This window comes from Oncorhynchus tshawytscha, linkage group LG12 (genome assembly GCF_018296145.1).
Source record: "Oncorhynchus tshawytscha isolate Ot180627B linkage group LG12, Otsh_v2.0, whole genome shotgun sequence".
In the NCBI taxonomy this organism is placed as follows: Eukaryota; Metazoa; Chordata; class Actinopteri; order Salmoniformes; family Salmonidae; genus Oncorhynchus; species Oncorhynchus tshawytscha.
This window is the reverse complement of record NC_056440.1, coordinates 27477672-27621850: the sequence shown is the minus strand read 5'-3', so window position 1 is coordinate 27621850 and position 144179 is coordinate 27477672. Positions and strand designations below refer to the sequence as shown.

General features: G+C 44.6%; 5 protein-coding genes across 8 annotated transcripts in view; 1 reads left to right on the top strand and 4 right to left on the bottom strand.

Moving 5' to 3' along the window:
• The window catches only part of dguok (deoxyguanosine kinase), a 5980-nt gene extending 5967 nt beyond the window's left edge, over positions 1-13 (bottom strand). For both annotated transcript variants that reach the window (XM_024438639.2, XM_024438640.2), the window contains exon 1: positions 1-13. This exon is cut by the window's left edge and continues 540 nt beyond it. The gene's annotated coding sequence lies outside the window, so the exon portion shown is untranslated.
• A 246-nt stretch (positions 14-259) lies between these two features.
• LOC112262846 (transcobalamin-2) lies at positions 260-4569 on the bottom strand. The gene is made up of 10 exons (XM_024438636.2): positions 4442-4569; positions 4194-4261; positions 3093-3285; positions 2403-2572; positions 2120-2272; positions 1776-1945; positions 1487-1661; positions 1212-1392; positions 897-1015; positions 260-713 (listed from the first exon to the last, which is right to left on the bottom strand). The coding sequence occupies exons 2-10, from the start codon at positions 4249-4251 to the stop codon at positions 652-654; spliced, it is 1281 nt and encodes a 426-aa protein (XP_024294404.1). The 5' UTR covers positions 4252-4261; positions 4442-4569; the 3' UTR covers positions 260-651.
• Positions 4570-4649: 80 nt separating this feature from the next.
• LOC112262849 (coiled-coil domain-containing protein 117) lies at positions 4650-8332 on the top strand. Of its 3 annotated transcripts, none has more exons than XM_024438644.2 (6): positions 4650-4767; positions 5401-5591; positions 5736-5786; positions 5900-6175; positions 6379-6525; positions 6698-8332. In XM_024438644.2, the coding sequence occupies exons 2-6, from the start codon at positions 5443-5445 to the stop codon at positions 6936-6938; spliced, it is 864 nt and encodes a 287-aa protein (XP_024294412.1). In that variant the 5' UTR covers positions 4650-4767; positions 5401-5442; the 3' UTR covers positions 6939-8332. The 3 variants fall into 3 exon arrangements, with proteins under 3 accessions (XP_024294412.1, XP_024294410.1, XP_024294413.1); XM_024438642.2 differs by having other exon boundaries at positions 4650-4801; XM_024438645.2 differs by having other exon boundaries at positions 4650-4863.
• Positions 8333-35847: 27515 nt separating this feature from the next.
• On the bottom strand, positions 35848-120546 carry LOC112262845 (oxysterol-binding protein 2). Its single transcript, XM_042331538.1, has 14 exons — positions 120217-120546; positions 98033-98241; positions 59622-59875; positions 53234-53432; positions 49381-49504; positions 48378-48441; positions 47413-47562; positions 46984-47229; positions 46643-46763; positions 44171-44274; positions 42712-42807; positions 42265-42449; positions 41884-42104; positions 35848-36593 (listed from the first exon to the last, which is right to left on the bottom strand). Exons 1-14 carry the CDS (start codon positions 120480-120482, stop codon positions 36451-36453), a joined length of 2382 nt encoding a protein of 793 aa, XP_042187472.1. The 5' UTR covers positions 120483-120546; the 3' UTR covers positions 35848-36450.
• Positions 120547-121311: 765 nt separating this feature from the next.
• rasl10a (RAS-like, family 10, member A) lies at positions 121312-140668 on the bottom strand. Its single transcript, XM_024417656.2, has 3 exons — positions 139591-140668; positions 126308-126432; positions 121312-123755 (listed from the first exon to the last, which is right to left on the bottom strand). Exons 1-3 carry the CDS (start codon positions 139804-139806, stop codon positions 123482-123484), a joined length of 615 nt encoding a protein of 204 aa, XP_024273424.1. The 5' UTR covers positions 139807-140668; the 3' UTR covers positions 121312-123481.
• Positions 140669-144179: the final 3511 nt, after the last annotated feature.

The following is a 144179-nucleotide window of genomic DNA, read 5'->3' as shown; positions in this document are numbered from 1 at the left end:
GCATTTCCGGTTGTCGAGTTAAAAATAATTTTAGCTGGTGCATAGCTACTGCCACCTGCTGTTGATTCTGGGTGTGAAATGTAAGGGTGAGGAGGTGATTTGAGTTTTATTTCATTCTCATAATTATTTACTAATACTGTAGTATAGGCTCACCCTACTTTTTTTGGTACACTGTCCACCCCAACCCTTAAGACAATAGAGCTAAAATGTCTGGATATTTTGCTATCATATTTCTGTAACAACTAGCAAAATAAAGCAGTCAAATTTATCCAAAGGTTTATTATCATGTTGTTTCTTCAAATGCAAAAACGTTCAAACCACACATTTAACAGATAGGTATAACAAGGCAATTATACTCTCTATAAAATGTGAATTCACAGAATGTGTGTAGTAAAATAATCCATAGAGGTAGAAGTAAAAATTTATTGAGTCGATTGTCTCTGCTAAAATTAACAGTGAATTTTCACTTCCCAGGGGACTGAATCAAGTCCATAAAAGATGTTGCAAACCTTTAAGGATCCTAAAATCTCTGATTTTTTTACTCCTAAAATCTCATACAGTACAAAGCACATTTTTGAGCTGGATTGCTTTCCCATCAGATAATTTGACATGACACATTTGTCAATCACTGTGCTTCACACATTTTGATTCTCAGTATCTGGTGTTTTTGATGGTGATCTGTTGAGCCGTCTCAATCTTGAAATCTTTGATACCTAATAGAGAAACAAATCATTGATTTTTAGTCACAATAGTGAGGAAATCAATGTTTAGATCAAAGCAGTTAAGACATTAATTGTATTGTTGAGTAATAACTCGTAAACAACATAAGAAAGTTATCTTCTGCATGTGCATTTGTTTGTGTGTTGACTATGCCACATAACCCTCTGTGTTCTTACCCTGGCTGAGAGTGTTGCCGTCTGAGGAGAGGTGCCAGTATCTGCGGTCGGTCTGTCTAGCCAGTTCCCCATTCACCACACTCAGGAAAGGTCCCCAAAGGCTGGTCTCCTTCTCAAACCTGCAGTGTAGGCAGAGGATGGAGCAAGGAGGACAATTCATAATGTTCTACTTATGATAGGACACTTTAAGCTATTCACAACACTGGGAAGTTTTTTTATTTTTATACAAGACAAATTAGCTCACCAAAAAGTATACATTTGGAACTTGATTAATGTCTCAACAACCAAAAAAACAGAAGCGCCCCATTAACTCACGTGAAGTCAGTGTTGGTCTTTTGAAGGAGTTCAAGGGCATCAACCAACGAGGTGCCCGTTGGCACATCCACAGAATAGACAGCAGATGCCCCATGCGATTTGACCACCTCCACCTTCAGGGCTACATTGGTATGACTCTGTAACACTGTCACTGGCTCCCTGGCCTCCAGGACCAGGCTGTCTGCAGTGGAAAACCACAAAAAAGCAGAGTGAGGAGGCTCACACCTCAAAAACAGATTGACCACTATTTGGTTAGGTGATAATGCAGCACTTGCCATCCTCATTGCGGCACTCCTTGCCCTTGACTTGCAGATAGGATTTCTGCTGGAGAGCAGGCAGAGTTTGGGACATGGCCATGGGGTTGAGATAGGTTCCCTTCCTCACATCTGACCTCATGGCCTCCATGGAGCTAGCACACTCCTGCACCTGGCTGCCCATCGCCAGCAGGGCCTGGGACACCATGTTATTGGCATGCAAAATGCTTGTATTGCACCAATCAGTAATTTACTTAAATGCTGCACATGTTAATATAGGCCTCGAGAGGGAAAGTGGCCCAGTCCTTACCTGCACTGCCAGGCCTGTGCTGAACTCATTGCCCATGTGACCATCAGCCCGCTGGGAGTCCAGTAGCTTCAGCTTGATGAGGTCCAGGGCTTTGTCCAGAGCCGCATCCTGCACCTGGGTGTCAGACTCCTTCAGGCACTGCAGGGCCATCCCAGCCATGGCAAACGTGTCTAAAAAAGGACAGAGGGGATTAAGCAAGGCTATAAGAGTCATCTCCATGAAATCACCTATATAGAATCTAATTGGGAGGGAGCCAGTGTGAGTGAATACATTTTTAAACAGCTTAACTTTAGAAAAACAGATTCAGAGTAGAGAGGCTACTGAATTTCCTAGGTCAGACTTACCAATGCTATCGGAGGCTTCATGTTTGATATGTCCATGCCCTACAGCCCTGATGAGCTTGTTGCTGACGTGAGAGTTGACTCTAACTCCACTCACACACAGTGCCAGCACGCCCAGAGAATACTGGTAGTAGTTAGTCAGAGGACGCTGGCTGACTGCAGCAGAGAACGACAGACATAACAGACAAAATAATTAACAGCAACTGAGAACAAACAAAGAACGGCAGACATTTTATAGAGCATTAACAAAGATGGTAGAGATAGATGGAGGAATGAGGAGGCTTACAGGCGATGTGGTCTTTCTCCAGTTCCATCTGTCTCTTGAGATGAGTCAGCAGGGTCTCGCTCCTCTGATTGACAGTGAAGGTCAGGGTGTTGAGGTCGTAGCAGGAGGCCTTCAGGGCCAGAGTGTACAGGGCCAGGAGACCCACCACTGGCTGGCTGTTGGCCAGAGAGCTGAAAGGAGAGGATACAGGGTAAGGCAGAGAGACGGAAGGTTTTTGAAGGTAAAGATTATTCAATATAATCTTAAATCAAACTATTTGTCACATGCTCCGAATACAAGTGTAGACCTTACTGTGAAATGCTCACTTACAAGCCCTTAACCAACAGTGCAGTTCAAGAAGAGTAAAAAAAAACATTTACCAAATAAACTAAAGTACAAAATAATACAATGTAAAACAATAAAATAACGAGGCTATATACAGGGGGTACTGATACCGAGTCAATGTGCAGGGATACAGATTAGTTGAGGTAATTTGTACATGTAGGTAGGGGTGAAGTGACTATGCATAGATAATAAACAGCGAGTAGCAGCAGTGTCAATGTAAATAGTCCCGTGGCCATTTGAAAGTATCAATTGTAACTGAAAACAAGAAATTGAATACAACCACACTGCAGGTCATTTTTAAGACATGGAATACATCAAATGATATTTGCACTTATTAAGAAGGGCTTTATAAACATGCTATTTTACCTCTCAATATCAGTGTGTAAACCTGTTTTAAGTGCATTCAGGTGATCACTCTCCATGCCAAGGTTGTGGTGAGTGGACAGGCGCAGGGCCAGGTGCACACTGGGATTGGGGGATGTTCCTTCATCCTCCAGAGAACGCAGCAGATTCTTATTGAGTGAGAGGAGCAGCTCACCAGGCTCTGATCCTACAGGATCTGGACACACAATACAGATTGAAAACTGAAGAAACAAGAAAATGATGCCGTATGGAAGTAAAATCACTTCACGTTTAGCATAACCACAAGTTAAATAATTTGCCTAAGGATAACTTCCAATGTTACCAAGAGATATGAGATATGACTAATAAACCCACAGTAAGACAACAAAAGACCTGTTGTGTGCTCACTGAGATCATATAAAGTGTCATCGAGGTCAAAGCATTGCACAACCAGTGTGTTTCCTGTGCTGTATCAGCAATCATGCACACACAATGGAGAAGCAAAGACCTTAGCAACTTAATAACCAAAAGGAATTTCCACAAGGCAGCCAGTGTCCTAAGAATGCCTTCTCCAACGGTCACCTTGATGTAATTGACACATAACAAGTACAACCGGCTCAGAGAGAATCTCAATTGCACACTTCTCGCCTCCTTCTCAAAACCCACTGTCCCTCTTCTCTGATCTCCTCCAATGGGTTTTGAGAAGGAGGCTAGAGGACACAAGGAGTATGCAATTGAGATTCTGCCCAGTGCCAGTGGGGTTTTTCAGGCACTGACATAGACATATGTACTGATAAGAACACCTTAGCGACATGAAATACATTCTGTGCATCAACAGAGCAGAGGTGACAGGACACATGTGAGATTATTTGCATCACAGAAGATTTGTTCAACAAGAGGGGTTGTGGATTATCTATTCAAACTCATCCAATAATCCATTGCAAAATCATTGACAGTACTGCCAGTGGATGAATTGGTACCTGGTCCACCTCTATACTTTCCAACTGGCTCTTCAAATAACTTGTTTTGAGTAAATACATTTGTGAGGAAACTCAGGCCTAGACAGAGGCATGCACATGTTTACCAATCAGGTGTTATTGTGTTTATGGGATAAATTATAGTTACCACAGGGTTTGCTTGTAACCAGTGCCAGCAGTCCACTAAGAATGTATAGGGTATACATTCTGACCAACCTATAGAGGAACAAAACAGCTGGTCTCAATAGATTTAAGTTCAGTAGCCAACTCTGAAGTGAAAATAACATGCAGTGTCCATCCATTCCTTATTGTTTGTTGGCACAGATGATCTATCCCAAACATTACATTTCAAACATTACTAATCTTCTTGTAATGGTCAAGATATACGTCACTTACCTGTAGAGCGAACTTGTCGTAATGAAAGCGTTTGGGTACAGATTTCGGTACAAACTGATTTTATGTTGACATCGCTCTTATGGTCGAGTCACATGACCTGTGATTTGATAAACTACAACATATTTTCCCTTTACAACTACAAGTCCCAGAAGCGAGTGCTCACTTATTTTCTAGAACGTCAACGAGTGTTTTTTTTTTGCGTGCCTCGATTCTTCATGAACATTTGCGAATCGTGCTTGGCTCACTGTTGTTAGCGTCTAACTGCATTCATTCAACCCAGAATTGATTCTCAGAAAAGCGGGACACGTGACAGAGAAAATAAGGAGGTAACGTTATATAAACACAGTGAAAGTGATACAGGTATGTTTGCTAGCTAGATACGTTCAAAAGTTCCAACTGCAACAGATTCAAGTTAAATAAAGGTAGCCCTTTATAATCAGCAAAATATTCGTTTGTTTGCCTTCCTCTTCTGCAATAGATTCGTCTCGGCTATCTATGGCTAGCAAGCTAGCTAACTGAGCTAGCAAGGTCCAACATGACCTGCCTGTTGTTGTGAACCCCCTTTAGACTGTGCGTTTCTTCCTGCCAAATAAAGTTTGCTAGATAGCTACTAGTTAGCTAGCCAGCTGACTTAAGTAGCTAGCTAGTGTTAGCAAGCTTGCCAGCTAGCTACAGTTTCAGGGCCTCCTAACTTTATATAAAAAAGGCAGCTAGCCTAGCCAAGAGTGACAACAATTTACATGATTCTGCGTTAGCACCTAACATTAGCCACAATACCTTAGTGAGTTAGTATTTGTTATGATGGATTGGTGACCAAAACAGTTATGCCTGCTGTACCAAAAATTCCACCCGTGAAATTGTTCATTTTTTTAATCATATATCTTTGTATTTTAGATTAGTCTTCGAAAACTCAATTTATCCTCCTCCCTGTGTTTTCCATTTGCACATCTACCATCCAGAGTTCTGTTCAAACCTTCCACCTCACCTAAACCTGAGGCATCATGCATCATCCTAGCCCCATGAGCAGTGAGCTGGGCTTGTTGCCTGCCATGTACTCATTCCCTGGCCTTATCAACGTCACTGAAATCGGGATCAATATTGGCCCTGCAAATACCTGTCAACACCTGCCGGGAGTGTTGCCCCCAAACACGTGAGTAGAGGAGTCTAGTGATGAGAGCACTGCACTACACACACATATGTAACCATGTGCTTTACAGGAGATTTGCCAGAACCAGACTTTCTAACACATTACAATTCACTTCCATTTCTTTATCTCTTATTGCTATTCCTTCAGGAGTTGGGAGAGACGATGCATGAGAAAGCACAGGAGGAGAGCAGATGACGAGTAAGTTAAGAATGGAAAAAAAATCAATAATATTAACATTTAGTGTTTATTCTGAATCGCATTTTAGTTTCAAATGTTAAATGATTTGCTTCAAAACAATGTTTGTTCTCCAGAGGATGCAGTGCCAAAAAGAGGAGGCTGATGGAAGAGGCAGGATGCGATCCTTTGGATTACCTCAGCCCCAAAGTGTTTCATAACTGGCCACCAGGCAACAGCAGCCCCCCTCTACCTGAATCATCTAGCCAAGCACTCCCCCAGCCCTGTCTGGGGACTCAGGACCTGGGGCTGCCCTTATCCGGGTCTTCTTCCACTCTGGCCTGTCCAGAAGCAGAAGGCTCCTGCATGGAGGTGGAGGCAGCACAGAGGAGACTGCAGGAGATTGAGGAGAGGTGAGTCATGAGACCATATGGGGGCAACCATATGGGGGCAATGTGAGAGTCCAGACTACTGGCCATAACTCATCATAATTATAATGTGCTTTATTACTGTATATGATTTGTATCAGCTTTACCACCATTTATTTTGTCTGCACAGTGCATTACACACTCTGTATAAACACTGTCACACAGTGAAGTTAGTCTCTTTCTGTCAGGATCACCCTGGAGGATGATGACGACGATGAGGACCTGGATGTGGAGCCAGCACCCAGGAGGCCCATGCTGGTGATGTCTGACAGTCTGAGGGAGGGGCTTCAGCGTGGCATCAGTGACATCCTCCCCCACACTGTGGCCCAGTCTGTGTACGTACCTTTTCCTTCTTATACTCCACCTTAGAGGAACCTTTAATTGAAGTACCTACCCATCTGTTATTGTAGCCAGTAGTGAATAATCATTATAACTTTGGGAGGTGTCCACTATTTATTTCTCTCTGTCAGTCTCGTCGACTCACCTGTTCCTCGTCTGTTACTGTAGGAGCCACTCCTGTATGGAGCTGGTAGTATGGCGTCCCCCAGAGGTTGCGCTGGCCCGGCGGCTGAAGGACTCCCTACAGAGGCAGAGGAAGCAGCAGATTACCAGCAGGCAACCCCCGAGCCCTAGTGCCTCTCTGAGTTCCCTCACCCCCACAAACACCCCAGGGGAGACATACTCCCCTATGTATTGCAGCCCAGGGGCAGGTGCCCACAGCGCTGGAGAGGAGGACATGGAGCTGTAGGGCCTGGGAGAACCAGCATCAGTTGTGCCGAGAACAGCTACAGCTCTCAGCCTTGGTTCACTTTGTTGACCTTCGAGAAGCCATGGAGAGGCAGAGAAGACAGCATAGACAGATCCAAAAGCTTCATAGTGATATGCGTTCACATGCTATCAAGGTTATCAGAAGCTCCTAGTTCCCAGTGGAAATTTTACTTGAACGACTCTCCATGTTGGAATTACAAGTGGGAAACTGAGAAAATGTTGTTACTCGAGATGTGATGTTTCAAAACTGACCGTTCACCTTTTCAAACAATCAATTTGACAAATACAACCATATCAATATTGATAATCTAGCTAGTTTGACCCTATTGTCAATGTTAAGCAAACTTGCTAGCTAAAATCTTAGTGGTTGAAGAATTGTTAAGACTTCAAAAGCATTTGAACACAATCATATCGGACTTCCCAGTTTCCCATTTCTCACGAGCGTGTGAAGCCACCATATTCAACGTCCACTTTGGTTCAAGACCAGACTGTTGGGCAGCATGGCATGTGTATGCCACTTGGCCAAAAGAGGGCAAGCAACCCCTTTCTTTGCGTTACAATCAGATAATGCTGGATTTTAGTCTTTACTATGATCCAGGAAAATATGCAATGGGACAAATTGTAACAAGTACCACAAAGCCACAGTCATTTACAAAAGACACCTTTTAAAGCTATAATATGTAACCTTTTGGGCGACCTGCCAAAATTCACATAGAAATGTGTGTTATAGATCTGCCATTCTCATTGAAAGCAAGTCTAAAGGCGTCCTTATGCTTCCCAGCCAAAACAGTTAGGAACAGTTTGTGCATATATTATGACATTTTGAAATGTTTTTGTTTGTTTTGGACTTCGGTAACGGTTGTTTCGGGCAAACGTTTTTTTTCTTGAGGCAAGCCGAAGTCTGTAGCCAAAGTCTATGCCCCTTCGTCAGTGGTTGGTCAACCGTAAAGATTCTTTAATAGTTTTTGTTGTGATTCAACAGGAGACGACTTGTTTTGCACCAAATATCTTAGTTAAATGTAGAATTGCGCGACTAAGATCTCCTTGGGAAAAATGTCAATTAATGACAGATTTCTTGAGTTATCTTAGATGAATTCTGACTACTTTGAGGAAGTGTATACAGGCTACGGTGTCTCAAAATAGACAAATGGTACTATTGCCGCTTTTTACCTGTTTTTCAAGCAAAGGTCTTAAGGGAGTATGTGAGCACACTTGTTCCGCTGGCCTAGCCGAGTTTGGCTAGGCACCAGCTGAACTGAAGCATGCTGATGCCTTAAGAAGTGTTAGTTCTGTTCTATGTGCACTATTTCTATGCTTCCCGTTCTTGAAATTCGTTTTTGTCTTTTACTTTCGGTTTTGCACACAGTTGAAAATATAATATTTTTGGTTATGGAATATATATTTAACAGCGTTTTAGATGGTACAATGATTCTATACTTGCTTGTTTTGTCACATAAACTGAAATTAGGCGAACTAATAGAATTTTCGCAACCAGGAAATGGTGGAGGGATTTCTGCATAGTGCACCTTTAATGGAATGTTTCAGTTGAAACTTTAAGACCAGTGCCAGCACACTCTGTTGTAATCCTAATGTAACAACTTGGCTAAGTGGTCTGCTTAGCCAACTTGGAGAAGTCTCTGTTTTGTTGTAGTTACATTAAATGCAAGCAAATATGACCTGTGCTCAGCAAATGCTTTGTTTTACAGAGGACAAGGGTGTAAGACATTGAGCTCAGATTGTCACTATGAACGTTTTATACTCAGCGTTTAGCTTGGGGTTATGTTTTTAAGAACAGTTACTTTTCAAAGCTGGTTTGGTCCTTTTTTTCGCATTCAAGAAAAAGTTTTCTGGAAGCATGTCAGCTGTCTTGAAACTGTTGTAATGTGTTGTAAGCTACAATATACCAGTTTGCTTTGGAGGGAAGATGGCTATGATGCTCTACCTACAATAATGTGAAAAATAATGCAATTCACCGTCATTGTACATTTTGATTGTATCCTTAATATGCACTTTAGACATTAGCCAATGTCTACATTGGGCATGATGATTACAATAGCTCTCTTGCAACATAGCAATCAACTGTTACAAGATGACTTGTAGCTTCAAAGGATCCTTCTGATTGCAGCCTGGTCACGTGATCCTACCTCCTATAGAGACATCTCCTGAATATGCAGACATGTCAGTCGATCAAACATTCACTCACTCCCCAGCCTTTAGACGAGCAGTTAAACTTAACTGCTTTAAAGCCAGAGGAATGTGAACTTAACAACCCATTTTGTTATTGTGACCTTTAGGCCATTTACCCCATTTAGGATGTCATCCATTTTATGAGCGTGGTTACACGTGGTCTGCGGTTGTGAGGCTGGTTGGACGTGCTGCCAAATTCTCTAAAACGATGTTGGAGGCGGCTTATGGTAGAGAAATGAATTAATTCTCTGGCAACAGCTCTGCTGGACATTCCTGCAGTCAGCATGTCAATTGCACTCTCCCTCAAAACTTGAGACATTTGTGGCATTGTATTGTATGACAAAACAGCACATTTTAGAGTGGCCGTTTATTGTCCCCAGAACAAGGTACACCTGTGTAATGATCATGCTGTTTAATCAGCTTCTTGATATGCCACACCTAGCAGGTGGATGGAATATCTTGGCAAAGGAGAAATGTTCACTAACAGGGATGTAAACAAATTTGTGCACAACATTTGAGAGAAATAAGCTTTTTGTGCGTATGGAAAATTTCTGGCATCTTTTATTTCAGCTCATGAAACATAGGACCAACACTTTACATGTTGCGTTTATATTATTGTTCAGTATGGTTGCCCTAGACTCTATGGTGACCAGATGGCACAATTCTACCCAGGGCAGTTCTTACATCTGTCCCGTATTTCAGACTTCTCAATCATTTGATGAGAATTGACATTGATATTGATTGCGTTCCAAGCCGTCTATTTTTGGAGGGGTGTGGACATGAAGCGAGGATTATAAAGTAGTATAATTTTTAATTTGGGTAAAGTTATTATTTTGAGTTAAAATATATATATAATTGTAATCCAACTTAAAATAAAACATTTACCCAATTTAAAAATTATACTTCCATCCAAAAATAATACATTTCAATCCAACTCAAAGAAATGCATTTACCCAACAAAACAATTCCAATTCCATTCAAATCAAATTATTTCAATCGGTTTACCCACCGCAAAATAATCCAAATCAAAATTCTATTTTTTTAACGGATTGTGCTAACCCTTACCCTTTAAGGGCACATCCTGTTAATCCTAACCCTAACTTTAAGGGCACATCCTGTTAATCCTAACCCTTACCCTAACTTTAAGGGCACATCCTGTTAATTCTAACCCTAACTTTAAGGGCACATCCTGTTAATTCTAACCCTAACCCTTACTTTAAGGGCACATCCTGTTAATCCTAACCCTAACTTTAAGGGCACATCCTGTTAATTCTAACCCTTACTTTAAGGGCACATCCTGTTAATCCTAACCCTTACTTTAAGGGCACATCCTGTTAATCCTAACCAGTGAACTACTTCAGCACTAAAAAAGCTCCTTTGTAGCTTCGTGTTAAGGCTCCCCCAGGTCCTATATGGTGATGTTAACCCCAGTAATGCATCTCATCTCCCCTTCCAATTTCTTCAGCTTCCTCTGCTTCTACTCTTGTGCCTTTCTGCACCACAAACATAACTAGATGTAATAGATTGTCTGTAAGAAATATCTTCTCCTGCCACAGCATAACTAATGTGCAATTTTGATGGCTAAAGTATATCACTTTTTATTTTACCTTTATTTAACCAGGTAGGCTATTTGAGAACAAGTTCTCATTTGCGACAGCGACCTGGCCAAGATAAAGCAAAGCAGTTCGACACAAACAACACAGAGTTACACATGGAATAAACAAACATACAATCAATAATACAGTAGAAAAATCTATATACAGCATGTGCAAATGAGGTAGGATAAGAGAAGGCAATAAATAGGCCATGGTGGCGAAGTAATTACAATATAGCAATTAAACACTGGAATGGTAGAATGTGCAGAAGATGAATGTGCAAGTAGAGATACTGGGGTGCAAAGGAGCAAGATAAATAAATAAATACAGTATGGGAATGAGGTAGATTGGATTGGCTAGTTTACAGATGAGCTTTGTACAGGTGCTGTGAGCTGCTCTGACAGCTGATGCTTAAAGCTAGTGAGGAAAGTAAGAGTCTCCAGCTTTAGTGATTTTTGCAGTTTGTTCCAGTCATTGGCAGCAGAGAACTGGAAGGAGAGGCAGCCAAAGGAAGAATTGGCTTTGGGGGTGACCAGAGAGATATACCTGCTGGATCGTGCACTACAGGTGGGTGCTGCTATGGTGACCAGTGAGCTGAGATAAGGCAAGGCTTTACCTAGCAAAGACTGATAGATGACCTGGAGCCAGTGGGTTTGGCAACGAGTATGAAGCGAGGGCCAGCCAACGAGAGCGTACAGGTCGCAGTGGTGGGTAGTATATGGGGCTTTGGTGACAAAACGGATGGCACTGTGATAGACTGCATCCAATTTGTTGAGTAGAGTGTTGGAGGCTATTTTATAAAAGACATCTCCGAAGTCGAGGATCGGTAGGATGGTCAGTTTTACAAGGGTATGTTTGGCAGCATGAGTGAAGGATGCTTTGTTGCGAAATAGGAAGCCGATTCTAGATTTAATTTTGGATTGGAGATGTTTAATATGAGTCTGGAAGGAGAGTTTACAGTCTAACCAGACACCTAGGTATTTGTAGTTGTCCACATATTCTAAATCAGAACCGTCCAGAGTAGTGATGCTGGACGGGCAGGCAGGTGCGCATTTAGTTTTACTTGCATTTAAGAGCAGTTGGAGGCCACAGAAGGAGAGTTGTATGGCATTGCTCATCTGGAGGTTAGTTAACACAGTGTCCAAAGAAGGGCCAGAGGTATACAGAATGGTATGATAACATTGTAGAAACTACTGAACAGAGCTGCGCTACAGTGAGTTGAGATGTTTTCTAAGGAGAATGGGATGACTAGTGTGAGGGCAATTTCTGTTAAACCTTACTAATGCTTGTGTACTAAAATATAATTCTTTAGGTCTAGGGATTGGGCTTGAGATAGTTTCTTTAACAAACTCATATAAAGATAGAAAAGTGTGTGCTCATTAACAAGAGGCCTGTTCTAACTGTTTGTGTGTGTAGAATGACCCCATTTCGTCTGGGCACTCAGCCAAGAATATGACAGAAACTGACTGGTACTTCTTATGTTAACTGGAGACAGAGTAAAGGTTATATGCTGCACACCAGTAACAGAGCTATTGTTCTGTTTGGAGCCTGTTTCTGGGCGAAAGATACATGTTCTGTGTGTGACCAGTACGGCCATATATAATCTGGGCCGACAGTCAAAAGCACTTGCCCAACTTGAACTGTTGAGCTACTGTTAGAGAAAGTATGTCTGGAGTGACTTCCTGTCATTCTGGCGCTTATTGTCCTCACTCAGTTGCGACAGACTGAGGCAACCTTTTCACCCAGTTGTCTCCCCCACACACACATACATAGGGTCACGTGTTTTGGAGATGCTTGCATGGGGTAACTTGACTATATAAATGATCCTGTGCTCTGTGTACAGGGAGGCTCTCACTCCATCTCACCTGTGGGGGTGGGGCAACCAGCCTCATTATGGTAATATGTTTATGGTAATACCTTGATTGATTATTGATTTTGCCTCTCCTCATTTTTAGTTAAAGGTAGAATTTCCACCACACGAGTTAATGAGTTAGAGTCAAGGCTTAGTCTCTAGACATGCTGTCTCAATGGTAAAGTCCCTTACCACCCCTTTAACAACTTTGCTTTGCACCTGCGGAGTGGAAAAAATGGAAAGGCTGAACACAACAGAACACTTCCCAAAGTCTGTTAATGATATAACCAAAGCCTGCACACCTTCGTCAGAAACATGGGCCAAAAGTAAAGTGACTACTTCAATAGTCCTTTAAAAGTCCCCTCTGTGTACATAATGTGGGATTTGATGGTACAAACCTCTCCAGTTTGGCTCTCAGCTCCTCCTCAAACTTGCATGCCAAGCAAGCCATGGTCTGTTCTTTCTACTGTCCCATGCTCCTCTGCACCAGGCACAGTTCCTGGTCTTTGGCTTGCAGCTGCCTGCGCAGGGAAGCAGCCACACCACCTGCCTCGTCTCCACCCTTCCACACCTGGGCCCGCTGCAGAATACTCAGCTCCTCAATTTGCTCCTGTAGCATCAACATATGACGTGGACAGAGTGTGTGTGTGTGTCTGTCACAAAGATAGTCAGCTCTATACCTGAATGAGTCTCTCCTTCAGTGAGTCCAAGGCCTGCTCTTTCTTTATCCCCATTGGTTCTCTCTAAATACGTAACTTCCGCTCCTAAAGCACACAAATCTGATTCTTAACAGTGTGTGTAACGCAACAAGAATGTAAGCATGTTTCTATGGGCTGTATATCGGTGTGTTTTGTGTGTATTTAAGTGAGTGTGTCTTCCTGAACACACCTTGTCCCGGCTCAGCTGCTGAGTGCTGCGTCTCTGTGAGTCCAGCTCCTGCTGTGGTCGAATGATTGTCTGCAGAAACTGCTCTTTGAGGGCCTACAGGGTTTGGAATGCCTGGGCCACCATAGGACTGCAGCACAGCACCAATATAGAGCACAACAACAAAATATTAGAATACACAGTACTATATACAAATTCATATGCTGATCAAGAATAGTGTGCTTCTATAAGAATATGAGAATGTGTATGTGTGAAAGAGTACCTGTGTGGGAGCTGAAGGGAGCAGTGTTCCAGCAGGTGCTGCAGATCCTGACACTACCCCCAGCTCCTGGGCCCAGTGTCATTCTGCTGCTCTAGCTTGGCTGTGGCCTGCTTGTGGATGTGGCCTGCTTGTGACTGTGCTCCCCCTTGGCCTTGAGATAGAAGTCTCTCGGCCCCAGCTTTGATGCAACTGTACTGACCTCGCCTTCTTCATGATAGCAGGGTGGTCAGGCCGTGGCTTGGGTGGTTAATATTCTTGACAATCTTTTTGGCCTTCCTGTGACATCGGGTGCTGTAGGTGTCCTGGAGGGCAGGTAGTTTGCCCCCGGTGATGCGTTGGGCAGACCGTACCATCCTCTGGAGAGCCCCGAGGTTGCAGTGCAGTTGCCATACCAGGCAGGATGCTCTCAATTGTGCATCTGTAAAAGTTTGTGAGGGTTTTAGGTGCCAAGCTAAATTTCTTCAGCTTCCTGAGGATTTTCATCACACTGTCGGTCGGTGTGGGTGGACCATTTCAGATCGTCAGTGATGTGTACGTAGAGGAACTTGAAGCTTTCCACCTGCTCCACTGCGATCCCATCAATGTGGAGAGGGCTGTGCTCCCTCTGCTGTTTTCTGAAGTCCACAATCAGCTCTTTTGTTTTGTTGACGTTGAGTGAGAGGTTATTTTCCTGGCACCACTCACCCAGGGCCCTCACCTCCTCCCTATAGGCTGTCTTGTCATTGTTGGTAATCAGGCCTACTACTGATGAGTCGTCTGTAAACTTGATGATTGAGTTGGATGCGTGCATGGCCATGCATTCATGGGTGAATAGGGAGTACAGGAGGAGGCTGAGCATGCACCCTTGTGAGGCCCCTGTGTTGAGGATCAGTGAAATGGAGGTGTTGTTTCCTACCTTTACCACCTGGGGGAGGACCGTCAGGAGGTCCAGAACCCAGTTGCACAGGGTGGGGTTTAGACCCAGGGCCCAAAGCATAATGATGAGCTAAGAGGGTACTATAGTGTTGAATGCTGAGCTATAGTCAATGAACATCATTCTTACATAGGTATTCCTCTTGTCCAGATGGAATAGGACAGTGTGCAGTGCGATGGAAATTGCATCGTCTGGATCTATTAGGGCGGTAAGCAAATTGAAGTGGGTCTAGGGTGTCAGGTTAGGTGGAGGTGATATGATCCTTAACTATCCTCTTAAAGCACTTAATGATGACAGAAGTGAGTGCTACGGTCATTTAGTTCCGTTACCTTTGCTTTCTTGGGTACAAGAACAATGGTGGACAATTTGAAGCAAGTGTGGACAGCAGACTGGGATAGGGAGAGATTGAATATGTCCATAAATACTTCAGCCAGCTCTTCGCATGCTTTGGGGATGCGGCTAGGGATGTCGTCTGGGCCAGCAGCCTTGCAAGGCTTAACACGATTAAATGTCTTATTCACGACGGCAACAGAGAACAAGAGCCCACAGTCCTTGGTAGCGGGCTGCGTCGGTGGCACTGTGTTATCCTCAAAGCGGGCGAAGAAGGTGTTTAGCTTGTCCGGAAGTAAGACGTCGGTGTCTGCAACGTGTCTGGTTTTCCCGTTGTAATCCGTGATTGTCTGTAGACTCTGCCTCATACATCTCGTGTCTGAGCAGGTGAATTGCGACTCCACTTTGTCTCTGTACTGACATTTTGCCTGTTTGATTGCCTTACGGAGGGAATAACTACACTGTATTCGGCCATATTCCCAGTCACCTTGCCACTGTTAAATGTGGTGGTTTGTGCTTTCAGTTTTGCCTGAATGCTGACATCTATCCATTGTTTCTGGTTTGGGTAGGTTTTTATAGTCACAGTGGGTACACCATCTTCTATACACTTCCTGATGAACTCAGTCTCCGTATCTGTGTATTCGTCAATGTTATTTTCAGAGGCTACCCAGAATATATCACACTCCGCGTGATCAAAACAATCTTGAAGCATGGATTCCGATTGGTCAGACCAGCATTGAATAAACCTTAGCATGGGTACTTCCTGTGAGTGTCTTCCTATAGGAAGAGAGGAGCAAAATTGAGTCGTGATCAGATTTGACAGAGGGCCTGGAAGGGCCTTGTAGGCATTTCAAAAAGTTGAGTAGCAGTGGTCCAATGTTTTTCCAAATTTGCTTTGTTAAAATCTCCAGTTACAATAAAAGCTGCCTCAGGATATGTGGTTTCCAGTTTGCATAAAGTCCAGTGTAGTTCTTTGAGGGCCGTCGTGGTATTGGCTTGAGGGGGAATATACACGGCTGTGACTACACCGAAGAGAATTCTCTTGGGAGGTAATACGGTCAGCATTTTATTGTGAAGTATTCTAGGTTGGGTGGACAAAAGGACTTGAGTGTCTGTATGTTATAACAATCACACCATGAGTGGTTAATCATGAAACATACACCTCCGCCTTTCCCGGAGACTTCTTTATTCCTGTCTGCGCGATGTACTGAGAACCCAGTTAGTTGTATGGACGGGTACAGTATATCCCGAGAGAGTCATGTTTCCGTGAAACAGAGTACGTTACAATCTCTGATGTCTCTCTGGAAAGAGATCCTCACCCTGCACTGGTTTACTTTATTATCCAGAGACTGAACATTAGCGAGTAATATATTCGGAAGCAGTGGATGTTATGCACGCCTCCTGAGTCAGACAAGAAGTCCACTCTGAATACCTCTTCTCTGCCGGCTGTGTTTTGAAGCAGCCTCTGGAATAAGTTCAATTGCCCTGGGGGCTGCGAACAATTTGGGAAAGTTGTATTCCTGGTCGTAATGCTGGCGAGTTACCGCTGGTCTGATATCCAAAAGTTATTTCCGGGTGTATGTAATAACACACCAAAAAAATACTGCAAAGTTGCTTAGTAGCTAAAAGCAGAGCTGCCATGTCTGTCATCGCCATCTTACTTCATAAACTGTACATTATATGTTGTCATGTATGTAGTGATCTCTAGATGCTAGTTCAGGAGGTGGTAGGCCTCTCATCATCTGCTCCATGTTCCTGCGCAGTCTCTGTAGCTTAGCTTGGTGCTCCTCTCTCAAGGACCTACTCAATACAGTCAGAGCAGACACCAGCTCCCTCTGCTGCACAAGGCACTCACTCTCCAGGTCCTGCACACTCTGACAGAGCGGGGAGAGAGGAATGACGTACTGTATCTATTCTTCACCCGTTTCCTTTAATTCATGGTAATTAAGTTAAATCTGATGGTTTGTTGGTGACCAGTGATCTTGGTTCTGTTTACTGTAGTTCCACCACTTTGTTTTGAAGAGCCAGGGCATTCCTCTTCTCTCTCACTCTCCAGAGCATCCCGGGCTTGCTCCTCCAGTATCCTACACTGCACCTGTAAAGCCTCTTCTTTCTCTACCTCCCATTCTTTCTCTACCTCTATGGTGCTGTGTATCTAAGGTAGAAAACAGATACGGTGTTATCCTGTTTGTTTAAGTTTTAGAATACATTTCATCTGACATAGAGTAGGAGACACAGGGAGTAGAAACCTATACCAACTGCTGATCCTCAGCATACAGCTCCTTCTCTCACCTCACCATAACCCCCTTCTACTCATTAAGATTCTCCTTCAGCTTCCTTCCTTCCCCCCTCCTCCGTTATCTGCAAAGGAAACTGTAAGACTGACCCGGGACTCTCTGTTTCAGAGGTTGGGTTAAAGGACAGGACATCCTGAGATACTGACCTGGATGCAGCTCTGTGTGGACTCAATGTGCTGTGTGTGAGAGATGGCTTGTTTTCTGAAAGCAACTGTTTTCTTTTCCTCAGCTTGCCTATGAGCCTGGACACACACCAGCAAGAAAAACATCAGTGTTTGAATCTGATAGAACATAAAGGAAATACAGGGATCTTTGCAAATTTTCAATAAACCCAGTTGTCGGAGCCTCTCACATGCTGGATGTGTTCCTAACCACTAGGCTACCTAAAGCAAACCTCTTCCTTCAACTTCTTCAGCTCTCAATGTTAAAGGAGACAAACAAAACCACCCCTTACATACTGCACACACACATTTAACTACATATGCTCTCACACACTTACATGCATTTATACGCACAGTTAAACAGTCTCATCCATAGACACTGTGTTCTAGAGGCTACCCAGCCCATCAACCATCTGTGTGAGTGCCTGCTCCTGGGTCTCTCTCAGGAAGATGCTGTGCTGCTCCCTTAGGTTCTGGAACTCCCCGTGCAGCCCATCTGACTTCAAGGCACTCCTCTCGTCCTGGAAAGCCAACAGCTGTAGCTCCTTCTGGGCTGATATCCTCTCCAGAGACCCCACACTGCTCTCATTCACCCGCAGCTCTTTCTGCAGCTCACACACGTGCACCTCCACTGCCTGAGAGACAGAGAGTGAGATTTTGAAACAAATATTGAGGTGTGGTGAAAGCCTAGGTAGTTGGTACCTCTTCATGCTCCTGTTTCTGCCTGTGTTTCTCCTTCAGACCTTCAAACCTGTCCCTCAGTGACCTCTCCCCTCAGTCACAGACTGGAGCACCTCACAAGCCTCGTCCAACTTCTGCTACATACACACATAAGAAAACAGATGGAGAGAAACAATTTCAAACACATTCAAAGCGGTGACTATCACTTTAAAGCACGTTCTGGGCACCAGTCTAATACTGTACTTCTTGCATAGAGTCCAGCTTGAGTCTAGAGTGCTGCTGCTCAGAAAACAGCTCTGTTTTGGCACTGTCCAGCTGTCTGTCCAACTCCACTCTCTCAAGGACAGACATACTGACACTGGTCACTCTCTGAGACTGTGGGGGAGAAGGGAAGGGAATCATTTTTAGATTGTAATAGAGCTGGGAAAAGTACCATGCGGGCTATAAAAATTGTGTTACCCTGGTCCCATCTATCAAGGATGTTCTGTGTTTACATAGAGCAGCCAGCTCCTCCTCCAGATCCCTGACCTCCTGCAGACAGGAGTCCCTCTGCCTCTGCAGCCGAAAACTACAACACACTCAATAAATCACTGTGAATTCAGCCTATTAGTATAGACAATATAGATATATAGTAGGGGAAGTAGGTGTAAAGTACAGTAGGGAAACAGTATAAGCTGTTCCTAAGATGATTGTTTGGACATACTGTATCCTTTATCTCTGATTCTCGGTTTTTCTAGATATGCAGTAGTAGGGGCAGTAACAGGGTTGAGTATGTGTGTACCTGGTGCTTTCTGCCTCTGCTTTGATGTCTCTTAGGCTGACCTCCAGACTCCTCCCCTCCATCTGCTCCGCCCCCGCATGCAGCTGCTCCAGCACGGCATGACAGGACACAGAACACAGCGCATCTTATCGTTAGCTGGTGTCAGGGATACACAGGGGACAGTTCAGTCTCACACAGCGGAGCTCTCCTCAACCTCCTCACAGTCCTACAACACAAAGACAAATACACACTGTGACGACCCTCCCACTCTGTCTGCCGAATTATTTCTCTCTGCTCTTGTTTTCCTTAATAGAATATCAGTGGGCAGAGCTGGGAGGGTCGTCAGCAAAATGGGACACACCTGGGCTCGGGTGTGTCCCGGGGATAAATATACCTTTCCCCCATACATCGAGGAGACTGTCTCCACGCATACACACTGTTGTTTTTTGTTGTGGCATTTTGGGACTTCTTTGTGTTTGTTTAGGCACCTCTTCACCCCTCATTATCACCATCTATGTAAACATCCACCCACTTACACTACTGACTACAAACACCATTGTTACTTGTACATAGTTTACTTTATTTTATAAATATATTTGTATTTCTTTATCTCCGTGTTGTCTCCCTCTTTGTTACGGTCTACAACCGGTTCGTAACAACACATACTACACAAAAGAACACACAAAACACAAACACGATGAGCAAGATTCATGGATGCCATTAAAAGTAAGATGTTCCATTTACAAAATGCCCCACACACATAGATAGAGCAGAGTGAAATGAGCAGAGTGAAAATCTCACCTGTCTGAGGGTGGCCAGCTCCTCCATCTTCAGCCAGTCTGACCTCACCTGCCCCAGGCAACACCCAGGCCTCTGCTGTGTGGAATCAAGGGTTTGAGAGAGAGAGCATCAGGAGGCCTGTGATTGCACATCTCCATTGGAGAATAACTACCCATTAGGAGTGAACAACGGTTAACAAGCATAAGATTCAATGGACATGTCCCCACACTATCTTACACAGGAGTTATCTTTGGTTAATGTGTAATCTGTTTAGTCTTTGGTTAATGCCTAGTTAAATAAAGGTTCAATAAAAAAACTATTACAAAAAATCTCCCACCACACACATCCCTCTGTGGCCTTGTTAGTGCTGCATCTCCTCCAGCGGACACACCCCTCATCCAAGTCCTCATCATCCTCACTCACAAAGAGCACATACCTGCTGACAGATCCAATACAGATATAAAACAAGAGGTGGCTCGTGGCCAGAGACTATATTGGAGACACAGTATGTCACTTAATTCTGATTCAGTGAAGGCTGCCTAGGAGTGTCTCTTCTGCTATGGCGTGCTTTACGGAGGAGTAGACTTCCACAGGTCACATGCCCCTGGCTAGCTCTCCGCGTTTCACAAGCACAGAACAAACAAAGAAATAACATTTACTTTCACATTGGGTTATTAGTTAGTGTTGGTGGCATATTATTTTATAATCAGATGGTCACGCCTGGACCTGGAAGCTTTATATGGTGTGTACTTGGCTTCTGTGTGGGTCGTCACTCTGGTTAGTGTAGAGGCCATGTTCATGTACCTGACAGACTGAATGGCATCTTTTGGTGAAGTAAAACAGATGTTTATGTGAACTTTTCATTTTCCTTCTACATGTTGGTTGAAGCGCCTAGCTCCTGCCTCTCACCTGGCCTGCTGTGGATGTGTTGCTGGACCTTCTCTGTGCGGACAGGTCACTGTCAATAGTCAGTGTCAAAACTCCAGGCCCTCCTGGCGGAGACAGGAAGAGGCTGCAGTTACCGTTAGTGATGAATTCATTATTTAGCTTAAAGAATATCCTGGGTGTCTGGTAAATGACTAAATGTAAATATAACTGTAACCATGAAATAGGATTGATTGTATGAGCTAAACGAGTAGAGTACCTGCCAGGTATCTGGTGGTGGTTCAAGAAGCGTGGAACTGGAACAGGCCTCAGTGAGAACCCCTATACCAACATTGCTGTTGCTGGAAGACCAGGGACTGACACTGGAACCAGTAGGAAAAGGCAGAAGCATCAGTGTCATCATGGAGGAACAAAATAAGTGAGAGCTCTTACAGTATAACAGTAACTTCTATGACTAATGTCCCCTTTACCCTCAGATGACTACCCCAAACTCTGACACTAGACCCACTGCATGAGGATTTCAGCCCTCTCACCTGTGGCTGTCTGGTAAAACACAAAGGACAGTGAGCATGATTATATTGACAGCTGTGTATCACCCCCTGGTGGAGTCACTAGATACCGAAGTGTCTGCTGTCCTTTCAGCCTCTTCCTGTCTATAGGGCTGACCCAGGCTGTTATTCCTGTCTCTGGCCAGTCTTTGTATAGTCCTGTCTGGCAGCCCCACCACCACCATCCCAGTGCAAAGTCCTCGGTGCAGACACTGTCTAAAGGGGGGCTCAGCTCTACTGCTAACCCTCCTCCTCCACAGGCATCAACCCCCAACAGCCTCTCCAGCGACACTGTTCCCTACACCCTCCTCTTCATCTTTCATCACTTCCACTGTCCTTTGCTCCTCTTCCTCCCGATCGGCGGGTTCCACCTGGCCTCCTGAGTTCTTCTCTGAGGCGAGAGGAGAGGTGAGAGACAGACTAAACCAAGGTCCAGGTCAGAGGAGTGGAGATGCTTGGCCAGGTGGGTACAGTCAGGAGGGTAAGGGTAAAGGAGTCTCTGTAAACAACAGTGAGTTCTAATATCCAGTGGTCCTTTTTCTGAGGGTTCTCTCCATAATGGTAACACTGTGGAGTTGGTTGCTCAGTTCTGGCACATTATTCTTGAACAATCCATAATCCTCACACTCTAAAAGGGATCACGTTATAATGTATGTAAGGACTTGATTAAGACAAGTTGAAGAGGACATGTGTGTAGCATTTCTCACCTGAAGAAAGATCCTTGGTCTCAGAGCGTACCAAGTCAAGACAAGATACGGGGGTGTCGTAAGTACCACTCAAGATGTGCCATGTTAAAATACAAATCAAATGCATTTTATAAAGTGCTTTTTACATCAGCAGTAGTCATAAAGTGTTTTTCAGATACCCAGCCTGAAACCCTAAAGAGCAAGCAATGCAGATGTTGAAGCACAGTGGCTAGGAGAAACTCCCTTGAAATGCAGGTAAGGATGAAACCTAGAGGAACCAGGCTCTGGGGGGTGGCCAGTTCTCTTCTGGCTGTGCCGGGTGGAGAGTATAACAGTACATGGCTATTCAGGCCAGATCGTTCTTAAGACAACTACAGACAACAACATGCCTGTTTTGATGCAATCATGTTTTCTGGAGATACCCTCAATCCCATTGCTATGGCTCCACACCGGTGAACATTTAGCTACTCAAGTGGGTTCATAACAGTATGACTTTGTAGATAAACAGAACAAAAAGAAGATGAACCCTGAGGATGGAAGCAACACACTGACCTGCAGGCGGCTCAGCTGGGCATTTTAACCTTTATTTAACTAGGCAAGTCAGTTAAGAACAAATTCATATGTACAATGGCGGCCTACCCCGGCCAAATCCGGACGACGCTGGGCCAATTGTGCGCCGCCCTATGGGACTCCCAATCACGGCCGGATGTGATATAGCCTAGATTCGAACCAGGGACTGTAGTGACGCCTCGTGCACTGAGATGCAGTGCCTTAGAAAGGCTGCACCACTCGGGAGCCCAATCTATGGCATCTAGGAGGAGGTCACAGTGATCCTGTGGCAGAGGGGCATTGCTGTCTACACCAGGTCTGGGTGAACAGAGAGTATATAGGGAACAGGAAGAGAAAAAGTCCAGAGAGAAAAGAAAGGGTAGGAAGAAAGACTGATTGAAGTATCTATCTTAACTGATTGAAGTATCTTAGATAGGACATAATCTGACAAGTATAAAGAGGCTCATTCTTCAGCATCTCATTCTGCCCCTTCATGACTGCCATCGGCAACTTCCTGTGAAACACGTCACACACTCATAAATAGACACAACATTCTCTAATACCAAACAGCAAAGTGAGGCCGGTGGTGGTGAGTGGGGGTTGTTGTTGATCATAGGTTGCCCTAGAAACAAAACCTTTGCCAAGGGGCCTTCAGGCTGCTGATCTTCCTTTCAAAAAGTAGTCCATTGATTATGGTGCCACTATGGCCAGCTCATATGCAAATCTACACGTTGTAGTTCACAGTGATTGTGGAATTCCTTCCATTGAAGACTGAGTAGGAAAGATGTCCATTAGGCTTACAATTTGGAAACACCATTACAAATTCCCAATGTTTTCAGAAAAATGATTAACCAGCTCTGAGTAGATATGATGCTGGTTCCATTCAAATTCACACACTCTCATGAAAACTCAATGCATGGGTGCATTTGATTGAAAATTGCACATAATGCGCAAACAAGACTATAATTTGACTTATACAATATCCGATATCTATACGTTTCACATTTACACTACACAGCCGGTAGTCCATGTCGTCAAAACAGAAGCAGCATATTTGGTTTCCTCTCATTTTTAATTTAATCATAAATCCACACCTGCAATCCCAAACACGAATGAAACAAGACTAACTTTCTGGATGGTATGAAACAAAGTTGGTAGCTATGTTCTACACCTGCATTGCTTGCTGTTTGGGGTTTTAGGCTGGGTTTCTGTACAGCACTTTGAGATATCAGCTGATGTACGAAGGGCTATTTATATATAAATCAATTTGATTTGATTTGAAAATGCTCATCCAGAAGCGGTGCTCCTAGTGGCCGGGAACTTAAATGCAGGCAAACTTTACCTTATTTCTATCAGTATGTCACATGTGCAACCAGAGGAAAAACAAACTCTAAACCACCTTTACTCCACACACCAAGACACATGCAAAGCTCTCCCTCGCCCTCCATTTGGCAAATCTGACCATAATTATATCCTCCTGATTCCTGCTTACAAGCAAAACCTAAAGCAGGAAGTACCAGTGACTCGCTCAATAGGGAAGTTGTCAGATGATGCGCATGCTACGCTACAGGACTGCTATACAGGACTGCTTTCCAGCTATACAAACGATAGTTCCAGTGTTATCTAAAGACTCAGCAGTAAATGTCCACTCCCCAAGTTGATTTATAGTGGTATGTCTGACTAGTCTCTTATCTCTGTCACTCCCCTGCAGAGTTCTGTGTCTATGAATCTCTTTTAGCCTTAAGGCGCTTTCTCACAGACACCCTGTTTTGACTGCAATAACTCACACATCTCTCAGACCTTTTCTTTATAAGAGGCAGAGACTAGAAAAGAATAGTGGAGCAATATTAAACGTTATAATGAATATATATATTGTTAATCTGTAGTCTAGGACCCCAGACATGTAGTGGGGGAAGGGTCTTATAGCCCTTCCCCTTCTATTAATACAACATAAGCATAATCAATTATTATAATACATCAAACATTTGGTGCAGCCCCTATCATGACCCCAAGGTGAACCCCGTCACCGGCTTCATCAATAAGTGCATCGACGTCATTGTCCCCACAATGACCGTGCGTGCATATCCCAACCAGAAGCCATGGACTACAGGCAAGAAGGGCTAAGATTGAATCCTCCTACACCAGCTCCTACATGTTTCAAGCAGACCACCATAGTCCATGTGTCCAAGAAAGCGAAGGTAATCTGCCTAAATGATTACCGCCCTGTAGCACTCATATCTGTAGCCATGAAGTGCTTTGAAAGGATAAGTCATGGCTCACAACAACACCATCATCCCGGAAACCCTAGACCCACTCCAATTCACATACCACCGCAACAGATCCACAGATGACGCAATATCAATCGCACTCCACACGGCCCTTTCCCACCTAGAAAAAAGGAACACCTATGTGAAAATGCTGTTCATTGACTACAGCTCAGCATTCAACACCATAGTGCCTACAAAGCTCATCACTAAGCTAAGGACCCTGGGACTAAACACCTCCCTCTGCAACTGGATCCTGGACTTCATGACGGACCGCCGTTGGTAAGGGTAGGCAACAACACATCTGCCACACTGATCCTCAACACTGGGGTCCCTCAGGGGTGCGTGCTTAGTCCCCTCCTGTACTCCCTGTTCACCCATGATTACGTGGCCAAACACAACTCCAACACCATCATTAAGTTTGCTGATGACACAATAGTGTTAGGTCTGATCACAGACAACGACGAGACAGCCTATAGGGAGGTCAGAGACCTGGCAATGTGTTGCCAGGACAACAAACTTTCCCTCATAGTGAGCAAGACAAATGAGCTGATCATGGACTACAGGAAAAGGCTTTCCTTGGTGTCCACATCACCAACGAACTATCATGGTCCAAACACACCAAGACAGTCGTGAAGAGGGCACAACAACACCTTTTACCCCTCGGGGACTGAAAAGATTTGGCATGGGTCCCCAGATCCTCAAAGTTCTACAGTTGCACCATCGAGAGCATCCTGACCGGTTGCATCACTGCCTGGTATGGAATCTTCTCGGAATCTGACCCGTAAGGCGCTACAGAGGGTAGTGCATACGGCCCAGAACATCACTGGGGCCAAGCTTCCTGCCATCCAGGACCTATATACAAGGCGGTGTTAGAGGAAGGCCCAAAGAATTGTCAAAGACTCCAGTCACCCAAGTCATAGACTGCTCTCTCTCCTATCGCACGGCAAGTGGTACCAGAGCGCCAAGTCTAGGACTAAAAGGCTCCTTAACAGCTTCTACCCCCAAGCCATAAGACTGCTGAACAGTGAATCAAATGGCCACCCTGACTGTCTACATTGACACACCCCCACCCCCCTTTGTTTATACACTGCTGCTACTCACCGTTTATTATCTATGCATAGTCGCTTCACCCCCACCTACATGTACAAATTACCTCAACTAACCTGTACCCACGCACACTGACTCGGTACCGGTACCCTCTGTATACAGCCTCGTTATTATTTTATTGTGTTATTTTATTTTTTCTCTCATTTATTTAGCGAATATTTTCTTAACTCTATTTTTTTAACTGCATTGTTGGTTAAGGGTAAGGTCTAAACCTGTTGAATTCTGCACAAATTAGATTTTGATTTCATAATGTCTTCTTGGCATGTCTCTAATGTAAGACTAGACTGGTGATTCAATTTCTCATGTCTCTTCTACCCACATTTTCTGAAATCAAACATTTTCTCAGTAGTGTTCACCTTTGCAAAAACAACTCCTACTCCCCACATTTTATGCTCAAAATGAGTAGAAGGCCACACACAGATCAAATTGAACAGACACACATCCAGTTTCAACAGAAACAACTTTATCATCTCCTTTTTGTCATTGTGTCTTTCCTTTAAAGACAATGTCACATGTGTAGAAATGAAGGGAGAAGAAACACAATTAAAAAGGAACACCAACCCCAATTGGAAACACTGGAGTTACACCTGAACACAGGTGCATATGTGTCCGTGTGTCGAATATGTTTGTGAGAGTGAGGTTGAAGTGAGAATGGTAAAAGGCAGGACCCCTGCTCACGTCTGTCCTTCCAACCACCCCTTTAGTACCAGGCATCAAGTGATTTAGGTCACACAAGCTCTTAGTGTATTAGAACAAGGCCAAACAGCACAGAGTCCACAGACCAGCAGGGTTTCATTCAGATGAGGTATCTCCCGATCTTCATTACAATACTCCTGCCACAGAGCAGCACACAACAAAAGACATGTATAGTATCAGTCAAAGGTTTGGACAAACCTACTCATTTTTCTTTATTTTTACTATTTTCTACATTGTTGAATATTAGTGAAGACATCAGAACTATGAAATAACACATATGGAATCCTGTAGTAACCAAAAAAGTGTTAAACAAATCAAAATATATTTTATATTTGAGATTCTTCAAAGTAGCCACCCTTTGCCTTGATGACAGCTTTGCACACTCTTGGCACTCTCAACCAGCTTCACCTGGAATACTTTCCCAACAGTCTTGAAATATTTCCCACATATGCGGAGTACTTGTTGGCTGCTTTTCATTCACTCTACGGTCTAACTCATCTCAAACCATCTCAATTGGGTTGAGGTTGGGTGATTGTGGAGGCCAGGTCATCTGATGCAGCACTCCATCACTCTCCTTGGTCAAATAGCCCTTACACAGCCTAGAGGTGTGTTGGGTCATTGTCCTTTTGAAAAACAAATGATAGTGGGACTAAGCGCAAACCAGATGGGACGGCGTATCGCTGCAGAATGCTGTGGTAGCCATGCTGATTAAGTGTGCCTTGAATTCTAAATACATCACAGACAGTGTCTCCTCTGAACAGTTGATGTTGAGATGTGTCTGTTACTTGAACTCTGTGAAGCATTTATTTGGACTACAATTTCTGAGGCTGGTAACACTAATCAACTTAACTTTTAATAAAGCACACCTGTTAATTGAAATGCATTCCAGGTGACTACCTCATGAAGCTGGTTTAGAGCATGCAAAGAGTGTGCAAAGCTGTCATCAAGGCCAAAGGGATTTGTTTAACACATTTTTGGTTACTACATGATTCCATATGTGTCATTTCATAGTATAATTCAACAATGTAGGGAAAAAAAAGTAAAAATGAAGAAAAACCTTGAATGAGTAGGTGTGTCCAAACTATTGACTGGTACTGTACATCTTAGATACACACACATTTTATTACACATACATACAAATAGTCTGTAAATGAAAGACAAAAAATACAACAAAAACAAAGCATTGATATTAAAGCTAAATCAAACCATTATGGATGATGTGTTGTTGGGTGAGAAAAAAAGAAGAAGTGTCTTTCATTAGGAAGGCAGGCAAATAGTATTTTAGGCTTCAGTACCATCTACAATGACACTTCAGTTGTTCCGTTTTTCCTTTCTGCACAGAGCAGAGATGACCATCTTTTATAACCCAATTTTTCATTTTTTAATTGAACCTTTTATTTAACTTAGGCAAGTCAGTTAAAAACAAATTCTTATTTACAATAACGGTCTGCCGGGGAACAGTGGGTTAACTGCCTTGTTCAGGGGCAGAACAACAGATTTTTACCTTGTCAGCTCAGGGATTCGATCCAGCAACTTTTCAGTTACTGTCCCAACGCTCTAACCACTAGGCTACCTGCCATGAATGAATAAGTCATCTAATCAGTCTCTTACACGTGCTGGCTACAAACACACACACACCCATTTTTGAGATCACGTCATTTAGATATTCAAAAGAAATGGATTAAAATGTATGATGTGTTTATATTATCATTCAAAATATATGTATATTAATATATAAAAATCATTATGTTTCAAACCCAATATATTCAACTAAATCTATAAGAAGTTGATAATTGAGAAAAAACAGTAATAATTGACCTGCACATCCTATACTTTCGTCCCCACATTTCAATACTGTTTGTCACCCAGTAATACTGTATATGACGGTATAGTATTATCTATACAATGACACATTTACAATACAGCAAAACTAAAACCCCTTACTGGGATTGTGTCCAGTTTAGTTCAATCCAATGTGGGGAACCATGTCATCCTATTTTACACCTTGATTTGTTCCACTAATAATGTACTGTTCTCGCCAATGTGGTCAGTACTTATACATGTGCTTGTCTGCATGTGTGTGTGTTATAGTTATGTGACTAATGTATGAGTGCCTGTGTGTCTGCTGAAAGGTAATGTGTACAAAGTGGATAGACTGGAACCAAACATAAATAGTGCAGAAAATGAAGGCTGTTGTTCAGGGGGGTTAAAGAGAATAAGTGCCTGGACAGAATGTGCTTGTAACAATCACTAGTCACTTATTCTCTAAACCTTTTAGGCTTGATATTACAGGCTTCAGGTGGAGGAGGGTAGTTGAACTGAAAAACAGTTGGGAGCATGAAAAAAATATTTTAAAACGTATACACTTACTACTCACTCTGTAAGTCGCTCTGGATAAGAGCATCTGCTAAATTACGAAAATGTAATTGGGGTAGAATTTCATTCAGCACTTGACAGTTTCTATACTGAACAAAAATATAAATGCAGCACGTAACATTTTCAACGTTATAGTTCATATAAGGAAATCAGTCAATTGAAATAAATGATTTAGGCCCTAAACTATGGATTTCACATGACTGGGCAGGGGTGCAACTATGGGTAGGCCTGGCAAGGTATAAGCCCACCCACTTGGGAGCCAGGCCCAGCCAATCAGAACGAGTTTTTCCCCACAAAAATGGCTTTATTACAGACAGAAATACTCCTCAGTTTCATCAGCTGTCTGGGTGGCTTGTCCCAGATGATCCCTCAGGTAAAGAAGCCAGATGTGGAGGTCCTGGGCTGGCGTGGTCTGCGGTTGTGAGGCTGGTTGGACGTACTGCCAAATTCTCTAAAACGAGGTTGAGGCGGCTTATGGTAGAGAAATTAACATTAAATCCTCTGGCAACAGTTCTGGTGGACATTCCTGCAGTCAGCATGCCAATTGCACGCACGCTCAAAACTTGAGACATCTGTGGCATTGTGCTGTGTGACAAAACTGCACATTTTAGAGTGGCCTTTTATTGTCCCCAGAACAAGGTGCACCTGTGTAATGATCATGCTGTTTAATCAGCTTCTTGTTATGTCACACCTATCAGGTGGATGGATTTACTTGGCAAAGGAGAAATGCTCACTAACAGAGATGTAAATAAATTTGTGCACAACATTTTTGAGAAATACGCTTTATGTGCGTATGTAACATTTCTCCGCTCTTTTATTTCAGCTCATGAAACCAACACTTTACATGTTGCATTTATATTTTTGTTCAGTATAGTTTGCATGCTATGTTTATCACATCACTCCCAGCAACTCCTCTAGCTCAATATGTTGGGTTGAGAATGGTATTCTGTGTGTCTTCCACTGTCCTCCAGAGCACATGCCAGATCCCTGTAGCTGCCCTCAGAAACCTTAAGGGCCACATCAGAATGTGATTGTTTGTTTGTGAACTTTAAATCTAAACCAAGTAAACACTATGCCAGTATCAAGAACTTTGTATAAAAATTATGTTCAGTGTGTAAGTCTCTTTTAATATAAAACATTAAATATGCAACCAAACCGTGGGCGCTAGTCAGAATCAACTTCTAACTGGCTGGATCAATTTGGATTAAAAGGTACATTTTACAGTACATTTTAATTAAAACTTCAGATTTCAACTATACACAACTTATTATTCAGATTATTATAACTCTTCATTTTATAATCATATTATTGTCTTGGTATTATCTTATCACAAAATATACACACAGAAGGCCAGACAGTGGGTACAATACTTCCAGCCCAAATTCTACATTCCTAACAGTAATTACAAAATAATCATCTCCCCTAAGACATGAAGTGCACAAGTCAGGGGACTTCTCCCTTATTCAGTTTCTTAAAGGCAAAAGACTGACAGTGTCTTCACCAGCTGATCCCAGATCAGCCTGTCCACAGCTCTTCAACACTGGGATTCAGGACCAGGTTTAAGCTCAGGTGAACCTGGATCAGTGCCTGGGAGTCAGTGTCCCCACTAGCAGCCCTCCCTGGCTGCAGCTCACTGAACAGTGGTGTGCTATGGGAGGCCTGAGCAGCATGCTCTGTCTGTCTGTAGTAAGATGCCAATATGCTGTCAGTATCCACCATGGGCTTTCTTCAGCGCTATAGCAACATCAGACAGTTCTGTATAAATGCATCTACAGGTCCAGAGCAGACTGATCTGTCATGTAGGCTGTAGAACTATACACTGTTGTTTAGAATTCACACTCTGCCTAGATATTAATGTGTGGGATGATGGATTAGTTTTAGGGATGAGTAATTGGTGTGTAGGTTCTAGCTACAATACACTTTATATCCTGTAAATGACTCACTGCACGATATAAGTGTTATATGTGTTTCAATGGTAAAGCACCAAAGGACTGGGTTTGTGCAGTGCACAGGCTGAAGTCTCCTCAACATCAACACAGATATGGATTAGGTTGTGGAAACCTACAGTGAAAAGTGCTCATTTACCTCCATAGATACAGCTTCAATTACCAGTGGAGTGAAAGTGGGACAGTGTTTGGATGGTAATATATCACAACATACCTAGTTTGTGTGAGGAAAAGTACTCTGGTTGTGTGGTTCTCTCTGAGCTAACTCCGTCCCGAGAGCAACTCCAGACAGGTCGTTCAATACGGGCCTCCATCAACTGTTTATGTTGTTATATTTGCCTAGTTAAATAAAGGTTACATGTATTTAACTATCACAGTCCCTATAGCTGCTGCTAACAACAGAGGAAGCAGCCTTGGGACCATGTCACTCAACATCTAATATGGTTATACTGTATGTACAGTGCCGTGAAGAAGTATTTGCCCCCTTTCTGATTTTCTCTATTTTTGATACAGAATGTTATCAGATCTTCAACCAAAACCCAAGCTTACAAATAACAAATGAATGCTTATTTTATGTATTTAATTAAAGTTATGCAACACCCAATTTCCCTGTGTGAAAAAGTAATTGCCCCCTTACACTCAATAACTGGTTGTGCCACCTTTAGCTGCAATGACTCCAACCAAACGCTTCCTGTAGTTGTTCATCAGTCTCTCACGTTGCTGTGGAGGAGTTTTGGACCACTCTTGCATGCAGAACTGCTTTAACTCAGCAACATTTCTGGGTTTTCAAGCTTGAACTGCTCGTTTCAAGTCCTACCACAACATCTCAATTGGGATTAAGTCTGGACTTTGACTAGGTCATTCCAAAACATCAATGTTTTTTATTAAATTGTTTGAGCTATTTTCATGTAGATTTGATTGTGTCTTTCGGATCATTCATTGTCTTGCTGCATGACATTCTTCTGTAGTATTCTCTGATAGAGAGCAAAATTCATGGTTCCTTCTATTAAGGCAAGTCGATCAGGTCCTGAGGCAGCAAAGCATCCCCACACTATCACACTACCACCACCATGCTTGACCATTGGTATGAGGTTCTTGCTGTGGAATGCAGCGTTTGGTTTCCGCCAGGCATAATGGGACATATGTCGTGCCAAAAAGCACCTGATCAACAGGAATCTTCGAAGAATGTACTATGGGCAGATGATTAAAAGGTATAACTTTTTGGATGTTGTGGCAGTTCATGCTTGAAAATCCACAAATGTCGCTGAGTTACAGCAGTTCTGCATGGAAGGATGGGCCAAAACTCCTCCACAGCGACGTGAGAGACTGATGAACAACTACAGGAAGTGTTTGGTTGGAGTCATTGCAGCTTAAGGTGGCACAATCAGTTATTGAGTGTAAGGGGGCAATTACTTTTTCACACAGGGGCATTGGATGTTGCACTTTAAACTTTGTTTAATGAAATGAGCATGTAATTGTTGTGTTATTTGTTCACTCAGGTTCCCTTTATCTAATATTAGGTTTTGGTTGACGATCTGATTACATTCTGTATCAAAACTATGCAAAAGTAGAGAAAATTTGAAAGGGGAAAATACTTTTTCAGGGCAATGTAGGTCTAAACCTGGTTCCTCCTGCAATGGAGAAAAGAACAGAGTGCATTTAAGTTGTTTACCAGGCACAGACATAGATGGAGAAGTAATTCAAGCTTTGGAGTCTGTACCTACTGCACATTCTCAATACCAGTTAATAAAATAGGGGTCAAAATAAATGTCCATCCTTTTGGGGGCCATAAGCGAGATTTGGTTGGGTCAAATACACTGCATTTCAAACAGTCAGCAATAATCAAATTAATTCAGGGCTTGTGATATTATACCCAGGCTAAATATATAAAGTCTTTCACAAATATAAGACCCACTAATAATTGAATTATTTTATCAAAATAGTTTAAATCAGTTTTTTTTGCAAGAATCACTTCTCTGGCTTTCAAGTCGGTCTATGAAAATGGCATTTTCGTTACAAATTTAACCAGAACCATGCATAATGCACATCCACTAATAATGACTAACTTCTTGTAGCAGGCATTATCGAAAACTAACACAGGTCTCATAAGTACGTGCTAGTGAGTAGCCAGCTAATCTTAATCTTTTAAGTTTAGCAAACTTGGATATATTTGCTAGCTAACAAGGCATAACAGTTGAATTGTTATGAGCACACCCTTCCGTTTGAACAGCATGCTAGCCTGCCCACTTTGTTGAAATCAAGTGGCCTACCGTATTTCCCCGAATGAAAACGAGTTGCCCATTCCTTATATAATTGCGTTTTGTGTTTTATAAATGTGCATTAAGCATAGACTAGACAGCTAGTATAACAGTCTTTGGCTAAAATGCTACTAGTGGAACGTGATACCGCACGGCAAACTGAGCATTCATTTTCCAGAATCAATGTTCATTGATACTCCTGTTTTAGTAGTGATTGCTCTGCGATCAATTTGAATATTTGAGACATAAAAAGGGTATCGTTAGAAATGTTAACGTGTCCTCTATTACAGTACAATTATGTCCCAGTGTGTTTCCGTGTCCATATGATCGATTTTGTGGGACCAAAGCTCAAATGCATATAGCGAGTTGAAACCTCTTGTCAGAGAGGAATTAGTGATCTCTCAGCTTTGTTGTAAGTGGAAAGGGGAGGGTCTTTGTATGTGTGTGTGTGTGAACAGAGAGGAAGAGGCGAAGCAAGAGTTTTTGCTCTCGCCAAAATCGGTCCTCCAAAAAAAAATGCGGTTCTATGGTCTTATTTTGGACCTAAGCTTGTCGCCTGCCTTCCTGCCTTTGCGAAAACGACTCCCATTGTCAGGGCGGAGACATGAGCATTTCATCATTATATCCAGTACTCTGGTGTTAATGGGAAGGTGCACGCACACAGCACAGGAGTGAAGGAGACGAGACCAGAAAGAGATGAGAACAAGCGGACATAAGCGCTCATAAAATCAAAAAATATTCTTGTGATACAGGCATTTAGAATATTGCGCAAAAACATACATTCGAATTAATCTAATTAATTGGATATATCGCCCAGCCCTATCCCCCACTTAACGGTGTAGAGACAAATGTTCATTTTAAAGTTAATTTCCTGCAATTCTGCACATTTGTCCATGGGGCAGAGAGAAAATGTTGCAGTTCAACAACACATTTCAAGCAATTCTACCCATTTTGCCATGGGGTGGATAGAAATCTTTTCAGTTTGAATGCCATGTTAATATGATATCTGAGTGAGAATGACTAACAAAATCAAATGGGGGTCCCCTGGAAGTCAGGGCCCCTGGGCAAATGCCTTGTGTGCCCAGTCAGTATTCGACCATGATTACTATAAGTTAGATAGCTGGCTAGACAAGCTACCAATCTAAAATTGCTAGCTGACATGGCTAATTCAGTGACTGTCAGTGACTGACATAAAAAGTTAAAAACTGCTGATGCACAACCACATTTTGAAATTGCACCTGGTGTATTCTACTATTATTTCTCTCATTAGTCAATTGAGACCCTGACTGAGTTCCTAAAAATAAATATATAAATGGCTAAAATGGGTATCGTTATATATGTGTGTGTGTGTGTGTGTGTATTTTCTACATTGTAGAATAATAGTGAAGACATCAAAGCTATGGAATAACACATATGGAATCATGTAGTAACCAAAAAAGTGTTAAACATATATAAGTGTTAAATAAAAGTGTTAAATATATATATATATATATATATTATTTCAGATTCTTCAAAGTAGCCACCCTTTGCCTCGATGACAGCTTTGCACACTCTTGGCATTCTCTCAACCAGCTTCATGAGGTAGTCACCTGGAATGCATTTCAATTAACAGGTGTGCCTTGTTAAAAGTACATTTAAAGTACATTTTTCCTTCTTAATGCGTTTGAGCCAATCAGTTGTGTTGTGACAAGGTAGGGGTGGTATACAGAAGATAGTCCTATTTGGTAAAATACCAAGTTCATATTACGGAAAGATCAAATAAGAAAAGAGAAACGACAGTCCATCATTACTTTAAGACACGAAGGCCAATCGATCTGGAAAATTTCAAGAACTTTAAAAGTTTCTTCAAGCGCTATGATGAAACTGGCTCTCATGAGGACCGCCACAGGAAAGGAAGACCCGGAGTTACCTCTGCTGCAGAGGATAAGTTCATTCGATTTAACAGATTGCAACCCAAATAAATAATTATGTTCAAGTAACAGACACATCTCAACATCAACTGTTCAGAGGAGACTGTGTGCATCAGGCCTTCATGAATTGAATTGCTGCAAAGAAACCACTACTAAAGGACACCAATAAGAAGAAGAGACTTGCTTGGACCAAGAAACACGAGCAATGGGCATTAGATCTGTCCATTGGTCTGATGAGTACAAATTTGCCATTTTTGGTTCCAACCGCTGTGTCTTTGTGAGACGCAGAATAGGTGAACGGATGATCTCTGCATGTGTGGTTCCCACTGTAAAGCATGGATGAGGTGGTGTGATGGCGTGGGGGTAATTTGCTGGTGAGACTGTCATTTATTTAGAATTCAAGGCACACTTAACCAGCACGGCTACCACAGCTTTCTGCAGCGATACGCCATCCCATCTGGTTTGCGCTTAGTGGGACTATCATTTCCTTTTCAAAAGGACAATGACCCAAAACACACCTCCAGGCTGTGTAAGGGCTATTTGACCAAGGAGAGTGATGGAGTGCTGCATAAGATGACCTGGCCTCCACAATCACCCGACCTCAACCCAATTGAGATGGTTTGAGATGAGTTGGACTGCAGAGTGAAGGAAAAGCAGCCAACAAATGCTCAGCATGTGGGAACTCCTTCAAGACTGTTGGAAAAGCATTCCAGGTGAAGTTGTTTGAGAGAATGCCAAGAGTGTACAAAGCTGTCATCAAGGCAAAGGGTGGCTACTTTGAAGAATCTCAAATATCAAATATATTTGGATTTGTTTAACCCTTTTTTGTTTACTACATGATTCCATGTGTGTTATTTCATTGTTTTGATGTCTTCACTATTATTTTACAATGTAGAAAATAGTAAAAAATAAAGAAAAACCCTTGAATGAGTAGGTGTGTCCAAACTTTTGACTGGTAGTTTGTGTATATATATATATATATATATATATATATATATATATACACACACATTATTACATATATACACTGTCTCTCTATAAACTTCTGAAGCATTATTTTTTGTCTCTCTGTCTGTCTGTCCATCTGTCCGTTAGACAGGATGGACTTTATCTCATCCCAGTACAAGTGGAGGAGAGGATAACTGATTTAGATGGGTTGCTGTTCAATCACTAAAACCCCTAGAAACAGATGTGCTGAGCAGAGGAAAGGTGCATTGTGGGTAGCGTGTGTGGAGCACCTGATTCTTTTGGAAGTCTCTATGGGGCCCCTTTTCTATGGTATTCAATCTCCCATCTCTCTCACACACACCCACACAGCTCAGTGTTAGGTCAGGGTAGGATCTAGAAAAGGTCCCTTCTCTCCCTTGACTCTGTAAAAAATATGACCTCTGTGTGTACATGGGGAGGTACACTGTGTTGTGAGTGTGTGAGACATTCACATTCTCATGCACACAGAGGTCCACATCCAGACCCAGACCCCCATTCCTCCAGGGCCAGTGGTGGAGCAGTCTCCTGGGCCTGGGTGGGTCCAGTGATGGGGAAGGATGGGTCTGGTCTAGGCTTAGAAGATTTCAGAGCACGTACTCCAGTCCTGACTGTCCTTAGCCTCCCAGTATCCACCCTTGTACACAAAGGTTGTCTCCCCAGTGATGGCGTTCTTCCTCTTGTGGAACCACTGTGGCTGGAAGCCCTCATACTCTCGACCTGGGGAAGAGACACAAGCGTCACTCAATTTAAGGGCTCAGGGAGTTATTCTGTATGGTTTACTGTCACTCCCACACATTAGACACCTCTATGTCTGTCTGAAACAGTACAGGCATAGTAGGGCCAAGTCAAGTCTGAATGAAAAGGGCATATGGCAGCAGCACCGGGTCATAGTCTGGACCAGTGGGTACAAGGGAGAAGCAGTCAGCATGCAGACCCCATACAAAGAACGCCTTCCAGGTCATCTTTATTGCAGTCATGATTATCAGCTTTTTCTATATTTGTAACTTTGCAAAATTCTGAAGCTTTTTGTGCAAAAATGATGCAGAAGAGCTAATCCATGCTTTCCTCACTTAGATTAGACTACTGCAATGCTCGATTCTCCAGCTACCCGGATAAAGCACTAAATAAACTTCAGTTAGTGCTAAAAACTGCAGCTAGAATCTTGACTAGAAGCCCAACATTTGATCATATTCTTCCAGTGCTAACCTCTACACTGGCTTCCTGTTAAGGCAAGGGCTGATTTCCAGGTTTTTACTGCTAACCTACAAAGCATTACATGGACTTGCTCCTACCTATCTCTCCGATTTGGTCCTGCCGTACATACAGTTGAAGTCAGAAGTTTTACATACACTTTAGCCAAATATATTTAGACTCAGTTTTTCTCAATTCCTGACATTTAATCCTAGTAAAAATTCCCTGTTTTAGGATCACCACTTTATTTTAAGGATGTTAAATGTCAGAATAATAGTAGAGAGAATTATTTATTTAAGCTTTTATTTGTTTCATCACATTCCCAGTGGGTCAGAAGTTTACATACACTCAATTAGTATTTGGTAGCATTGCCTTTAAATTGTTTAACTTGGGTCAAACGTTTTGGGTAGCCTTCCACAAGCTTCCCACAATAAATTGGGTGAATTTTGGCCCATTCCTCCTGACAGAGCTGGTGTAACTGAGTCAGGTTTGTAGGCCTCCTTGCTCACACACGCTTTTTTCACTTTTGCCCACAAATCCTCTATAGGATTGAGGTCAGGGCTTTGTGATGGCCACTCCAATACCTTGACTTCGTTGTCCTTAAGCCATTTTGCCACAACTTTGGAAGTATGCTTTGGGTCATTGTCTATTTGGAAGACCCATTTGCGACCAAGCTTTAACTTCCTGACTGATGTCCTGAGATGTTGCTTCAATATATACACATCATTTTCAATTCCTCCTGATGCCATCTATTTTGTGAAGTGCACCAGTCCCTCCTGCAGCAAAGCACCCCCACAACATGATGCTGCCACCCCCGGGCTTAATGGTTGGGATGGTGTTCTTCGGCTTGCAAGCCTTCCCCTGTTTCCTCCAAGCATAACGATGGTCATTATGGCCAAATAGTCCTATTTTTGTTTCATCAGACCAGAGGACATTTCTCTAAAAAGTATGATCCATGTCCCCATGTGCAGTTGTTTGTACAGATGAACGTGGTACGTTCAGGCATTTGGAAATTGCTCCCAAGGATGAACCAGACTTGTGGAGGTCTACATTTATTTCTGAGGTCTTGGCTGATTTCTTTTGATTTTCCCATGATGTCAAGCAAAGAGGCACTGAGTTTGAAGGTAGGCCTTGAAATACATCCACAGGTACACCTCCAATTGACTCAAATGATGTCAATTAGTCTATCAGAAGCTTCCAAAGCCATGACATCATTTTCTGGATTTTTCCAAACTATAGTTTGTTAACAAGAAATTTGTGGAGTGGTTGAAAAACTAGTTTTAATGACTCCAACCTAAGTGTATGTAAACTTCTGACTTCAGCTGTACCTACACGTACGCTACGGTCACAAGACGCAGGCCTCCTTATTGTCCCTAGAATGTCTAAGCAAACAGCTGGAGGCAGGGCTTTCTCCTATAGAGCTACATTTTTATGGAATGATCTACCTATCCATGTGAGAGACGCAGACTCGGTCTCAACCTTTAAGTCTTTACTGAAGACTCATCTCTAAGTGTAGTCTGGCCCAGGGGTGTGAAGGTGAATGACAAGGCACTGGAGCAACGAACTGCCCTTGCCATCTCTGCCTGGCCGCCTCCCCTCTCGCCACTGTGATTCTCTGCCTCTGACCCTACTACGGGGGCTGAGTCACTTTGTTGCCGTCCCTATGAGGGGTGCATCAGTTGAGTGGGTTTAGTCACAGACATGATCTTCCTGTCTGGTTTTGTGCCCCCTTCGGGCTCGTATAGTAGAGGAGATCTTCGTGGGCTATACTCAGCCTTGTCTCAGGGTAGTGAGTTGGTGGTCTGTTGATATCCCTCTAGTGGTGTGGGGGCTGTGTACTGGGGACAGTGCTTCGGCAAATTAGGTGGGGTTATATCCTGCCTGGTTGGCCCTTTCCGAGGGTATCGTCAGATGGGGCCACAGTGTCCCCCAACCCCAACTGTCTCAGCCTCCAGTATCTTTGCTGCAATAGTCTATGTGCCGGCGGGCTAGGGTCAGTCTGTTATATCTGGTGTAATTCTCCCGTCTTACCTGGTGTCCTGTGTGAATTTAAGTATTCTCCCCCTAATTCTCTCTCTCTCTCCCCCCCTGGAGGACCAGAGCCCTTGGACCATGCCTCAGGACTTTCTGGTCTGACGACTCCTGGCTGTCCCCAGTCCACCTGGTTCTGCTGCTGCTCCAGTTTCAATTGTTCTGCCTACCGCACCTGCTGTCTCGACCTCTGAATGCTTGGCTATGAAAAGCCAACTGACATTTACTCCTTAGATACTGACCTGGTGCACCCTCTACATACACTGTGATTATTATTTGACCCTGCTGGTCATCTATGAACGATTGAACATGTTGAACACTTTCTGACATTTGCTGATGTAAAAAGGGCTTTATAAATACATTTGATTTGATCTGAGATGTGCAGCGTGACTGCAAAAAAGACAACCTGGAACGCTGTCATAACCACAAAGCAGTGGCATAAAGTAACTAAGTAAAAAATACTTTGAAGTACTACTGAAGTCGTTTTTTGGGGGATCTGTACTTTATCATTTATATTTGACAACATTTACTCCACTACATTCCGAATGAAAATATGTACTTTTTACTCCCATACATTTTCCCTGATGCCTGAAAGTACTTGTTACATTTAGAATGCTCAGGCAGGAGGACATCAATATGGTCCAATTCACACACCTATCAATATAACGCCTTGCCATCCCTACTGTCACTGATCTGGTGGACTAAACACAAATACTGCGTTTGTATATTATGTCTGAGAGTTGGACTGTGCCCCTGGCTCTCTTTAAAAATAAATGTTTTTTTAAAGAGACAATCGTGCCATCTAGTTTGCCGAAAATAAGGAATTTGATGTCTAGCTTTTACTTTGACTCATTTATGAAAATTAAGTACTTTTTCCACCGCTGTACATTTTAAACCAGATACTATTAGACTTTTACTCAAGTAGTATATTACTGGGTGACATTCACTTTTACTTGAGTCATTTTCTATTAAGGTACACTACAAAAAGTATGTGGACACTTGCTCGATGATCATCTTATTCCCAAATCATTAATATAGAGTTGCACCCCCTTTTCTGCTATAACAGCCTCCACTCAGCTGGGAAGGCTTTCCACTAGATGTTGGAACATTGCGGCAGAGACTTGCTTCCATTCAGCCCCAAGAGCATTAGTGAGGTCGGGCACTGATGTTGGGCGATTAGGCCCTATTCGCAGTCGGCGTTCGAATTCATCCCAGATGTGTTCGATGGGGTTAAGGTAAGGGCTCTGTGCAGGCCAGTCAAGTTCTTACACCGATCTTGACAAACCATTTCTGTATGACCTCGCTTTGTGCATGGGGGCACTGTCATGCTGAAACAGGAAAGGGCCTTCCTCAGAATCGTCTAGGATGTCATTGTATGCTGTAGCGTTAAGATGTCATTGTATGCTGTAGCGTTAAAATCTCCCTTCACTGGAACTAAGGGGCCTAGCCCGAACCATGAAAAACAGCCCCAGACCAATATTCCTCCTCCAACAAACTTTACAGTTGGCGCTATGCATTGGGGCAGGTAGCGTTTTTTTGCCAGATGGTGAAGCGTGATTCTTCACTCCAGAAAACGCATTTCCACTGCTCCAGAGTCCAATGGCGGCGAGCTTTACACCACTCCAGCAGACACTTAGTATTGTGCATGGTGATCTTAGGCTTGTCTGCGGCTTGCTTAGCCATGGAAACCCATTTCATTAAGCTCCCAACAAACAGTTCTTGTGCTGACATTGCTTCCAGAGGCAGTTTGGAACTCAGTAGTGACTGTTGCAACTGAGGACAGACTACGTGCTACGCACTTCAGCACTCGCCAGTCCCGTTCCGTGAGCTTGTGTGGCCTACCACCTCACAGCTGATTCGTTGTTGCGCCTAGACTTTTTCACATCACAATAACAGCACTTACAGTTGACCGGGGCAGCTCTAGCAGGGCAGAAATTTTAAGAATTGACTTGTTGGAAAGGTGGCATCCTATGACGGTGCCACGTCGAAAGTCACTGAGCTCTTCAGTAAGGCCATTCTACTACCACTGTTTGTCTATGGAGATTGCATGGCTGTGCGCTCTATTTTATATACCTGTCAGCAACGGTGTGGCTGAGATAGCCAAATCCACAAATTTGAAGGGGTGTCCACATACTTTGTATATATTGTGCATCTTTACTTTTACTTAAGTATGACAATTGGGTACTTTCTCCACCACAAATGGGAGGGTCAACATAAAAATATGGGGGTGGGGGAGGGTGATGCACAACAGGGCCAGGCCAGCCCCACTCACCAGAGTCATCATAATCACACTCTGACCACCAACAGAGGGAGGAAAAGAGAGACGTGTCATGGGTACATCAAATACAGCCTACAATAGGTCACAGCGCTACACAGAGTGTTGGACTATAACAATGTTACCAGGATTAGAAGTGTCTGTTGTGTCCTCTCTCTACAATCTTCCCCTAGTAGCCTTCAGTAGCTCTTCACTTCAATCCTAATCTGTTCTTTTCCTCTACTTGACCTGTCATTACCCCTCCATTTGTCATGAGGCTCACTTCAGGTAATACTGTTATTCTCATAATAATTTACATAAAGGTCATGGGACCTGGAGGAATGATTCAAAGTTATGTGACTGAAGAAAATAACTTTATAGAAATCCCTCAATCAATCCAGCCCTACTTCTGGAATGTCTGAAGTGTCCTCTCTCCCCACTTCTCCACCCAGCCCCTTTCTATCAGTCTTTTTCTTTATCAACTCTCCCTTTACCTTTCTCTCCACCCTGCCCACTTTCTCGATGTCTTACCGTTGTCCAGTGCATCTGTGGCCTCTGCCTCTCTCCTCCTCCTCACAGCTCTCTGTTTCTCCTCTAATCTCTGTTTCTCAGAGTTGGCCTCGTCCCATCTCCCTGCTTCCATCAGCCTCTGGTCCGGTCTCAGCCGGCTGTCCGTCAGCCCCACCCCATCCTCCGGCTCATTCAGCGTCAGCGCCAGCGAGGAGAAGAAGTACATGTTCTCAGCGTTATCCCTGACGGAGGGAGAGAGAGAGAACAGGATTAGGGAGGAAGTGGGGGAGTTGCTCTGTAATGTAGTATTCTTTACAAGTCAGTGTTTTTGTGTAAGGTGCATCATAGGCTTAGTGTGTGATCTGTGTTACTGTATAAACTGTTGTGCTGGGCAGTGCTTACGGGAGAGGGTATTTCTTCCACAGTAGTTTGGGGGACAGGGTCTGGTAGACAGTCTTCTGCTTGCCCTCGGAGCCGCTGCCCCCTTTGCTGCTCTGGACGATCTTGGAGCTCTCGATCTTATCGTCCCACGTGCCAGACAGGATATAGTGGGCCTGCCCTCCACTGTCTGACACCACCCCTGTCACCTGGACAACACACACACACAGAGATAGAAGAGAGGGGGGTGAGGAAATGTATCAAACCTTATGTAGAAAATAATACAATATACCTCTATAGTTTATCATAAACAACTATTATGAAAGAATAGTCCATTCAAAAATGATACATTTGCTTGTACTATCCAGCAGAGGGTAGCACACAACAATGTGACAGCCGACCCTACGAGCTCATCATGCCACAGTCAGGTTTCAGCCAGGGCTAATTAGAGGGTGATGGTGGAACATGTACCTTGCGTGGGACATCCCTGGAGAAATAGCTGTAGGGGGAGAACTTGAGCTGGCACGTCTCCTTGGTCCTGTGGTTGACTATCTCAATGTCCCCCGACTACCCATTGACAGTGGGAGGGATAGAGAAAGAGGGAGAAGCGAGGGCAGAATGGGATGAAAGACAGAACGAAAGAGGAGGAATGGATAGTAGAGAGAATTGCTGGTAAGCATCAACAGCAATCACGCATATTGCATACAGAAACAACTGATGAGTCATCATCAGAGTTCAGAAGGAGAGAAAGAACCACTAACATCTCAACATTCCACAGCTGCATCAGAACAGCGTCTGTACCATAGAGATCTTATTAAATTACAGCCATATTGGCCAGGGAGAAATCCAAACCAGTCTAATTGGAATTAATGGCAGTAGAGGCATAATCCTGACTTTACTAATGCAGGAAAATAAAAGTACGGCATGTGATATCTCAGAAATTGTGTTATAGAATTATTGTCAATCTAAAATAATATATAAATTATAAAACAAGTTTATATAGGTTTTATACACATAAATGTTTCAATTGTGCTATTGTATGATACAATGTCAGCACTTGTCTAAGTCCTATCACCAACAGATTCCAGCCAGTGTATGGCTGTGGATTTATTGGATCGTTTGACTGGAAGCTAGCTAGCTAACAAACACAGTGAAGATACATTCTTCAAATTCATTATATTACATAATATCTTATCACAGCAATGGGAAACCATGGTTACCCATCTCCCTGACCAAAATGGCTGACCTTTATTCCATCAAAAAGGTTCATGTCCATTCTAGTATTCTAATTCCTGATTCTATGGTCTGTACATTCAGTCAGCCTCAGTGATATCATTGGATTCTAGAATGAAGCTCTATATAATTGACACTAAGTTGTGCTATAGGGACTGTTAATGAGAAGCTGTTTGTGAGTGTGCCATATTCTACCATATGATAGAGTTTATTCCCTGGCCCACGTCTCCCTCATTCTCCTCCTCCTCCTCCTCCAGTGAGGGACTGGTATGGTTTTTGGCACTAGCACTACACAGCATATTCAAATAACCAACTCATCATCAAGCCTGGATGATTTGAATCAGCGGTGTAGTGCTACGGCAAACACCAAAATGTGCATCCAGGGGGGACCCCAGGACAGAGTTTGGGAAACTCTGGTATAGAGTACAGAGTAGTTCTACAGACAGACAGACACTTACAGACTGTAATTGGGTCATCTCAGAGAGAGGGGAGGGCGTTACTCGAGATGAAAGGGGAAGAAACCCCTAGAGACCACAGGCAGGCTTATTCATGTGCTATGCTGTTCTGTTCTGATTGAACTCTGCCTCTACACAACACTCATTCCAGTGGCCTGGATTGCATTACAGAGATAAAGAGACGGACCCCTCCAACACACTGAGGGACTAAGTAGACCCCATGAAGTAGTTAGTAGACACACCTGGTCAATCCACAGCTTGCCCACGATGATGTTGTGCACGGTGGAGATTACCTTCCTCCACACATAGTGGTTCTCACTGGAGTGGAACTGCAGGTGAATGGCACCTGGGAAGAGGGGGAAGGGAGAAAAAACGAGGGAACATTGAGATATAATTGAGAGATTGAGTGGTGGGGATGAAATGCAGTCACAGAAAGAGTGACAACAAAATAAATCGATATCTTTGCATTCTCTCTTAGTGTTAGTACCATGGCATTACAGTGTAAGAAGGCAACATGTGTTGTGGTTGATATTCTGGGGTTCTTATTTTGGGTCCTTTGTAAACAAGGTCAGTCCTACCTGCAGGGACCTGGCCTGGTAATGCAGGCCAAGTCCCTGCACTCACACACTTAGGGCATTAATCAATCAGATCCGCTTTGGCCAACATCTGCATAGCGGTTGCAAGGAGTCGTATAATCAGAAACCCCATGCAGCCTTGTTTACAAATCAGAACAGTGGAATGTGAGATGTAATCTACACCTCCATTAGGATGACAGAAACCCTCGTTATTTAGTTTCATGATTTTTACATTTGAGAATAAATATTTCTATATAGCTGATTATTTCTAACGTGAGTGGGGCGGGTGTGGCTTCGTGACAATTATCGCAAGAGCAGCTGCTTACTGATTTGACAGCTCCTTCAACAATGCCAGAACATCCACTATGGAAGTGTGGGCTATCGTCAGTTAACGCTTGATCTGATTGAATCTAGGCCTTATACTCTGTTGTCACATATTACTTACCTACATCTCACTAGGCTCACAAACATACAATATTATATTCTTTATAGTTCAAATGAATCTCATGGCTTCATGTTATGGGAAATCGATCAATCAAATCTGTGGGATCTATTCATCTCTAATTTATCAGGGTCTTAGAGACCCCTAGCCCATCTCAGTAGAAAACATCCCCCCCTATACATCCACATACACTCAATTAGTATTTGGTAACATCGCCTTTAAATTGTTCAATCTGGGTCAAATGTTTTGGGTAGCCTTCCACAAGCTTCCCACAATAAGTTGGGTGAATTTTAGCCCATTCCTCCTGACAGAGCTGGTGTAACTGAGTCAGGTTTGTAGGCCTCCTTGCTCACACATGCTTTTTCAGTCCTGCCCACAAATCCTCTATAGAATTGAGGTCAGGGCTTTGTGATGGCCACTCCAATACCTTGACTTCGTTGTCCTTAAGCCATTTTACCACAACTTTGGAAGTATGCTTGGGGTCATTGTCCATTTGGAAGACCCAATTGCGACCAAGCTTTAACATCCTGACTAATGTCTCCAGAAGTTGCTTCAATATATCCACATAATTTTCCTCCCTCATGATGCCATCTATTTTGTGAAGTGCACCAGTCCCTCCTGCAGCAAAGCACCCCCACAACATGATGCTGACACCCCCGTGCTTTACGGTTGGGATGGTATTCTTTGGCTTGCAAGCCTAACCCTTTTTCCTCCAAACATAACGATGGGCATTATGGCCAAACAGTTAAATTTTTGTTTCATCAGACTAGAGGACATTTCTCTAAAAAGTATGATCTTTGTCCCCATGTGCAGTTGCAAAACGTAGTCTGGCTTTTTATGGCGGTTTTGGAGCAGTGGCTTCTTCCATGCTGAGCGGCCTTCCAGGTTATGTCGATATAGGACTTGTTTTACTGTGGATGTAGATACTTTTGTACCTGTTTTTCCAGCATCTTCACAAGGTCCTTTGCTGTTATTCTGGAATTGATTTGCATTTTTCGCACCAAAGCACGTTCATCTCTAGGAGACAGAACACATCTTCTTCCTGAGCGGTATGAGGGCGGCGTGGTTCCATGGTGTTTATACTTGCGTACTATTGTTTGTACAGATGAACGTGGTACATTCAGGCGTTTGGAAATTGTTTCCAAGGATGAACCAGACTTGTGAAGGTCTACAATTCTTTCTGAGGTCTTGGCTGATTTCTTTTGATTTTCCCATGATGTCAAGCAAAGAGGCACTGAGTTTGAAGGTAGGCCTGGAAATACATCCACATGTACACCTCCAATTGACTCAAATGATGTCAATTAGCCTATTAGAAGCTACTAAAGCCATGACATAATTTTCTGAAATTTTCCAAGCTGTTTAAAGGCACAGTCAACTTAGTGTATGTAAACATCTGACCCACTGGAATTGTGATACAGTGAATTAATTATAAGTGAAATAATCTGTCTGTAAACAATTGTTGGAAAAATTACTTGTGTCATGCACAAAGTAGATGTCCTAACCAACTTGCCAAAACTATAGTTTGTTAACAAGAAATTTGTGGAGTGGTTGAAAAACGAGTTAATGACTCCAACCTAAGTTGTCAGTAAACTTCTGACTTCAACTGTATATACATACATACACCATCATGGGACATTTATTTTCATATTGTGTTGACAGCGATCAGTACATGTTGAATATGTATTCAGCAAACGCACCCAGAGGCATTATGGAGAGGTATTTGCCACGGAACTTGCTGGATATGGTGATTTGCTGCCAGAGGGTCCAGCCTCGCTGAGAAATCACATGGTGAGCTGCTGCTGGGGGGTGATGGCTCACCTACAGAGTGGGGGTGAGGGGAAAAGGTTATTTACACATTCAAAGGAAGATCACTGCTCTGGCTTCTAGTATGCTAATGATTGGAACTGTTGTGTATAATGGCTTGTATCTAGAGCAGAGGTACAAAATGACAGTGCCGTCTGCAAATACATGGAGTATTTTTTTGTGTTTTTGTGTGTGTTTGTCTCAGCGTCATATTGTAATGTATCTCTGTGTGTACCTGCTCACACAGCGAGCGGTAGCCCAAGTCGTCCAGGCGGTCCAGCTCGTAGGTCTCCCCCAGCAGGGGGTTGAAGGGCTTGGCCGTGCGGTGGACGGTGGTGGAGTAGGAGGACACAGAGAAGGCTGCCACCAGACACAGCTGCTCCAGGGAGCTCTCGCAGCGCGCCGCCTTGTCCAGCAGCTCATGGTACTCCAGGTCCTCTGTCAGCCGCTGCAGCATGGACAGAGGCTCGTTGAAGTTCACCTGCAGGGGAGGGACAGACACGACAGAGAGACAGTCAGATTTCTATGGTTACAAGAGTTGTCACTGACTTGCACATTTGAGGCCCAAATGGCCCACTATTGGGATGCCGCTCTCTCCACCTCTCAAATACTCACACCTAGGCTCATTCTACTATATGGACACAAGCACGCCACACACACTCACAGGCATGGGGATCTTGGAGAGCTCCTTGCCGATACAGTTCTTCATGATGCTCCACAGGTTGAGGGAGTAGTTGGGCTTGTCTGGGATGTGGCTCCGCCTCCTTCTGAGGGGCTGAAGCTCCTTCCCGGAATCCTTACAGCTAGGAGACACCTGAGGGAGAGCGGGAGAGACAGGGAGAGGGAAAGATGGAGAGAGAGGGAGGGATAGAGCGGGAAAGATAGAGAGAGGGGGAGGGAGAGAGAGCGGGAGAGACAGGTAGAGGGAAGATAGAGAGGGAGAGAGAAAGAGGGAGGGAGAGGGAAAGATAGAGAGAGATGGGAAGGAGGGAGAGACAGGGAGGGAAAGAGAGAGAGGGAGGGAGAGGGAAAGATAGAGAGAGATGGGAAGGAGTGACTGAGACACATCTACCTTTAGATTTGTTAACATCATAGACCGCTGTGAAGAGAACTCTAACTTAACTATGGACAGCTTGTCAGGGACACAGTGAGTCACCATTTGTTGAGTGACAGAGAGAAGAGAGAGGGAATAAGAGAGGAGAATGAGAGAGAGGGGGAATCGGGAGAGCAGATGTCTAACTGGTAATTAAGATCCAGAGAAATGACGGAGAGAGAAAGAGAGAGCAGCTGTGCATCTCCAGCACTGCAGAAGGAACAGGCCACAGGGAGTACACACACAAAGAGAACCTGTGAGCGTGTGTGTTCATTTGTGTGGTAAAAGCATGCAAGTGTGTGTGTGTGTGTGTGTGTGTGTGTGTGTGTGTAAAAACACATGCCCAAGTTATAGTTTGTGATATGCAAATTTCCTTAACAGGATCCTAGAAAACAACAACTGGAAACAGGCTTAAAATTACACAAAGAGCTTCACAAAAAGTGACGAGGGTGGAACTACAGTGAGGTGGTGAAAAAGCCTAGTGTGTCGACAGGCATGTGGATGATTACAGAGCTGTTTGTAGGAGACACACTCACATTGTCCTGGTTCCAATCATTGGTATGGCCTCCACTCGCTCCACACAGGTTAGTCTGAGAACACCTGGAAGAGGAACATCATCTTAACAACAACAGACACACACGCACACACACACGTGCACGCACGCAGACAAACGCACCCACACACTGAAGACACACAAAATAACCAAAACAGAAGGAAGAAGGCAGGCACACAGACACAGACGGATGGCTCTATTCAGCAGTGATCGGTCTCTGAGCTGTTCTGTTAGTGGTGGATAGATGTGTCTGAGCTGGAGAGGAGCAGAGTATGTATCTGGAAAATAAAAACACTATTTTCTTCACAGGGAAAGAGTCCTGTGAGACGGGTGTTGAAGTAAAATAGCGCAGAAACACGACAGCAAAAAAACAACTCATTCAAATGTAGCAAAAAAGTTCTAAAACTGAGCCACATATTTTGGAGGTGAAAGAATGAATCCAAAACAGAGAAGTGCCTGGGCTTCTGGTTAATTCCCTGGTAGAGGAGCAGTAAGAGGCACAAGCTATCTTTTATCATAGAGAGGACAACATCTTGAGCTGTTAATGGTGCCAGAGCCATTACAGGACAGATAGACACTCATTAAAAACAGACCGAGGATGCTCGCTGTTCACGTGCGTGTGTGTGTGTGAGTGAGTGAGTGTGAGAGAGAGATTATGAGCACAGAGGGGAGAATGTTATTACGTTTTAGCGCTGGTGGTTTATTGGGCCGCTGATGGAGGGAATGAGTCTTACACAGGCATTATGAGGTGTACTATATGGCTCTGGGCTTGACAGATGCTCTGGTGCAAACACTACGGAACCCATCAACAAGGCACAATCAAGTCATCACATCTTTGTATTCATCACAATCTATTCACACTGAATCAGTCTAAAGACAAACTAATACCAAACTAAACATCCATGATCCATTTAGGTGGAGGTGAAGAGCAGAGGGCAGCCAGGCAGGGACTTTACTGTACAGGCCACAGGGTGAGACTGACTGACCTGTGCTGTGTGTTCTCAGTGGCTGTTACTGTGATAAAGGCAGGGGAGTCCTCCATGGCGTCAAAGTATTCTGTATCCTCATCTTCATCACTCGCCTCCCCTTTCTGAGGCCTCTCACTCCCTCCTGAGGGAGGGAACACACAAACAAGCACGCACACACACACACAGTAAGGTATTGTGTGTAACACGCACCCTGCTCTATACTGGTGTGGCAGTAATCACATGATTTGTGGAGGGGAAGGTACAGTAGGTTACAGTAGCTAATCGACAAACCATGGAGATTAATGATGGATAATTGGCTTTAATAGGTAATGTCCCTACAGGCTAACGAAGTACTGAACTCAATTCCTGACGAGATGGGAGGGAAAACTCCAACTTCAATACAACTTCAGACGGACAAACAATACTTCTATATCCATCCATTTCTGTGTGATACACGGCTACTCTGATACACTAGAATGGCTATCACGATGGAGAGGTGATTATGCCCATTTCAATACTATTAGTATCATGCTACTTCACTACTCATAAGAAATGTATCTTCTAGTCTATTCCAGTCTAATCCTTAATTACATAGACAATCTAATTCAAAACCATCTGACATGGCTTGCATGTCCTATTTCCACAAATTCACAGAGGCCCGTTAGTCTGAAGCCCTAAGGACCATGGACTAGGAGGCCCGTTAGTCTAAAGCCCTAAGGACCATGGACTAGGAGGCCCGTTAGGGCTTCAGACTAAGGACCATGGACTAGGAGGCCCGTTAGTCTGAAGCCCTAAGGACCATGGACTAGGAGGCCTGTTAGTCTGAAGCCCTAAGGACCATGGACTAGGAGGCCTGTTAGTCTGAAGCACTAAGGCTCTGCAAACTGGAAACGATTTATCCGGAGGCTGCATTCATTGTAGCTGGGGATTTTAACAAGGCTAATCTGAAAACAAGACTCCCTAAATTTTATCAGCATATCGATTGCGCAACCAGGGGTGGAAAGACCTTGGATCATTGTTACTCTAACTTCCGCGACGCATATAAGGCCCTGCCCCGCCCCCCTTTCGGAAAAGCTGACCACGACTCCATTTTGTTGATCCCTGCCTACAGACAGAAACTAAAACAAGAAGCTCCCCACGCTGAGGTCTGTCCAACGCTGGTCTGACCAAGCTGACTCCACACTCCAAGACTGCTTCCATCACGTGGACTGGGAGATGTTCCGTATTGCGTCAGATAACAACATTGACGAATACGCTGATTCGGTGTGCAAGTTCATTAGAACGTGCGTTGAAGATGTCGTTCCCAAAGCAACGATTAAAACATTCCCTAACCAGAAACCGTGGATTGATGGCAGCATTCGTGTGAAACTGAAAGCGCGAACCACTGCTTTTAATCAGGGCAAGGTGTCTGGTGACATGACTGAATACAAACAGTGCAGCTATTCCCTCCGCAAGGCTATTAAACAAGCTAAGCGTCAGTACAGAGACAAAGTAGAATCTCAATTCAACGGCTCAGACACAAGAGGCATGTGGCAGGGTCTACAGTCAATCACGGACTACAGGAAGAAATCCAGCCCAGTCACGGACCAGGATGTCTTGCTCCCAGGCAGACTAAATAACTTTTTTGCCCGCTTTGAGGACAATACAGTGCCACTGACACGGCCTGCAATGAAAACATGCGGTCTCTCCTTCACTGCACCCGAGGTGAGTAAGACATTTAAACGTGTTAACCCTCGCAAGGCTGCAGGCCCAGACGGCATCCCCAGCCGCGCCCTCAGAGCATGCGCAGACCAGCTGGCCGGTGTGTTTACGGACATATTCAATCAATCCCTATACCAGTCTGCTGTTCCCACATGCTTCAAGAGGGCCACCATTGTTCCTGTTCCCAAGAAAGCTAAGGTAACTGAGCTAAACGACTACCGCCCGTAGCACTCACATCCGTCATCATGAAGTGCTTTGAGAGACTAGTCAAGGACCATATCACCTCCACCCTACCCGACACCCTAGACCCACTCCAATTTGCTTACCGCCCAAATAGGTCCACAGGCGATGCAATCTCAACCACACTGCACACTGCCCTAACCCATCTGGACAAGAGGAATACCTATGTGAGAATGCTGTTCATCGACTACAGCTCGGCATTCAACACCATAGTACCCTCCAAGCTCGTCATCAAGCTCGAGACCCTGGGTCTCGACCCCGCCCTGTGCAACTGGGTACTGGACTTCCTGACGGGCCGCCCCCAGGTGGTGAGGGTAGGCAAACATCTCTCCTCCCGCTGATCCTCAACACTGGGGCCCCACAAGGGTGCGTTCTGAGCCCTCTCCTGTACTCCCTGTTCACCCACGACTGCGTGGCCACGCACGCCTCCAACTCAATCATCAAGTTTGCGGACGACACAACAGTGGTAGGCTTGATTACCAACAACGACGAGACGGCCTACAGGGAGGAGGTGAGGGCCCTCGGAGTGTGGTGTCAGGAAAATAACCTCACACTCAACGTCAACAAAACTAAGGAGATGATTGTGGACTTCAGGAAACAGCAGAGGGAACACCCCCCTATCCACATCGATGGAACAGTAGTGGAGAGGGTAGCAAGTTTTAAGTTCCTCGGCATACACATCACAGACAAACTGAATTGGTCCACTCACACAGACAGCATCGTGAAGAAGGCGCAGCAGCGCCTCTTCAACCTCAGGAGGCTGAAGAAATTCGGCTTGTCACCAAAAGCACTCACAAACTTCTACAGATGCATAATCGAGAGCATCCTGGCGGGCTGTATCACCGCCTGGTACGGCAACTGCTCCGCCCTCAACCGTAAGGCTCTCCAGAGGGTAGTGAGGTCTGCACAACGCATCACCGGGGGCAAACTACCTGCCCTCCAGGACACCTACACCACCCGATGTTACAGGAAGGCCATAAAGATCATCAAGGACATCAACCACCCGAGCCACTGCCTGTTCACCCCGCTATCATCCAGAAGGCGAGGTCAGTACAGGTGCATCAAAGCTGGGACCGAGAGACTGAAAAACAGCTTCTATCTCAAGGCCATCAGACTGTTAAACAGCCACCACTAACATTGAGTGGCTGCTGCCAACACACTGACACTGACTCAACTCCAGCCACTTTAATAATGGGAATTGATGGGAAATGATGTAAATATATCACTAGCCACTTTAAACAATGCTACCTTATATAATGTTTACATACCCTACATTATTCATCTCATATGCATACGTATATACTGTACTCTATATCATCGACTGCATCCTTATGTAATACATGTATCACTAGCCACTTTAACTATGCCACTTTGTTTACATACTCATCTCATATGTATATACTGTACTCGATATCAGCTACTGTATCTTGCCTATGCTACTCTGTACCATCACTCATTCATATATCCTTATGTACATATTCTTTATCCCCTTACACTGTGTATAAGACAGTAGTTTTGGAATTGTTAGTTAGATTACTTGTTGGTTTTACTGCATTGTCGGAACTAGAAGCACAAGCATTTCGCTACACTCGCATTAACATCTGCTAACCATGTGTATGTGACAAATACAATTTGATTTGATTTGATTTGATTTGATAAGGACCATGGACGAGGAGGCCCGTTAGTCTGAAGCCCTAAGGACCATGGACTAGGAGGCCCGTTAGTCTAAAGCCCTAAGGACCATGGACTAGGAGGCCCGTTAGTCTAAAGCCCTAAGGACCATGGACTAGGAGGCCTGTTAGTCTAAAGCCCTAAGGACCATGGACTAGGAGGCCTGTTAGTCTAAAGCCCTAAGGACCATGGACTAGGAGGCCTGTTAGTCTAAAGCCCTAAGGACCATGGACTAGGAGGCCTGGCTAAGGGGCCTTACCCTTCTTGGTGGTGGAGGAGCTGGGTGTGTTGGCGGATAGTGTGGGGGCCTCTCTCCAGGCTCTCTCCAGACTGTTGTGTTGCTTGGCTAGCTGCTCTATGGTCTCCTCCAGGTGAATACGCTGCTCTCTCTCATACTGCAGCGCCCGCTGCCATCTCCTGCTGTGGGTCTCCGCTAGGTCCAGGAAGTCGCGACACGCCTATAATTACAAAACACAACATACAAACGCATGACGTCAGACATGATAAGAAGGACGAGAGACATGACAATATGCACAGGGATATTTCTTAGTCTAGTCCTGGTGAATTTGTAGATGTTAAAGGGCTCCTAGGTCTTTCTTGATTGGTTGAAGGAAATCAGTTTTCCAACCGAGTTGATCGTTGTGTTACCATTCTAATCAAGGTTAATGTAAATATTTAGACCATTGTTGATTAGCACCATTCTCAACATCTTGACCATTAGTTATATTGGCATGCCTTGTAGCTCCCTCCAGTAACCACGAGCACAACCGTTCCTAGACTTTAACTGGCGGCTTTATTCTGTAGTTTTAGTCAGAATTATCACCTTCTGTGAGAACTATAAAGTAAATGAAAAATACAGTTAAGCACACTCTTACAACCTTCTTGTCTTACGAGTGACTTATTAGCTTGGTAGAACTCTGAAGTGCTTACAGACATAAACAGTTTAGCCGGAGCTATAACAGTATCAGATTAAACACATGAATAAAGGAAAAATACCTCATTGGCTGCTTATTACAGAAGGGAGGAAATCAAACTTCACACTTATTATTCCTGGCATGAATTCACACTTCATCCTTAACTATTATAACGTTACCATCCTAACATACACACTTCATCCTTAATTATTATAACGTTACCATCCTAACATACACACTTCATCCTTAATTATTATAACGTTACCATCCTAACATACAAACTTCATCCTTAATTATTATAACGTTACCATCCTAACATACACACTTCATCCTTAATTATTATAACGTTACCATCCTAACATACACACTTCATCCTTAATTATTATAACGTTACCATCCTAACATACACACTTCATCCTTAATTATTATAACGTTACCATCCTAACATACAAACTTCATCCTTAATTATTATAACGTTACCATCCTAACATACACACTTCATCCTTAATTATTATAACGTTACCATCCTAACATACACACTTCAACCTTTATGAACTACACTCGAAGACATGACATACACACTTCAACCTTTACGAACTACATCCGAAGACATGAAAACTTAGCTAACACAGCGCGTGATTGCCTTCACTCCAAAAGGTGTGTTGCTACGATAATAATCCCCGTTACAACAGTTCTTAGCCACGTAGTTCTGCTTGTCTTATAATTTTCCCCGCACAGCGAACCCACAAACATTTTTTTTTTTAAACAAAACAATGACAGATTTACAGGTTAATTGTCAGTTACATGCCTCTCTCATGCTGTGTGCAAATTAAGTCAAAAAAGGCATTCTGAGTTACGACTGCATTCTTGGCAAAACGGAGAGGTTACTCTAGATCAAACACACAAGTAGAGTCTGTCAGCCTTCGCCTCCCTCTACATCGTGTGTCAGACCATGGAATGTGTTGGGAGGTCATTGACCTGAAACCACAGGAAATGGAACACACATTGTGATAAGCAGACTGTGGGGCAGAAACACACATCAGCAAAAACATCAGTCCTGCAGGCTACCACTGCTTCCCCAATGAAGTATCAGAGTGAATGGTCAAACAACTAGCCTAAACAGTATAACATGACAAACCTGTCTAAATCCATCCATGAACTTCCTAGTCCGGAAATCTACACAACCACGGAGTGCTCTGATCCTGTGAGCACATTGTTATGCAGTCAGTGCAACATCCTGTTCAACATCCAGCCATTAAAAACCTATTTGGTCCCGCTGCCACAGGATAGCTGAAACCACTTGGCCATGGCTCTGGCTGTGGTGTGTAGCTGAGGGCCATGTGTGTCACAGAGCACAGATAATCTGTGTCCTCTCAGATCAGTGGGTTGCACAGACAGGACATATCGCCCTCAGAAAGACGGAACAGGGACATGGCAGGGTCCTATATATCCCCCCACACTAAAATAATTGGATATTTTAATATTGAAGATCTTTGTTGAAACACACACTAACCATGTACAGTAGGATCTTAATTTGACCTGTTTCTCACAGCAGGACAATAATCCTGCAGCAACATAGTTTAACCAATTGACATGTTATAAGTTTAGTCTTCTCACAGTATAGGCCATCACATTAATAAATCAGAGAGCAGCACGCTAGCCTAACTGACAATTAAACAACCATCTACGCTGATGACCTGACACCAAGACCAAAAGTCTAAACTTACATCCCAAAGTGTTTCAATCATTTCACAATTCACACCAATTCAAATTAAAAGCAGTGTTAATATAGCTAAATCACAGCCTTACTCACAGATAATATATATCCTCTTTCCTTCAGAAGTCAAATAGTAAGTGTCCTGATTGCAGAGGTTTGACTTCTCCCACTGAAAGTGTATCATGTGACAGATCTACTCACTTCCTTTTACTCCTCAGGCACATATACAATTAAATCCAACTTTGGTTCCACTTTTTTTCTGCTGAATCCATCCTTTCAACTCAGACTGCCGCTCGTGACTTTCGGTGGGGGAAATATCATCATGTCTGAACTCTGTGGATATCACAATGATTCAACATGCAAATCAAGCAGATTTAAGAGGTGTTGGAGTTGAAATAAATGTTCTGGTTCAGTTTACAATGTGTGCATGGTTGGGCAAGTGTGACATTTCTGTCAAGGTTTCATATGGCTTGAGTGCATTAAATGGAAAGGGGCCACCCACTCCAATCAGGGTGAGATCCGCATCCCTCCAAGTCAGGGTGAGATCCGCATCCCTCCAAGTCAGGGTGAGATCCGCATCCCTCCAAGTCAGGGTGAGATCCGCATCCCTCCAAGTCAGGGTGAGATCCGCATCCCTCCAAGTCAGGGTGAGATCCGCATCCCTCCAAGTCAGGGTGAGATCCGCATCCCTCCAAGTCAGGGTGAGATCCGCATCCCTCCAAGTCAGGGTGAGATCCGCATCCCTCCAAGTCAGGGTGAGATCCGCATCCCTCCAAGTCAGGGTGAGATCCGCATCCCTCCAAGTCAGGGTGAGATCCGCATCCCTCCAAGTCAGGGTGAGATCCGCATCCCTCCAAGTCAGGGTGAGATCCGCATCCCTCCAAGTCAGGGTGAGATCCGCATCCTCCAAGTCAGGGTGAGATCCGCATCCCTCCAAGTCAGGGTGAGATCCGCATCCCTCCAGTCAGGGTCAGATCCCCCCGCCCCCTCTCCTACCACTAGTTGGTATAAAATGAGATCAAGAGCAGTGGTTGTGGTGACATATCAAATACATCACAAACCGAACGAACCACAACCTACTGTAGCTATCAGCAAATAGCCTACTTATCTACTCCCCCCTTTCATCTACTTACACAAAACCATTCAAAAAATGGTTCAGAAGTAGCACTTTTCTACCCCCTCCCTCATCAGCCTCCCTCATCAGTGCCTCCAGTTTGACCAGCTCTAACAGTGGTTTAATGAGATAAAAACTGTTTTACTGCCTGTCCAGTAACGTTCAGTTCCCACTCCAATTAATCAACACAGAAATTAACTGCATGCAGAAACAAAAGGCCTTTAGAGGGAAGACAGCTAAATCTATGATAAAAGTGTAGACTTCTCCACACAGACGTAGAACACTCTAAATGGGGCTGAACTTTTTAAAAAGCTTCAGCTGAGCAAACACACCCCATAATTTCCTCACAGGATCAGTTCAGGCCATGTTTAAAAAGGTCAAGTACATGTGCCCTGGATACACTATCCCACCTGCTTGTGACCCATGTTATGGGAACATTCCCCATGTGTCAGAAACACATAACCACAGAAATAACAGTCTGTGTCCCAGACAAAACAAAGCTATCTATTGTCAAACATACAAAAAAAACATTAAACACATCAAAGCCAAGCAGCATAGTAAAAGAGAGACACACAAACCTTGTCTGATTGTCTGTGTAGCGTCTGGCCCCTGTAAGAGCATGTCTGTTTTGTGGAGGCAGAGGGGGCTCTGGCATTCGTCTCTGGGCTCATGTCCCTAGGCTGGGAGGGTCTAGGGAGGTTTGGGGAGGGGGCAAGACTATTCCTGTCCCTCCCCCCAGCCCAGATCCGGTATCACTCCTTCAGCACTGACCTCTCCTTTCCTCTGCCCTCTAGTCCACTATAATACCACATGGCCTATGGAAATGACTCTCTGTGGTCATGGTAACCATAGCAATGGAGGAGCTACTGTAGTTCCGATGCTAACAACCCTAGCGCACATATCTAACATACTGTAACTGGATGGGTGGCCTGATACGTCACTGTTAGAAAGAGGTAACACCTAAGAAGAGCTTACCATTGTCGTCACATTTGCAAGAGCATTTGAGAATCTAAAGCACATCACCACAGTAAATACACAAATCAAAATCTGCTGACCTGTGTCATTCCTGTCACATCTACTGTATCATACCATAGCACTGAGAATGATGGTCACTCTACACAGTACCCATTGCCATGTAAAAGGCTTCTACGAAGAAAGTATTCAGACTGGATTAAATGGATTAAAGTGTCCCCCCCTTCTTCAATCTACACAAAATACCCATAATGACAAAGCAAAAACAACTTCTTTTTTTGAAAATTAATCTAACTGAAATATGACATTTACATAAGTATTCAGACCCTTTACTCAGAACTTTGTTGAAGCACTTTTGGCCGCGATTACAGCCTCGAATCTTCTAGGTATGATGCTACAAGCTTGGCACACCTATATTTGGGGAGTTTCTCCCATTCTTCTCTGCAGATCCTCTCAAGCGCTGTCAAGTTGGATGGGGAGTATCGCTGCACAGCTATTTTCAGGTCCCTCCAGAGATGTTCGATCGGGTTCAAGTCTGGGCTCTGACTGGGCCACTCAAGGACATTCAGAGACTTGTCCCGAAGCCACTACTGAGTTGTCTTGGCTATGTGCTTAGGTTTGTTGTCCTGTTGGAAGGTGAACCTTCACCCCAGTCTGAGGTCCTCAGCGCTCTGGAGCAGGTTTTTATCAAGGATCTCGCCGTACTTTGCTCTGTTCATCTTTCCCTCGATTCTGACTAGTCTCGCTGTCCCTGCCGCTGAAAAACATACCTACAGCATGCTGCTGCCACCACCATGCTTCACCATAAGGATGATGCCAGGTTTCCTCCAGACGTGACACTTGGCATTCAGGCCAAAGAGTTTAATCTTGGTTTCATCAGATCAGAGAATCTTGTTTCTCATGGTCTGAGTCCTTTAGGTGCCTCTTGGCAAATTCCAAGCTGGCTGTCATGTGCGTTTTACTGAGGAGTGGCTTCCATCTGGCCACTCTACCATAAAGGCCTGATTGGTGGAATGCTGTAGTGATGGTTTTCCTTCTGGAAGGTTCTCCCATCTCCACAGAGGAACTCTGGAGCTCTGTCGGAGTGACCATCGGGTTCTTGGTCACCTCCCTGACCAAGGCCCTTCTCCCCCGATTGCTCAGTTTGGCCAGGCGGCCAGCTCTAGAAAGAGTCTTGGTGGTTCCAAACTTCTTCCATTTAAGAACGATAGAGGCCACTGTGTTCTTGGGGACCTTCAATGCTGCAGAAATGTTTTGGTACCCTTCCCCAGATCTGTGTCTCGACACAATCCTGTCTCGGAGCTCTACGGACAATTCCTTCGACCTCATGGCTTGGTTTTTTCTCTGACATGCACTGTCAACTGTGGGACCTTATATCTACAGGTATGTGCCTTTCCAAATCATGTCCAATCAATTTAATTTACCAATCACGTTGTAGAAACATCTCAAGGATGATCAATGGAAACAGGATGCACCTGAGCTTAATTTTGAGTCTCATAGAAGTCTCATAGAATAGTCTGAATACTTAAATAAGGTATCTGTTTTTTATATTTTTATAAATTTGCACCATTTTATAAAATCCTGTTTTCGTTTTGTCATTAAAGGATAGTGTGTAGATTGATGAGAAGAATATGAATTGAATCACTTTTGGAATAAGGCTGTGACGTAACAACATTTGGAAAACTTCAAGGGGTCTGAATACTTTCTGAACCCACTGTATATCTAACATACAGCCAACCCAAATGCCTAAGGACGGTTGTGGAAAGAATCTGCCCGGTGTGTAGTCTCAGTTGATCTCCGCTGGACATAGACCAGCTTCTATATTTGAATAGGGACCTGAGTTGGGGGGAAAAAACGACCTAACATATCATCCGTAGTTAGCTAGCTTTATTTGTATAGATGTGTAGAAGCCTTGAGTCTCACTACTCACATTGATCATAGCATTCGAGGTGATGCGGAAGAGGGTGGCGCGTTCATTGACGCCCTTGATCTTCTCTCCTCCCTCCACGGGGACTCTCAGCGCCTCAAGTTCACTCAGAGAGCGCTGCAGGGCCGCCCCATGCTTGGCGATTAGGTCGTTACACGTGCTGAGGTCATCAAGCTTGCTGATCAGGGTCTTCAGAGTGCCCTGGATCCCCTCACTGCGGTCCGACTGGGTCGTGGGCTCCTCGTCCCCTGAGTCATCTGCAGAGGAAAGATCAGAGTTCAGATAAGAGGAGACTTCAAATAAAGGAGGGAAATGAAGGATGCATGCTCCTTACCACAGACACGGGAAACTAAATCAAACATTAGAAAGACATTAGCACTTCTTAATGCTATTTGGATTCAATTCCCCTAAAATGTAAACTCCATATTCTAAGTCCAATACCCAGTGGCTGCATGAACTCATGCATCCATCTCCCTTTATTGATTGCTCTCTAAGAAATGAGTTTGTTTCCCAAGTTAGAGCACTTGATAATCTCACCATTCAATGATCCATTCACTAAACATGTAAAATGGAGGACACCGCAGTAGGCTCACCAGCAGCAGAGTCCGTGTTAAATTCATACAGAGGCAGCCAACAGATAACCATCAATATATTATTGGAGGTCCAAATGAGCCAAATATATGGTCGACGGATTGCTTTGCTTCATTGCAGGTTCATCATATTCCAAGAGATACACACATGCACAAGTTTGCATCTAAAATACACAGGGTCATCTATGACTTAGCTATGAAGAGATTCAGAGACACTATGAAAAAAATACATTAAATAGTCATTACTGCCACTGATAAAATGTGTGTTGGAATTGCTCTGCGGCTGGATTTTACACACACACACACACACACACACACACACACACACACATATATATATATATATATATACACACACATACACAGTGGGGCAAAAAAGTATTTAGTCAGCCACCAATTGTGCAAGTATGAGAGAGGCCTGTAATTTTCATCATAAGTACACTTCAACTATGACAGACAAAATGAGAAAAAAAAATTCCAGAAAATCCCATTGTAGGATTTTTAATGAATTTATTTGCAAATTATGGTGGAAAATAAGTATTTGGTCACCTACAAACAAGCAAGATTTCTGGCTCTCACAGACCTGTAACTTCTTCTTTAAGAGGCTCCTCTGTCCTCCACTCGTTACCTGTATTAATGGCACCTGTTTGAACTTGTTATCAGTATAAAATACACCTGTCCACAACCTCAAACAGTCACACTCCAAACTCCACTATGGCCAAGACCAAAGAGCTGTCAAAGGACACCAGAAACAAAATTGTAGACCTGCACCAGGCTGGAAAGACTGAATCTGCAATAGGTAAGCAGCTTGGTTTGAAGAAATCAACTGTGGGAGCAATTATTAGGAAATGGAAGACATACAAGACCACTGATAATCTCCCTTGATCTGGGGCTCCACGCAAGATCTCACCCCGTGGGGTCAAAATGATCACAAGAACGGTGAGCAAAAATCCCAGAACCACACGGGGGACTTAGTGAATGACCTGCAGAGAGCTGGGACCAAAGTAACAAAGCCTACCATCTGTAACACACTACGCCGCCAGGAACTCAAATCCTGCAGTGCCAAACGTGTCCCCCTGCTTAAGCCAGTACATGTCCAGGCCCGTCTGAAGTTTGCTAGAGAGCATTTGGATGATCCAGAAGAAGATTGGGAGAATATCATATGGTCAGATGAAACCAAAATAGAACTTTTTGGTAAAAACTCAACTCATCATGTTTGGAGGACAAAGAATGGTGAGTTGCATCCAAAGAACACCATACCTACTGTGAAACATGGTGGTGGAAACATCATGCTTTGGGGCTGTTTTTCTGCAAAGGGACCAGGACGACTGATCCGTGTAAAGGAAAGAATGAATGGGGCCATGTATCGTGAGATTTTGAGTGAAAACCTCCTTCCATCAGCAAGGGCATTGACTATAAAATGTGGCTGGGTCTTTCAGCATGACAATGATCCCAAACACACCACCCGGGCAACGAAGGAGTGGCTTCGTAAGAAGCATTTCAAGGTCCTGGAGTGGCCTAGCCAGTCTCCAGATCTCAACCCCATAGAAAATCTTTGGAGGGAGTTGAAAGTCCATGTTGCCCAGCAACAGCCCCAAAACATCACTGCTCTAGAGGAGATCTGCATGGAGGAATGGGCCAAAATACCAGCAACAGTGTGTGAAAACCTTGTGAAGACTTACAGAAAACATTTGACCTCTGTCATTGCCAACAAAGGGTATATAACGAAGTATTGAGAGAAACTTGTTATTGACCAAATACTTATTTTCCACCATAATTTGCAAATAAATTGATTAAAAATCCTACAATGTGATTTTCTTCTCTTTTTTTTTCATTTTGTCTGTCATAGTTGAAGTGTACCTATGATGAAAATTACAGGCCTCTCTCATCTTTTTAAGTGGGAGAACTTGCACAATTGGTGGCTGACTAAATACTTTTTTGCCCCACTGTGTGTGTGTGTGTGTGTGTGTGTGTGTGTGTGTGTGTGTGTGTGTATATATATTATATATACACACACACACACACACACACACACACACACCTCTCTCTTAATGGCCCCTTTCCGGAGACAGCCACTGGTGAAACCCTCGGAAGCAGAACAAATGTATTTAAGCCGAGTCAGGGTATTTACATGAGGCAGTCTTCCATTCCTTCAGTGGGCCCCTGTTCTGCTCTGCAGCCCTGCCCTGCCCTGCTCTGCCCTGCTCTGCCCTGCTCTGCTCTGCCCTGCTCTGCTCTGCTCTGCCCTGCTTTGCTCTGCTCTGCCCTGCTTTGCTCTGCCCTGCATTGCTCTGCTTTGCTCTGCCCTGCTTTGCTCTGCCCTGCTTTATTCTGCTCTGCTTTGCCCTGCCCTGCTTTGCTCTGTTCTGTTCTGTTCTGTTTGGTTTTGCCCTGCTCTGCTCTGCCCTGCCCTGCCCTGCCCTGTTTTGTTTTGCCCTGCTCTGCTCTGCATTGCTCTGTTCTGCCCTGCTCTGCTCTGCTGCAGTGGTGACTGCAGGGCAGTGTGTCCGCAGTGGAGAGGTTACTCGGGACCACTCTGAACATACAGTATGAGAACAGTGTGTCAGCCTCTGTCCAAACATTACATAGACTCTTACTGGGACCAGAAATACCCCCCAGGTCAGGCACAGAACCAGATATAGCCCACATCCAGGCATTTTGGCACATCCCCTGGGATCTGAAGGATTTCACATTGCAATGACCCTGGTGGTGGTCATACAAACATCAATGGTCAGTTTAATAAAGAGACCTCCCACACAACATACTGTATGACTTGATCAGAGACAGGTGTGTTAAGTCTGTTAGAGAGCAACCACATCTTGACCACGCGTTTCCACAAACAAAAACCCTTTAAATGTCAGGTCAGAACACATGATTTATTGAGGCAAATCAGGAAAAGTCTGACATTTGTTCTATAGTCCAGAAGTGGCATGGATCAAACTGATTCTCCGCCATTTTCTCAACCCAAGCTGCACAAAGTCACAGTGTATTTGTTGCATAATGCCAGCGGATCTTACTGTTATGGAAATTGGTTTGAAGATGATACACACTATTATAAGGGTAACATAGCGCACTGGTAACAGAGAGACGTATGTGTGCACGGTACGGTGGCAGTGGGTGCATGCACATGTGTGTTTGAGTTAAAAGCTATACACTGAGTGTACAAAACCTTTTTTTTCATCATTATTTATTACAAAAAAACACAAGGAAGGGGTAACATTAAAGTATTAGAACATGATGCTGTAGTGTTTGTCCTTCAAGACACAATCAAACATGTATCAGTCTTTCCGCAACAGAGCCATCCTTATGTGTGAGGGTGCGTGTGCATGATAGTGATATAAAATATATGTCATAGTTTCCTTTTTCATGATCCCAATCTTGTGAAACCCAAACCCTCCACAGTTCCCCAATAGCTGTCCCTCAACCATTCGAGACCCCTCCCACAGTCCCCCCCAGAAGAAGAAAAAAATAAAATACAATGAATTCCATTCCCCACCCCCAATAACCCCCCCAATGCACCAACAGAAAAGAGGATGAACTAAAGAGAAAAAAGGAAAAGACAGAAGTGTACAAAACATTAGGAACACCTGCTCTTTCCATGACATAGACTGACCAGGTGAATCCAGGTGAAAGCTATGATCCCTTATTGATGTCACTTATTAAATCCACTTCAATCAGAGTCAAGGTTAGAAGACAGGTTAAAGAAGGATTTTGAAGCCTTTAGACAATTGAGACATGGATTGTGTATGCCTGTCAGAAGGTGAATGGGCAAGACAAAATATTTAAGTGCCTTTGAATGGGATAAGATAGTAGATGCCAAGCAAACCGGTTTGGGTCAAGAACTGCAAAGATGCTGGGTTTTTCAAACTCAACAGTTTTCCGTGTGTATCAAGAATGGTCCATCACCCAAAGGACATTCAGACAACTTGACACAACTGTGGGAAGCATTGCAGTCAACATGGGCCAGCATCCCTGTGGGACGCTTTCGACACCTTGTAGGGTACACGCCCTGACAAATTTAGGCTGTTCTGAGGCAAAAGGGGGGCGAAGGGGTGTAAATCAATATTAGGAAGGTGTTCTTCATGTTTTGTACACTCAGTGTATATAGGAAGTAAAATTAATATTTTCACGAGTGCAACAGCAGACATTATTGTAGTCAGTTAAATAAAGTAGGTGAGGTATCATCACCCTCAACACTAGAGTGCTGGATGCTGGAGCCTTGGAAACATGCCTCTACTGCTCTGGCAGGTTATTGAGTAGATGGGAGGGTCTTTCACATTTTCAAAAGGAATGTAGCTTCTCTTGAGGAGTGGGAGGTCATAGATTTAGCCTAGAATCTATCTAGAAGGATCAGGAAACCCACCATCACCCCAGGTCAGAGGACGACATGGAGAATCATTCTCTCACATTTCCTCAAAGTCTCTCTGAAGAATGACAGTTATATTCAGATCCTTTTCACAGTCTTTCTTCTTCGACCACCTTCATCCTCTTCACTTTCCATCTACTCTCGCATAGCTCTGTTGTATTCTTTCTTGCCGTCTCACTCTCCCTTCTTTAGACTATTCCTGCATACACATCTCTGTCTGCCAGTCCTCTTCTGTTACCCCTCTCCTCCTCCTGATCTTCATCTGTTATATCAGGGAGTAATCCTGCACAGCCTAGGGAGGTGGTTAGAATGTTCCAAGCATGACACTTGAATGTGAAAGTGTCAGTTTAGCAGCTAGCAAAGGAAGCTGTCAGAGGCCGTTCTACTTCCACATTCCCACTAGCAACATGCCAGCTCTTTCTCTGACCTCACAGAGGAAGTGACTAACACTACTGACAAACACATTTACAACATGTAGGCCTACATCGGTGACGACAAAAACCATCACATGCTGCACACACTACTGACAACAAAGCCTGAAAGGCACTACTACCCATTTCCACTTCTACACAGGCATAGCACAGTCATAAAGACAGCAGCACCAGGAGCAGTGAGAACCAGGCAGTGGAGTGTATTAAAGTGACTCATTCCCAGTCCCAGGCTAGCGGGCTGTATGTCTGCGGACAGTCTAGAGCCTTGGCAATTACTCCACAATCTGACCTGGCAGAATGACATGCTACCAACAGACAGTTGCTCACAAATAACAACAAGAAATGGCAACCACATCAGACATTCATGATAAACCATGACCAAATATGATCCAGAGAGCCAGGGACAAGTCACACAATCAACTACAAAAATAACTCATTTCCTAACTGTTTGGTTGTGCTAAAGAGACTGAACAATGACAGCACAAGATGTCTCTCTTCGTGCTAATCAAATGTCCACCAGTAATCCATAAAGAGGGGGGAACCGACCCTCCTATTTGAAAGGGGAGACGTCCTGGAAGAGGGAGGAGAGAAAAGAGAGGAGGGAGAGAGAGGTAAAACAACACAAGAAAGGGAAGACGAGGGCACTCACCATGTTTGCACCCTTGGGCCTCCATCTTCACCCAGTGGGTGCTGACCAGTAAGCAAGCACAACCAGCATAGACAGCCAAAGACTGACTGCTCTGACTAGGTGATGTAATGCGTGAGCGTGCTGAATGGCCACGCTGTGTGCAGGAGCACAGAGAGACAAAACTGTCCAGCCCGAGGAAAAGACAAAAGCAGGCAGAGCTTCTGTAGAGACAGTCCAGCCCTACAACAACAGAGATGGGAGCCCAGAATGACCCTCCCCATGACCATCTCCCAGACCTGGAATTGAATTATAATTACAGCAGTTAGGCTCAGTTAGAGGCACCACAGAGAGAGAGGGGGAACAGTAGGACTGTTTGGCGAGGCATCGAGTGACTCACCGCCTACTATAGGATGTATACTAACTAGTAGTGGTCTATAGAATAGAGAGGAAGCATGGCAGAGGCATCCCCCAGGATCATTAATATAGCCTCGAGAACCCGACTCTGCAACCCAAGAGGGGCTGCCCTATGCAACTCAACCCTCCAACACCTTGGCATGGCTGCCACTACAGCAATGCCGCTCATCCTGATCCACAGTGTTCAAGTCATCCACATTCAGTTAACTGCCAAAATATTGGAAACACTTGAGTAAATAGGGATAAAAAGTATATTGAAAGCAGGTGCTTCCCCACAGGTGTGGTTTTGAGTTAATTAAGCAATTAACATTCCATCATGCTTAGGGTTATGTATAAAATGCTGGGTAGGCCATTATTTTGGCTACAATGCCCCTATCCATAGAGCACAAGTGCTCACTGAATGGTTTGGTCACTGAATGGTTGGATGAGCATGAAAACAATGTGAACCATATGCCATGGCCGTCTCAGTCACCAGATCTCAACCCAATTAAACACTTATGGGAGATTCTGGAGCGACGCCTGAAACAGCATTTTCCACAAGGGTGGCCTAGTGGTTAGCGCGTTGGACTAGTAACCGGAAGGTTGCAAGTTCAAATCCCCAAGCTGACAAGGTACAAATCTGTCGTTCTGCCCCTGATGAACAGGCAGTTAACCCACTGTTCATAGGCCGTCATTGAAAATAAGAATTTGTTCTTAACTGACTTGCCTAGTTAAATAAAGGTAAAAAATAAAAAATTTAAAAAATAACAATACACCAAATTATGGAATTTCTCGTGGAACAATCCCAATGAGTTCCAGACACTTGTAGAATCCATGCCAAGGTGCATTGAAGCTGTTCAGGTGGCTCGTGGTGCCCAATGCCCTATTAAGACACTTTATGTCCGTGTTTCCTTTATTTTGGCAGTTACAGACTGAAATTACAGCTGCGCGAAGCAGGCAGGGTAACATCAGGACATCCCAAGATGAGAGGCCTAAGTGGGGCTGTAGGGAAGGAATAAATAGACCAGCAGGCAGGAACAGGATATGGCCAGGGTATGATCAGACTGGGCTTAAACCGTTTATGAGGAGAAAATAAATGTATTAAGTCTGTATTAAGTTTTAACTGTCCATGTTGCTATACAGATATCATTTTAGGCCAGGGCTTACCGAAATGGTTGCTTTGCCGTGATTGGTTGTAGGTTACTGATAGGCCTCTACTATTGGCTGACATAGGCTATATCACTCACTAAAGGATGCGATGGAGAATGAGCTTGGGACAGGTGGGTTGAGGCAGGTAAGTTGGAACAGAAGTTTAGAGTGGAGGTAGAGGAACTCTGCAGCAAAGCCCTGCTCTCATTATTCACAACTCACTGCCAAGGAGTTCACCAGCCAAGTGATGGCACTTAAAAATAAACTGTCACATGCACCAAGGACTATGCCTATGTGTGTAATGGATCATCTGCTTACAGCAGGTTGTCTGCATAACTAATTGCCATTCCAGCACCTCCGGGCCCCCGGCATGCAGTCTCTGAATCCATAACAGTCAAACCACCCTACCATCATCAGTACACTCACCTCACAGCTAATGGGGAGGCTGCCTGCTGTGAACAGAAACACTGGTTTCATGGGGTGAAATCACAGAGGGGAGAAATACTGGTATTCTTTGTCTAATAAGAGCTAGGACATTAGGATGTGGAGAAACTAAAGCTGGGATGTTTTTAGATATTACACAAAAGGGGACTTCGTTTGGTAGTGAGCCAGAGGTGAAGGAAAGTGGTCATGATCATCATCTATCAAACATACAGAGGAAATGAAATGAAATATAAAACAAAGGAAGTTCATTTCAAACAACATTAGATTACAGGATATGAGTGGCTGATCAGTGAACCAATCAGAAATACAAGACACATGGCTAGCAGCCCCAGGGTACACAGAGCGTTGTGTGGGGGGCTTAATGGTAATCTTATGCAGGTAATGGTGCAGTGTACTGCTACACTCAGTGTCCGTGCTCAGCCCCCCACCCCTCGGAATGCACAGGACAACGGATGTGGCGGGATGGCTCCCCTTAGCAAGGTCGACGACACAGAGCGAGAGAGTCGATTACCACATGAGTCACGACTCAAGGGCGGCATGTCATCCTCCCCCCCACACCTCAGAAAACACCTATTACACAGAGATCAATAGAAAGCTGAGGCTCCCTCTACTGCTCTGATTTTATGCCTCAATTTCAGCCGATCTTGATGTCTATGATCTTCCTGTAAAAAAAACAGTCATTACACGGCAAGTAAACCCACAACTAAATGTCCAACCTTCCACATCCTTCCTGGCATGCAAACTGCTAATTTCTCACATGTCTGGTCTGACAGAGAGCAAGAAAGAAATAAGAAAGAAAGACAGAGAAAGAGATGGTTGTGTAATTAGGAGAGCAGTGCAGTACTACTAAACTGACAGACCCCGTCTCCAGCTCTCCTGAGGATGTGCTGTCAGATCAGTGGTCTGGTTCAGGGTACATCCACTAGCATGGAGATCTGATCTACCCCAGGAGCACGCATGGAGTCATGCAGGAAGCCTGTCTCTGTGTGTTAACACTGACATTCACACACCAAACAGAACAAACACACCAAACAGAGGGAAGACGGCTGTACTTTAGTCTCTGGGTAGCGTAGACATAGAATGATGGGATAATGATGAGGTAATAATGAGATAATTATTAACAGTTCATCATAATAAATAATGTGAATAATCACATCCTCACTGCATAAATCATATAATGGCTAATATGTTTATGAGATACAGTACCAAATACCATTTAAAGTGACCCTAATCAGTAATCAATGCATTGTTTTGCAGAGAACCCATTACAATTAGTGGCAGGAGCGTTGGGTCAGTAACCAAAAGGTCGCTGGTTCGAGCTGACAAGCTGAAAATCTGTCAATGTGCCATTGAGCAAGGCACTTAACCCTAATTGCGATTGTAAGTCAATCTGGATAAGAGCTTCTGCTAAAAGATTCAAATGTAAAAATGCAAATAATCCCACTTCAGAAATCCTATCAGATCCCTCTCCACTCCGCTCCATATATAGCATATTCCAAGTACAGACTCAAGCTATTCTTCCTCATCCAGCTCAGCTCACATCCCAAACCACACGCACACCTGAGGTTAAAGGAGGCCGTAGATGGAGAAATGGTGCATTGGTAGGTAATGCATAACTACCCATGAAATCTGGAGAGTAGGTTATATTTAGTAGTACCGACGGACTAGTATGTACTTGCGTGCTTTTAGAGTAGTCAGATTCATCAAGGAGAAGAGACACAGGGAGCTGAGCGAGGGAGTTTGAGAGAAAGAGAATAGAGTGAGATAGAGAGAGAGTTAGAGAGAGAGAGGGGGGATAGAGCGAGAGAGAGAGGGGAGTGTGATAGAGAGAGTTAGTGAGAGAGAGAGGGGGGATAGAGCGAGAGAGAGAGGGGAGTGTGATAGAGAGAGCTAGTGAGAGAGAGAGAGAGAGAGAGGAGTGTGATAGAGAGAGTTAGAGTGAGAGGATAGAGGAGTGGGATAGAGAGAGAGAGAGAGTTAAAGTGAGAGGATAGAGGGGATAGAGGATAGAGGGGAGTGAGAGGATAGAGGGGAGAGAGGACAGAGGGGATAGAGGATAGAGAGGACAGAGGGGAGAGAGGATAGAGAGGATAGAGGGGAGAGGGGAGAGGGGAGAGAGGGGAGAGAGGATAGAGGGGAGAGAGGATAGAGGGGAGAGAGGACAAAGGGGAGAGAGGACAGAGGGGAGAGAGGACAGAGGGGAGAGAGGACAGAGGGGAGAGAGGATAGAGGGGAGAGAGGATAGAGGGAGAGAGGACAGAGGGGAGAGAGGATAGAGGGGAGAGAGGATAGAGGGGAGAGAGGACAGAGGGGAGAGAGGATAGAGGGGAGAGGATAGAGGGGAGAGAGGATAGAGGGGAGAGAGGATAGAGGGAGAGAGAGGACAGAGGGGAGAGAGGACAGAGGGGAGAGAGGACAGAGGACAGAGAGGACAGAGGACAGAGAGGACAGAGGACAGAGAGGACAGAGGACAGAGAGGACAGAGGGGAGAGAGGACAGAGGGGAGAGAGGACAGAGGACAGAGAGGACAGAGGGGAGAGAGGACAGAGGGGAGAGAGTGTGTGAGCGGTGTGTCCTGGGCCAGGAGAGGGAGGAGAGTGTAATCCTGAGCGGTAATTGCTAACTGGTTGCTGGGCTCCCCTGAGATGCATCAAGTGAAGACAAATGGAGGAGACGGCAGGTTAAACCCAGTAACACAGTGCCCGGCTCAAAGCAACCAAATTAGGAACTGTGCAGAGCAACCTATCACTGTCCCCCCAACCTCTGCAGTACACTTCTAGTAGAATATTGAACACAATATAAAAACAGACCGAGGGTTTGGTGAGTAAGGGGCAGCGTAACTCACATTTTACCAGAAAGCAAAAGATCAGCTTTCAATGAAAACAAATGTCAAATGTAATTGTAAAAAAGTTCTGAAAGGGATCTGAAATAAATCCATATGAATATTTATTAGACAGAGGGGCAATATTCTATTTCCTGCCTGGCGTAGTATAGCAGGCTTTACAAGGAGGGGATATTTTAGAGAGCCAATATGTTGATCGATCCACAGCACATTCAGGTTCTGTCCCAAATGGCACCCTATACCCTGTATAGTGCACTACTTTTGATCAATCAATCAATCAATTAAATGTATTTTTAAAAAGTCCTTTTACATCAGGGCCCTTCAAGGGGAAATTTTCCTCTGCTCTCCCTCCCACTCTCTACAGGCATGGACATTAATTTGTCCATGCCACTAAATGCAAATTCAGCACCTCAGTGGCACCTCCTCGTCCTTGTGAGAGGGCATGCTGGGAAGGGAAAGTGTGTGAGTCTGGCCTGGGAACCCACAGTGGTGCTGTAGGGTTCTGCTGCATGCATGATGACAGGGTTATTGAGAAATAGCAAATCAAGAGGCCAGAAGAAAAGTTCATGCAACGACTGTAGATGACAGTCAGTTACACTGAAACAGTCTGTACTGAGTTCTACATGGTTTCTGGTCACGGTTTTATCTGAGAGTAGTGGGGCCAGGACCATACCAGTATCGTTAGTATCGTGGCAAGGATTTAACTTCTTTAGGAAAACAGCCCTAATGTTGGAAACAAACATCATTGTTGTCATTCAGAGTCACATTTCCTATCCAAGCTATAGCAGAATATTTTACATACAGCAGGTTTTTAAAGGACCAAGAGTTTAGTCTGCTTAGTTATGCTACAGAAAACATATTGCAATACTGGCAGGGGTGAAAGTAGATTTCATTTCTTACCAGTACGGCGTACCCCCACTATTTATTTTGCCGGCACACCATACCAGACCACCTTACTTTCAACCCTGGATACTGGTATCGTCACAGCCCTAGTAAGCAGCCTCGGCTTGTGCAAACCGGAACAGCTCATAGGAGCAGGAGACTCTCTCCTTACCGGTACGGAACTCCCTATGTGTGTGATAGACTAGACAAGATGCTAGTCTATCGCAGGGCCTTAACCCCAATCTACCTTCTTAATGCTGAGTCTAGTCTATCGCAGGGCCTTAACCCCAATCTACCTCCTTAATGCTGAGTCTAGTCTATCGCAGGGCCTTAACCCCAATCTACCTCCTTAATGCTGAGTCTAGTCTATCGCAGGGCCTTAACCCCAATCTACCTCCTTAATGCTGAGTCTAGTCTATCGCAGGGCCTTAACCCCAATCTACCTCCTTAATGCTGAGTGACAAGCAGAGACGCATCAGGTCCCATTTTTAGTCTTTGAAAAAACTAAAAATCGCTCTGTGTGTGTGTGTGTGTGTGTAGAGCAGAGATAGTACAGAAAGCCCAGGGCAGAAGCACACAGCTGTCCTACTGAAACATCACTACCAGCTCCAGGGGGAGAGAGGGATAGAGAGGGGTAATGGAGGGTGGGAAAGGGGATGGAGGGAAAGAGAAAACATGGTCATTGTGCAGTAGAGTCTACGGCAGGGGTAGTTTGGCTACCCTGGTCCTGGAGTGCCGCAAGAGCTTCATGTTTTTGATTTAACTGACCTGGAAGACCAGGTGTGTTGAATTAGGCAATCATTGAACTGATCAATTAGCCTAGTTGGAACAAAATCCATCAGTACCTGCGGCCCTCCAGGAACAGGATTGCCTACCCCTGGTTTACGGTATAAGAGACTGTGACCAATCAAAGCACCAAATTAGGACAATAAAATACAATAAAATACAAACTTTAACTGACATAATTTCAACCACAGCTCAACTCACAAACTGTAAAGTCCATGAATGGGTTCATCCATCACTTCACCTCACATACCATGCTTGGTTAGTTACACAGGCCTGCACCAACAGTCACACATGCCCACTCTGACACACAGCTGACATGGAGCTCCCCAAATAAAGTTTCAAGACTAAAGAACCAAATCTAACCTTGGACTGATAAACTGCTGTTACAAATGTGTAATCCCCTAACAGAAACATAATGTAAATCAATTGCATATTCACATGGTGATAAAGTAGACTAATTTCTTAAACTTACACCCAGAAAATAAATATAAAGTAACCCAAAGTCGATTTATGCTGGTACAGTAACTATAGTGCAGTATCACACACTGCATTGAACTGCATAAGTGTGGTCATCATGTCCATGACTCTGCGGAGGGGCTCTAGGACCCAGGGAGCCGCAAGAGCTAGCATCTTTACAATCCTCAATGTCATCATTATATATGGACTACTGCTACTATTAACACTCTACTCACATACTGTACATGCACAGACAACTACGGCATGCAGATATACACAGCTAGGGACTAGCTAGCATGTGCAAGTTTCATAACTTCCAAGTGCAAACACAAAGTGAAGCAGCCGGAAGACAGAGGGAGTGAATGGGAGAGGGAGAGAGAGAGGAAGGGAGAGCAGGAAGAGAGGGAGGGAGGGAAAGGAGTGGGAGGGGAGGCTGCATCCCTCAGAACGCACGTCCACCCATCTCAACTCTGCTGCTGCTGTGGATGGTCCAAAGCACTAACACCGGCCAGGCTGCAGTCGGTCCCAGCCGGCCAGGCTGCAGCACGGAACTGAGCCAAAAGCCAGAAAGCGCCGGTTCGATACAGAGAGATGGATGGATAAATGGATGGATACCTCCGAGGCATACGAGGTGGAGGAGGTGGCAGGCCGAAGTTTTCCTCCGGGGTGGTGTGAGAGGAGTGTGGAGGCTGTCTCCTCCTGAGGCTGAGCTGTAGCTGCTGTACTGACCCTGGTTCAGTTTACTGAGGCAGCCCGAGTTGCAGAAGGAGCGGACCGTCCCTGGTTCCCAGCAGCCCCGGCCCTTCATCCCCCTCTCTCTCCTCTCTGCTCTGCAGGCCCGGCGCTCCCCGAGACGCGACACTAGCCTGGGCCGCTACATCATCCTGGCACGGGGGGGCGGAGGCAGCAGCGATTGTCCTTATTCAGCATTGCAGCGGGCACACACACTGCTCACACACACATTCACACGCCCGCACGCTATGACAAGGGAAGGGAGGCAGGCGCTCCCCTCTTGCATTCGTGTTCTCTCCCTCTCCTAGCTTCGGCTCTTCTTCTCTGAAACGCTCTCGCTGCACACACACTCAGAGCACAGCACATTTACAATTCTCCTCCACATGCTTCTCTCAATGCAGTGCAGAGTGGAAAGGAGGGAGGGAGGGAGGGAGGGCGAGGCAGAGAGGAGATAGATGACTGCCGGCTGCCGAGACCTATAGAACCTAGACCAGAATGCATTACTACTTCCCCACTGCCATAGCCCCCCTCCCTTCCCTGCTTGACGGCATAAATCAATAGTTAACGGCTTCACTGCTGCACAGATTACAGTGAGCATTAGGGACAGTGCTGCACAGATTACAGTGAGCATTAGGGACAGTGCTGCACAGATTACAGTGAGCATTAGGGACAGTGCTGCACAGATTACAGTGAGCATTAGGGACAGTGCTGCACAGATTACAGTGAGCATTAGGGACAGTGCTGCACAGATTACAGTGAGCATTAGGGACAGTGCTGCACAGATTACAGTGAGCATTAGGGACAGTGCTGCACAGATTACAGTGAGCATTAGGGACAGTGCTGCACAGATTACAGTGAGCATTAGGGACAGTGCTGCACAGATTACAGTGAGCATTAGGGACAGTGCTGCACAGATTACAGTGAGCATTAGGGACAGTGCTTCACAGATTACAGTGAGCATTAGGGACAGTGCTGCACAGATTACAGTGAGCATTAGGGACAGTGCTGCACAGATTACAGTGAGCATTAGGGACAGTGCTGCACAGATTACAGTGAGCATTAGGGACAGTGCTGCACAGATTACAGTGAGCATTAGGGACAGTGCTTCACAGATTACAGTGAGCATTAGGGACAGTGCTTCACAGATTACAGTGAGCATTAGGGACAGTGCTTCACAGATTACAGTGAGCATTAGGGACAGTGCTTCACAGATTACAGTGAGCATTAGTGACAGTGCTGCACAGATTACAGTGAGCATTAGGGACAGTGCTTCACAGATTACAGTGAGCATTAGGGACAGTGCTTCACAGATTACAGAGAGCATTAGGGACAGTCCTTCACAGATCACCAAACTACCACGGTGTGCAGGTGTGTGATATCATACTGGTGTTAACCTCATGTGGAAACTACAGTCAAGGACATACAGGTCAAGCAATCTGTCATCTCTTTGCGGTCTTCAATAAAATATCTATCTACCGATCACCTCTCTGCTATTCTCTCTGCCTCTTTCCCACGACCAGTGAAGCTTTCCTGGAGAGACCAACAGTAGCGATCAGGCTACTGCGCAATTCTGACCCCCTCTAAATGGGCAAGGTCAATGCAGAGATGTGATATCAGAAATATACTACTGTTACTGTGGCTCTTCTCCTCAGCAGCATGCACTGCTCTGCTGCACCCACAGCAGTGTTCAGAAGGGGGGAGGTGATCATTTTAATACGGCTGCCAAGGGTTCATGCAATGTACTGCATTTGCATTCCAAGGTGACCTTGACCGCCCACAAAGCTTTCTGCCTCCCTCTGTGTTGCACTCGCACACACCTTGAGAAAGGGGAACAGTCTCACACACACATGTATTACCAACAATAACTAGGCTGTCCTCTGATCATATCCTCTGTTACCCTCTATAGGCTCATAACAGCAGCTAATGTCGTCGCTGTCCGAATGAGCGGATGTTAAGCGTCGCAATTCGCATACACATTGGAGCATGGCAACAGAGACCGTTTATTTATAGTGATCCACTTGAATTCTGCTCAAGCTGCTGCTGACGCCTCTGGGAAGGACACACCATGACGATGTGTTTGTATTATCGGCAGCTGTATGAGCTGTCATTAACCATGTCATGGTTCCAGGGGTGCAACTTTCATTGGGGACAGGGGTGGACATGTCCCCCCGACATTCTGAAATTGCATTTTTGTCATTGGAATGTAATACAAAACATGGCAAGAGTGTGCTTTAGGACCAGGCGGACGCCTCCGAGCAGTCGGGTAGACTATTTGGAGTGTTTATCCGACTGGATTTACAGTGGTTCTTTGTTTAAAAGTTGTGTCGTACTGCAACACAGCTTGCGGGCTGCCGCAGAATTCTACGGCACGTTGTGTGTCAGCCATTGTTGCCATTAATGCTAGTTAGTGATAGTTTGACCACCAGAGGGCATCTTTGAGAAAACTTTTACATTTTTAATATTGGCTGTACTAGAGAAGTTAAAACCTTTTTTTGTAAGAACATAGTATATGTGATTGATTAAGACATGTAGCTTAATTCATTTGATTAATATTATGGTGTTTCTATTCCAAGAAAAAAAAGTATACATCTGACAGACAGCGCCTGATTCAGTAACACTAAACAAGGATTAGATGGAGGCCGATGTTATAGGAAGAGACTTGGATGTATAGCTGAGGGAAAGGTGGGAAGCATCTGGGAACCTACAGTACCTTTTATTTAGCAAGAAGAAAATAGGAGAATAATAGAGAGAAAAAGTTGTGTTAACATAGGGGGGTGGGGGAGGGAGCGTTGACTGGCTTTCAAAAGTTGGCGCTGTACAACGTGACCGGTTGGGAGTAGGCTACTATTTGACTGCATGTGAAGAGCAATATAATCCTAACATTTCCACACCCTAATTGTAGTCTAGCCAATACCCAAACGGAGATTCAGTGAAAATAAAAATCTCATTGATTTATTAATACCATTCCCCATGCTCATCTCAGAGCAGCACCAAACGGTGCTGAAATAGTTGCCCACGCGTGGGTAGGCTATTGCTTCAAATCCTATTATAACAATTGGATGAATTTGGGTGTTCCAGTAAGCAACAATTTGTTGCCTTCATTAGCCTACTTTATTCTTAAAAGAACTCCAGCACAGAGAAGAGAAAGGAGCCTTAAATTATTTTTTAAATTATTTAACTAGGCAAGTCAGTTAACAACAAATTCTTATTTACAATGACGGCCTACACCGACCAAACCCGGACGATGCTGGGTCAATTGTGCGCCATGGGACTCCCAAACCCAGCTGAATAAAGCGATTGAAATCACAAACTAATTTGACTGTTTTTCATATTTGCAATCAACCATAAACACAGCATCTACCATGGTATTCCATTTCCAGCAAGATTATTCAAGCCATCAACTCACTGATGGTTGAAAATGATGAGCGATCAGCAAAGGCAATCTGGAATCTGCTGGCATCAGCGTACAAGATCGCTCTAATCACAGTCAGAAAACAATTGAAGAAACTTGAGTGGACTTATGGAAAGGCTCTGTAAGAGATTATATATATAAAACATTAACCATGTGTGTTCTCTTGTTTTGTACTGTTCTGTAGTTTCAACCTAATGATTCGTCTGACAAACAAAGAACTTTGCGCGCCGCAAAACCAGTTCGTCTTGAAGTATAACTTTTGTACGACTGACGCATTTAGTGAGAGGTCTAATGCTTTAATATTTAATCATTTCTGCCCTCTGAATTCATATTCATTATATAAATAGGCCCATGTGCACCTTCATCAGATGAACCGCAACATGTCGGCTAAAGCGCTTTAATTAATTTAATTAATTACATTTAATTAATTAATGCAACTGAAAGTTTTTAATATTGTGATAGTGAAGAGAAATATTATTTTATTTCCAAATAAAAATCTGATTGATTATCAAGACCAGTCCCTATGCTGTCATTCAGTGATATTTATTCCCATAGTAATTCGCTATGGAGCCATTAATATATTTAAAGTCCATTAACTCGGCAAGAGTCAACTGTCCTGCTGATAGTTGAAATAAACACCTGCATTTTGAAAAGGTATTTTTATTATTTTATTAACAAAACCATAAAGATGTTGATGAAGAAATCCTGTAGAGTATATGGCTTACACAACATTTTGAGGTAGCATGATGTTTGTAGTTAGAAACGTAAAACTTTAGAGTACTTAATACATAGCAAATTGGGGGGATTATTTAAAAAATAATAATTCACACCTAGCGCAAGCTATCCTTTTGTAAAGGTTGAAGAGTCTATTGTCCTGCTAATAGCCCATTGTGGAAACGTTGTTTGCACCCATAGGTTTTAGAAGATCTCATACAACGGCTGTGTGCTACTCTCTTCACAGAACAGCACAAACTGGCGCTAACCAGAATAGAAAGAGGAGTGGGAGGCCCCAGTGCACAACTGAGCAAGAGGACAACTACATTAGTGTGTCTAGTTTGACAAACAGACGCCTCACAAGTCCTCAACTGGCAGCTTCATTAAATAGTACCTGCAAAACCACAGTCTCAACGTCAACAGTGAGGAGGCGACTCCGGGATGCTGGCCTTCCTTTCCTGTAGCGGTCATGAGAGCCAGTTTAATCATAGGACAATGGTTTTGTGACTGTACTTGAAGAAACGTAACTTTTAACAAGGCACACCTGTTAATTGAAATACATTCCAGGTGACTACCTTATGAAGCTGGTTGAGAGAATGCCAAGAGTGTGCAAAGCTGTCATCAAGGCAAAGGGTGGCTACTTTGAAGAATGTAAAATATATTTTGACACTTTTTTGGTTACTACATGATTCCATGTGTTATTTCATAGTTTTGATGCCTTCACTATTATTCTACAATGTAGAAAATGCTAAAAAATAAAGAAAAACCCTTAAATGAGTAGGTGTGTCCAAACTTTTGACTGGTACTGTATATATTTACAAAATAATATATATGGGGGATTTGAAATTATGCAGACAATTACGTTGATGGAAGCCACAATCTATCGGCAATATTAAAGCTGATCTAGCCCCTAGAAGAAAATGTGACCCCCCCCCCAACTTCTAAAACCAAAGTTGTGCCCCTGTATGGTTACACTTTTATAAACAGTGCATGTCTGTAAGATGGATACTAAAAAGCCATGTCAGCAGTGTCCTGAGATAAGGATTTGGAATAGCATCTCTGGTGCATTTCTTGTGCGTGATGTGCACTACAGGAGGTTGGTGGCACCTTAATGTCTGGAACGAAATTAGTGGAATTATATCAAATTTATCAAACACATGGTTTCCATAGTTTCCAGGTGTTTGATGCCATTCCATTTGCTCCGTTCCGGCTATTATGAGCAGTCCTCCCCTCAACAGCCTCCTGTGATGTGCACATAAAGAACACATATATATGTATGGATATTTTACACACTGTCTGTGACATTCTGCTATGAAGTAGATCTGTAGTGAAGGACATGGTGATAAACAGTCTTATATACTGATATACTGAAGTAGATCTGTAGTGAAGGACATGGTGATAAACAGTCATATACTGAAGTAGATCTGTAGTGAAGGACATGGTGATAAACAGTCATATACTGAAGTAGATCTGTAGTGAAGTACATGGTGATAAACAGTCTTATATACTGATATACTGAAGTAGATCTGTAGTGAAGGACATGGTGATAAACAGTCTTATATACTGATATACTGAAGTAGATCTGTAGTGAAGGACATGGTGATAAACAGTCATATACTGAAGTAGATCTGTAGTGAAGGACATGGTGATAAACAGTTGTTTATACTGAAGTAGATCTGTAGTGAAGGACATGGTGATAAACAGTCTTTTATACTGAAGTAGATCTGTAGTGAAGGACATGGTGATAAAGTCTTTTATACTGAAGTAGATCTGTAGTGAAGAACATGGTGATAAACAGTCTTATATACTGAAGCAGATCTGTAGTGAAGGACATGGTGATAAACAGTCATATACTGAAGTAGATCTGTAGTGAAGGACATGGTGATAAACAGTCGTTTATACTGAAGTAGATCTGTAGTGAAGGACATGGTGATAAAGTCTTTTATACTGAAGTAGATCTGTAGTGAAGAACATGGTGATAAACAGTCTTATATACTGAAGCAGATCTGTAGTGAAGGACATGGTGATAAACAGTCTTATATTATGAAGTAGATCTGTAGTGAAGGACATGGTGATAAACAGTCTTATATACTGATATACTGAAGTAGATCTGTAGTGAAGGACATGGTGATAAACAGTCTTATATACTGAAGTAGATCTGTAGTGAAGTACATGGTGATAAACAGTCTTATATACTGAAGTAGATCTGTAGTGAAGGACATGGTGATAAACAGTCTTATATTATGAAGTAGATCTGTAGTGAAGGACATGGTGATAAACAGTCTTATATACTGATATACTGAAGTAGATCTGTAGTGAAGGACATGGTGATAAACAGTCTTATATACTGAAGTAGATCTGTAGTGAAGTACATGGTGATAAACAGTCTTATATACAGAAGTAGATCTGTAGTGAAGGACATGGTGATAAACAGTCTTATATACTGAAGTAGATCTGTAGTGAAGGACATGGTGATTGATGGTCCCCTCAATGTAATATGATGCTTCGTGCTTAGGGATTGGGAGAGGGGGTGTAGGGGTGGAAACAGTTCAAACACCCACCCACACACCCCTGTGGCTATAATCCCCCACCCCCCAACCGGTGGAGGAGGGAATGACAGTGTTACTGAGGCTGTCAGGCTGCCTGGTAAATTGGGGAGTGTTCGCTTGATTAAGGGAAAAAATAAAAGTGACAGTTATTTTTCGGACTACAGTGTCATAAATTCCGCAGCAACTTTCCTAATAGCCTAACGTGAGAAAACAGAGGCTGTGGATTCAGAGCTATAATAGTGTATCAGTAAGATAACTGAGGCTGCTGTTGAGTGGTGGCTTGTGTGTCCCAAATAGCACCCTCTTCCCTATAAAGTGCACTGCTTTTGACCATAGCCCTACGGGCCCTGATCAAAAGTAATGCATTATAAAAGGGAATAGGGTGCTATTTGGGATGTATCCAGTGTGTCGGGGAGAAGGTGTGTTCTTCCGTATGTCCTAAGTCTTATACAGGGGAGGGAAACAAAGCCAGGTACCTCCAATTAATATCACACTCGCTTGACCTGCATTTATTATTATCTCCTTTAACAGAGCTACGGGTAACAGCGCAAAGACAACTGGAATGGGTTCCACCGACGTGAGTGAGTGAGTGAGAGAGTGAGAACTACAGTAGCAATGGTCTCTGAATGTCATGCCACTTCATCACAACAGTAGGATCCAGCAGAGAACATGCATTTTCCATGGAGATGAGACATTTTTGCAGTTTTGAAGCCAATTCCTGCAATCCTACACATTCTGCCATGGAGCTGAGAGAAAATGTTGCAGTTATAAAGCTAATTTCCTGCAATTCCATGCATTTTGCCATAGCTAATGCTGTGTTCAAGTTGACTGGATGTTCTTTGGGTGGTGGACCATTCTTGATACATACGGGAAACTGTTGAGCATGAAAAACCCAGCAGTGTTGCCGTTCTTGACAAACTCAAACCGGGGCACCTGGCACCTACTACCATACCCCGTTCAAAGGCACTTAAATCTTTTGTCTTGCCCATTCATCTCTGAATGGCACACATACACAATCCATGTTTTAATTGTCTCAAGTCTTAAAAACCCTTCTTTAACCTGTCTCCTCCCCTTCATCTACACTGATTGAAATGGATTTAATAAGTGACATCAATGAGCGATCATAGTTTCCACTTAGATTAACCTGGCCAGTCTGTCATAAAAAGAGCAGATGTTCCTAATATTTGGTTCACTCAAGGTATGTCCATTATATTATTTACATACTTTATACAGTGGGGCAAAAAAGTATTTGGTCAGCCACCAATTGTGCAAGTTCTCCCACTTAAAAAGATGAGAGAGGCCTGTAATTTTCATCATAGGTACACTTCAACTATGACAGACAAAATGAGAAAAAAAATCCAGAAAATCACATTGTAGGATTTTTTTATGAATTTATTTGCAAATTATGGTGGAAAATAAGTATTTGGTCAATAACAAAAGTTTATCTCAATACTTTGTTAGATACCCTTTGTTGGCAATAACAGAGGTCAAACGTTTTCTGTAAGTCTTCACAAGGTTTTCACACACTGTTGCTGGTATTTTGGCCCATTTCTCCATGCAGATCTCCTCTAGAGCAGTGATGTTTTGGGGCTGTTGCTGGGCAACACAGACTTTCAACTCCCTCCAAAGATTTTCTATGGGGTTGAGATCTGGAGACTGGCTAGGCCACTCCAGAACCTTGAAATGCTTCTTACGAAGCCACTCCTTCATTGCACGGGCGGTGTGTTTGGGATCATTGTCATGCTGAAAGACCCAGCCACGTTTTATAGTCAATGCCCTTGCTGATGGAAGGAGGTTTTCACTCAAGATCTCACGATACATGGCCCCATTCATTCTTTCCTTTACACGGATCAATCGTCCTGGTCCCTTTGCAGAAAAACAGCCCCAAAGCATGAGGTTTCCACCCCCATGCTTCACAGTAGGTATGGTGTTCTTTGGATGCAACTCAGCATTCTTTGTCCTCCAAACACGACAAGTTATCAAAAAGTTATATTTTGGTTTCATCTGACCATATGACATTCTCCCAATCTTCTTCTGGATCATCCAAATGCTCTCTAGCAAACTTCAGACGGGCCTGGACATGTACTGGCTTAAGCAGGGGGACACATCTGGCACTGCAGGATTTGAGTCCCTGGTGGCGTAGTGTGTTACTGATGGTAGGCTTTGTTACTTTGATCCCAGCTCTCTGCAGGTCATTCACTAGGTCCCCCCGTGTGGTTCTGGGATTTTTGCTCACCGTTCTTGTGATCATTTTGACCCCACGGGGTGAGATCTTGCGTGGAGCCCCAGATCGAGGGAGATTATCAGTGGTCTTGTATGTCTTCCATTTCCTAATAATTGCTCCCACAGTTGATTTCTTCAAACCAAGCTGCTTACCTATTGCAGATTCAGTCTTCCCAGCCTGGTGCAGGTCTACAATTTTGTTTCTGGTGTCCTTTGACAGCTCTTTGATCTTGGCCATAGTGGAGTTTGGAGTGTGACTGTTTGAGGTTGTGGACAGGTGTCTTTTATACTGATAACAAGTTCAAACAGGTGCCATTAATACAGGTAACGAGTGGAGGACAGAGGAGCCTCTTAAAGAAGAAGTTACAGGTCTGTGAGAGCCAGAAATCTTGCTTGTTTGTAGGTGACCAAATACTTATTTTCCACCATAATTTGCAAATATATTCATTAAAAAATCATACAATGTGATTTTCTGGATTATTTTTTCTAATTTTGTCTGTCATAGTTGAAGTGTACCTATGATGAAAATTACAGGCCTCTCTCATATTTTTAAGTGGGAGAACTTGCACAATTGGTGGCTGACTAAATACTTTTTTGCCCCACTGTATCTGGTTACTGCGTTTGAGAATAAAATCCAGACATTTCTTCTCACGGCCCCAATCAATGAACTTTGTGCTCATAAGTTCTAAACCCACTCACTGAAGTGTCTAAGTTAAAAAGAGCAAACATTTCTCTCTGAGAAAAGGAAGCAACATTATAAAAAAGTAAGGTGGTGTTATGGATGAAACCGTCTCTGGACAAAGATGGCACTAGTTATGGTGATGGCAGCCAAATTGAACGGAATGTTAAAATCTTTTTTCTTTTTTACATAAAGGACCAAGCAATGCCTACTACAAATTAAATGAGCATGGCGATTCCCTCTGAAAGATGATCTCCATTCCTCCTGCCCTCTCCCTATGGGCTGATCTCCTCCTATGGTGATAAGCCAGACATCAAAAGGAGGTTGAGGATCTTCAATTAACCATATGGTTAGAGCAGAGAGTTACTGCTTCTTGACTGAGGCTGGGCCTGGGGCTGCTTTATTGCAAAGGGTAATGTATTGACTTGATGATTTGGCAATTACAGGCTGACACAACACTTCATATTAATGTCCCACGGAGCACCGCCCAATTATAGCTGACCGTCAATACACTAGACCAACGAGTCATCCCAGCTAGCAACTACTAATTGAATATGCATAGCCACTCGCTACACACACAAACACCAAACTGAGAATAATCTGAAATAACAAAATGTAACTCCATTGACAACAGTTAGCAGAAAAGACCAGAGGGAGAGGAAAGGTGACAGGAAGGAGGACAGGTCCGTGTCTACATTGAGCCTGGTGCCAGGTTTGCCCTCTTGTGGTGAGTGGGAAGGAAGGCACAGGTTTCCCATCAGACCTCATGAAGCTGCTTTATTCTGTGTCCCAATGACACCCTATTCCCTACATAGTGCACTACATTTGACCAAAATCTTTGGCCCATGGTCAAAAGTAGTGCACTATATAGGGAACAGGGTGGCATTTGAAGCAGCTTCAGTGTTCCTCCCCTGCTATTCCCATCAGGATGAAACCCCTCCATGGCCCCCAGCCTCAGCCTGCCAGGCCTGGCACAATGCCCAGCTGGAATAGTGATCCTCATCCAGCCAAACAGAATGACTGAGTAAAGCAAGTCACTAACTAGAAGGAGAGGCAGCTGTCTGATCTTACTGTACATGAGATTCAAGACCGACTTCAACATCATGGTCCTGAGACATGATGATGTGTCAGTCAGAGCCCCAAGCCATACAGATGAAAACTGATCTAGATAAGCCACGGGACAACAATCCAATTATGAAGGAAACCAGAATACAAAACCCCCCAGCTATACCTGTCATAACCCAACGTTTTAGGAGTTTAGAGGTTTCCCTGTTTTAAGAGGGGGGGGCACTTCTTCCATCTATGCACTGAGTGTGTGTGACATTCTGCATCCCAATGGATTGGTCTTTGAAGCAGCACAGCATACAGAGATCCTCATTGGACACACCTAGGACTGAGGCGGTCATGACATTTTGTCACCCGGTGATTGTCAAGCAAACAACTGCCGGTCTCTCAGTAACTTACCATTAATTAACAAACACATTTAGCATCTCCTGGCTTCCACACATGGAGACCTTTGGAACATCTACATTTTAAAAGTATAATAAATAAATGTAATATAGCCTACACCTTCACAATAAATCATTATTTATTTTAGACAGTTCTAAAGAAACATGATATGAAGAAAATGTCATGTATTTCAGAGGAACAGAATAGCATACTCTGAGTTGTCCTTATATTAGGCCCTGATCTGGATATGCCATATGGCTGTGGGCTATACAAGTTCATTTAGCAGACAAGATTAGCTTAGAATTCCATGGCATTATTTGTATATTATTTTATAGTATGAAGGACAGAATTGAACATACAGTAGCTGAATAAAATAGAAAGGATGTTGTTTTCTTCAAATGATTTGAGGTCCTCCTATATGCTTCATTTAGAGTTATTAATCTAACTTTAGTTGGGATACTAACGTTGAGCTATATGTTTGCATTTTTAACATTCTAAGGCTGCATGATGCAAATCTAATGATGATTTGAAAAAAAGTCACATGAAAGGCATGAGCTCTGCTTTGTTTCTTGCACAGGCCGCACACACTTCATCAGTCTCTCATTCACAATTTGACAAGCAATTGATAATGCCTCAAATTTCCCGGCGGCATCCCCCTAATGTGGTCATAATGCCCCCTAACAAAAGATCCCTGCGACCAGTGGCCGTTGTGCCCTTAGGCTGAATATAATAATTATGATTCCCTTCTTCCGACTGTGTTCCGAAGCGCCTCTCACTCTGATATCGCAATTCTTATTTGCAAATGCCCGTCACGTGATCGGGTTCTTCTCACAGGCATCTATCTCAGCTCTGAAGTAAGCTACAAGTGAAGACAGACACATCGGGGCTGCAATCACGCATGTCTTTCTTATCAAATTGCGAGGCGCATACTGAAAATGTTAGAAGAACTGTCCACATTTACTTTTCGTCAGCCAACAAGATGAGTAGGCCTAACGAACAGCAAAAAAACTAGCCTATGTCAATCTACTATCCCCCAAATAATACAACCACTCGCATCAAAAACACAGTTTAAAAGCATTGAGGCTGATGCAACAGATCAGAACGTTTAGCTTAAAATATTGATAAACTATTAAGGCAATTTCTTCACATTATAAGCGCAGCAATGCGCACAAGCTGGGCATCATTCACAAGTGATAATATATAATTCACAATTGATAGGCTAATTTTGTCACACATCAGAGTATTCTTGATTTAATCTTGCCTTTACATATACGTGTGAAATAAGTTTAGATTTAGAATGGACTATTATCATGCACGTGTCTCGGAACAAGGGTAGGGTGAAAAATACATGTAATCTATGCACTTAAATATCGAATGGGGGATGCTATTCCCATGGTAAAAAAAAGCATCCTCCTTTTCATGCCAGCCAGATGGGCTATACTCCCGTTGTAAAGCGAAGCAATGTGCTTAATGTTAGGATAGATGTAAAAAATATAAAGTAGCCCTAGCCTATAGAAAGCTGATGGGATCCTCCCCTTTTTAATAGAGGCCATGAAAACTCTGCTTTCTCACGCAATTGCATAGCCTATAGAAATGTTGAGCAACATGAGCTCATGGGCTCTCATGAAGTGATTAATTTGATTTTCGATTACATTTGCATTGATGTCAGAGTGATTATAGGGACAATAGAGTGCTGAGTAACAGGCAGTTAGCAAGATTGGTAGGCTATTAATGACCATCAGCAGCATCAGAGCTTGGAGAAGCCTAGATACCGTGACCAAACCCTCACGTGGAATTTGACTGCGGTCATGACTGGTGACAGCTGAAGTGGTGGTAATACGGTCACTGTAACAGCCCTAGAGACACACTCGATCCATACAGAATTCCAGTACAGCAAAGCCCCACACAATACCACCAGTGTAGTAACTCCTGTAATATTACTGTGCTTTAAAAAAGTATGTTGTTCCCTGGCAGTTTGTGATTAACATAGATACCGGATCCATTTAACCATAGACTGGCTGTGTGGTTGTGTTAGTCAGTAAGACTGATATAGAATACACACACACAAATGCTTGGATAACAGCGATGGAGGGGTAGGGGAAAAAAATGTTACTGTACATAGAGATTATTTTTTACAATCAATATTTTATTATATCGATACTTTGATTTCCATGACTGATCAAAACAAATGTTATCACGCTCTCTTGCATCTCTCTGCAGAAGACATATAGTGAGAAATACACTACATGACCAAAAGTATGTGGACACCTGCTCGTCAAACATCTCATTCCAAAATCATGGGCAATAATATAGAGTTGGTCCCCCCTTGGCTGCAACAGTAGCCTCCACTCTTCTGGGAAGGCTTTCCACTAGATGTTGGAACCAGAGGTCGACCGATTATGATTTTTCCAATGCCAATACCGATTATTGGAGGACCAAAAAAGTTGATACCGATTAATCTGCCGATTTTTTAAATTTATTTGTAATAATGACAATTACAACAATACTGAAAGAACACTTAACTTAAAATAATACATCAATAAAATCAATTTAGCCTCAAATAAATAATGAAACATGTTCAATTTGGTTTAAATAATGCAAAAACAAAGTGTTGGAGAAGAAAATAAAAGTGCATTATGTGCCATGTAAGAAAGCTAACATTTAAGTTCCTTGCTCAGAACATGAGAACATATGAAAGCTGGTGGTTCCTTTTAACATGAGTCTTCAATATTCCCAGGTAAGAAGTTTCAGGTTGTAGTTATTATAGGAATGATAGGACTATTTCTCTCTATACCATTTGTATTTCATTAACGTTTGACTATTGGATGTTCTTATAGGCACTTTAGTATTGCCAGTGTAAAAGTATAGCTTCCGTCCCTCTCCTCACTCCTCCCTGGACACGAACCAGGAACACAACGACAACAGCCACCCTCGAAGCAGCGTTACCCATGCAGAGCAAGGGGAACAACCACTCCAAGTCTCAGAGCGAGTGACGTTTGAAACGCTATTAGCGCGCACCCAGCTAACTAGCTAGCCATTTCACTTCAGTTACACCAGCCTCATCTCAGGAGTTGATAGGCTTGAAGTCATAAACAGCGCAATGCTTGCACACTCTGCAGCCACTCAAAAAAAAAAAACGACAACAAGGTTTCTCCACCACTCTTTCAGCATTCTTCTTGCCAAGCATGAAATCAGAGCAAAGGTAGGAGGGACATCAGAACGAAGAATCCGAAGCGGTGCAGCCAGCGGGTTTCTCCACGCACGCGCCGACAGAAACAAACATCTCTCTGGTAAGAAGACGGGCGGGGGCGTATGCCTTATGGCCAACGTGACATGAGCTGCTGGCAAAACTCACAAAAGCGCTGTTTGAATGAATGCTTACGAGCCTGCTGCTGCTTACCACTGCTCAGTCAGATACTTGTATACTCAGTCAGATTATATGCAACGCAGGACACGCTAGATAAACTAGTAATATCATCAACCATGTGCAGTTAACTAGTGATTATGATTGATTGATTATTTTTTATAAGATAAGTTTAATTCTAGCTAGCAACTTACCTTGGCTTAATACATTCGCGTAACAGGCAGTCTCCTTGTGGAGTGCAACAAGAGGCAGGTGGTTATAGCGTTAGACTAGTTAACTGTAAGGTTGCAAGATTGGATCCCCGAGCTGACAAGGTGAAAATCTGTCGTTCTGCCCACGAACGAGGCAGTTAACCCACCGTTTCTAGGCCGTCATTGAAAATAAGAATGTGTTCTTAACTGACTTGCCTAGTTAAATAAAGACTAAATAAAGGTGTAAAAAATATATATATATATATAAAAATCGGCCAAATCGGTGTCCCAAAATCTTGATTTCCGAATGTTATGAAAACTCGAAATCGGCCCTAATTAAATCGGCCATTCCAATTAATCGGTCAACCTCTAGTTGGAACATTGCTGCAGGGACTTCCATTCAGCCACAAAAGCATTAGTGAGGTTGCCTAGTTTTAAAACAGTAGCAGGGTAACTGGACTGCTAATGTGTTACTGATCATAGAGCTTCTCTCTCATCTACTCCCAACCCACCCTCCATCATTCTCCTCTCCACACAGCACCGGCTTCGTTCAGCTTCATTAGAGGGACAGGATCACACTCCCAAACAACCGGTGTGTGTCTCTGCCCAAGCCTGCAGATCTGAGACCAAACAGAAAACACAACCCAGACACAGTGATACACGGACTGATTAGCGAGGAAAAAACCATAAGGACCATCTGTCAGCTACCCCATGTCATTCTGAGCAGGTTGATATACGTGTTCATATCTGAAACATTGCGATATAAAGTACTGAGATACAAAATTGAGCGCAATACACACAAATACAGAGATTGATCAAATGTATGTTAACTGATTTGCTCTCATCTACACTTACTAACACACGCACGCACGCACGCGCACACACACATCTGAACAAAAACATCCAGGAAACAGGAGCCCGGTCCATCAGTTCAGTATCGGAATATAGCAGTGTTGAGAGAGACAGTGGGAATAGCAGCACCACTGTGTTCCACCATGGTAACCAGGACAAAGACAACATGATTGACTCCCCCTCAACAACTCCACCACAAACCAAGCATATAGGGGACAGTGAATAGCCCAATAACCTATCCACCACACACACATGCATAAGCACACACACGGACACTCAAACAAATAACCAACCTACCCCAACTATATCCTCAACCGTTTATCTCAGAACGTCAGTTGAATGGAGAAAAAGCTGTACTTACTCACAGGTCTGAATGTGCCTGAAATCCTGCTCTTGCCTTTTTCCCTGTCAGGTCCAGTCCCAGTGGGATAGAGGAACTCTTTAGGAATGGGAAGAGGTACGGAGCATGAGTTGGAAAAAGCAGAAAAAAGTCATTCCATTCAGAACCGAGTCCCTCAGAGTGAGAAGCACAGTAAATTGCATACTGAGACAGAATGAGAGTGGGAGAGAAAGAGCGAAAGATAGTGAGCAAGCAAGAGAAACAGAGAGGGAGTGAGTGAGAGAGAGAGGGAGTGAGTGATAGAGAGGGAGTGAGCGAATGTGGGGAAAGAAAGCAGGGAGATGGCCAGGGAAAAGAGACGGGAGGGAGTGTAAAGAGGAGGGAGAGTAGGGAGAGGGAGTAGGAGAGAGAGGGAGAGAGAGGGGGAGAGGTAAAACAGAGGGATGCATTGAGGCATGTTCCATCATGCTTTCCTAATCAATCCCCACACTGTCCCCTTAGATATGCTCTCGGTTTCAGGACCACGGACAGAGAATTACCATTCACTACTGTCCACTACCCACCCAGCCTCCTCAGTGGACGGGGTGGGAGAGAGGAGATGAAAGCAGGAAAAGAGAGAAAGAGGGAAGGATGTAGCCTACTTGTATTATTATGTGAGAGAGTGAGGGAGGATAGAGGGTGGGACTGTGGGGATGTGTGAGAAGAGGAATGTCGCGTGGATGGATGCTTCCCATCCCACGGGACCGTTCTAACAGACAAGGGGTGTACATAAACAGAGGTGTGGACAGGATAGACATGGGAAGGGAGGGAGTTGTCCCATAAAGCTGAGCTCAGCGGAGGGCAGGCAGATATTAGGCAGATACCCCTGGTCCCCTGTGTGTACTGGTCCTAACCTACAATACACAGATGAATCAGTTCACGCTTCAGCAAACAAAGGGAAGGAGGGGTGGTCAACAACAATGACAAAAATCAAAAGGAGTAATTTGAGGCAGAAAGCAGTTGGTACACTCAACAAAAAAGGCAGAGATTGATTTATTTTAGCTCACTTTAATCCATTGTACAGGTGAGAAGGTGACTGACGTTTCAAAGTCAAGCTGACGTCTTCTTCCGCTTGATGTCGAAACTCCAGTCACCTGCTCTCATCCTGTACAATGGATTAAAGTGAGCTAAAATAAATCAATCTCTGCCTTTATATGCTCTGCCTTTCTGCCTCAAATTAGTCCTTTTGGAAGTTTTTCTTGATAAACTCTTCTCACAGAAATTAATCACTCACTACCGTACTGACCCCACCAGCCAGGATCCACAGATTACATATGCAAAAGCATATGCCCTCGTCTCACACACAGCAGCAGCACCACCACAGCATACTCACATACTGAAGGTGTGTGTCCGGTAACAGACTCATCGACATAGCGTATCGAGCGTTTAGCCAGTCAGATCAATGCATGGCCATGGCTTTCACTGTGAATCACTTACTTAGAGAGGCACAGACCTCTGGTCCCACACGGAGTTGGAGAGCACACAGAGGGAGAGGCTGCGTCCCAAACAGCACCCTATTTTCAATAGTGTACTACTTTTGACCAGAGCCCAATATGGGCACTAGTCAAATGCAGCGCATTATAAAGGGAATAGGATGCCATTTGGGACGCACACATGGACAGGGAGCCTCCTCTGTGCTGCTCCCCCCACCTGACTGGTCCCGTTCTTCTGCACCTGAAGCAGCCCAATCGATTGGCTCCTCCTGCAGCTCCTCCATTAGTCTAATCTAGCAGGGGAGAGGAGAGGACTGAAGGGGCTGCATGGAGCTTCATGGAGAGACCAGGAAGGAAGGCAGCTGCCCACAAGCTGCTTGATGTTCACATAGAGGCTCTGCTCTGAATTGCCATTTAACACGGATGATTCATTGCCAACTGCTGCACAATTTGTTTACCTTACTCTTGTTTATTATTTGTGTTCTACTACACATTTTCTTGAAATATTTCTCATTGAATTCATATTGGTTATCAAACCAAGTGGGAAATGCATTGAGTTGGGAATAGGAGGGGAATCACTGTCCCCTACTGGCTGCTTACGTAGCACAGGGTCCGCACATGACTAGCCATTTATTAGCCCTAACAGCAGTGCTGGACTTTTTATTTAACCTTTGTTTAACTAGGCAAGTCAGTTAAGAACAAATACTATTTACAATGACGGCCTACCAGAAGGCAAAAGGCCTCCGGCGGGGACGGGCGCTGGGATTAAAAATTATATATAAATATATAGGACAAAACACACAATGACCTGACTTGGGCAGGAGCTCACCGAATCAGAGTACCCGTACCTCACATGTTTCACTTCTCGAGTTGTGGTACTTCTAGAATATTAGCTCAAAATGATGGTGGAGTTCCAGCACCTAAATATAAACAGCATCTATTTAAGTACAAGTCAAGCGCTACCTAACAGCCAGTTGTGCCTCCGGAGGATTCGTTCTGTTCAACCATGGCAATCCTGACTCCATTAATGAAGAAAGATCGGCAGCAGCTCTGTCACTAACTACAGATTAAAGAGGAACTGACTGTGCTGCTGTGCTGCTGTGGTGGTCATGCCTGCTTTGGTGTGAGTCTGTCCACCATCACAGATGAATGGTTTATGGATCTAGTACAGACAGAGACTGGGGAAGACAGAGTGCTGGAGGCAGGGGAATATGGAAGGGATATTAAAGGGTCTATTGGGTCTCGGCTGAGAGGGAAGGATAAAAATAAGAGTGAGAACGCAGCTAGCGGTAGTGAGAACAAGGAACAAAAGCTGGACTGATGATTAAAGGTGTTTAATGATAATATGATAATGATGATACTATGTGAGTGTGTGTGTGTCTTCCTCCTCAGGAGATCAACAGGAGGTGGAGAGGATGTGACAGACAGCAACACTGGGAGATGGTACTGTACCAAGACCTGTTCTAAAAGCACCTAATGACATAACACTTTCACCAGCTACGTCTTGAGTTTGATGAACATCTCAGGCCCACACCGTTATTCATTCCCCCACACTGAGTTAGTCTATTTCCTCTTCCAGCTCCTAAGAGCAACTCAACTGACTGTAAGCATGGTTGTGTGTGTCATTCTCTCCCTGTTAAGTCTGTGTTAACTCATCCTCCTAGATGCAGTAAGGAGTGAGGGAGCTAGAGAGAAAAGGATCCAAACGAGCACACACAGAAATGATACTGCATGGTCTCCCTGAGAAGACAAACATGTTCACTTCTGAAACACCATGACATAAAGCACTGAGATACAAAATGTAGCGCAATACACACAACCACAGAGATTGATCAAATATATGTTAACTGATCTGCTCTCGTTTACACTTTCTAACATATTGACCTAACCGGCTCAGCGCGTGCGTCTGATTTGTTCTGTCCCCAACAGACACGTCATAACACGAAGGTTAAAATACCAAAACCAACAATATGAATTTGGGGACACATGAAACATTCACGGACATTTAGCCAGCCTGCTGTTGCTAGCTACATTGTCCTGGACGATAAACATGTAGTTGATATTTTACCTGAAATGAATATGGTCCTATTGGCTGGATCTTTATAGAATTTGTACCCATTTTGAGTCCTCCAAAATTGTGTTTTCTACTCCAACAATCATTCCACAGATAAAAAGGGGAAACCTAGTTAGTTCTATTTTAGCACCTAGCTACGCACACGCCTGTTGACGCGCACAAGCAGCTTGGATGAAATGATTGAATAACATGTACAGTACCAGTAAGCAGTTTGGACACACCTACAAGGGTATAAACCCTCATTCAAGGGTTTTTCTTGCCTTGATGACAACTTTGCTCACTCTTGGCATTCTCTCAACCAGCTTCACCTGGAATGCTTTTCCAACCGACTTGAAGGAGTTCCCACATATGCTGAGCACTTGTTTGCTGCTTTGTCTTCAACTTCAACTCATTCCAAACCATCTCAATTGGGTTGAGTTTGGGTGATTGTTGAGGCCAGGTCATCTGATGCAGCACTCTCCTTATTGGTCAAATAGCCCTTACACAGCCTGGAGGTGTATTGGGTCATTGTCCTTGTAACGTGTATGCTGGGAGTCGGGAAGCAAAAGTTGTGTATCGGAGGACGCATGACTTTCAACCTTCGTCTCTCCCGAGCCCGTATGGGAGTTGTAGCGATGAGACAAGATAGTAGCTACTACAACAATTGGACACCACGAAATTGGGGAGAAAAAGGGGTAAAAATTCCACAAAAAATTTATTAATTAATAACACAAGGAGCAAAACAAGAAACACAACTAGCGTACAGACATGAAACACTGAAACAGAAACAATAACGCCTAGGGAAAGAACCAAAGGGAGTTACAAATATAGGGGAGGTAATCAGGCAGGTGATGGAGTCCAGGTGAGCCTGTTGAGACACTGGTGCACGTAACGATGGTGACAGGTGTGCGTAATAATGAGCAGCCTTGTGACCTGGAGCACCGGAGGGAGTATACATAACAGTCCTGTTGAAAAACAAATGAAAAGTGGGACTAAGCACAAACCATGGGATGGCCTATTGCTGCAGAATGCTGTGGTAGCCATGCTGGTTAAGTGTGACTTGAATTCTAAATAAATCACAGACAGCGTCACCAGCAAAGTACCCCCACACCTCCTTTCAAATCATATGCTATTTGTCACATACACGTGTTTAGCAGATGTTATTGCGGGTGTAGCGCAATGCTCCTCCTCCACGCTTCACGGTGGGAACCACACATGGAGAGATCACCTACTCTGCGTCCACACGGCAGTTGCAACCAAAAATGTCAAATTTGGACTCATTAGAACAAAGAACAATTTCCACCGGTTTAATGTCCATTGCTCGTGTTTCTTGGCCCAAGCAAGTCTCTTCTTATTATTGGTGTCCTTTAGTAGTGGCTTCTTTGCAGAAAATCAACCATGAAGGCCTGATTCACGCAGTCTCCTCTGAACAGTTGATGTTGAGGTGTCTGTTACTTGAACTCTGAAGCATTTATTTGGGTTGCAATCTGAGGCTGGTAACTCTAATGAACTGATCCTCTGCAGCAGAGGTAACTCCGGGTCTTTCCTGTGGCGGTCCTCATGAGAGACAGTTTCATCACAGCCCTTGATGGTTTGTGCGACTGGACTTAAAGAAACTTTCAAAGGTCTTGAAATTGTCCTGATTGACTGACCTTCATGTCTTAAAATAATGATGGACTGTCATTTCTCTTTTCTTATTTGAGCTGTTCTTGCCATAATATGGACTTGGTATTTTACCAAATAGGGCTCTCTTCTGTATACCACCCCTACCTTGTCACAACACAACTGATTGGCTCAAACGCATTAAGAAGGAAAGAAATTCAACAAATTAACAAGGCACACCTGTTAATTGAAATGCAATCCAAGTGACTACCTCGAAGCTGGTTGACAGAACGCCAAGCGTGTGCAAAGCTATCATCAAGGCAAAGGGTGGCTACTTTGAAGAATCTCACATATAAAATATATTTTGATTTGTTAAACACTTTTTTGGTTGCTAGATGATTCCATATGTGCTGTTTCATAGTTTTGATGTCTTCACTATTATTCTACAGTGTAGAAAACAGTAGAAATAAAGAAAAACCCTGAATGAGTAGGTGTGTCCAAACTTTTGACTGGTGCTGTATGTCAAACATTTTTTGCAGCGCTAGCTAATGCAATGTGGGCGGTTTGGTCAGCATGTAAGGCCTTTATAGGCGTGCCCGCACGAAAACACACACACACACACACACAAAAGTGATATTGCATGGTCTCCCTGAGGAGACAAACATCACATATACACACACCTAACACAGGCAACCGCCACCAACAGATCCACAGATGACGCAATCTCCATTGCACTACACACTGCCCTTTCCCACCTGGACAAAAGGAACACTTACATGAGAAAGAAGTTCATTGACCAAAGCTTAGTGTTTAACCCCTTTAGTGCCCTCCAAGCTCATCACTAAGCTAAGGACCCTGGGATTAAACACCTCCCTCTGCAACTGGGTCCTGGACTTCCTAACGAGCCACCCCCAGGTGGTGAGGGTAGGCAACAACACATTCGCCACGCTGACCCTCAACACAAGGGCCCCTCAGGGGTGCGTGCTTATTCCACTCCTGTAATCCCTGTTCACCCAAGACTGTGTGGCTGCGCATGACTCCAAAACTATCATGTCGTTTGCAGACGACATGACGGTGGTAGGCCTGATCACAGACTACAATGAGGCAGCCTACAAGGAGGAGGTCAGAGCCCTAGCACTGTAGTGCCAGGACAACAACCTCTCCCTCAACGTCTGCAAGACAAAGGAGCTGAACGTGGACTACAGGAAATGGAGAGCCGAGCACGCCCCCATTCATATTGACGGGACTTTAGTGAGGTGGGTCGAGAGCTTCAAGTCCCTCTGTGTCCACATAACTAAGGACATATCATGGTCCAACCACACCAACAGCATCTTGACTGGCTGCATCACTGTATGGCAACTGCTTTTGGCATCTGTCCCCAAGGCGCTGCAGAGGGTACGGGTACTCATTATTTTACTGTGTTACCATTTCCTTTTTTTAGTTGAACTCTGCATTGTTGGGAAATGGCTTGTACGTTAGCACTTCACGGTAAAGTCCACACCTGTTGTATCGGGCGCATGTGACAAATAAAATGTGGTTTGATTTGAATGTCCCTTTGGCCTCCTGGCCCTCTCCTCAGCACTGGTTTACTGGGATTCTCCTGAGTGAAAGACATCAGTGGGTACTAGTCTAACACCTCCCCTTCTAAACAAGGCTGTCTCCAGGACAGTTTAGGCTCAACACAAACTGATCCACACTTCCACCTCGCTTCCCTCTGTATCAGTCTGTTCTAGGGTAGAGAGGATCAACATAAATCCAGCCTATAGCTATATGTTTGTGGGTCTCTATAAATCTATCTATCTATGTCGCTGTATGTGTATGTTTCACTGGCTCTCCTCTCCTGTCTGGTTAATGACTCTACAGGGGGTGCTGGTGTCCAGTACTCACCACCCACAGCCTCAGACAGACAGCAGAGACGGCTCAATTACCACACCTAAGACTGAGGCGACCGAACACCCACGCCACACACACTCAGAAACAGACACACAGGCCTGGCTACACAAAACACACAGGGTAGAGCCTAATGGTGTAAATACAGAAAGTGTAGTTTCAAACACACGTGTGCCAGTCTAATTGTGAGTGACATGTTTTCTTCACATCCTCTTTCGCTCTCTCTCCCTCTCTCTGCTTCGCTCAGTCACTCTAAAATTAGAGAGCTGACTTTAAAATGGAGCACAGGGGAATATATAGCCTGTCTTTCTTGAGACACTATGTACTGTAGTTAGTAGACTAGACGAGAGCAAGCAGGGGTTGGGCTGCAGCCAGGCAGGGTTAAATGTGAAGACGAAAGCCCTTCCAACAAGAATGAGTCCTTTTGGAAAGGAGAGAGTTCTGTTATCAAGAGTCTGAATGAGCGGCTGGTTCTCACAGTAATGGTAGCAACATACAGTAAGTAGTCTGTGTTCCAACCTCCTCACTGAGAGAGGACCACACTGCCCCCCCGTGGCCACAATGGGGACTCTACAGGGTTTTCTAGTTAAGAATGTAGACCCAAACATCCGGCACAAATACCAGTGGACACTGGAGACCTGAGCAGAGGCTGGATGTCAGATATAGCCAGTCTGTCTGGACAGAGTGACATACTGAACATGCTGGACCATAAAGTGAGTGAAATACCTTTCACCTACAGGGTATTTGTTCAACTAAACTAACAGACCTGTCAACAAGACACACAAAACACAAATCCTCCCTCTGTAAACACTGACAACCTCCTCCTCCAGTTCCCTTGCAGGGTAATCTATCTATTCCACCTTTATTTAGCCTGGTAAGATAGAGATCAAACTCTCTTTTACAATGACTGTCTAAATAATATATTTGCAATACAGGACTCACAGTGTGAAGTCACCTTACATTTAAAGTGTGACAGAACCAAAACAGCAACTTATCCTTTTGAAAGGATTGTTATGAGTCTAAAATATTTATTCTTGTGTGAAAATTTACTATAATGTGTAAATAGGATAATTTTGGTCATAAAGTCAGTCTCATCCAAAACAGAAATTTGCAAGATAATTAAGGGGGAAATTAAGGGTATTGTAACAGTTCTCCTTGAGTTGGGTTTATTTCAAGCCTGCCCACAGCTATCAGCACCCAAATAATCATCCATTCAGAGCGCAGCTGCACACAAACTGATCATCATGGTCAATTTGGTTTGATAGTTGGCAGGGTACGGGTTTGCTGACAAATTCACGAAAATGATATGCGTCGATGTGGCTGGAAACCGCAAGTTGTTATGATTCTGAACAGTCAGATAGTAGCAACAATGAAGAGAAGCTGCCGTGTGGGGAATTGTAAGTGGCTCGTTTCAGATAGTATTAAGATCAAGACAAAACTATGTCTTATTTTGAGGTGTTTTTACTGATTTCATGTTAATGCTAATATGGCTAAAATTCACTAGCTAGCTAACCAACAACTATAACAATATATTTGAAAGACAACAAGTGCTCAATGTGCAAATGTATTTGACTAAATACAATTTACATGTTGTCAACAATCTAAGCCAACCCCCCGTTTTCCCCCATAGTTGCGTACGCCTGGGTTTTGTTTCTAAACAACCAACCCGTCTCCAGACACCAGGCCTGGAGGACTGTGTATCTAGTAGGGTGAGTGACTAACTGTGTATTGTTTTAGCAAAGTACAAAACGCTTCCCACATTCGAACACTCACACACAAGAGACACCCACATCAAAGCACACCTCCAAAACCCAAATCTTCTTCTCAGTCACATTTCCTAATGAGGAGAATTGAAACCAAGGCGCAATCAGCAAGTTCAGCCTCCCTTTAAAAGCATAACAGTATCAAACAACACGCATTCTTACCAGACTGGTCATTCATCATGCGGATGGCTTTGGCCTTGGCCAGCTCCAGCGCTGTGACCCATCTCTGACGTTCCACCTCTGTGCTGGCCTTCAGGTGGTAGGTGCGCCCACCGCTGCTCAGGACGATGTTACAGGCGTCCTCCGTGTCGATGTGGGCCGTGGCCAGGTTGATGGTGCCGCGACACGTATGGGCCATCTCTGCCTGAGTCCTGCAGGGGAACAACCACAAAGACAGACAGGGAGACAGAGAGAGACAGGGACACAGACACAAGAAACAGAGGCAGACAGAGAGACGGACAAGGACAAGACACCAAGTCACAGAAGCAGAGATGGAGACACAGGGACAGGGACAAAAACAAAAAAGATAGAGAGAAAGGCTGATTAGTAGTCAAATCCCAATGCTTTGTATCTACTACTAACCTACTGTAACGTTATGTCTGACTGGACAATATATGCAGTCGCTTGATAAACAGTCATGACAAAACGCTCAATTATTCCAATATTTGGCGATGGGGCCCGGCTCAGGTACAGGTTCAGGTACACGTTCAGGTGAGAGGAAGCTAGTAAGCAGGGAAGCAAGGAGGCAGAGGAATAGAGTCAGAAATAGAAATAGAGAGGGACACATGCAATAGTGAAAGACAGTGGCGTTGAAAGTTAAAACAGTCAAGAGCCATCCTTGGCTTGCTGTCTTGTAGACTGTATTAAACCACTGTGTAACAGTGTTCTCTGTTCCCAGCATGTCTATACACACATCCTTACATACAGCCAGCACCAGAAATCCCCACAAGGATAGTCAAACAGGGGTTGGGTTTAGGAGTTAGGGTTAAGGTTAAGGTTAGGTTTAGGAGTTAGGGTTAAGGTCAGGTTTAGGAGTTAGGGTTAAGGTCAGGTTTAGGAGTTAGGGTTAAGGTCAGGTTTAGGAGTTAGGGTTAAGGTTAAGGTTAGGTTTAGGAGTTAGGGTTAAGGTTAGGTTTAGGAGTTAGGGTTAAGGTTAAGGTCAGGTTTAGGAGTTAGGGTTAAGGTCAGGTTTAGGAGTTAGGGTTAAGGTTAGGTTTAGGAGTTAGGGTTAAGGTCAGGTTTAGGAGTTAGGGTTAAGGTTAGGTTTAGGAGTTAGGGTTAAGGTCAGGTTTAGGAGTTAGGGTTAAGGTTAGGTGAGGTTTAGGGTTTAAGGGAAAATAGGATTTTGAATGGAAATCAATTTTAGGTCCCCACAAGGATAGTAAAACATATACTGTGGGTATGAGTGCACACATACTTTGGGCAAAGAACCTAGTATTGCACTTTCAGTGGGCCACAGAATGTTGGATAACAAGGCCATTGTGTGGCTCCAAACCCCCATGGTGGACAAAAACAAACAATGAATAACAACAGTGCACACAAAGGACAGAGAGAAAGGGAGAGGGTGTGAGAGAGAGGAAAAGAGAGAAAGACCACAGAGAAAGAGAGAGAATTGCCTTCGACCAACTTGTTTCCACATTTTCAATAATCATCATCAGTCTGAGCTAACCATAGACGCTGGACTATCATCAGAGAACAGACACAGGTGAATGAAATCCTTCAAATCCTTGATGCAGGAGAAGAGCAATACAGTTATTACTCAAACAAATAGTTTTGTCATGTAGGTACATTGGGACACTTCAGTCTAATTAGTATTGGCTAGGCTGTGTGGTAGGACCAGGGTGTCAGTCTAACTCCCCTCTGAAGACAGAGCAGGAGCTCAGTCACAACTCACAGGCTTTATCCTCAGCAACTCAACAAGGAGCAGTTTAATGTGAACAGGCTCAAAGAACAACAGACATTATACAGGATAAGGGGCTGGGACGGGCAGTGTGTGTGTAGGATATCTGTTTGTACACAGTTGTCCAAGGCCCAGACATAAGTTACTTAGTAACAGTTGCAGTGCCCTGGAGCTGTGTCGGATCGCTGACCTCCTGTAATGGTGAGAACAGCTAAACTCAACCAGCTTCTGAGGAGGTAATACAGCCCACGGTGTGTGTGTCAATAATGTCCCACGGTGTGTGTGTCAATAATGTCCCACGGTGTGTGTCAAATCAAATCTAATTGTATTGGTTACATACACATGGTTAGCAGATGTTATTGCGAGTGTAGCGAAATGCTTGTGCTTCTAGATCTGACAGTGCAGCAGTATCTAACAGGTAATATCTAACAAATTCCACAACTAAACCTAATACACACAATCTAGTAAAGGAATGGGATAAGAATATTTAAGTATAAAATACACTGCTCAAAAAAATAAAGGGAACACTAAAATAACACATCCTAGATCTGAATGAATGAAATATTCTTATTAAATACTTTTTTCTTTACATAGTTGAATGTGCTGACAACAAAATCACAAAAATGATCAATGGAAATCAAATTTATCAACCCATGGAGGTCTGTATTTGGAGTCACACTCAAAATTAAAGTGGAAAACCACACTACAGGCTGATCCATCTTTGATGTAATGTCCTTAAAACAAGTCAAAATGAGGCTCAGTAGTGTGTGCGGCCTCCACATGCCTGTATGACCTCCCTACAACGCCTGGGCATGCTCCTGATGAGGTGGCGGATGGTCTCCTGAGGGATCTCCTCCCAGACCTGGATTAAAGCATCCGCCAACTCCTGGACAGTCTGTGGTGCAACGTGGCGTTGGTGGATGAAGCGAGACATGATGTCCCAGATGTGCTCAATTGGATTCAGGTCTGGGGAACAGGCGGGCCAGTCCATAGCATCAATGCCTCCCTCTTGCAGGAACTGCTGACACACTCCAGCCACATGAGGTCTAGCATTGTCTTGCATTAGGAAGAACGCAGGGCCAACCGCACCAGCATATGGTCTCACAAGGGGTCTGAGGATCTCATCTCAGTACCTAATGGCAGTCAGGCTACCTCTGGCGAGCACATGGAGGGCTGTGCGACCCCCCAAAGAAATGCTACCCCACACCATGACTGACCCACCACCGTCATGCTGGAGGATGTTGCAGGCAGCAGAACATTCTCCATGGTGTCGCCAGACTGTCACATGTGCTCAGTGTGAACCTGCTTTCATCTGTGAAGAGCACAGGGCACCAGTGGCGAATTTGCCAATCTTGGTGTTCTCTGGCAAATGTCAAACGTCCTGCACGGTGATGGGCTGTAAGCACAATCCCCACCTGTGGACGTCGGGCCCTCCATACCACCCTCATGGAGTCTGTTTCTGACCGTTTGAGCAGACACATGCACATTTGTGGCCTGCTGGAGGTCATTTTGCAGGGCTCTGGCAGTGCTCCCCCTGCTCCTCGTTGCACAAAGGCGGAGGTAGCGGTCCTGCTGCTGGGTTGTTGCCCTCCTATGGCCTCCTCCGCGTCTCCTGATGTACTGGGCTGTCTCCTGGTAGCGCCTCCATGCTCTGGACACTACGCTGACAGACACAGCAAACCTTCTTGCCACAGCTCGCATTGATGTGCCATCCTGGATGAGCTGCTCTACCTGAGCCACTTGTGTGGGTTGTAGACTCCGTCTCATGCTACCACTAGAGTGAAAGCACCGCCAGCATTCAAAAGTGACCAAAACATCAGCCAGGAAGCATAGGAACTGAGAAGTGGTCTGTGGTCCTCACGTGCAGAACCACTCCTTTATTGGGGGTGTCTTGCTAATTGCCTATAATTTCCACCTATCGTCTATTCCATTTGTACAACAGCATGTGAAATTTATTGTCAATCAGTGTTGCTTCCAAAGTGGACAGTTTGATTTCATAGAAGTGTGATTGACTTGGAGTTACATTATGTTGTTTAAGTGTTCCCTTTATTTTTTTGAGCAGTGTATATGGATGAGCAGTGACAGTGGCTAAGATGCAGTAGATAGTGAAGGATGCAGTATACATTATATGCATACGAGTTAATGCAAGATATGTAAACATTCTTAAAGTGGCATTATTAAAGTGACCAATGATATCAAGTCTGTAGGTATGCAGCAGCCTCTCTGTGCTAGTGGTGGCTGTTTAATAGTCTGATGGCCTTGACTCAAAAACAGCTTCTATCTCTCTGTCCTAGCTTTGATACACCTGTACTGACCTCGCCTTCTGGATGGAAGCGGGGTGAACCGGCAGTGGCTCGGGTGGTTCTTGATGATCTTTTTTGCCTTCCTGTGACATCGGGTGGTGTAGGTGTCCTGGAGGGCAGGTAGTTTGCCCCCGGTGACGCGTTGTGCAAACCGCACCACCCTCTGGAGAGCCTTGCGGTTGTGGGCGGTGCAGTTGCCGTACCAGGCAGTGATATAGCCCAACAGGATGCTCTCAATTGTGCACCTGTAAATGTTAGTGAGGGTTTTCGGTGACAAGACACATTTTTTCAGCTTCCTGAGGTTGAAGAGGCGCTGTTGCGCCTTCTTCACCACACTGTCTGTGTGCGTGGACCATTGCAGTCTGTCGGTGATATGAACACAAAGGAACTTAAAACTTTCCACCTTCTCCACTGCTGTCCCGTTGATGTGGATGGGGGTACTCCTTTGCTGTTTCCTGTAGTCCAATCAAGTCCAAAAATAGAAGAACTGTTTGGCCATAATGACCATCGTTATGCTTGGAGGAAAAAGGGGGATGCTTGCAAGCCGAAGAACACCATCCCAACCGTGAAGCACGGGGGTGCCAGCATCATGTTGTGGGGGTGCTTTGCTGAATCATTTTAAAAGGCTAATTGATCATTAGAAAACCCTTTTGCAATTATGTTAGCACAGCTGAAACCTGTTGTGCTGATTAAAGAAGCAATAAAACTGTCCTTCTTTAGACTAGTTGAGTATCTGGAGCATCAGCATTTGTGGGTTCGATTACAGGCTCAAAATGGACAGAAACAAACTTCTGAAACTCGTCAGTCTATTCTTGTTCTGAGAAATGAAGGCTATTCCATGCGAGAAATTGCCAAGAAACTGAAGATCTCGTACAACGCTGTGTACTACATTCACAGAACAGCGCAAACCGGTTCTAACCAGAATATAAAGAGGAGTGGGAGGCTAGTCTCTCTTGACTGTTTAGCCAAGACATGAGTAGCTGGCCAGCCTGCTTGCAAGATTTCATTCTGGGTGCCGAGATTAAAGATAAAGCTGATCTTAAACAAGCAATTTGTGGTCAACTTTTCCCTGGCTACATCTTAGACCAGATAGGGACATGGTCATGCAAAGCAACAGGGAGAGAAGGGTTCCTCAACAGCCCAGCTTCCAGCGTGCGCTGCCTTCCCAGAGCTCTAGCTCTAACTGGGTCACACCACTGTAAGTGTGCTGATGAGAAAGATGAGATCCATTCTGATCCCTCTGCTCTGTGAGGAGGCAAAACCATGCAACGGCAAAGGGATTACAGAGCCAAGGCACAGCAGAAGCTGAGAGAGATAAGGACGGCGGGGCAGAAAGAGAGAAAGATATAGAAGGTGGGGCAGAGAGAGAGAGAGATATGGACGGTGGGACAGAGAGAGAGAGAGAGAGAGATATGGACGGTGGGACAGAGAGAGAGAGAGAGAGAGATATGGACGGTGGGACAGAGAGAGAGAGAGAGAGAGATATGGACGGTGGGACAGAGAGAGAGTGAGAGAGAGATATGGACGGTGGGACAGAGAGAGAGAGAGAGAGAGATATGGACGGTGGGACAGAGAGAGAGTGAGAGAGAGATATGGACGGTGGGACAGAGAGAGAGAGAGATATGGACGGTGGGACAGAGAGAGAGAGAGAGAGATATGGACGGTGGGACAGAGAGAGAGAGAGAGATATGGACGGTGGGACAGAGAGAGAGAGAGAGAGAGAGAGATATATGGACGGTGGGACAGAGAGAGAGAGATATGGACGGTGGGAGAGAGAGAGAGAGATATGGACGGTGGGACAGGAGAGAGAGAGAGAGAGATATGGACGGTGGGACAGAGAGAGAGAGAGAGAGATATGGACGGTGGGACAGAGAGAGAGAGAGAGATATGGACGGTGGGACAGAGAGAGAGAGAGAGAGAGATATGGACGGTGGGAGACAGAGAGAGAGAGAGAGATATGGACGGTGGGACAGAGAGAGAGAGAGAGAGATATGGACGGTGGGACAGAGAGAAAGAGAGATATGGACGGTGGGACAGAGACAGAGAGAGAGAGAGAGAGAGAGATATGGACGGTGGGACAGAGAGAGAGAGAGATATGGACGGTGGGACAGAGAGAGAGAGAGATATGGACGGTGGGACAGAGAGAGAGAGAGATATGGACGGTGGGACAGAGAGAGAGAGAGAGAGAGATATGGACGGTGGGACAGAGAGAGAGAGAGAGATATGGACGGTGGGACAGAGAGAGAGAGAGAAAGAGATATGGACAGTGGGACAGAGAGAGAGAGAGAGAGAGAGAGAGATGGACAGTGGGAGAGAGAGAGAGATGGACGGTGGGACAGAGAGAGAGAGAGAGAGAGAGATATGGACGGTGGGACAGAGAGAGAGAGAGAGAGATATGGACGGTGGGACAGAGAGAGAGAGAGAGGAGAGAGAGAGATGGACGGTGGGACAGAGAGAGAGAGAGAGAGAGATATGGACGGTGGGACAGAGAGAGAGAGAGAGAGAGAGAGAGAGAGAGAGAGAGAGAGAGAGAGAGAGATATGGACGGTGGGACAGAGAGAGAGAGAGAGAGAGAGATATGGACGGTGGGACAGAGGAGGAGAGAGAGAGATATGGACGGTGGGACAGAGAGAGAGAGAGATATGGACAGTGGGACAGAGAGAGAGAGATATATGGACAGTGGGACAGAGAGAGAGAGAGAGAGAGATATGGACGGTGGGACAGAGAGAGAGAGAGAGAGAGATATGGACGGTGGGACAGAGAGAGAGAGAGAGAGATATGGACGGTGGGACAGAGAGAGAGAGAGAGAGATATGGACGGTGGGACAGAGAGAAAGAGAGATATGGACGGTGGGACAGAGAGAAAGAGAGATATGGACGGTGGGACAGAGACAGAGAGAGAGAGAGAGAGAGAGAGATGGACGGTGGGACAGAGAGAGATATGGACGGTGGGACAGAGAGAGAGAGAGATGGACGGTGGGACAGAGAGAGAGAGAGAGATATGGACGGTGGGACAGAGAGAGAGAGAGAAAGAGAGATATGGACAGTGGGACAGAGAGAGAGAGAGAGAGAGAGATGGACGGTGGGACAGAGAGAGAGAGAGAGAGATATGGACGGTGGGACAGAGAGAGAGAGAGAGAGAGAGAGATATGGACGGTGGGACAGAGAGAGAGAGAGAGAGATATATGGACGGTGGGACAGAGAGAGAGAGAGAGAGAGAGAGAGATATGGACGGTGGGACAGAGAGAGAGAGAGAGAGAGATATGGACGGTGGGACAGAGAGAGAGAGAGAGAGAGAGAGAGATATGGACGGTGGGACAGAGAGAGAGAGAGAGAGAGATATGGACGGTGGGACAGAGAGAGAGAGAGAGAGATATGGACGGTGGGACAGAGAGAGAGAGAGAGAGATATGGACGGTGGGACAGAGAGAGAGAGAGAGAGAGATATGGACGGTGGGACAGAGAGAAAGAGAGAGACATATGGACGGTGGGACAGAGAGAAAGAGAGAGAGATATGGACGGTGGACAGAGAGAGAGAGAGATATGGACGGTGGGACAGAGAGAGAGATATGGACGGTGGGACAGAGAGAGAGAGAGAGATATGGACGGTGGGACAGAGAGAGAGAGAGATATGGACGGTGGGACAGAGAGAGAGAGAGATATGGACGGTGGGACAGAGAGAGAGAGAGATATGGACGGTGGGACAGAGACAGAGAGAGAGATATGGACGGTGGGACAGAGAGAGAGAGAGAGATATGGACGGTGGGACAGAGAGAGAGAGAGATATGGACGGTGGGACAGAGAGAGAGAGAGAGATATGGACGGTGGGACAGAGAGAGAGAGAGAGAGATATGGACGGTGGGACAGAGAGAGAGAGAGATATGGACGGTGGGACAGAGAGAGAGAGAGAGATATGGACGGTGGGACAGAGAGAGAGAGAGAGATATGGACGGTGGGACAGAGAGAGAGAGAGAGATATGGACGGTGGGACAGAGAGAGAGAGAGATATGGACGGTGGGACAGAGAGAGAGAGAGATATGGACGGTGGGACAGAGAGAGAGAGAGATATGGACGGTGGGACAGAGAGAGAGAGAGATATGGACGGTGGGACAGAGAGAGAGAGAGATATGGACGGTGGGACAGAGAGAGAGAGAGAGAGAGATATGGACGGTGGGACAGAGAGAGAGAGAGAGAGAGAGATGGACGGTGGGACAGAGAGAGAGAGAGAGAGAGATGGACGGTGGGACAGAGAGAGAGAGAGAGAGAGAGAGAGATGGACGGTGGGACAGAGAGAGAGAGATGGACGGTGGGACAGAGAGAGAGAGAGAGAGAGAGAGATGGACGGTGGGACAGAGAGAGAGAGATGGACGGTGGGACAGAGAGAGAGAGAGAGAGAGATGGACGGTGGGACAGAGAGAGAGAGATGGACGGTGGGACAGAGAGAGAGAGAGAGAGGAGAGAGAGAGAGAGAGAGATATGGACGGTGGGACAGAGAGAGAGAGAGAGAGAGAGATATGGACGGTGGGACAGAGAGAGAGAGAGAGAGAGAGAGAGAGATATGGACAGTGGGACAGAGAGAGAGAGAGAGAGAGAGAGATATGGACGGTGGGACAGAGAGAGAGAGAGAGAGAGAGCGATATGGACGGTGGGACAGAGAGAGAGAGAGAGAGATATGGACGGACAGAGAGGAGAGAGAGAGAGAGAGAGATATGGACGGTGGGACAGAGAGAGAGAAATATGGACGGTGGGACAGAGAGAGAGAGAGAGAGAGATATGGACGGTGGGACAGAGAGAGAGAGAGAGAGATATGGACGGTGGGACAGAGAGAGAGAGAGAGAGAGAGAGAGAGAGATATGGACGGTGGGACAGAGAGAGAGAGAGAGAGAGATATGGACGGTGGGACAAAGAGAGAGATATGGACGGTGGGACAGAGAGAGAGAGAGAGAGATATGGACGGTGGGACAGAGAGAGAGAGAGAGAGAGAGATATGGACGGTGGGACAGAGAGAGATATGGACAGTGGGACAGAGAGATATGGACGGTGGGACAGAGAGAGAGAGAGAGATATGGACGGTGGGACAGAGAGAGATATGGACGGTGGGACAGAGAGATATGGACGGTGGGACAGAGAGATATGGACGGTGGGACAGAGAGAGAGAGAGAGAGAGATATGGACGGTGGGACAGAGAGAGAGAGAGAGAGATATGGACGGTGGGACAGAGAGAGAGAGAGAGAGAGAGATATGGACGGTGGGACAGAGAGAGAGAGAGAGAGATATGGACGGTGGGACAGAGAGAGAGATATGGACGGTGGGACAGAGAGAGAGAGAGAGAGAGAGATATGGACGGTGGGACAGAGAGAGAGACATATGGACGGTGGGACAGAGAGAAAGAGAGAGAGAGATATGGACGGTGGGACAGAGAGAGAGAGAGAGATATGGACGGTGGGACAGAGAGAGAGAGAGAGATATGGACGGTGGGACAGAGAGAGAGAGAGAGAGATGGACGGTGGGACAGAGAGAGAGAGAGAGATATGGACGGTGGGACAGAGAGAGAGAGAGAGATATGGACGGTGGGACAGAGAGAGAGAGAGAGATATGGACGGTGGGACAGAGAGAGAGAGAGAGATATGGACGGTGGGACAGAGAGAGAGAGAGAGATATGGACGGTGGGACAGAGAGAGAGAGAGAGATATGGACGGTGGGACAGAGAGAGAGAGAGATATGGACGGTGGGACAGAGAGAGAGAGAGATATGGACGGTGGGACAGAGAGAGAGAGAGATATGGACGGTGGGACAGAGAGAGAGAGAGATATGGACGGTGGGACAGAGAGAGAGAGAGAGAGAGATATGGACGGTGGGACAGAGAGAGAGAGAGAGAGAGATGGACGGTGGGACAGAGAGAGAGAGAGAGAGAGATGGACGGTGGGACAGAGAGAGAGAGAGAGAGAGATGGACGGTGGGACAGAGAGAGAGATGGACGGTGGGACAGAGAGAGAGAGAGAGAGAGAGATGGACGGTGGGACAGAGAGAGAGATGGACGGTGGGACAGAGAGAGAGAGAGAGAGAGAGAGATATGGACGGTGGGACAGAGAGAGAGAGAGAGAGAGAGATATGGACGGTGGGACAGAGAGAGAGAGAGAGAGAGAGAGAGAGAGATATGGACAGTGGGACAGAGAGAGAGAGAGAGAGAGATATGGACGGTGGGACAGAGAGAGAGAGAGAGAGAGAGCGATATGGACGGTGGGACAGAGAGAGAGAGAGAGAGAGAGAGAGATATGGACGGTGGGACAGAGAGAGAGAGAGAGAGAGAGAGAGATATGGACGGTGGGACAGAGAGAGAGAAATATGGACGGTGGGACAGGGACAGAGAGAGAGAGAGAGATATGGACGGTGGGACAGAGAGAGAGAGAGAGAGAGAGAGATATGGACGGTGGGACAGAGAGAGAGAGAGAGAGAGAGAGATATGGACGGTGGGACAGAGAGAGAGAGAGAGATATGGACGGTGGGACAAAGAGAGAGATATGGACGGTGGGACAGAGAGAGAGAGAGAGAGATATGGACGGTGGGACAGAGAGAGAGAGAGAGATATGGACGGTGGGACAGAGAGAGATATGGACAGTGGGACAGAGAGATATGGACGGTGGGACAGAGAGAGATATGGACGGTGGGACAGAGAGATATGGACGGTGGGACAGAGAGAGAGAGAGAGAGAGATATGGACGGTGGGACAGAGAGAGAGAGAGAGAGATATGGACGGTGGGACAGAGAGAGAGAGAGAGAGAGATATGGACGGTGGGACAGAGAGAGAGAGAGAGAGATATGGACGGTGGGACAGAGAGAGAGAGAGATATGGACGGTGGGACAGAGAGAGAGAGAGAGAGAGATATGGACGGTGGGACAGAGAGAGAGAGAGAGATATGGACGGTGGGACAGAGAGAGAGAGAGATATATGGACGGTGGGACAGAGAGAGAGAGAGAGAGAGATATGGACGTTGAGAGAGAGATATGGACGGTGGGACAGAGAGAGAGAGATATGGACGGTGGGACAGAGAGAGAGAGAGAGAGAGAGATATGGACGGTGGGACAGAGCGAGAGAGAGATATGGACGGTGGGACAGAGCGAGAGAGAGAGAGATATGGACGGTGGGAGAGAGAGATATGGACGGTGGGAGAGAGAGAGATGGACGGTGGAGAGAGAGATATGGACGGTGGGAGAGAGAGAGAGATATGGACGGTGGGAGAGAGAGAGAGATATGGACGGTGGGAGAGAGAGAGAGATATGGACGGTGGGAGAGAGATATGGACGGTGGGAGAGAGAGAGAGAGATATATGGACGGTGGGAGAGAGACGGTGGGACAGAGAGAGAGATATGGACGGTGGGACAGAGAGAGAGAGATATGGACGGTGGGACAGAGAGAGAGAGATATGGACGGTGGGACAGAGAGAGAGAGATATGGACGGTGGGACAGAGAGAGAGAGATATGGACGGTGGGACAGAGAGAGAGAGATATGGACGGTGGGACAGAGAGAGAGAGGGAAAGAGAGAGAGAGATATGGACGGTGGGACAGAAAGAGGGGGAAAGAGAGATATGAATCAGAAAGAGGGAGTGTGAGGGCCAGCGGGTCCTGTGTGTTGTGCTGGTAAAGTATTAAGGGGCTTTTACCTGTCGTTCCCCTGAGCACCACACAACCACACAAAACACAGATCCACCGATCTGAGGGCGTGTAATGAAACAGAACAGCGTCTCAACACACTAGAGAGACTAGCTGGCACAGGCATGAGCAGACAGGCAGGACACACAGAGACAAACAGGTAAACAGAGAGACATACAGGAAGAAAGACAAGGACAAATATACAGCATGGTAAGAAGGGAACACAACAGGATACAAGAAGAGATCGGCACTACATGTCCCTTGGTGTTTTTCTCCTAAGGAGGGAGAGAGTAATGAAAACATGAGACAAGCAAACCAAGACAGAGATACTGCGGCACGTACAGTATGACATGACCTGCTGAAAGATTAAAGCTGAGGATGTTAAGTGTTTCTATTCAGTATTGTCTCTCGCACACACGTGGCACTGAGCCCACGGAGCCCATTAATTTGATTAGACCACATCTTCCCTCCTCTCCAACATCTCCAGGCCAGAGCGAGCCTACGTCCGAGGAAGGCTCTGAGCTCAGTGCTGAGCAGGACTGTCCCTGCCCCTCCAGCTGGCTCTTGTATAGTCTCATAACTCTTCTTTCCTCCCTTCAGGCAAGGACACAGTGTGCCAGCAGGACCAAAAACCTAACTGAGATGAAAATGATGCAGAACCCCCACCTAGCCATGTAACTATCCAGTTAAAAGCTAAACGACTACCGCCCCGTAGCACTCACATCCGTCATCATGAAGTGCTTTGAGAGACTAGTCAAGGACCATATCACCTCCACCCTACCTGACACCCTTGACCCACTCCAATTTGCTTACCGCCCAAATAGGTCCACAGACGATGCAATCTCAACCACACTGCACACTGCCCTAACCCATCTGGACAAGAGGAATACCTATGTGAGAATGCTGTTCATCGACTACAGCTCGGCATTCAACACCATAGTACCCTCCAAGCTCGTCATCAAGCTCGAGACCCTGGGTCTCGACCCCGCCCTGTGCAACTGGGTACTGGACTTCCTGACGGGCCGCCCCCAGGTGGTGAGGGTAGGCAACAACATCTCCTCCCCCCGCTGATCCTCAACACTGGGGCCCCACAAGGGTGCGTTCTGAGCCCTCTCCTGTACTCCCTGTTCACCCACGACTGCGTGGCCATGCACGCCTCCAACTCAATCATCAAGTTTGCGGACGACACAACAGTGGTAGGCTTGATTACCAACAACGACGAGACGGCCTACAGGGAGGAGGTGAGGGCCCTCGGAGTGTGGTGTCAGGAAAATAACCTCACACTCAACGTCAACAAAACTAAGGAGATGATTGTGGACTTCAGGAAACAGCAGAGGGAACACCCCCATCCACATCGATGGAACAGTAGTGGAGAGGGTAGCAAGTTTTAAGTTCCTCGGCATACACATCACAGACAAACTGAATTGGTCCACTCACACAGACCGCATCGTGAGGAAGGCGCAGCAGCGCCTCTTCAACCTCAGGAGGCTGAAGAAATTCGGCTTGTCACCAAAAGCACTCACAAACTTCTACAGATGCACAATCGAGAGCATCCTGGCGGGCTGTATCACCGCCTGGTATGGCAACTGCACCGCCCTCAACCGTAAGGCTCTCCAGAGGGTAGTGAGGTCTGCACAACGCATCACCGGGGGCAAACTACCTGCCCTCCAGGACACCTACACCACCCGATGCTACAGGAAGGCCATAAAGATCATCAAGGACATCAACCACCCGAGCCACTGCCTGTTCACCCCGCTGCCATCCAGAAGGCGAGGTCAGTACAGGTGCATCAAAGCTGGGACCGAGAGACTGAAAAACAGCTTCTATCTCAAGGCCATCAGACTGTTAAACAGCCACCACTAACATTGAGTGGCTACTGCCAACACACTGTCAATGACACTGACTCTACTCCAGCCACTTTAATCATGGGAATCGATGGGAAATGATGTAAATATATCACTAGCCACTTTAAACAATGCTACCTTATATAATGTTACTTACCCTACATTGTTCATCTCATATGCATACGTTGATACTGTACTCTATATCATCGACTGCATCCTTATGTAATACATGTATCACTAGCCACTTTAACTGTGCCACTTGGTTTACATACTTATCTCATATGTATATACTGTACTCGATATCATCTACTGTATCTTGCCTATGCTGCTCTGTACCATCACTCATTCATATATCCTTATGTACATATTCTTTATCCCCTTACACTGTGTATGACAGTAGTTTTTTTTGGAATTGTTAGTTAGATTACTTGCTCGTTATTACTGCATTGTCGGAACAAGAAGCACAAGCATTTCGCTACACTCGCATTAACATCTGCTAACCATGTGTATGTGCCAAATAAAATTTGATTTGATTTGATTTGAAAACTGGATGAATACTTCCATCTCAGAGCCAAGCTGAGATGTGCATGGGGCCGCCAGGCTGAGAGTGTGTGAGGCAGTGATAGCAGGGCTTGCATAGGGCTCCAGACGTTAATGCTTTGTAATCTTTACTAAAGCACTGTCAGATTTCCTCTCAGAGGTAAGTAAAGCTGTGATGAGAGTTAAAGCCAGAAGAAAGAGTCAATGAAGCAATACAAAATGAAAGACGTGAGGAGGGGAAAGGCCTTGTCACACATTGAAGTGAGATAATGGTGGGTGTTCACCTCAGTACCTGACTGGTGATGGGAAAACAGTAAACAGACAAAGGTTGGTAGGGGAGGTGGCTGACATGGAGTAAAAGAGAGGCAGAAAAACAAATCAAAGTTGATTGGTCACGTACATAGTTTAGCAGATGTTATAGCTGGTGCAGCAAAATGCTCGTGTTATTAGACCGGACTGCCGTTGACTAGCACAAAAACATCCTGTGGCGTACTGCATTAGCATCGAATAGCCCCTGCGAAATGCAACTTTTCAGGGAAGTTAGGAACCAATATACACAGGCAGTTAGGAAAGCAAAGGCTAGCTTTTTCAAACAGAAATTTGCATCCTGTAACACAAACTCACAAAGGTTCTGGGACACTGTAAAGTCCATGGAGAATAAGAGCACCTCTTCCAGCTGCCCACTGCACTGAGGCTAGGAAACACTGTCACCACCGATAAATCCATGATAATTAAGAATTTCAATAAGCATTTTTCTATGGCTGGCCATGCTTTCCACCTGGCTACCCCGACCAACAACCCTGCACCACAACTTGCCCAAGCCTCCCAATTTCTCCTTCACCCAAATCCAGATAGCTGATGTTCTGAAAGAGCTGCAAAATCTGGACCTCTACAAGGTCAGCAGGGCTAGACGATCTGGACCCTTTCTTCCTAAAATTATCTGCCAAAATTGTTGCAACCCCTATTACTAGCTTTTTCAACATCTCTTTTGTGTCGTCTGAGATCCCCAAAGATTGGAAAGCTGCCGCGGTCACCCCCCTCTTCAAAGGGGGAGACACTCTAAACCCAAACTGCTACAGACCTATATCTATCCTACCCTGCCTTTCTAAAGTCTTCGAAAGCCAAGTCAACAAACACATCACCGACCATTTCGAACCCCACCGTACCTTCTCCGCTATGCAATCTGGTTTCCGAGCTGGTCATGGGTGCACCTCAGCCACGCTCAAGGTCCTAAACAATATCATAACCACCATCGGTAAGAGACAATACTGTGCAGCTGTATTCATCGACCTGGCCAAGGCTTTCTACTCTGTCAATCACCATATTCTTATCGGCAGACTTAACAGCCTTGGTTTCTCAAATGACTGCCTAGCCTGGTTCACCAACTACTTCTCTGACAGAGTTCAGTGTGTAAAATCGGAGGGCCTGTTGTTCGGACCTCTGGCAGTCTTTATGGGGGTGCCACAGGGTTCAATCCTCGGGCCGACTCTTTTCTCTGTATACATCAATGATGTTGCTCTTGCTGCTTGTGATTCTCTGATCCACCTCTACGCAGACGACACCATTCTGTATACTTCTGGCCCTTCTTTGGAAACTGTTAACTAACCTCCAGACAAGCATCAATGCCATACAACTCTACTTCCATGGCCACCAACTGCTCTTAAATGCAAGCAAAACTAAATGCATGATCTTCAACCGATCGCTGCCCACACCTACCCACCCGTCCAGCATCACTACTCTGGACGGTTCTGACTTAGAATATGTGGACAACTATAAATACCTAGGTGTCTGGTTAGATGGTAAACTCTCCTTCCAGACTCAAATTAAGCATCTCCAATCCAAAATTAAATCTAGAATCAGATCACAACAAAGCATCCTTCACTCATGCTGCCAAACATACCCTCGTAAAACTGACTATCCTACCGATCCTCGAATTCGGCGATGTCATTTACAAAATAGCCTCCAACACTCTACTCAGCAAATTGGATGCAGTCTATCACAGTGCCATCCGTTTTGTCACCAAAGCCCCATATACTACCCACCACTGCGATCTGTATGCTCTTGTTGGCTGGCCCTCGTTTCATATCCGTTGCCAAACCCACTGGCTCTCATCTATAAGTCTTTGCTAGGTAAAGCCCCGCCTTATCTCAGCTCACTGGTCACCATAGCAGCACCCAGCCGCAGCACGCGCTCCAGCAGGTATATTTTCACTGGTTACCCCCAAAGCCATCCTTCGGCCGCCTTTCCTTCCAGTTCTCTGCTGCCAATGACTGGAAGTCTGGAGACTCATACCTCTCTCACTAGTTTTAAGCACCAGCTGTCAGAACAGCTCACAAATCACTGCACCTGTACATAACCAATCTGTAATTAGCCCATCCAACTACCTCATCACCATATTGTTATTTATTTTGCTCCTTTGCACCCCAGTATCGCTACTTGCACACTCATCTTCTGCACATCTATCACCCCCGTGTTTAATTTGCCATGCTGTAATAATTTCGCCACTATGACCTATTTATTGCCTCACCCCCTTATCCTACCTCATTCGCACACACTAATATATATATATATATATATATATATATATATATATATATATATATATATATATATATATATAAATATATATATATTATATATATATATATATATATATATATATACTTTTTCTATTGTGTTATTGACTGTACGTTTGTTTATTCCATGTGTAACTCTGTGTTGTTGTTTGTGTCGCACTGCTTTGCTTTATCTTGGCCAGGTCGCAGTTGTAAATGAGAACTTGTTCTCAACTAGCCTACCTGGTTAAAGGTGAAAAAAATAAAAAATATAAATAAATTAGCTCCTAAGAACGCGGTAAAATGTCAAACAGGTAAATATACAGTACCAGTTAAGAGTTGGGACACAGCTGCTCATCGCATTGTGGAATAATAGTGAAGACATCAAAACTATGAAATAACACGTATGGAATCATGAGGTAACCAAAAAAGGGTATATTTGAGATTCCTGCCTTGATGACAGCTTTGCACACTCTTGACATTCCCTCAACCAGCTTCATGAGGTAGTCACCTGGAATGCATTTCAATTAACCGGTGTGCCTTGTTAAGTTAATTTGTGGAATTTCTTTCCTTCTTAATACGAAAACAAAAACAGCTGAAATAAGCAAAGAGAAACGACAGTCCATCATTACTTTAAAACATGAAGGTCAGTCAATCCTGAACATTGAGAACTTTGGAAGTTTCTTCAACTCCAGCCCCACAAACCATCAAGCACTATGATGAAACTGACTCTCATGAGGACCGCCACAGGAATCAGATTGCAGCCCAAATAAATGCTTCACAGATTTCAAGTAAGACACATCTCAACATCAACTGATCAGAGGAGAATGCGTGAATCAGGCCTTCATGGCCAAATTGCTGAAAAGAAACCACTACTAAAGGACACCAATAATAAGAAGAGACTTGCTTGGGCCAAGAAACACGAGCAATGAACATATCCTGCCTGTTTGGTTCTGTCCGGGGGTATAGTCGGACAGGGCCACATTGTCTCCTGACCCCTCCTGTCTCAGCCTCCAGTATTTATGCTGCAGCAGTTTATGTGTCGGGGGGCTAGGGTCAGTCTGTTATATCTGGAGTATTTCTCCTGTCTTATCTGGTGTCCTGTGTGAATTTAAGTGTGCTCTCTTTTTTTCTCTCTCTCGTGGGACCTGAGCCCTAGGACCATGCCTCAGGACTACCTGGCCTGATGACTCCTTGCTGTACCCGGTCCACCTGGCCGTGCTGCTGCTCCAGTTTCACCTGTTCTGCCTGCGGCTATGGAACCATGACCTGTTCACCGGACGTGCTACCTGTCAGAGACCTGCTGTTTTCAAATCTCTAGAGACAACAGGAGCGGTAGAGAAACTCTGAATGATCGGCTATGAAAAGCCAACTGACATTTACTCCTGAGGTGCTGACCTGTTGCACCCACTACAACTACTGTGATTATTATTATTTGACCCTGCTGGTCATCTATGAACATTTGAACATCTTGGACATGTTCTGTTATAATCTCCACCCGGCACAGCCAGAAGAGGACTGGCCACCCCTCATAGCCTGGTTCCTCTCTAGGTTTCTTCCTAGGTTCTGGCCTTTCTCTGGAGTTTTTCCTAGCCACCGTGCTTCTACACCTGCATCGCTTGCTGTTTGGGGTTTTAGGCTGGGTTTCTGTACAGCACTTTGTGACATCAGCTGATAAATACATTTGATTGATTGTTTGGATTGATTGATTAGACCGGTGGAAATCTATACTTCGGTCTGATGAGTCCAAATTTGAGATTTTTGGTTCCAACCGCCATGTCTTTGTGAGACGCAAAAGTAGGTGAAAGGAGGATCTCCGGCATGTGTGGTTCCCACCGTGAAGCATGGAGGAGGTGTGATGGTGTGGGGTTGCTTTGACCCAAAACACACCTCCAGGCTATGTTAGGACTATTTGACCAAGGAGGAGAGTGATGGACTACTGCATCAGATGACCGGGCCTCCACAATCACCCGACCTCAACCCAATTGAGATGGTTTAGGATGAGTTGGACCGCAGAGTGAAGAAAAAGCAGCCAACAAGTGCTCAGCATATGTAGGAACTCCTTCAAGACTGTTGGAAAAGCATTCCTCATGAAGCTGGTTGAGAGAATGCCAAGAGTGTGCAAAGCTGTCATCAAGGCTACTTTGAAGAATCTCAAATATATTTAGATTTGTTTTTGTTTACTACATGATTCCATGTGTTATTTCATAGTGTTATTTCATACAATGTAGAAAATAGTAAAAATATAGAAAAACCCTTGAATGAGCAGGTGTGTCCAAACTTTTGACTGGTGCTGTATATATAAAAATGTCGGAACAAATCCGATTAACATCTCAAATACTGTAGCACTGTAACAGTAATCCAAATGCAATCTATATGTATATACACAGGATGAATTTACACAAGATATACTAAGAATGATATGTACAGCAGTAGATAGTGAGCTATGTCAAGAATCGATTATATAAATAAATATCCTGTATGTATAAACAGTGTAACTAAAATGCAAATGTTCAGTAACAGTTTGATTACAATGAGCGATGCAGAGAATACAGTATTTGCAGTCTGAGCAGAGATGCTGCGCCAGACCAAAGACGAGTCAATGGAGGAAGTGAAACATTACAGCTCTATAAACCGCCATAAAATGTTAAGTGGCTTAAATGCTGTGTGTCAGATCAGCTGCAGCCCAGAGATTATAGTCCATGTCCACCACTGGCCTTTGACTGCCACTAACAACTTTACATATCAAGCCCTGACTTCTCCATATCAGCACAACTCGACTGGGAAACTGAGATCCTTTGAACATCATTGGGATCAAATAAGCAAGTGGCATGGGTCAAGTAGGTAGTGGCTCACCCCTTCAGGCATAAACAATTGGCCCTGCTTTTGAAAAGGGCAACTAAAGAAAACAGGCTACAACAACTGATCGATGCATGTGACGTACAGTAAGCTATTCTGGCATCCATCTACAACTGGCAGGTAATCGATGCAGCTGGCAGGTAATCAATGCAACTGGCAGGGAATCGATGCTACGTAGTGATACTACAGTCATAATATAGCCCTACATAATATGCATGTCTCACACCTTTCAAAACACAAACAAGACAAAAGGAACTGACTGCTGCTCAGAGCAGATGAAGTGTCCATTAATGCAACGATGGATGTGTTAACGGTACAACCTGACTTTAGCCACAGAGAGCTGTAACACACATAATGCTCTAAAACAAGGTGGTACAGCTGTAAGATACTGGAGCGCTGACTGACACAGAACAACACTTCCCCTCTTTGCCTCTATATTAATGAGAAAACGGGAGATGGGATGTAGGAAGTGAAGAACAGTGTTGTGAAGACAAAGACATAGTGATGCAATGCCTCCACCTCAGTCCTGCTGAGCCAACAATGTTTTACAATCATGGTGGTACATCAGAGGGAGACATCAAAGGTACAGTAGAACACCTCCAGACATGGAGAAGACACATCATTGACATGTTAGGCGCTACTGGTTTCATTTAGAATCAGTTTCAAATTCAGACAGTGACAGACAGGCAGCTTCTGTACGCAGGCGGACAACAACAAAGCCTCCAGCCAGACGCACACAGAGAGCTCTGCCAGGCAGAGAGGAGACGAGGGGCATTACTCAGGTTTGCTTTTTGGGGAACCTGTGCGCTCCACTGCCTCTGTGCTCAGATGTCAACAGGCTACCTTCACACCAGACAGCAGTCACCTTCACATCAGACAGCAGTCACCTTCACATCAGACAGCAGTCACCTTCACATCAGACAGCAGTCACGTTCCAACATTTGATTTGATTTGATTTGATTTAACCTTCATTTAACTAAGCAAGTCGGTGAAGAACAAATTCTTATTTTACAATGACGGCCTTTGCAGAGTCAAAATGACTATTAATAGAGGGAAGACTGAGGGGACAGAGTTATTTCCTTTCACCATCAGCACAAACAAGAGTTGGACATTGGCTCCCCTGTTTCAGTCTCCACTAACCCTTTACTCAATGGCTAAAGGACAACAGGGCTGTGTGAAGGTGTGGTCGTAAGCATCTTATTCTATAGCACAGTATAACATGTGTTAAGTAAAGTCCACCAGGTCCCACTCCTTCAGACAGTATAAATACATTTGATTGAGTAGACCTACTACTAGATAGTTAGCCTACATTTTGTTCTGATGAGAGAGGTACGCTACTTGTTTCCTCCAGTGAAGTCAAAACAAAATATTTAGATTAAGTAATTGTAGGTTGATGTGACACGTTTATAGTGGTTCAAATACATTAGCTGTCTCTGCTCTTTACAAACACCTGCTGTCATGAACCCCATCATCGGAGTGGTTTAAAAAGCCTAAACTGGTTTTAGGAGCCAATTACACTCCCTCTCTACAGCCAACACGCATGTTTCTGGACGGACCTAATTCGCAGGATCTCAGAGGAATAGACCTACTTTCTGTTATAAACCAATTCATTAACCACAGTAAAACTGGGTTGGGTGAACAACAGTTGTTACATGTGACCCACCCTCCTTCTCCATTGACTCCTCCTGTTCAGAAGGCTGCCCAGAGGAAACTTGACTCCCATTCAGAAGCACCCGAGCCACAGGTGTTTTAGTATAACACAGGTGGCAACTGTGCACTGTGTGGAGAGACGATGCTTGTCTTCTACAAGTGAATGTTGTTTTTACTCCCAGGGAAAACATTCAGTGGGAGGGAAATTTGAAATGCAATAATTTGGGGTGTGTGTTTTATGTAGCTAACAAAATAACATGGGTGGCAGTAAATAACTGATGACAGAGACTAGTTAGCTAGCTATATTTGTGCTAACCTTAGCAAGCTAGCTAGCTGGACAAATCATTATTTCATATGATAGCCCAACGCTATAAAAAGGTATAAACTGAATACATTAACATTTCTTCCTATTAGACTTTGAGTTCCATCTCGTTAACATCAACAATTACTTGACAAGTCTACCTAGATCTATACAAAATCTGGTTAGCTCGCTGAGCTAGCAACTTCCAGCTAGCTCAGTCAGTGACAGCTAGGTCGTACCAGAGCCACTCGCATTATGTCAGCCTGTCTGTGTAACGTTACAGTAACTACAATGATTTGAACATTCTAGCTAATGTAGATAGTTATAGATATATATATATGTATAGTTTTTAAAGAGTGATAGCTATCATTCCTTTGTTAGCTAAGTTTTTAAAGGGCTTGAAATCATGTTATATATTAGTTATCTGTGAGAATAGTGCCCACTGAAATTAACACATGATGTGGCTTGTCTGAAGTCAAGAAGTTGTCATAAGTATCTCCGTACCACACTGGCTAGATACCTAGTTAGCTGTCATCGTAATGATTGTTTGTTTGACACTTGCAATAAAATACAATCAAAGTGTATATAGTACTAGTAGCTAGCTAGCTAGCCTGCAATTGCGGCTTATAAAAATGTATTTTAATATTATAACCCATGCTGATGCTGACATGGTTAACGTTTAATTTGACAGACAATGACACTGTAATTAGCTAGCTACACAGCAGCTAGTGTCAGCATGTTTACCTGTAATACGACAGAAGGCCATTGCTGAGGACGAACCATCGGCGTTGATACCCTTTCAAATAGTTAGTCCATTTAAAAAGCCAGCCTTTGTAAGTATCCGATCCCGGGGCTGGGGCACCGGCAAGAGTGGAAACCGAGCTCTTCCCCTGGTCGCTCATCCTCCGCTCTGCCGCGGGTTGGGGTGTGCAGCCGGATAAACAAGGTACCGCGGAAAGGAATGACACTATCCTCCCCGAGCGACCACAGAGAGCGATCGCTCTCCCCATACACACCGCCGATGAGTGAGCTAAACCGGGGAGGGTCCGGACCAGAGAAAGCAAGATTAACACTCCACGCCCCTTTCACATGACCCTGGAAACCCGAGGAAGGATGAAAACTGATGCGAATTTTGCGAAGGAGGTACTGGCATGTGACGCTGGTGTCAGAAATTCCTGAAACATCAGGAGGCATGTGATTCACTACTTCTGCGATTGTTTTATTTTCTATACGAAATTAACTATCAAAAAGCAAAGACTATCTCCTTGGATAAATACTGATACAACTGGATTTTTTTGCTAAATAGCTGAGATATTGGAAACATTACAGACACTAAATATACCTGTGTGTACATGTTCATACATGTTCAGTATCAGTAGTAATTGTGTTGTGTGAATTTTCTTAGAATTTCACTCCAGGGACCACTGTGGCTTATTTTCTACACTCAACATGTACAATTAGTCTCCACTGATGCTGACATTTAGCAGATGAAGAACAATGTGTTTAAATATTTTGGTTTCTAAGTCAAGTTTAATCAATCGTTTTTGACCGTGGGAAATATTTGCATGATAAATCCTGTCCCCTGGCCTATGCATTTACCAAAATAGACGCACATTTCACTAAATATATTATAACACCTTTATTCCACACGGTGGCGACATTGCCACATTTACGTGACGTGTGGAATCACCTCCGGGAATGAGGAGTGGTATCACTAGTGGCAGTGTTCTGGGCAACAACTGAGTCATTGAGATGAGGGATAATCATAATGAACTATTATTAGTGTATGAATAATGAAGTGAATGAAAAAAATACTGACTAAGAGACAAGAAGGCCGGTTATTGTGGGCAACACGTTTAATTTGACCATTGTCAAAAACAAAACAGCTAACACCTACTATTGAAAAAAAAGTGATGTTTCTGTTAGAAAATTTAGCCCTTGATGTTGGAACATGACACACTTACACAAACAGTCTAATTTAAATGGATGGCCATTCATGTTACTCGATAAATTACCATTACTCTCAGATGCTACATAATCTTTCTCTTTAAGAAATCTGTCTAACTATCATTTCAGTAAAATGAAGCCTGTGCGCGCACACACATATACACACACACACACACACACACACACACACACACACACACACACACACACACACACCTCACCTGCTTTTGATAGTCTCCAATATTAACCATATACAGTACACACAGGTAAATAAATTACAGCTACACAATCACACCAGTGCAATTAACCCCTGACCTGCTGGCTTGGCAGCAACAACATGCAAATCAATGATGCACATACATACGTACAATACAGGTACTCATTTTCAGTGCAAACATTGTCACAGGGTGTCTGCAATCACATGTTTACCACATTCTCAAACAATATAAATATCTTGCACAATTCAGACACTGCTTTGATATTTCCAGAAAGTCTTCTGTTTGTTTGGTAGGATGCTAATATATTGGAATGCTCTGGGGGTGTATGCTCTCTTGTGTGTGGTGGTCTGGGTATATCCTAGAGCAGGGAGGTTTAATACATTCTATGTGAGGCATTCTACACTTGTAGAGGGTGTGTGTGGTTGGATACAACTTGTCGTGCTGGTCAAGGTGCTCTGCAGCTTTATTGCCCATAATATAGTCTCTACTTCTTTCTATTCTCCTTCCATTGGCCTTCTGTTTCACTAACCCTGCCCATCAACCTGGGCTTAACCTTACAAGCATTTTAAAACCACACCCCCTGCCTACTATCCCTGCATCACATTCAATATCTATGCCAGACATCCCCTCTAGCTTCCTGCAGGCACCAGAGCACCATTGATATAATGTATTCATCAGAAGCACACAGACTGAGGAAGACGGAAGGAAGGGAGGATTAAAGTCCTTCATCATGATAGCGACAGCAGTGTTTTTCTGATGCAAGATAACCTCACATCCCCTCTAAACAATAGACTTTAAATGAGAAGAGGGAGTGACAGCACTATAATTTTGTACCAGCACCTCCAATCAGTGAATATTTGTTTACCTGGAGTACAAGGACAATTCCTGAACAAGAAATGAATTGGTTTACTGTTTAGGGGGCATTTTGGAGAGCTGTGGTTTCTGGTGCTGCTACCCCTAACAGAGGAAGTGGATGTACTAAACCAAGAGTAAGCCATCCATCTTGTTGACTCACCCACATTTACCACACAACCCCTGTAACCTAGCCTTTCCTATGGTGCATCGATCTTAGAATAATGCAATTTCAAGTATGACAGCCAGGGCATTTATCTACCTCACATCACACTGCCTCAAGTTTAAAAAAAGGAAAACTTTTAAAGAAGTTGCATTCTTCCCACTCACATGTATGAGACTAAGCTAATATGGAGAGAATACCTAGTCGTGTCAGTAATGATACTTATTCCCACTAGATGCACACAGTCCACAAGCTCTCAACCCAGCAGACAACCATCAGCATGTATGAGCTGTTGCCTTGCAATCTGGGGAGCTCAGAGCCACAGCTGGTGGTGTGGTGCTAATTGTTTGGGTGACCTGTGACCAGAGCTGTGGAAGTAGATGTTCTACTCCTCAAAATCCATTGACAAAACTTCTTCTTCATCCTCCTCCTCTTCCTCCTTCCTCTCAATGGGAACATTGTGACAGAACTGGGGTGTTGTGATAGGTGATAAAGATGCACGTCTAGTACAGGGACCAATGTCAGTCCTAGTAGCTACAGGATCCGAGTCAGATAAACCTCATATGAAAATGAGCTCAGTAAAGCAGGAGGCCTCGGGGTGTTTTCCAGCCATTTAGATCGAAGTCTTCTCTGTATAACAATTCCCCCTGAGGTGTGACTGAGGTTCCTACGGCTCTGACATAGGAGGGAAGGAAGTGCTCCGGGGTGAAGTTTCCCCTAGTTATAGATCTAGGGTCAGCTTCCCTTCCCTCAATCCTAACCTTTATCATTAGTGGGAAAACTGCAAAACTGGGGCAACTTCACCCTACACCGGAGGGAGTCCACTGGGTCACATGACAGTACAGCGGTTCCTCTGCAGCGCCCCTTGTAGGCGGATCCCAGGGGTGTGGTTCTGTTTCATGCCACGCCCTACAGCGATGCCCAGCAGCTCTTTGAAGAGCAGGACCACATGCCAGTTGAACTTGGCAGAGCACTCCACATAGCCACACTTCCAGGTCTTCTTGACCAGCACAGAGACGGCCCTGCGAGGCATGAAGCGCTGGCGCTGCAGGTCTCTTTTACTGCCCACCACAAGGATGGGAACCTCACTGCTGCTACCCTCCCTACAGGGACAGGGAGAGGGATGGAGAGGGAAGACAGAAGAGGGGGGAAGGAACAGAGAGAGAGAGCACAGGGATAAAGGTGAAAAATAATTGCAATGTGATTAGCTAACAAACATGTGATCCAACAGCTACAAAGAAATCCCAGTCACATAATCCCTATTCTCCACACATCCTGTGTATAAATACAGATTTAAAGGTGACTGCATTGATGAAGAGTCTCCTGGTCTGTGAGTAAGTGATCCTTCTCCCCCTCCCCCTCTTCTTCCAGAGAGGTCTATGGGTGTTTGTGTGTGAGGATTCTGCAGTACGAGTGTTTCTGTACATGTCGGGGCTTGTGTATTTTCTACCCACAGCCACAGCGTGTGTGTGCGTGTGTGTGTGTGTGTGTGTAAATGCCACTATAAAACAATGTGATGTGTGTGTTCTGATTCCTCTGATTGTGTTGGAGGTGTGTGGGGGTGGATCAGAGCTTTGGGGCCCTAGGGGCCTCCCTCCACACTCTGTATTGACAGAGACTAAATGTGGAGGGAAATGTTTCTCACAGCACATTGGATTGTGAAGCTGTATGGCAGGCTGCGAGCCGGGCTAAAGCAGTGATGACTCAAGTGAGGCCGACTGTAACGCTATTGTATACAATAAACTCAGATTCGCTGCTAGCAGGTTGAGTTGCAAATGCAATGATTCAAGAAAGAACACAGACATACACATACATATAAATACAATATAAATACACCCCTCCCCTAAACACAAACAGATTCATAAAAAGACCATGTTTAAAACCAAATCAGAATACAAAGGGAAATGGACCCTAGTGAAACACCTTGACCTACAAAAAATGCTCAATTTCACTTCAGGATTTATATATCCAAGATTAACCTGCATCTAATTGAGATGTGATTATATCTTCTGGTGGACATAACTTAACACTTCCATATAAACACAGTCCGAACTAGCTACTTGTACTGAGAGATTGAAATTCAAATTTGTAATGAGGCTGTGGGGTGACATAAAACCAACCCCATTAATCCCAACACCAAACAGGCATCTGCTACCCTCTCAAATACCCATCCAGGCCTGAAGGTCTCTGGAGCAGCGGTTTAGAAGAGTATGTGTGTGTGTTTGTATGAGCTGTCAGTCTTCATTACATCAAAGGAAGGCAGCTATGGGCTTTGGGCAGAAAGAAAACACAGCCAAAAAACTGACAGCGCAGGGATTCTGGGTGAGGGAGAATGTTTGCGGGTGTGAGAGAGTGTGCAGTATGTGCGTGTTTGTTTTGGAGTGGGTTGAGTAAGCAGCAGAAGAAAGACAGGGGCAATTCCTCCCAGGCATCTCCCATCCTTCTAGCCCACACAAATCCCAATAACCTGCACCTGGTTTGTCCCCTACTCCATTATTCCGATTTATTCACCAGGAAACTCATCCATCCATCTTCCCTCTCTCTCTCACCATGTCCCTATGTCAATCAACCAGACAGTTAGTCAGCCAGTCAGTCATCCAGTCAGCCAGACAGACAGTCAGACAGTCACCCAGTCAACCAGCAATACAGCCAGTCAGCTAGCTAGCCAGTCAGACTATCCAGGACAGATCAGGGCAGCCTGGCAGGTCATCCAGTCAGCCAGACAGACAGTCAGACAGCTTGCTAGCCAGTCAGACTGTCCAGGACAGATCAGGACAGCCAGTCAGACTATCCAGGACAGATCAAGACAGCCAGTCAGACTATCCAGGACAGATCAGGACAGCCTGGCAGGTCATCCAGTCAGCCAGACAGCCAGTCAGACTATCCAGGACAGATCAGGACAGCCAGTCAGACTATCCAGGACAGATCAGGACAGCCAGTCAGACTATCCAGGACAGATCAGGACAGCCAGTCAGACTATCTAGGACAGATCAGGACAGCCAGTCAGACTATCCAAGACAGATCAGGACAGCCAGTCAGACTATCCAGGACAGATCAGGACAGCCTGGAAGGTCATCCAGTCAGCCAGACAGACAGTCAGACTATCCAGGACAGATCAGGACAGCCAGTCAGACTATCCAGGACAGATCAGGACAGCCTGGCAGGTCATCCAGTCAGCCAGACAGACAGTCAGACTATCCAGGACAGATCAGGACAGCCAGTCAGACTATCCAAGACAGATCAGGACAGCCAGTCAGACTATCCAAGACAGATCAGGACAGCCAGTCAGACTATCCAGGACAGATCAGGACAGCCTGGCAGGTCATCTAGCTTTTCACACCTGCAGCTCAGGGGGGGAAAGACTAGTACATGTGAAAGTGATGGTGCACTGCAGTTTAAAGGCAGGTCACGTCACAGAGCTGCAAAGATGTGAACCTCTTTAGAGCTCAACAAATGAGGGCCATTCATTACCCTATCAATATGCAAATTAATGCAGGTGCAGAGACCTGCAGTCGGAATGACAGATGTCTTTTGTCCTTTTTCTCTTTTACATACAGTACATGACTGCTGGTCTTCTGTGGCCATTTATGGGTCTCTCCACAGGTGTTTTACCTAATTGGTCCATATTTGTCACTGTGTTGTGGTTTACCCTTACCTGTGCTCCATGATCTGCTGGCGGATCATCTTGACGTACTCAAAGCTCTCCACACAGCAGATGTCATAGACCAGGATGTACGCGTTGGCATTACGCACCCCTCTGCAGCGTAGGTCCAGCCACTCCTGACAGAGAGAGAGAGAGAGACAGACATCACTCACCCACTACAGACACACAAAGATCCAAAAATAGGAAGGATATCGAAGACATTGTTTCACTTGTCACTGACTTGACAAGTGAAACAGAATTTTAAATGATTTATATTTCAAGACCCAATATAACATCTTCAAATGGCATGTATTCTGCTCCTATATCTCCCATAAAACAGTGAGGCTTGTGAGGACAGGAGTTCTTTTAGCAGGTTTCTGAAACAGAGGTAGCCACAGATCACATCCAATTATTCAAAAGCTGTCAGGAAGTTTTGTCCTCTTCATTTCGGTTGAAATTGAAATAGCATAGAGTCAAATAGATTTTTAAGACAACTTTGAGTCAGTCAGATTGATAGCCCAGGTGTAATTTGAATTTGAATTGAACCTTTATTTAACTAGGAAAGTCAGTTAAGAAGGAATTCGTTGTCTGACTCTACCTGGAGTGTGGATAATGCAGGTCCAGTACAGTTCTCTGGGCTACACAAGGCTGAGGTCAGAAACAGAGAAACAGAGCACTGGCAGAGGGCCAGTCTCCTGTCAAGCGTAACACTTGGAACACATCAGTCCCACAGCGCTACACTGTTCAGCCCTGCTGTACGCAATGACGGGGGGGGCAAACAGCTGACAGATGAATGGTAATGACTTGCTAACAATAATTAAAACACACAGCACAATGGGAGTGATTTGCTACAGCCATTGGGGTAATTGCTTCAGCCATGACACAGTGACCCAATCTCCTCCCTCCCGCTCTCTGATTTTCTCTCACACACACTTTCCCTCGCTCACTCTCTGTCATCAGCTCTACCTACGTGAGCTGAATCTATAAGGAGTTCTGTTAGCTGGGGGAGGGAGAGAAAAAGGGAAGAGGGTTATTGGGGAGGGAGGGAGGGAGGGAGGGAGGGAGGGGGAGGGAGGGAGGGAGGGAGGGAGGGAGGGAGGGAGGGAGGGAGGGAGGGAGGGAGGGAGGGAGCAGAGAGATTAAAGAGCAGCAGGTGGATGGACAGGAAGGAAGTGGGAGGGAAGGGTAGAGCGATGGAAGGACCAACAGGGTGTGAACATAAGCCCTGGCCTGAGCCCCACCAGGCTGACAGGCAGTGGGTGGAGGAGTGGGCGAGGTGGCAGAGGGCACAAGCATTCTCCTTCACTCACCTCCAACACCAGCATTCTGAACAGAGTGAGAAATCAATACGGCAAGAAGAGCTGAATGTCATTGCAGTAATGAGAATCAACAGGACAACACTGGAGGAGTAATCTAAATGTATTTATTCTGTAGATAAGTCTAAACAGGGAGCTTGTCAATAAGTCATTTTGGTGGGGAATCAGATATAAACTGAAGAGACGAGAGCGAGAGAGTGTGTGTGTGTGTTTTAATTATTGTTAGCAAATCATTACCATTCATCTGTCAGCTGTTTGCCCCCCCCCGTCATTGCGTACAGCAGGGCTGAACAGTGTAGCGCTGTGGGACTGATGTGTTCCAAGTGTTACGCTTGACAGGAGACTGGCCCTCTGCCAGTGCTCTGTTTCTCTGTTTCTGACCTCAGCCTTGTGTAGCCCAGAGAACTGTACTGGACCTGCATTATGCACTAAACGCGAGTCAGACAACATGTTTTATGGCTTCAGTCTGACTGACTCAAAGTTGTCTTAAAGGCCAACACTACAGTTCAAAACTCTGCCTAGAAGGCCAGCATCCCGGAGTCGCCTCTTCACTGTTGACGTTGAGACTGATGTTTTGTGAATACTATTTCATGAAGCTGCCAGTTGAGGACATGTGAGGCGTCTGTTTCTCAAACAACGCTGTGTACAACTCCCTTCACAGAACAGAGCAAACTGGCTCTAACCGGAATAGAAGAGGAGTGGGAGGTGTCAAAGCTGTCAAAGGACACCAGAAACAAAATTGTAGACATGCACCAGGCTGGGAAGACTGAATCTGCAATAGGTAAGCCGCTTGGTTTGAAGAAATCAACTGTGGGAGCAATTATTAGGAAATGTAAGACATACAAGACCACTGATAATCTCCCTCGATCTGGGGCTCCACGCAAGATCTCACCCCGTGGGGTCAAAATGATCACAAGAACGGTGAGCAAAAATCCCAGAACCACACGGGGGGACCTAGTGAATGACCTGCAGAGAGCTGGGACCAAAGTAACAAAGCCTACCATCAGTAACACACTACGCCGCCAGGGATTCAAATCCTGCAGTGCCAGATGTGTCCCCCTGCTTAAGCCAGTACATGTCCAGGCCCATCTGAAGTTTGCTAGAGAGCATTTGGATGATCCAGAAGAAGATTGGGAGAATGTCATATGGTCAGATGAAACCAAAATAGAACTTTTTGGTAAAAACTCAACTCGTCGTGTTTGGAGGACGAAGAATGCTGAGTTACATCCAAAGAACACTATACCTACTGTGAAGCATGGGGGTGGAAACCTAATGCTTTGGGGGTGTTTTTCTGCAAAGGGACCAGGACGACTGATCCGTGTAAAGGAAAGAATGAATGGGGTCATGTATCGTGAGATTTTAAGTGAAAACCTTGTAAGCCTTCCGGCGCCGACAGAGATGGCCGCCTCGCTTCGCGTTCCTAGGAAACTATGCAGTTTTTTGTTTTTTTTACGTGTTATTTCTTACACTAGTACCCCAGGTCATCTTAGGTTTCATTACATACAGCCGAGAAGAACTACTGAATATAAGATCAGCGTCAACTCACCATCAGTACGACCAAGAATATGTTTTTCGCGATGCGGATCCTGTGTTCTGCCTTACAGCCAGTGTAACGGAGTGGATTACATGCAGCGACCCAAAAAAACGACTCAGAAAAAGAGGGAAACGAAGCGGTCTTCTGGTCAGACTCCGGAGACGGGCACATCGTGCACCACTCCCTAGCATTCTTCTTGCCAATGTCCAGTCTCTTGACAACAAGGTTGATGAAATCCGAGCAAGGGTAGCATTCCAGAGGGACATCAGAGACTGTAACGTTCTTTGCTTCACGGAAACATGGCTAACTGGAGAGACGCAATACGAAGCGGTGCAGCCAGCGGGTTTCTCCACGCATCGCGCCGACAGAAACGAACATCTTTCTGGTAAGAAGAGGGGCGGGGGCGTATGCCTTATGGCCAACGTGACATGGTGTGATGAAAGAAACATACAGGAACTCAAAACCTTCTGTTCACCTGATTTAGAATTCCTCACAATCAAATGTAGACCGCATTATCTACCAAGAGAATTCACAGCCGTATATATCCCCCCCCAAGCAGACACATCGATGGCTCTGAACGAACTTTATTTAACTCTCTGCAAACTGGAAACGATTTATCCGGAGGCTGCATTCATTGTAGCTGGGGATTTTAACAAGGCTAATCTGAAAACAAGACTCCCTAAATTTTATCAGCATATTGATTGCGCAACCAGGGGTGGAAAGACCCTGGATCATTGTTACTCTAACTTCCGCGACGCATATAAGGCCCTGCCCCGCCCCCCTTTCGGAAAAGCTGACCACGACTCCATTTTGTTGATCCCTGCCTACAGACAGAAACTAAAACAAGAAGCTCCCACGCTGAGGTCTGTCCAACGCTGGTCCGACCAAGCTGACTCCACACTCCAAGACTGCTTCCATCACGTGGACTGGGAGATGTTTCGTATTGCGTCAGACAACAACATTGGCGAATACGCTGATTCGGTGTGCGAGTTCATTAGAACGTGCGTTGAAGATGTCGTTCCCATAGCAACGATTAAAACATTCCCTAACCAGAAACCGTGGATTGATGGCAGCATTCGTGTGGAACTGAAGGCGCGAACCACTGCTTTTAATCAGGGCAAGGCGTCTGGTAACATGACTGAATACAAACAGTGCAGCTATTCCCTCCGCAAGGCTATCAAACAAGCTAAGCGCCAGTACAGAGACAAAGTAGAATCTCAATTCAACGGCTCAGACACAAGAGGCATGTGGCAGGGTCTACAGTCAATCACGGACTACAGGAAGAAACCCAGCCCAGTCACGGACCAGGATGTCTTGCTCCCAGGCAGACTAAATAACTTTTTTGCCCACTTTGGGGACAATACAGTGCCACTGACACGGCCTGCAACGAAAACATGCGGTCTCTCCTTCACTGCAGCCGAAGTGAGTAAGACATTTAAACGTGTTAACCCTCGCAAGGCTGCAGGCCCAGACGGCATCCCCAGCCGCGCCCTCAGAGCATGCGCAGACCAGCTGGCCGGTGTGTTTACGGACATATTCAACCAATCCCTATACCAGTCTGCTGTTCCCACATGCTTCAAGAGGGCCACCATTGTTCCTGTTCCCAAGAAAGCTAAGGTAACTGAGCTAAACTACTACCGCCCGTAGCACTCACATCCGTCATCATGAAGTGCTTTGAGAGACTAGTCAAGGACCATATCACCTCCACCCTACCTGACACCCTTGACCCACTCCAATTTGCTTACCGCCCAAATAGGTCCACAGACGATGCAATCTCAACCACACTGCACACTGCCCTAACCCATCTGGACAAGAGGAATACCTATGTGAGAATGCTGTTCATCGACTACAGCTCGGCATTCAACACCATAGTACCCTCCAAGCTCGTCATCAAGCTTGAGACCCTGGGTCTCGACCCCGCCCTGTGCAACTGGGTACTGGACTTCCTGACGGGCCGCCCCCAGGTGGTGAGGGTAGGCAACAACATCTCCTCCCCGCTGATCCTCAACACTGGGGCCCCACAAGGGTGCGTTCTGAGCCCTCTCCTGTACTCCCTGTTCACCCACGACTGCGTGGCCACGCACGCCTCCAACTCAATCATCAAGTTTGCGGACGACACAACAGTGGTAGGCTTGATTACCAACAACGACGAGACGGCCTACAGGGAGGAGGTGAGGGCCCTCGGAGTGTGGTGTCAGGAAAATAACCTCACACTCAACGTCAACAAAACTAAGGAGATGATTGTGGACTTCAGGAAACAGCAGAGGGAACACCCCCCATCCACATCGATGGGACAGTAGTGGAGAGGGTAGCAAGTTTTAAGTTCCTCGGCATACACATCACAGACAAACTGAATTGGTCCACTCACACAGACAGCATCGTGAGGAAGGCGCAGCAGCGCCTCTTCAACCTCAGGAGGCTGAAGAAATTCGGCTTGTCACCAAAAGCACTCACAAACTTCTACAGATGCACAATCGAGAGCATCCTGGCGGGCTGTATCACCGCCTGGTATGGCAACTGCACCGCCCTCAACCGTAAGGCTCTCCAGAGGGTAGTGAGGTCTGCACAACGCATCACCGGGGGCAAACTACCTGCCCTCCAGGACACCTACACCACCCGATGCTACCGGAAGGCCATAAAGATCATCAAGGACATCAACCACCCGAGCCACTGCCTGTTCACCCCGCTGTCATCCAGAAGGCGAGGTCAGTACAGGTGCATCAAAGCTGGGACCGAGAGACTGAAAAACAGCTTCTATCTCAAGGCCATCAGACTGTTAAACAGCCACCACTAACATTGAGTGGCTACTGCCAACACACTGTCAATGACACTGACTCTACTCCAGCCACTTTAATCATGGGAATTGATGGGAAATTATGTAAATATATCACTAGCCACTTTAAACAATGCTACCTTATATAATGTTACTTACCCTACATTATTCATCTCATATGCATACGTAGATACTGTACTCTATATCATCGACTGCATCCTTATGTAATACATGTATCACTAGCCACTTTAACTATGCCACTTGGTTTACATACTCATCTCATATGTATATACTGTACTCGATATCATCTACTGTATCTTGCCTATGCTGCTCTGTACCTTCACTCATTCATATATCCTTATGTACATATTCTTTATCCCCTTACACTGTGTATAAGACAGTATTTTTTTTTTTTTGAATTGTTAGTTAGATTACTTGTTCGTTATTACTGCATTGTCGGAACTAGAAGCACAAGCATTTCGCTACACTCGCATTAACATCTGCTAACCATGTGTATGTGACAAATAAAATTTGATTTGATTTGATTTGATTTTTCCATCAGCAAGGGTATTGAAGATGAAACGTGGCTGGGTCTTTCAGCATGACAATGATCCCAAACACACCGCCCGGGCAACGAAGGAGTGGCTTCGTAAGAAGCATTTCAAGGTCCTGGAGTGGCCTAGCCAGTCTCCAGATCTCAACCCCATAGAAAATCTTTGGAGGGAGTTGGAAGTCCATGTTGCCCAGCAACAGCCCCAAAACATCACTGCTCTAGAGGAGATCTGCATGGAGGAATGGGCCAAAATACCAGCAATAGTGTGTGAAAACCTTGTGAAGACTTACAGAAAACATTTGACCTCTGTCATTGCCAACAAAGGGTATACAACAAAGGATTGAGATAAACTTTTGTTATTGACCAAATACTTATTTTCCACCATAATTTGCAAATAAATTCATTAAAAATCCTACAATGTGATTTTCTGGATTTTTTTTTCTCCATTTTCTCTGTCATAGTTGAAGTGTACCTATGATGAAAATTACAGGCCTCTCTTGTATTTTTAAGTGGGAGAACTTGCACAATTGGTGGCTGACTAAATACTTTTTTGCCCCACTGTACTTGTCCTCTTTCTCAGTTGTGCACCGGGGCCTCCCACTCCTCTTCTCTTCTATTAGAGCCAGTTTGCTCTGTTCTGTGAAGGGAGTTGTACACAGCGTTGTATGAGATCTTCAGTTTCTTAGCAATTTCTCGCATGGAATAGCCTTGATTTGTCAGAACAAGAATAGAATGATGAGTGTCAGAAGAAAGTTCTTTGTTTCTGGCCATTTTGAGCCTGTAATCGAACCCACAAATGCTGATGCCCCAGATACTCAACCAGTGTAAAGGCCAGTTTTATTGCTTCTTTAACCCAATTGCAAAAGGGTTTTCTAATGATCAATTAGCCTTTTAAAATTATAAACTTAGCTAACACAACGTGCCATTTGAACACATGAGTGATGGTTGCTGATAATGGGCCTCTGTATGCCTATGTAGATATTCCATAAAAAATCATCTGTTTCAAGCAACAAAAGTAATTTACAACATTAACAATGTCTACATTATATTTCTGATCAATTTGATGTTATTTTAATGGACAAAAAATGTGCTTTTCTTTCAAAAACAAGGACATTTCTAAGTGACCCCAAACTTTTGAACGGTAGTGTATTTCACTCTACGCAATTTCACTCTCTCTCTCTATGTCACCAGCTCTACCTGCTTGAGTTTAATCTAAAAGTGGTTCTGTTAGCTGGGGGAGGGAGAAGGAGGAGAAAGAGGGGGAGGGAGAGAGAAAGTCAAGAGAGTGATTGGGGAGGGATGGATGGAAGGAGAAAACCGAGAGAGAGAGAAGCGGAGAGATTAAAGAGCAGCAGGTGGATGGACAGGAAGGAAGTGGGAGGGAAGGGTAGAGCGATGGAAGGACCAACAGGGTGTGAACATAAGCCCTGGCCTGAGCCCCACCAGGCTGACAGGCAGTGGGTGGAGGAGTGGGCGAGGTGGCAGAGGGCACAAGCATTCTCCTTCACTCACCTCCAACACCAGCATTCTGAACAGAGTGAGAAATCAATACGGCAAGAAGAGCTGAATGTCATTGCAGTAATGAGAATCAACAGGACAACACTGGAGGAGTAATCTAAATGTATTTATTCTGTAGATAAAAGTCTAAACAGGGAGCTTGTCAGTAAGTAATTTTGTTGGGGAATCGGATGCTGTAATGGGGCAGAATCTGAGAGGAGATAGGGATCAATGTGAGCTGTAATGATGACAATGGTAACATACCCATGTCGACAAGGAATAATAGCCTTTATTTAATTTGGAGGGATTTTCGGCATCACTGCGTTTGTGTGTGTGTGAGAGAGGGAGGGAGGGAGAGTCTCACACATACAGTAGGTCTGAAACATAATGAGGGCGATCAGCCACGGAGGCAAGCAATGTGGCACCGAGATCATTACACACAAAGGTGGGAGAGAGTGAGGAGGAAGAGAAGGGAGGACAACAAAATACATAATGGTTGAAAAGAATGTACGTAGGGAGATTCAGTTCTATATATTTTTGCTGTTATTGCCTTTTCTCCCTGTGGGTTTATTCAATAGTTTTCCAGGGAAATTAGGGGGGTAGTGACCATAGAAGACAGATCATCAGCATTCCTCTACCATCTCTCCTCTTTCTGCCTCAGTTTTTTCTGCCCCCCCATTTTCTATCCATCAATTCCTATTTCCAGATTATTAACTCTCTTTACTGTTTAAGCAGTACACATGATCACATCCCTCACTATCTACAGTAGGTGTGTTAAATGCACCCCCATATCTCTGTGGGCTAAAAATAGAGGTTGCATCCTCGGCTCATATCTCTTTGTCATCCAAGTACTATTTTTTATGTGGAGGTGGAGCTCTGTACACAGAAACGATGGCAACACTGCGGCTTGTAAACTCACTATTCCACCTTCTCACACCTGTAGGACAGAGAAGAGAACAACAGAGAAAGAGAGAAAAGAGGACGTGGAAAGGAGCTATATAAAGTAACCACACATGGAAATTGTGCGTGAGAGTGTGCGTTTGTGTGTGCGTGCACAAGTGTGTGTTTATGTGTTCTCCAGTTGGCTCTTTGAAAACTATTAAAACTCGCAGCTTAGCCTGCTCCCTTCAAGTGCCAAACAGAGCAGGTTTCCCTGACAACCCAGGTCCTTGGTCACTTTTGTACCAGGATGTGAGGGAGCTGGCATCCCACTGCTCCCAAAGACAGTAATGGTGTCCAATCACAGCTCATCCAGAGAGAAGAGAGCATGGTCATGAAGGGTTATACCTGAAGACATACCTCAGACACTATTCTGTCCCTTTGGGATTGAGCTTCTCAGGACTCATTGAGGTACTGTTCACAAGGGAGACAGACCCACATTACATCTGTGAGTGTTTGCGGGGTTTATTAGGGTTTAAGATGGCATTGATCTGTTGTCTCCTCCAGCTGCCGTACTCTGATGATAGTGCCGGCCTTTTAATACACACACATCACCTGCTCTGCTAGTCTGTGTGACAGAGCCTATCTGCAGAGGCTGACAAAGGGCCAAGAGAGCGTATCCAGAAGAAAGACAACATTTCTGATTCATCTGATGTAACGAACAGTAAAATAGATACATTGTACTCTATATACACTCAGTTGCCAGTTTATTAGGTACACGCATCTAGTACCGGGTCGGATAAGGCAATGTATTTCCACTCCTCAATTTGTCCAGTGTTGGTGATCGAGTTCCCACTGGAGCCGCTTCTTCTTGTTTTTAGCTGATAGGAGTTGAACCTGGGGGGTCATCTGCTGCAATAGCCCATCCGTGACCAGGATGGGTTGTGCATTTTGTAGAGGCCGTTCTGCACACCAGTTGTGTTCTGCTGTTATTTGCCATTCCGGGTTGCCATTTGATTAGCTGTTCAGGAGTCTTATGGCTTGGAGGTAGAAGCTGTTAAGATGCCTTTTTGACAAGGACTTGGTGCTCCAATACCCACTTGCCACGCAGTAGCAGAGAGAACAATCTATGGCTAGGGTGGCTGGAGTTTTTTGTTTGTCACACCATTCTCTGTAAACCCTAGACACTGTCGTGCGTGAAAATCCCAGGAGGCTGGACGTTTCTGAGATACTGGAACCGACGCGCCTAGCAAAGACGATCATACCACACTCAAAGTTGCAAACAGTAATTTAATGCCTCGATGCCTGTCTGCCTGCTTTATATAGCAAACTCACTGTCTGTAGGAGCGAACGGGATGATGTATCTAATAAAATTAGTATACATTATCATAGTAGGAGAGAGAGAAGCAAATAGAAACAGAGAGAGAGAGATACGAGAGCGAGACGAGAGAGTGATAGAGCGAGAGAGCATTATGTGTGGAAGTCATGGTGATATGATACAATATCAGAAGATGAATAAATCTGAATGGGATCCACTGTAAGGCTTAAGTCCATCTGTCATCACATCCTATCGATAAACTGTGACAGATGCTCTGGGAATGCAAACAGCAACAAATTAAAACAGACAGCAGCCCCGCCAGAACATCAATGATTGTTACCATCCCCAAAGTTAAATAATGAAGTGTCGTCTGCCCTGCCTGCCTAAAGAGACCTAAACAGGTAAACATCCTGAGTCTAAATGATGGACCAGAGCCAAAGTACAAGTACTACGTCCTTTATTGCATGCACTTACCTAACATAAACCTGGGCACCTTCCATAAACATGGAGACATACTGACGCACATCACTTTATTCACCATCTTCCTCCCCAGGTACCATGTGGGGGAAGAGGAACCGCATTTAGTGAATCTGGATTTCTATGGTGGCCATTAGACTCTTTCTAACCTATCTAATAGGCTGCAGCAGCTCCACTCTCCTCTCTATTAGTCTCTCTATTCCCTCAAGGCCTTCAGCAGGGCACTGTGCTTTAATCCAATCATTTCCAAATAAAATGAGAGTAAATCTCAAATCGGGTCCCTGGGTCTGTTCTTGTTCCAGAGCGCTCTGTCCTGTGATGTTGGTCCAGACAGCCTCCCCTCTGCAGACCACCATGGGCCTCCTGGCTCATTAAATATGGAAGTAAAAGAGGAGAGCGCTCGCTCGGAGTGGAGAGCAGGAATGCCTCACCACCCCTGTCACAGCCAGTAAAGGAAGACCAGATAGCGTGGTTCAGAGGCTGGGCTACAGAACAGAACACAGAGGACAAGAGTAAGAGATACTAAGGCTTCTGCTCTCAGAGCCATTCCTGAGGAAATTAACCATGACAAATCTGCATGATAGCAGTGCTCTTGTTGCACTCAACTAATGATTCCCTGGTCCTGTTTGGCTCAGTGGTAGAGCATGGTGCTTGCAACGCAAGGGTTGTGGGTTTGATTCCCACGGGTGGACCAGTATGAAAAATATGAAAATGTATGCACTCACTACTGTAAGTTGCTCTGGAACAGAGCATCTGCTAAATTACATAAATGTACCTAAGTAGAGGTGTTGGTTAGATACTGTATGCCGATATCTTAAACTGCTGTCTGAAGAGGTTGAGGCTGTTATGTACATATTCCTACCATTCAACCAAGGCCAGAAATTCTCCATTTAAGTATTCAACTGTTGAAAGATATAACTAATCTATATGCAGACATAATGAATCATGGTGCTGTAACATGTGAAAGGAAAGCACAATGCTCATGCAGCATTATATATGTAGGAATCAGAGAACAGGTGTGCAATTTACACTTTTTTATATGACGAGGTGTCTGGGGATGTACTGTACTGTACACAGACACAAACACACCTTGCAGACTCTATAATGTGATCCATCCTGTCTTCTTCCTGCTGTTTGCACTTGCCAGACTGCTCTAATGATGGCTAAGAGGCATTTAGCTGAAGAAAAAGCAAAGAAAATCAGATTGATTGTGTTGAGGTGCTCTGCTCCACAGATTGGAGACAATGAAGCACACTGCAGACCTTTTAACACATACTAAGAGACAGTTGTCATATTCTCCTCTTTTCTTTCTCTCTCCTGTAAATGGCTAGAATCCTGAATTCTCCCCTACATTCCTGCTGGCTCTGTCTGGCGGTGCCTGGCTGGGTTGAGGCTGTCTACTCTTCAGTGTGTTGGATCTTCTGTTTACAGGAAGCACAGTGCATGCCCACTTTGAATTCAGAGGGCTTTCTGTTTGGCTGCATGGCCTGATCTCTCCTCCTTGGCCTGATCTCAATTTCTCAGTGGCACCACACCTGTCCAAAAAATACAGTTGTTGCAATGGAGCCGAAAGGCCGCAACGCGTTCCCTCGGCCAGTGACAAAAGCCTGGCAACTATCAGTAATATCTGTGTTTCACGCCAGTCCCAGCCAGCTCTCCCAGCCAGCTCTCCCAGCCAACTCCATAGTAACCTTGGAGAACCCCATCTGGAGCCCCAGCAGCCAGGTCCAGGGAGGGAACAACAGACATGCTTCCTGTGGACCGGTGAGGAGGTCAAGATTGGTGTGTGAAGGTGTCATTGGACATTCAGAAACACCCTTAAGCATGAATACAAGCATGTATGCACACACACACTAATATATGCATGTGTGTCTGTCACTCACTTAAGGTGAGGACAAGGAGATACAGAGAGAGCAGGAGACTGGTGCAAGTGCTGTCTGAAAGTAGAACAGCTTTGAGAAAATAGATTGAATTGATCAAACCACTGGCTGCCAGTGGAAAAAGCTGCAACTACTGGATGGTGTTTCATCTGACATTAGCTGCTCTTGCCAGGGCATGTCTATCGAGATACAGCTTACTGTAGGTCACTAAGAGAATCTCCATTTTGGTTTTTACTCATTTAATGCATAGGTCATTATGTTGGAGCCTGCTGTGTTTTTAGCAGCAGTAAGTTCAACCATTTGCCATCGATTCAGAGTTTATGATTCAATGTGGAATTGTAGCACTTACTGCCACTCCAAACACTAGAATGCTACTTGATGGGCTGTGAATCTGTGTGCCAGCTCTAACAAAGTCAAAGCACATGTGCTTCCAGTTCCCTCCTCTGATAAGAGCACACATCACTCCCCTCAGCCAGGCAGACAGTCTCCATCACCCCAGCCAGGTTCAGGTGCCCTGAGGCAGGGCAGCTGAGTGTCCTCTGGTAGTGGGTCTAGGAGCAAATAGCCAAATGACTTACTTATGGAGTCATAGAGGCAGAACATATGGATCAATTCAACATGACATAAACATCCCTCCTTTTGCCTGAGGGTGGCAATATAATGCAGTGAGGAGCCCAGAGAGAGAGAGAGAGAGTGTGTGTGCTTGCCTGCTTGTGTTTTAAAACACCAAATACATAAAGTAGCCTATAGCCTAGGCTTACCACTGAAGTAATACATCAGGTCTCCATAGAAACTACTGCTCTAAGGGGCATCTGATTAAGAAAAAAATGCAACGGATGTCTTTTGAAGAAGCGCGCGATGGTAATTTTCCAGGGCTCTAACTATTAGCGAGAGGCCAAATAGGTTCTGCTGATAACCTAAAGGTAAGTTAAAGACAATGAGGCAAACACTTACCACATCTCGAAATTATACCATTAAAGCCTAGGATATATTTTGAGCCCAATAAGAGAATGCTAGTATCTTTCTTATAAGTGGAAAACCCAAATAGAAAGTCACTTTCTATCTTACCTGGCTCGAGCTTGAGGGGAATGACGAAATTGGCGGGACATCCAAAATCTTCAGGTCGTACATGTTACCGTTCAAAATGACAGAGGGTCTGTACACATACCTGGTTCGGGTTGGAGTGTAAACCTCTGAGAAGTCATTATAAATAAATTGACGGATTATGGAAGTTTTCCCGACTCCGGGAGCTCCGATAACAGCGATACTTAGCGTCTCCACCATTCCTGGAACATCAGCACCATGGACAGCGACCAAACCAATTTGCAACTCAACAAAGATTAGCCTAGCAGCGGTCTTGTTTCCAGGAAATATTGCTGCTGCTGCTGTTCCGACACAGATCAAAGCCAACAGTTATTTTTACGTTGAACACTTTTTGCTTGCTGCAGCCCAAAAATGTAGATTTTACTAAACCTTATAATTAGGTAAAGAAAGATCGAAACAGTCATCTGTCGTCAATGTTTTTAAATTCATTGATGGTTATGTTTGCTGTTATCCAATCTCTCTCACATCGAAACACAAATAACGTCACTTGAGTTTATTTCGTTTAATAGTCCTAAGAAAAATCAAATCACTCCAAGATTCAATACCGGGGAGGGGGTTTTCGCAACGTCTCCGCATTCCATAGGGAGAAACGTATGCTAATCTTCTGGGGAACAACCCCCCGCGCCCTCGTCCCCTAGGAGGGAGCGCAAAGTCCGTCCTCGGAATTTCCACAGGGACATAATCTCACTCACTGTTTGAATTAGGTCAACATTAACGAGCCCATTATTGCTTTTCTTACGGATCTCCAGGCTGTACAGTTATTCTATCCGCACCTCTTACTCGTCTCCAGCCGATGCACCAATACGACTGACTCCTTGCGCTCACCAAAGCCTTGGAGAGGCACGCTAACTCAGCAGCCCCGTATCTACAGATAGATTTCCACGTGCTCCAGAATGAGCATATTCTGCTCTTAACGACGTAAGAAGGCACAGCTGATAATTTAGATGAAACGATCCAAAAACAGAGACAAGCGACCAACTGCTGCATAGGCATCAAATGAATGTATCTCCCCTGTTCACTGGCGTGTCTGTCGGTATGGTGCGCGTTCCTTGTGTGTGTGCGTACGTGCGTGATTGGATGTGTATGCTTTTGTCATCTTTTATCGTTTATGTGCGTGTTAATCATGACAGTCGTGCCCAGGTTTTGTGTAATGAGCTACTATTTAGAGGTCAAATACCTGAAATGGAACCACGAATGATGTAACCTATCACACAAAATGCACATTGACGTGTCGACCAAATTAATATTTCAATTTTTCCTCCTGGACACAGAATCCTCAAAGGAGGCTCCCATGGAGACAGAATGCTGCATTTACACTTCCTTAAAGCGCAAGGCTGACGCACAACTGGTTGTGTTCCTAAAGCTAAGGGATTGATGAAGGATGGCTCCCTATCAATAGCAATACCTTGAGTGGCAATTAAGGTTTCACATATGATTAATTATACTACACCATTAATATGATGCAACGCCTGTGTACTTACTTGCTCCTAAAACAATGGTCATACAATTAATGATTCTCTTGCTCTTTCCTATTCAATTGCGACATCTAGACTACCTGTCCCAAGAGCTCTGTGTGTACTCATTAGCTATAGTCAAGCAATAATGACATATTTAGCCTACATAACACCCTGCGTCATCACCATTTGTTTGTCTGTATGATTTCATCAAAACGAGCGGGGAGAGTGACGAGAACCTGCTGCCATTCCAGTGATGGACGCAGTCAGAGTGAGAGACTGACTAAATGGGTGATATGAGCGCAGTGTGCTCTTGTCGCATTGACCAATTTTAACTCACCCTCACCTCACTGTTATAAGCAAACCGTTGAAAAATATATTTTGAGAGGTCGGTTGCAATCCAAACAATATAGAGAGGTTAATGTAAAGCCCCAATTATGTCAAGGTCATGCAATCAAATCAGTCAAGGTATGTCGATCAACCTACACGTATTGGCATGCCAAAACAGTTCCTCTCAATTACCACAAGACTATGAATGTGTCCAACAATGTGCAATCAATAGAAATTCATGCTGCAACACGTCTTTTAAAGTTCATGTGCATCAATGTTTTTATTATTCTGGAACTTCATTGGATTCGCAGAAGTCCTACCTGGTGACAGGTGTAACAGAATATTAACTTTCCTCCTTATAAATAACGCAGTTCTCGATATGGTGAGTTGTTAGCACCCCCTGTTGGTTAAGGTTCATCCACCCTTCTGGCCATCAGTGTTCCTCAAGGGTGAGCTGGGTTTTATTTTGGATCCTGAGCAGAAACAATTATATTTTTGGGTCACAAGAACACCATCAAAGCATTAGTCACGTCAAAGTAAAAAATAATAGGGACCACTGTTTCACATGTCCTCATTTATTGACACTGAGTGGTATGTGGATGACAGTCATAGAGAAGATTGCTTGTTACTGCCAAAATCATCTAGAGCCTCTATTCAATACATTGAGCTAAAGCCCAATTGAAATTCATAGACAATGTTCCCGCGTTAGAGGAGACTGCATTCACATTAAACCCTGCATATGTCCGCTAGATCACATAATACCTTTACATTTCTATTACGCAATCTGTAACACTTCAGCGATACAGACTGAATGGAGCCATAGGTCTGGCACCACTCCACTGAGGGCATACCTCATACTGATGATGAAATAACCACAATATTAGACAACTTGATAACATTGCAGTTTAGGAAACACACAAAGCAGCTATGATGTTAAGGGAGGTTTTATTCCATTATAAAAAAAAGCATTGAGTGATTTTTTTAGGCACTGAACTGCAACAATGTGTTTTTTATAAACCTTAAACGCACACACAGTGAGGATGAAGTCATTATCAGTGATCTAGTCCTCAGTAAGCTACACACGGTGTGGAGAGATAATGAAACAGTGATCAGCACTGACTCCAGATCAGCTCATAATTGCCACTCCAGCTGCGCTGCTCTGATAACCAGTGGTGTAGTGCTGTTTTTGTAGGTGAGGGAGCGCAATTTATTTTTAAATTAACATCCTCAATCAAAAAGTTATACCAACAGATGTAGCCTATTATTGAATAGCCTGTCATTATAGAATATGCATAAAATGCATCCTCCAGTTGAATACCCTCAAACACCAAGCTAAGCATACCTAATTTCAAAATAGGCCATCATCACTGTCAATTGTGAATGAGGTAGTTTGGAACTCGGTAGTGAGTGTTGAAACCGAGGACAGATGATTTTTAAGTGCTTCACGCTTCACACTCGGCGCTTACGTTCTGTGAGCTTGTGTGGCCTACCACTTCGAGGCTGAGCCAACGTTGCTCCTAGACAAACTAACTTGTTGAAAAGGTGGCAGCCTATAACTGTGCAACGTTGAAAGTCACTGAGCTCTTCAGTAAGGCCATTCTACTGCCAATGTTTGTCTATGGAGATTGCATGGCTGTGTGCTCTATTGTATACACCTGTTAGCAATAGCGATTTTAGCATGTAAATCCCGGTGTGGCAAAATAAAATAAAAATGTAGATACATGCCAGCAAAGCCACTACACAACAACACAATAATTGGACTATAATGGTGACCACAAACTGTTAGGGCCTACATAAATCTGTCCCAACAGCAGAGTCCCAACACCTTACCACTGCTACACCTGGCTATCAGCAGAGCTGTGTCTGGCAGCGAAACAGTTAATTCAGCCTCATTTACTGCCTTTTAAACAAACATGGCTGACTTGCTTAAACAAATGTGACGATTGAGATGTACACACTATGGCATAAGGGGATGACGAGCAGATAAGAGGCAATCTGTAATTTCGAACTAGGCTGGATGTAGTCAATATAACTATTTGTTCAGCACTTTTAAAATTTACAGCAACAGAACATGGCAATTCTTACTGGATTCTCCCTGTACACCAAGTCAGTACTGTGAGAAATAAAGGGGGCATATAAAACAAACAATGAAAGCTCTTACAATATTCAATGATGACATTTCTCCAAATCAGGTTATAGGCTACAAGTGCACCACCAAGTCAGAACAGTTCACTAAATTATGAGGGGAAAAGGGAACAAATTATTAGGGTGAGACACGTGGGCTAGTAACAGCTTACTACACAACATACACTTCATATTACTTTCTTAGCTACAGTATACATATCTCCCTGGGATATTACATCATTTATGTAGCACAATACAAAACATTTTTGGACTCACCTTATAGATTGCCTCTTATCCACTCGTCATCCCCTTATGCCATAGTTTGTACATCTCAATTGTCAGTAGAAACCACATTTGTTTAAGCAAAACAGCCATGTTTGTTTAAAAGGCAGCAAATGAGGCAGAATTAAATGTTTTGCTGCCAGACAAGGCTCCGCTAATAGTCAGGTTTAACAGTGGTAAGGTGTTGAGACTCTGCTTTTGGGACAGCTTTATGTAGGCCCTAACAGTTTGTGGGCACTGTTATAGTCCAATTAATGTATGGCTTAGTGTCGTTTTGTGTAGTGGCTTTGCCGACATGCATCTAAAAAAATAATTGGGGGAGTTTGCCACACCAAGATTTACATGCTCAAATCGCCACTGGAA

Excerpts from the sequence above, each read along its gene's own strand:
- LOC112262845 (XM_042331538.1), bottom strand. The coding sequence starts at position 120,482 with ATGGGGAGAGCGATCGCTCTCTGTGGTCGCTCGGGGAGGATAGTGTCA. Across the intron at positions 53,433-59,621 it reads CCTCGAATGCTATGATCAAT|GCGTGTCGCGACTTCCTGGA; the intron begins GTGAGTAGTGAG and ends TTGTAATTATAG. Across the intron at positions 47,230-47,412 it reads TCTCCAAGATCCCCATGCCT|GTGAACTTCAACGAGCCTCT; the intron begins GTGAGTGTGTGT and ends CCTCCCCTGCAG.
- LOC112262846 (XM_024438636.2), bottom strand. The coding sequence starts at position 4,251 with ATGTATACCCTATACATTCTTAGTGGACTGCTGGCACTGGTTACAAGC. Across the intron at positions 2,273-2,402 it reads GGAGAAAGACCACATCGCCT|TCAGCCAGCGTCCTCTGACT; the intron begins GTAAGCCTCCTC and ends TCTCTGCTGCAG. Across the intron at positions 1,393-1,486 it reads GGAGTGCCGCAATGAGGATG|ACAGCCTGGTCCTGGAGGCC; the intron begins GCAAGTGCTGCA and ends TTTCCACTGCAG.
- LOC112262849 (XM_024438644.2), top strand. The coding sequence starts at position 5,443 with ATGCATCATCCTAGCCCCATGAGCAGTGAGCTGGGCTTGTTGCCTGCC. Across the intron at positions 6,176-6,378 it reads CTGCAGGAGATTGAGGAGAG|GATCACCCTGGAGGATGATG; the intron begins GTGAGTCATGAG and ends TCTTTCTGTCAG. Across the intron at positions 6,526-6,697 it reads CACACTGTGGCCCAGTCTGT|GAGCCACTCCTGTATGGAGC; the intron begins GTACGTACCTTT and ends CTGTTACTGTAG.
- rasl10a (XM_024417656.2), bottom strand. The coding sequence starts at position 139,806 with ATGGTGGAGACGCTAAGTATCGCTGTTATCGGAGCTCCCGGAGTCGGG. Across the intron at positions 126,433-139,590 it reads TCCCCTCAAGCTCGAGCCAG|GAGTGGCTGGACCTACGCTG; the intron begins GTAAGATAGAAA and ends TCTCTCTGTCAG. Across the intron at positions 123,756-126,307 it reads CAGCAGATCATGGAGCACAG|GGAGGGTAGCAGCAGTGAGG; the intron begins GTAAGGGTAAAC and ends CTGTCCCTGTAG.